At 34.2% G+C, this 126,768-nt stretch overlaps 11 protein-coding genes and 1 long non-coding RNA gene across 12 annotated transcripts; 6 read left to right on the forward strand and 6 right to left on the reverse strand.

Moving 5' to 3' along the window:
- The first annotated feature begins 4,202 nt into the window (after window positions 1-4,202).
- Window positions 4,203-9,459, forward strand: LOC110725765 (ACT domain-containing protein ACR3-like). Its single transcript, XM_021905236.1, has 10 exons — window positions 4,203-4,506; window positions 5,739-5,841; window positions 5,925-6,031; window positions 6,125-6,236; window positions 6,320-6,365; window positions 6,509-6,623; window positions 6,845-6,912; window positions 7,067-7,684; window positions 8,277-8,381; window positions 8,799-9,459. Exons 4-10 carry the CDS (start codon window positions 6,175-6,177, stop codon window positions 9,120-9,122), a joined length of 1,338 nt encoding a protein of 445 aa, XP_021760928.1. The 5' UTR covers window positions 4,203-4,506; window positions 5,739-5,841; window positions 5,925-6,031; window positions 6,125-6,174; the 3' UTR covers window positions 9,123-9,459.
- Window positions 9,460-16,210: 6,751 nt separating this feature from the next.
- Window positions 16,211-20,770, forward strand: LOC110725768 (F-box protein SKP2A-like). The gene is made up of 5 exons (XM_021905238.1): window positions 16,211-16,335; window positions 17,611-17,873; window positions 18,724-19,072; window positions 19,155-19,296; window positions 20,073-20,770. Exons 2-5 carry the CDS (start codon window positions 17,611-17,613, stop codon window positions 20,432-20,434), a joined length of 1,116 nt encoding a protein of 371 aa, XP_021760930.1. The 5' UTR covers window positions 16,211-16,335; the 3' UTR covers window positions 20,435-20,770.
- A 746-nt stretch (window positions 20,771-21,516) lies between these two features.
- Window positions 21,517-25,352, reverse strand: LOC110725766 (chaperone protein dnaJ 10-like). Its single transcript, XM_021905237.1, has 10 exons — window positions 24,750-25,352; window positions 24,496-24,555; window positions 24,324-24,406; window positions 23,795-23,948; window positions 23,515-23,644; window positions 23,032-23,190; window positions 22,760-22,938; window positions 22,551-22,631; window positions 22,161-22,301; window positions 21,517-21,931 (listed from the first exon to the last, which is right to left on the reverse strand). Exons 1-10 carry the CDS (start codon window positions 24,834-24,836, stop codon window positions 21,851-21,853), a joined length of 1,155 nt encoding a protein of 384 aa, XP_021760929.1. The 5' UTR covers window positions 24,837-25,352; the 3' UTR covers window positions 21,517-21,850.
- LOC110725769 lies at window positions 21,860-22,724 on the forward strand. Its single transcript, XR_002512220.1, has 3 exons — window positions 21,860-21,958; window positions 22,139-22,366; window positions 22,545-22,724. It is a non-coding gene; the product is annotated as an uncharacterized LOC110725769 (long non-coding RNA).
- A 5,073-nt stretch (window positions 25,353-30,425) lies between the features above and the next one.
- Window positions 30,426-41,615, reverse strand: LOC110725770 (putative DEAD-box ATP-dependent RNA helicase 29). The gene is made up of 11 exons (XM_021905239.1): window positions 40,708-41,615; window positions 39,018-40,179; window positions 38,859-38,916; window positions 37,251-37,355; window positions 36,298-36,343; window positions 34,441-34,517; window positions 33,883-33,935; window positions 33,370-33,445; window positions 33,217-33,273; window positions 31,670-31,808; window positions 30,426-30,804 (listed from the first exon to the last, which is right to left on the reverse strand). The coding sequence occupies exons 1-11, from the start codon at window positions 41,090-41,092 to the stop codon at window positions 30,602-30,604; spliced, it is 2,361 nt and encodes a 786-aa protein (XP_021760931.1). The 5' UTR covers window positions 41,093-41,615; the 3' UTR covers window positions 30,426-30,601.
- A 1,073-nt stretch (window positions 41,616-42,688) lies between these two features.
- LOC110725428 (fibrous sheath CABYR-binding protein-like) lies at window positions 42,689-45,177 on the forward strand. The gene is made up of 9 exons (XM_021904909.1): window positions 42,689-42,726; window positions 42,814-42,864; window positions 43,102-43,167; window positions 43,248-43,415; window positions 43,566-43,747; window positions 43,850-43,951; window positions 44,232-44,414; window positions 44,508-44,675; window positions 44,900-45,177. The coding sequence occupies exons 1-9, from the start codon at window positions 42,689-42,691 to the stop codon at window positions 45,175-45,177; spliced, it is 1,236 nt and encodes a 411-aa protein (XP_021760601.1).
- A 579-nt stretch (window positions 45,178-45,756) lies between these two features.
- Window positions 45,757-46,784, forward strand: LOC110725469. Its single transcript, XM_021904942.1, has 3 exons — window positions 45,757-46,107; window positions 46,199-46,538; window positions 46,637-46,784. The coding sequence occupies exons 1-3, from the start codon at window positions 46,012-46,014 to the stop codon at window positions 46,759-46,761; spliced, it is 561 nt and encodes a 186-aa protein (XP_021760634.1). The 5' UTR covers window positions 45,757-46,011; the 3' UTR covers window positions 46,762-46,784.
- A 3,660-nt stretch (window positions 46,785-50,444) lies between these two features.
- LOC110725771 (protein FAR-RED IMPAIRED RESPONSE 1-like) lies at window positions 50,445-51,760 on the reverse strand. The gene is made up of 4 exons (XM_021905242.1): window positions 50,975-51,760; window positions 50,812-50,901; window positions 50,654-50,725; window positions 50,445-50,558 (listed from the first exon to the last, which is right to left on the reverse strand). Exons 1-4 carry the CDS (start codon window positions 51,536-51,538, stop codon window positions 50,481-50,483), a joined length of 804 nt encoding a protein of 267 aa, XP_021760934.1. The 5' UTR covers window positions 51,539-51,760; the 3' UTR covers window positions 50,445-50,480.
- A 3-nt stretch (window positions 51,761-51,763) lies between these two features.
- Window positions 51,764-52,888, reverse strand: LOC110725429 (protein FAR1-RELATED SEQUENCE 5-like). Its single transcript, XM_021904910.1, has 2 exons — window positions 52,104-52,888; window positions 51,764-51,977 (listed from the first exon to the last, which is right to left on the reverse strand). The coding sequence occupies exons 1-2, from the start codon at window positions 52,886-52,888 to the stop codon at window positions 51,908-51,910; spliced, it is 855 nt and encodes a 284-aa protein (XP_021760602.1). The 3' UTR covers window positions 51,764-51,907.
- A 2,245-nt stretch (window positions 52,889-55,133) lies between these two features.
- LOC110725773 (probable protein phosphatase 2C 11) lies at window positions 55,134-61,493 on the reverse strand. Its single transcript, XM_021905244.1, has 8 exons — window positions 60,952-61,493; window positions 59,143-59,285; window positions 58,853-58,951; window positions 58,579-58,737; window positions 57,965-58,051; window positions 57,497-57,588; window positions 57,018-57,089; window positions 55,134-55,799 (listed from the first exon to the last, which is right to left on the reverse strand). The coding sequence occupies exons 1-8, from the start codon at window positions 61,185-61,187 to the stop codon at window positions 55,662-55,664; spliced, it is 1,026 nt and encodes a 341-aa protein (XP_021760936.1). The 5' UTR covers window positions 61,188-61,493; the 3' UTR covers window positions 55,134-55,661.
- A 176-nt stretch (window positions 61,494-61,669) lies between these two features.
- Window positions 61,670-104,476, reverse strand: LOC110725772. The gene is given in 49 exon segments (XM_021905243.1): window positions 61,670-62,602; window positions 63,951-64,020; window positions 64,113-64,217; window positions 64,292-64,402; window positions 65,756-65,860; window positions 67,210-67,356; window positions 68,880-68,943; window positions 69,030-69,398; window positions 69,480-69,805; window positions 69,890-70,063; window positions 70,141-70,191; window positions 70,385-70,486; window positions 70,724-70,837; window positions 73,191-73,358; window positions 73,360-73,462; window positions 73,773-73,889; window positions 74,495-75,260; window positions 75,340-75,523; window positions 75,612-76,067; window positions 76,187-76,258; window positions 76,343-76,897; window positions 76,997-77,152; window positions 77,230-77,349; window positions 78,813-79,990; window positions 80,106-81,610; window positions 81,736-82,010; window positions 82,593-82,709; window positions 82,796-82,984; window positions 83,191-83,293; window positions 83,922-83,980; window positions 86,872-86,973; window positions 87,077-87,175; window positions 88,425-88,575; window positions 88,788-88,909; window positions 89,010-89,198; window positions 90,504-90,605; window positions 92,611-92,674; window positions 94,424-94,573; window positions 95,207-95,286; window positions 95,377-95,445; window positions 95,736-95,937; window positions 97,065-97,117; window positions 100,357-100,425; window positions 100,549-100,592; window positions 101,873-101,966; window positions 102,101-102,228; window positions 103,866-103,943; window positions 104,067-104,167; window positions 104,275-104,476. Coding segments are annotated over 48 exon segments (10,446 nt in total). The 5' UTR covers window positions 104,158-104,167; window positions 104,275-104,476; the 3' UTR covers window positions 61,670-61,904.
- Window positions 104,477-107,614: 3,138 nt separating this feature from the next.
- Window positions 107,615-108,974, forward strand: LOC110725430 (protein FAM50A-like). Its single transcript, XM_021904911.1, has 4 exons — window positions 107,615-107,761; window positions 108,274-108,462; window positions 108,546-108,713; window positions 108,921-108,974. The coding sequence occupies exons 1-4, from the start codon at window positions 107,615-107,617 to the stop codon at window positions 108,972-108,974; spliced, it is 558 nt and encodes a 185-aa protein (XP_021760603.1).
- The last annotated feature ends 17,794 nt before the right edge of the window (window positions 108,975-126,768 follow it).

Below are 126,768 nucleotides of genomic sequence, written 5' to 3' on the forward strand. Positions count from 1 at the left end.
CATATGGGGTCTATTCACTTACTTAATTTCAATTCAATTCAATTCAGTTCAGCTTCAATCAATTTAGTTCAATTTCAATCAGTTCAGTTCAGCTCCTAATTTCCCTCTCTCATAAAATATTCAGTTTAGCTCAGCTCTGATCAGTTTTTCAGCTCCAATCAGTTTAGTTTAGCCCAGTTCAGTAAATGTGAACAGACCCTTAATCAATGATTAATTTATTATAGTAAGGGTCTGTTCTCATACGTTTATTTTTAATTCAGTTTAGTTCAGTTCAGTTTAGCTCAATTCAATTCAGTTTAGTTCAGCTCAGTTCACTTCAGATACTAATTTCCTTCTATTATAAAATATTTTTTCGGTTCAGTTCAGCTCTAATAAGTTTAGTTCAGTTCAGCTGAGTTCAGTCAATGATAACAGGCCCTAAGGCCTTGTTCTGATACGACAGTTCAGTTCAATTTAGTTGAGCTCTAATAAGTTCAGTTCAGTTGAACTCTAATAAGCTCAGTTCAATTCAGTTCAGCTCAACTCCTTATTTTCTCCTCTTATAAAATATCCAGTATAGTTCAGTTCAACTCTAATAAGTTCAGTTCAGTTCAGTTCAGCTCAGCTTTAATAAGTTTGGTTCATTTCAGCTCAGTTCAGTCAATCAGAACAGACCCTAAATTTGGTTTCCGTAAAGGTGATCAGAGAGTGTGCTGTTTTGAAATAAAAAAATTGAGTGGAGAAAAGGGGTTTAAATATATCGGATTGTTTTTCTTTTTAAAAAAAAAAAAAACAAAATGTTTTTTTAAAAAATAATGTTGAAGATGAAAAAGAAAACATTTAAAAAAAAAAAAAAGTTATGTGTTGAAGTAAAACATTATCTAAAAAAATTGATTTATTCAATTTATTTAAGGCGAAAACATTGGTGCACGCCTAATTTTTTGTAGAGTAGAAAACATATCCCTTTTGAGATGAAGGAATGTCGTCCAAATTCCTTTTTACAACCAAAATCTTCTCTTCACTCCACTTCCACGCCTAATTTACCTTTTTCTCTTAAATTTTGCTTGTAAATAATTTAAATGAATAAAGAAAAATATCTTGTTGAGTTAGCGTGGCCCAAATTTCATAGCACAACTTATTTCATCTCAAGGTTTCTAGAAAACCCTATTGCGTTTAGAAATCGATACAGATTTGTGGAAGAATCTAAAACTGGTGAATTTCATAACTCACAAAGATTCTTGATTTAAGTGGCAATTTAAAGAGCATGTGTGTAAAATTTTCTACGCATTTTTTCCACCTCTATACACCACCTATAAATAGTGGTGTTGGCTTGGGCATCATTTGAGGGCATGTATGCACCTATATATCCTCTAATACTCCGATACTAAATACTTTATGAGTGTCCCTTCATACAATATTTATGTGAAAAATTTACCTAATAATAACGTAGATATCATGATCTAACGAAGTATCTACATACACACAATCTATTCATTAATCCACTATTCCTTTTTGTACTACAATGAGAGATTTCTTGTACTACTCACTTTCAAAGATTATTGTGTTCCCCTATTTTCGGCGTTAATGGATTTTTTCACCAACTCTAACACTTTACAATTTTGTTTTACTAGCTCTTGACAATCATCTTTAATTAATGAAAAATTATTATGTTATAATTTCCATTGAAACAAATAAAGCCTAAAACAAGATAAGTGTGTGACTAGCAAAAAATAAACTAAAATAGAAATAGGTACAAGTACAAATTAAGGGTCTATATATTCTCTTACGTTGAAATTCAGTTCAGTTCAGTTCAATTCAATTCAGTTAAGTTCAGTTCAGCTCAGTTCAGTTCAGTTTAGCTCAGCTCCTAATTTCCTTCTCTTATAAAATATTCATTTCAGTTCATCTCAGTTCAGTTCAGTTCAGTTCAGTTCAATTCAACTCAGCTGAGTTCAGTCAATGAGAACAAACCATAAATAAATAACATAAAGTATGATGGAGCTATTATAAGTATATTGGTTATCCACTTTATAATTGCTTGAAAGAGAATTCCACTTCTTTGGTTGTAATTCCTAGTTCTTAACGAATAAATACGAAAACATCTAATTTAAAGATCTTTCGTTATTCCACCACTTTCATTTGTATTTGTATATTGGATATAAATACATGATTGCTATTTTAGAATTACAATATTTTCTAATAGACACCCTTTATAAAGTACTAATGACTTATGTTGTCCACTTGTCCTCTAAAATTGTTAAAGTCAATTTGTGAAAAATGCTGTAGTCACATTTACATGTCTAACTAAATACTTCAAATATGATTACTAGAATGCTCATGCACAAATATGCAAGTTGTACGTCATTATTTACATTAATTAAACTGATATTTATTGATTGAAATTTTATGCAATTGATAATGACAATAAGACAAATTTTAGTTAGACTTGGAATATTAATACCATTTCCACAATTATGGTACTCTCTTGGTTAGACAAATTTACTTAGTTTGTTTGCACTTGGTAATCTGCATAATTTTCAATGTATTTTTGATTCATTTAACATCATTACATATGGATCAATTTTTTTTTTTTTTTTTTTTTGACGGGATACATATGGATCATATATATTTATGAAAAGGGAATTCAAATACAATGCAAAATAGGGGTATGAAATTCGGACATCAAATTGAGATTTTTGAATTTTTTAATCTAAAAATATGCGATTTGTAATCAGTTGAATGTCGGATATATATTTGGATTTGTAATCAAATCAATCCATAAGACCAAAAGCGACTTGAAAACTAAATTTTTTTTTTTAATATCTAATTTCAAATATCCAAAATTGTAATATCAAACCAAATATTTGAAATTTCTGCCCAATCGAACAGGTCAAAAAAATCAAATTTTTTTGCATAACCTAAGCACAAAAAGTGAAGCGAATCAAACAAATTGATTTTAATTTGAATTATTTACTTCATGACAAAGTACTATGTTTTATATACTATTAAATTATTGGAATCTATAAAGGGCAAACAACTTTTAAAAAAACAGAGAGAAATGTTATCGTTTTTCGTGTTTTTAATTGTTTTTTGCTTAATAATTACTTCCTTCGTCCTAGAATAATTGAGACACTTAGTTTTTTATATCAGCTGTGATCATCTTTTATCGTTATTATATAAAATAAAGTATTAATAAAACTTGACATTCTAATAATATACATTAAGATAAATCCAACAACTTATATATCAACATTTTTTAATGGAAAAAATAAAAAAATAAAAAATAAAAAAAGGAAAAAAAAGTCAAAATTGATTTAAAAAAAAAAGTCAAGTATACCAATTATTGTGGGATCCAAAACTATAGCTATTTTTAACTTAGGGTCTGTTCTATTCACTTTATTTTCACTTATTTCAAGTCTAATAAGTTTAAGTAAGTTCAGATAACTTCAGTTCAAAAAAAAAATTTTTTGATAAGGGTTACCTATGTTCATATAAGTGAAAATAAGGTGAGTAGAACACACCCTTAACCCATCTAATGTTGACTCGACTCAAAATTAAACTGAATTGATCGTATTCAACCAGAGCATCACCTACCAAAGTTCCAAAATATATTCAAAAAGTATACAGAAAATATAGTCAACATATAGTCTAAGATTACCCAAAATATACCCAATTTGATTTTTCATGAAATTAAACTTCCTAGAAAATTTTAAAAAGTGTTTGATTAACCAAGGGAGTGGAAATTCCCATGGGAAGTTCCACCCTAAGTAATATAGTTCCTCCATTTTGTGGGAAATGAAAATTCCTAGGAATTTCTATTTCCCATAAATTTGTCAAACAAACACGTGTAAGAATTTCAAATTCTAGAAATTCCAACTTCCTATGTTTTATTTTGTCAACCAAACAAAACCGAAATCTAATTAGACTAACCCAAATAGTCAAATATAGAGTCGACACAAAAAACCTATATAATTTATGTAAACTCAATCCGAACAATCTACTTGTCACCTCTAAAAAAACAGAGACCATTACGTATCCCCACAGCGAAGAAGACGGCGGTGCAATAATTAACAGAAGAAGATCAAATGATTGGACAAAGGACAAGTTGCACAGAAACACAAGTTGATCTTGCAAAATTGACTTAGATTATTACAACCATAATATTTTAATACAACCATTAGATGAGCAGAAATACAATTAAACACTTTTTTTTTTTTTTTTTTTTTTGGAAGAAATACAATAAAACACTTTGATTAAAATAAATAAACAAAATAAAAACAAGAAAGAAGAGTGAGATTTGACAAAAAAGTGATTCTAGCCACGCAATTCGAACGTGTCTTCCTCTTTCTCTCTCCACTCAAAACCCAACCAACATTCAGCATTCAGCATCAATATAGTGCGCCATCTGCTGATGCATCACTCAACCCCAATGACAACATCTTATTGAAATTCTCAATTTCTGCTTAAAAATCCAGTCTTTTTTCATTAGTTTTTGCTGATTTTCTCTGTTTCTCAAACACCCATTTTGTAAGTTTTTCTCTTTTCCATCCTTTTCTTTTCTTTTTATTGAAAGTGATTTTTAATTGTTAGTTTTGATGATGGGTTTATAGCGATTGATTGGTTAATTGTTTATTAATTCAGCATTTATTCTTTTGATGTTCTTGTTTTTCTTGTTCTGTTCTGAGTAGTTTTCTGCTTGGTTTAATTGGGTTTTCATTATTATTTAAAAATTGAAGGTGTTTGAAATCCTAGAAATTATAATTCATGATATTTGTGATAAGAAGAAATATCAACTGTATTTGATTAATTGGGATTTTAGTATGTATAATCATAGTTTTTTAATTTATGGTAGATGAGGAGTTTTGGCCTTTGGGGATTGGAAAGGGGTGCAAAAGTTGGATAGGTTAATATTGGCTAGATAACTTTGTGTGATTCTGTTTGGGCAGTAGATTAGTGCTGTCAAATCAGTTGTTCAGGTTGTGTTTGGGTCGAGTTATGACGGGTCAATTAGATGGCTTGTCATATTGGGTAATCTTAGTTCGGGTTAGTTTTTGATACCTCTATATAAGTATAGGCTGTATAGCATATATTGGAGTGACCCGCATACATTGGCCACTTGGAGCTACAGTGATATCAAGAATAGTTCTTCTTTTGCTTGAATGCCTGAATCCCATAAGTGGGGTCGGCTACAGAACCAACATGAGGACTCCCCATGATGGGTTACTACTTCCCTTGAGTAAACACTTAAGTAGGATAAGAGGTAGAGCTGAGATGATATGAGAAGCTGTGGAGGTGAATCAATCTGAGATGTGTAGGTGTTTGGCTGTTTTTCTGTGTTTGATATGATGACTTCAGTGTTCAGTAACAACAATGACAGCTCTTCTAAGCTATATGATATCCATGTGTTTAATCCTTATGAGTTTTCATCTGCATTCTAGAACTGACATTAGCCGATGCATTATACCTTTGCTTGGATTAGGTCTCTAAGATATTATGATGACATTGAATTTGGTGATTTCTTATGGTTGGGCCTGTTTTCTGTGTTCGATACGATGACTTCAATGTTGACTAAGAATATTGACAGTTTATCTAAGCTATATAATATCCATAAGTTGCATAAGTTTGATTTTTCATGAGTTTTTGTTCTCACTTTTGAACTGATATGCATCATCCCTATGTTTGGATTATGATTTTAGGATTTTATGGCGACTTTGAATTTAAATATCTTTTGTTTAGTGATGCTATTTCAATTATTGCAGTGAGTAAAGTGGCTGTTTTGGAAGGTGTGGTAACTAGAGAGCCATTGTTGGACAAAATTTTCTTTTTCAACTGGTATCTCAGGACTCAGGAGTCACAATAGAGGTAGCCATGGTAATCATTTATATATTGAGAGATTAAACGTTACAAGGTCAAATTTGGCTGACATGGATTTTCTTGTTTTGCAGGGTCAAGGATTGTAGTTGTACTGTGAAGGTGTACGATGTAAGTTGGTGCAGGATTAGGGAGAGTTCAACGGTGAATTCAGGACTCCGCCCTCATCTTGTGCAATTAGGTATGGTCATGTTCCTAGCCATATTAACCGTGTGCAATTTGTAGTGCTATCTATACATCATGTGATATAATAATGGATGAATTGTTGAACCAGGTAGCTGCCACCCGTGGAAAGTCTCTTGAATTTTTGTCGAAGACAATAACATGGCTGGGCCATATTTTGATCCTGAATATGAGAACTTAAGCATCAGAATAAATCCTCCCAGGTTCCTATCTAGTCTGTACTTTCTAATGAAGCTCTGTATTGTACATGTTATTCACATCTGCCTCTAATATGCCTGTTTTTCAGGGTATCTGTCGATTACACAAGTTGCCGTGATTGCACCCTAGTTAAGGTCAGAATCTCATCTTCTGAATTTCAGAACAAAAGTTGCCCTTTCTCACACCCCCTCCCTCATGTATGGATGATCATGTCATATACTGCTTTCTGACAATATATGAAGAGCTAATATGTTTAAAAAAAATTGTTTTGTTACAGGTTGATAGCATGAATAAACCAGGGATACTTTTGGAAGTTGTGCAAATCTTAACTGATCTTGATCTCCTCATTACCAAAGCTTACATTTCCTCTGATGGTGGATGGTTTATGGATGGTGCGCATTTCTTTAGTAAAGTATTTCTGGTATTATTGATCTAATAACATCTGAACCTATTTTTGATACTTTCAACTACAAAGTATATTGTATATGGATTAAAGTTGACAAGAGCTTTTCTCTTAGTCATGCTTATTTTTGGGGTTTTACTCATCTTAAATGTATATTCTTGCTTTTACTGACTCACAATTTTGGATTATTTTTTCCCCTGTGAAAATCAGTCTTCCATGTTACTGATCAAAACGGGAAGAAGATTACAGACAGCAAGACCATAGATTATATTGAAAAGGTATGCCTATCTGATGTAAGAAGATTACGGACAGCAATACCATAGTTTTGTTTTGTTTTTTTTTTTTTTTTTTTAACAAAATACAGTACCATGTAAGAAGTTTCTGATGCATCATCAGGTAACTAATTATTTTTTGCACCCCATCTTGCAATAGGCTTTGGGACCCAAGGGCCAAGCAGCTGATTGGATAAAGAGTAGGCCAGGAAAAAGAGTTGGACTACACTCTGTTGGTAATCACACTGCTGTCGAGCTGATAGGCAAGGATCGTCCAGGGCTCTTGTCAGAGATCTTTGCAGTGCTTGCTGACCTCCACTTCAACATAGCTGCTGCTGAAGTTTGGACCCACAACACTAGAATAGCTTGTGTCCTTTATGTCAATGATGATACTACCTATCTGGCTGTAGATGACCCCAGCAGATTATCTCTGATGGAAGAACAGCTCAAGAACATTCTCGGTGGCACCCAAGATGATGAACATGTGGCTCACACCAGTTTCTCCATGGGTTTTACCCATGTTGACCGTCGTCTTCATCAGATGATGTTCGCTGACAGGGATTATGAAAGTGCTGACACACTGAATATTGTGGAATATCCTCCTCCTCTGAAGCCTAAAATTTTTGTTGAACATTGTGAGGAGAAAGGGTACTCAGTGGTTACACTGAAGTGCAAGGATCGACCAAAGCTTATGTTTGATATTGTCTGCACACTTACAGATATGCAGTATGTTGTTTTCCATGCAACCATCTCCTCTGATGGCCCATATGCATCACAGGTATCAAGATCATTCTCCTTGCCAAATTTGTGGAATTTGTACTGTTTTCTTGAATTGACTTAGCTTTGCCTGAGCTTCCGTTATGTACGTAGACACCATGCTAAAATTACGTCATCTGGTAGATTGAAGAGTGGAGAAATTAAGTGTCATCACAGTGGATATCTCAAGTTACAAAAGAATTTTACTACATTTTAAATTTTCTTATCATATTTTAGAGTTTAAATTACATTTTTTGACAGACAAGTGTATTGTCCAAAATATTAACAGATATTCTGTTATATTTTCCAGGAAGTTCGAGATGCACATTGTTCAACTAAGGCCTTTCTGTTTCTTAGTTATAATAAGTGTTGGATGTTTAATACTTCCACCTCGGTCTTCATTTAGGTTGAAAATATTTTTACCCCCCAATTTAATTTCAAAATGCATGCATGGCAATATGGCATTACCTTTCATGTGTTTACCATATGCATAAAAAAGTTCAAAGATCCTCATGATGGTTTGCTTTTTATCCCTTTGCTAAGGAAAAAAATTCCTCAGTACCAAAATTTATTTGTACTGCAACATTAAATTTGCTGATGAACAAGAGTTACAGGAGTACTACATTCGACATATGGATGGCTGTACACTTGACATGGAAATGGAGAAGGAAAGGGTTATCAAATGCCTTGAAGCTGCCATTCAACGGAGAATAAGTGAGGTAAGTACTGTCTCAAAACTTTCTTTCTTTTGCCTTCAATGTTTTATGGTAGGATGCTCTAGTTGAAAATATGGTTTCTTCAGTCATTGGTACCACTTACTGAACTGAACAGTGAACAAGTTGGTTTTCTACTGACTTGTAATGCTTTGATTGCTTACTGACCCTTGAGCTTTTTGTGTTAAGACGAAACAAAAATTTGGGGGTGGGATATTATTTTTCAAATTATCGGCTGTATGAAATTTTAGGAGACGTAAAACCTTACAATGGAATGGAAGAACTAAGTGAGTATATAATCAAATGAGTTTGGGTTTAGGCTTTATAAGCATATCTTGAAGCAATACTTGTCATATTATATGACTTTGTAACAAACAGTGCTATTTTGTGGAATTTGGAATTTATCTGATGCTTATGAAACAGGGTCTAAGCCTAGAACTCTGTGCAAAGGATCGAGTTGGCTTACTATCGGAAGTGACAAGGATTCTCCGAGAACATGGTCTGACAGTAATGAGAGCAGGTGTGTCCACTGTAGGAGAGAAGGCAAAGAATGTGTTCTATGTGAGGGATTCTTCAGGGAATCCAGTAGATGTGAAAACAATCGAAGCACTCCGAAAAGAGATTGGGCTTACCATGATGCTCAATGTGAAGAAAGCCCCAGCTAGCTCCAGGGAACCCGCGGAAGCTAAAGGATGGGCCAAAACCAGCTTCTTCTTTGGCGGTCTGCTGGAGAAGTTCATGCCGTGAATATGATGCATGCCGAACATATACTGTGGCATATGTATGTAACATTTTGGTGTATAGACTAATAAAAGTTTCACCAAAGAAAGCCTCTAATTGTCATCAGAACTGTGAATCTTATGATTAATTTTAGGTGGTAGATATGTAGGATGAGAAACATTATTAGGACAGTATAAAGTTCAATATGAAATAGGCCCAAAATTTCTTGCTCTTCATAGAGCTGGTGACTTGCGCAGTTAGGTCATAAATTTGGTTTCATGTTGATGTAAGCTGTTTCCAAACTACACCGAAAATTATATAAAGCCACAAGGAAATTAAATGTATAATGAATTAACGACTCAAATCAAGTCTAGTTTTGTGCAGTGTGAGATCTTGATTTTTTCTTAGGCTTTGCTACGGTGGAAAATTGAGTTTAGCGAAAATAAGTTCAAACAAAAAGTTTTTTAATTTAGTAAAATAAAAGGCTACTCCGTCATATATTAATTATGACTTCTCATGAGAGTTGTAACTATGTACAAATGGAATTTACAAAGTTCTAGAAGGTCAATTGAGGGTTCAATAGAGGTTGTATACATGAAAATTATTGTTTCCTAACTTTAAATAAAAAATGTTAAAAGGTTGAACTGTGATGAAGTTAGCATCTACTCTGTAATAATAACCATATAGAGAATGGAGTTTGCGTCTTGGTTTGGCTTTTAATTAAGACGTATTACACACACTAGTACCTTGACACAAAAATGTTTATTTTATAAATATTTTGAGGTCAGAGTATATATTAAGCATGTTGAACGAAGAGAAAATCATAAAATGAACATTATACGTTATTATGTGTAATTATAAAGATGCGGTATCGCCAAATCAGTGTGATCTGGAATATGACAATTTCAGGTGTTGATGTTCCTACATATATTGCTTCAACATGCCTGTCTTTGACTTTGAGAATCAAGAGTTTTCGAACAAGCAAGCAAACATCTCGTTGTCAATTAAAGCTTGTTAGCTAAAATACTTGTTCATAATAATCATAATTATTTTAACGGATCTTGTATATAATATAAATTTTTAGAAGATGAGTAAATGCAACTCTTCCACCTCCTAACACATTAACATTAACATTTCACTTCTACGCTTTGTCAATGCATAATTTTAATCACTAATATATTAATTTTTAAGATTTATTATTATTATTATTATTATTATTATTATTATTATTTATGTTTTTCAAACTCAACTTAGGGCATGTTCTGATTTACTGAAGTGAGATGATGAACTGAACTGAACTTAACCGTTTATGAGAGAAGGAAGTTATGGACTGAATTGAACTGAATTGGATTCAAATTAAGCTGAAGAGAACAGACCCTTAGAGTAATACTACTTTTGTTTCAAACCTTATACTTTGTACCAGTTAGTCTCAAGCATGCATGCCTTTAGTTGTGAATTGAATCTATTAGACCACATTACTTGCTTCTCCATATTTAACAAAGATAGTTACTTTATAAAAAAAAAATTAAAAAAAAAATAATAAAAACCTTAAAACATACAGAGTACATGGTAATTCTTTTTTAAAAGCTAAAAGAGCAACTCTAATGGTACTCGAAATTAGCAAATTAGCTTACTTGATATGTCACATAAGATTTTAAGCGAATCTCTTTTGTAACTAGTTTGTGTTCCAATGATTAGCTACTAACTTGCAATTCAAATGAGCCTTAATATCTTAATTAGTTTTCTAAGATTAATTTTATTAATATATCAACCCCGGTTTATATAGTAATTTTTTTCTCAAGTAAATTAGCTTGGCCAAGTTAATACGCTTGACCAAGCTAATTTAATTTTTAGCTCTAATGATCAAGCTAGCATTTAGGAAATTTTCTAAATTGCAAGCAAGTTCCTAGTTATAACAATTGAAAATGCTTAATTAGCTCGCATAAGGAAGGGTTCGTAATAACTTTTTTTGAAAGCCAGAGTTCGTAATAACTTGCTCATACTTTATGATTTAATCATTTAATTAACCTAACAAAAGGAATAAAACTTCCAAATTCCAATCAAAACAAGTCTAAAATATTGAGAAATAAATTATAGAAAAAAAAAAACAAAAAAACAAAAACCAAAAAAAAAAAACCAAAACCGTGAGATCAATTTTTTGATAGCATGGATAGATGCGATAACTAAATTCATTATTTCATCATGTCATCAATTATTAATTCCACGAACATTGACTAGGTGTCCAATAATAATTTAATTTAGTGTCCCTCTAAAAAAAATAGTGGATGAAATTATTCGAGATTAAATAAAAAAATAAAATCATATCATAACATATATGATTACGTACAATTGCATGTATGAAGACGATAATCAATGACGGGTTCATTGCTGAACATAATGTACATAAAATCTTTGGTCATATTCTTTTATTTTTAATGCTTTGTGATTTATCTTTTTTAATGTGAAAAAACTACTCGTACAAAAATTGACGTAAAGATAAGGCAAGGTGTAAATTTGCCAAATTTCCAAATTTAGAATGTTAATTTAAATAAAAACCTTTCTATAAAAGGAATAGATAATTGCGTGACTAATTTTTCTTTGTGGGGATTTATTATCTTCTTTGTAATATAGGTAGCTATTTGATGGTTGATCTTTCATAGATATAGTATAGTGTTTCATAATAATTGGAAACCTTTGTAAGTAAATTAAGCAACTATGTTTTTTTTTTGATTATTTTGGTTTGGTGCTTGAAGATATATGAGTCATAAACTCATAATTGATTGGGTTAATTAGTGCATGCATTTAGAGAATTGAAACCAATACTAGTGGGGTAGTAAACAACTAAAAATACCCATATGTAAACACCCCCCCCAAAAAATGATGATTTTGAAAAATCTCTCTGTGAAAAGAGCATTGTAAACTATGATCTCGAAATAGGACCGTGTACCAAAACACATTTTTAGTTTGATAAAATCATTTTTGCTTATAGCAGTATTGTACTAGATTTATATATGGAGCTCATTTGCATTTTGCACACTAAGGGTCTGTTCACATTTACTGAACTGAGCTGAACTGAACTGATTGGAACTGAACTGAACTGAACTGATTGGAGCTGAACTGAATTGAATTGAACTGAACTGAATTGAGCTGAAATGAATATTTTATGAGAGAGGAAAATTAAGAGCTGAACTGAACTGAACTGATTGGAGCTGAACTAAACTGAACTGATTGGAGCTAAACTAAACTGAACTGAAATTAAGTAAATATGAACAGGCCCTAATTTCCTTCTCTTATAAAATATTCAGTTCAGTTCTGTTCAGCTCAGTTCAGTTCAATTCAGTTCAGTTTAGTTCAGTTCAGTTCAGCTGAGTTCAGTCAATGAAAACAAGCCCTAAATAAATACATGTATATGAGGTTCATTTCGATCTATTTAAAAAGTAAATGCCCGGTTTAAGCTAACAATAGTTTTCTGTGACCATTGAAAGAAATTGTTTTTTTTGTTGTGTGCAGCAATACTTAGTGATGAAAATGGCTTAATTGTGCATGAATTTGAACAAGAGATCCCACGAGAAATGCAAGATTTATAAAGCTAGCAAAGGTCCTACCATTGATGTTTTCAGTTAGCTACAATGTATACAAAAGTACAAAGTCAAGGCATAGAAGATGACCTATAAATTGGGATTATTAACTTACAAAAATCTTTTCAACGTTACATGTAAACGTAGCAATCAGCTGATGCAGCATGGCCACCATCTTCACTATCACGTCTATGGTTTATCTATTATCATTGCACATTTGATAACAATATAGTGCAACTTGTATGAAATTTGAATGAAAGCAACCAAAAAAAATCACTCCTAGAACAGAAGGGAAAAAACGCGTTTTTTCTTTATGCAAACGAGGGTCAAGCCCATTTATTCAATAAATAAAAAAAATTACATAATAAACCGTGGCAAGGTCAGTCCTATGATATCCTTCCTCAGAAGAGCTTTTATTTCGATCGGGGGTGCTTAATTAGACAATCAATGTAGTTACGTACTTATGTAAGTTATGTTGCTCATTAGTCCTTAATCAACTTGTTTAAAGTGGAAACTTAAGGTTTATTACAAATTCTATTCGCTTTATACCTTGGCATACATTGATACATGTCATATACCTTTCATATTTTTCATACATGCAACGTATTTTTTTACGCAAAACGAAACACTTACATAATTTTTTTTACTAATTAATTCCGATCTCAATTCGGATCCTTAAAGGAAAAAATGAGCCCTAAAACCTTAACCGAATATTTTTCAACGCGTAAACCGATGAAAAAATTAAATCGGGTTATAATTTACAATTTATAAGAACTTTTGGGCTGTAATTTATAATTTTTTTTTAAATGGCTACGATTTAAAAATATAACTTATTTTGCTAACAAAAACAAGATTAAAGTTTGACCTCATAATTGTATATTTTGTGTATTTAACCTTTTCCAAGCCAGAGTGCTGGAATTGGTATATCAATATATGTATATTTCCCATTCGGCCATTTGTAAGACATTTTATTATTATTTTTTTTTAATGTGATCTCGTTCATATTAGCAAATGTAGGTGTAATTAAATTACGTTTAAAACAAAAATTACGTTTAAAATACTTAAATAAAATCCGCAAGTACTGTCTTCTGTATTTTTTAAATTAATATTTGTGATAAAATAGCTATCATCATCTGATCTTTCCCTTCTCAAAACAAAAAACCTACATCCCTTAATTAGGTATCGAGCATATTGGTCAAGTTGCACAAGAAAGATTGCTAAGAAAGACACTTCTTCTAATAAATGTTTATGGCATGTTATCATACAAAAAAAAAGAAAGAAAAGGTGCAGCGGGTGCAGTGGGCTACACTATGCGGCAGGGGTTATCCGAGTTTTTTTTGTTAGGGGTTATCTGAGTTTTTCAATTAGGGGTTACTTGAGATACTCGGTCAGGGGTTACTTGAGTTATTCGGTCAGGGGTTATTTGAGGGGTTCGAATAACACTACTAGAATCAAGCACTACTAGAATTAAGTCGAATTCCGTTGGATAGCTTCCGACGGACAAATAATTTCATCGGAAAACAAAATTTTTTGACGGATTTATATTCCGTCGGGTATTTCCGATGAATTTAATAATCCGTCGGAATTTATGTACTTTCCGAAAGAATATTCCGTCGTAAAGTCAAATTTCCGACGGAATTTCCGTCGATATTAATAAAAAAAAGGAAAAAAGAATAAAAACCAAACCCTAAACTCTATTTTAACCTACCCTCATCCCTGTTTCACTCCGGCTCCTTTTTCTCTTTCTCCTTCTCTTTCTCTCTTCTCAGCTTTCATTCTCTCTCTTTCGTTCCTCCCTCCTCTCCTCATGATCTCTTCTTCTGTTCTCTACTCCATCTCCTCTTCTCGTTATTTTCTCGTCGGAATCTACATCTCCTCTTCTCGTTCTTTACTCTTCTTCTTCTCCTTCTCTAATTTTTTATGGTTTTAACCCCAAATTCTCTGCAAACACCTCTAATTCCATTGCGCACGGGTTTAATGCCCTTTTAATTTTGTTTTTAAGGGTTTTTAACGTTAAATTCGACCATGAAAAGTCTAACTCTAGATCTAGACTTTTTATTTTTATGGTCAAATTTGGTCTTACTAAACCAATTTCCGATAGACTTTTCTGGGCCGAAATATCTTTTCCGATGCATGAAATCCGTCAGATACCATGTCAGATAATATAAACTCCTTGATTAGATGATTTCCATTGATCAATATTTATAGGGTTACAATGAGTAATCTAATCATATTAGGTAACTATAAGATATGTACAGATATCAAAGATAATCTTATACAAAATATATCCTAAACCTAGGATGAGAATGTTCTATGGATATTCTCTATCAGTCATTTTTCCTACAAATGCTTTTTCGACGGAAACATGTTTTTCGACGGAATTTTTCCATCAAAAAACGACTGTTTTCTAGTAGTGTAAGGGTTACTCGAGGGGTTCACTAGGTTAAGGGTTACTCAGTCAGGGGTTACTCGAGTTTCTCAGTCAAGGGTTACTCGAGTTATTCAGTCAGAGGTTATTTGAGTTACTTAGTCAGGGGGTTATTTGAGGGGTTCGAATAAGGGTTACCCGAGGGGTTCACTTGGTTAAGGGTTACTCAGCCAGGGGTTACTCGAGTTTCTCGGTCAGACCGCATTTAAAAAATGTGACTCGAGTAACCCCTGACCGAGAAACTTGAGTAACTCCGGCAAGTCGAGTAACCCCGAAAACTCGAGTAACCCCTCACCGAGAAACTCTAGTAAGTAACACAAGTAATCCCGAAAATTCAAGTAACCCATAACCGAAAAACTCAAGTAACCCATGTCGCATGGTTAATTTAACACTATAACACCATAAACCCAATCTATAACCCTAATTTAGCACGAGTCACATGATGACCCTTGCGGCCTTGGCCTTATTAAACTTGACCCATAACCTTAATGAATCAATCCCACGCTCTAACCCACCATAAACCCAATCTATAACACTAATTTAACAAGACACGAGTCACATGATGACCCTTGCGGCCTTGCCCTTTTATGCGGCACAAACCTTGTTTTGAGCAGACATCAAACATAAAGTGTAAACTTTACCGTGCAATATAGTCCCATAAATCCAACGATCTCTTAAAAAAACACACAATTACACTAAAGTAGCAGGTATACCTTGCTGAAGATCCTCAAATTATGTAATTTAATTTTATACTTTATGTAAATCACTAAAAACCCCTTTGATCCAATTTTATTCTATTCCTTCAATTTATTTATTTATTTTGGCTTTTTATACAGCAAAGCGGTTTCGATTATACACATATTTTACTCATTGAGCTCTGGAATCTTCCATCACCTCCTTATTCTCTCTCATTATTTCTTGTATAATCTAAACTTTATTTATTTTTAAATAATTTTTTATTTTTTCGTAGCAATCCATTCTCCTTAATTTGATCAAACAATCCTTTATATTGGGACCCACCCAACACATATACACATCTAATCTAAACCATCCACGTGTTAAAAATTATAACCGTTTGATTCCCTATTAAATTTCTTCCTAGCTATCTTTTTCCTCTTTATATTTCACAATTTTCTTGCAAAAAAAAGCAGGCACAAATCAATTTGTGCCTTCTGAAAAAAATTCAAGTACCCAGAAGAGATATTCAGCTCAAAACCCTCTTTTTCTTGCAAAGGTGAAATCTTTTTATCTTTTTATGACTTTCAATTCTGTTTTTTTCTCATGGGTTGACCTTTTTAACTGTTATGATCATATATTTTGTTTCAATTTCTGGGTGTATAATATAAGCTATGAAATTGTGATTAACTTTGTGGAATTGGGTTTATATTGGTTGTTTTTTTTTCTGGAAATTTGGTTAATGGTGAAACTATGGGCTCAAATTTTGGTTTTATTTGTGGAAACTTGTTTGCTTGAATTGCTTAATTGGTTCTTTATGTCTGAATTTAGTGAATATAGTGATCAATTGTGCACACTGATCGAATTACGTAGTATTTTATTTTATTTTGAGTAATTTTGTTTATTATTCCTTACTTGGTTATGTCTTTTTTATTCCTTTTCCCTATTTTGTTCTCTGCTCTTGGTCTCTTGCTTATTTTTGGGTGTATGTCTGGTTAGCCATATGAACTTTGATGATGTAATCGAGATTTGATTTTAGGTCATGAATACTGTTCGTTAGACTTTACCAACTAAGCTAGTTGAAATCGACTCATATATTATTTTTTGTTAGTATGGAAGCTCTAGAACTTTCCATTGCCAATTTATTAAGCTAGGTATTGATAGATAGATTATGATAAGTAAAATAAATGATGTTCAATATTATTTTTTTTGTTGGAGGAATGAAGGGGGCGTAACGTGTACGGGGTAGGGACCAGGAAGTTCCTTAGTGTAAAGGCAAGAACTTGTATGCTATGTACCAACAATGGATATATCGTATACAATTAGTTTAGTAATTAACTAATTATGGTGTACAAATTTGCATAAAAGTCAACTTTGTAAAGGGGTGACTTATACTTAATAATCATATTACTTATAATTTAGTTTGACTAAGTTTCATACTGTACATTTGTTGTATACATGACCTATTGTTGTAGATACGAGTTTTTAAACATCCCTCTCTTTTTTTCCTATTGAATTATGTAGGGAATGGAGAATGGGTTGGCTGTTATGTCTAGTGATTAATCATGGATAGAATTTCAGAAATGGGGATCTAGGAAAGAGTGTTTTTTTGTTTTTTTTTTTTCCTTTTTTTATTTTGGCTGTGATGAGTCAGTCTTAGATATCTGAGTAGTTACTCTACTGCTGACAAATGGGGTGTCTTTGATGCCTTGTGTAACTTTCTGTTTGTCCTTTTAATGCAGCTTGATTAATAAAATCTAGTCATCTGACAATATTTTTACTTTAGTTAAAATCAGGATAACTCCTAATGCTTTCATTGGTTTTGAAAAAATAGATGGCAATGCAAGGTGGATTAAGGATTGAAGATTTGGACTCCTTCAAGAAGCTGATGGTGTTTAGTGCTGGTCTTGATGGTGGTGTTAGTGGTGGTGTTGAAATGAGTGGTGAGATGTCAGCACAGTGGAAAGATATCCCTATGGAGTTGCTCCTGCGAATCGTGACACTTGTTGATGATCAGACAGTTATCAGGGCTTCTGGGGTGTGCAGTGGATGGAGGGATGCGATTTGCCTTGGGCTAACGCGTCTTTGTCTATCATGGTATATTACTTCTGTCCTTTTAGCGTGTCAAGTTTTTACCCTTTCTTGCTTGGTTTTTTGGGTTAAATTTATCTTATCTTTCACATTGATTTCATGGTATGTCTAGAAGGGTCTTGATTATGCATAATGGTTTTATGTGGAGTACAAGGAATTTGAAGTTTTTTGTTGCAATTTTGTTTTAATTTGTTCTTCTGTTATTATGAATTTGAATGTTACATCTATAGCCTTATTGATGTAATATGCTATTATCTTGATTAAGGCTACCATTGGTTGGAAGCAGCTTATTCTTTGGCATGTAATGTCAATTGTTGCAAATTTTACTGCATGTATCCCTGACCTCTTTCCCATATCCGAATCCTTTTTCTCGGTATTTTTGATGTGTTTAGCAGTTTATGCCAAACATGCCTGCTGATTGTAGTCCCTGTGTTTTACTGATAGGCAGGCCAACTCTGTTTATCTTTTGAGGTTGAAATGACTGTTTAATCGTTTTCTCACCATTAACGGGTATTGAAATAAGAAATGTTTTGTTTTTATGGAATTAGGATTGGTTTATTGGTTTACATATACTCCCTTTGATTTATCATTTAAGGATCCCACTTCTTTATAAAAAACAAAAACAAATAAACAAAATCTACTGGAAGTTTCATGTAATTTTATAATGTTCATAAGCTTTATCAGGGGAAATGAAACATCCAAGTTCAACCTGGAGAAGTGTATGCCCTTATCTTTGAAACAGGAAGAATGAGATGTTAAGCATACATTGCTAACTTATTGCAATTTTGGAGTTGGAGAACCTTAAGTTGTGGAATATTTTGCTTGTTGGTAATTGTTGCATGAAAACTTTGTGTAGGTGCAATAACGACATGAACAACTTAGTCCTTTCGCTTGTGCCAAAATGTACAAATTTGCGGACCTTGATACTTCGTCAAGATAAGGCGCAGCTTGAGGATAATGCTGTTGAGGCAATAGCAAACTTCTGCCATGACCTACAGGAGCTCGACTTGAGTAAAAGCTTCAAACTAACTGATTGCTCTCTTTATGCATTGTCTCATGGTTGCCCAAATCTCACAAAGCTGAATATCAGCGGATGTTCAGCTTTCAGTGATACTGCACTTGCATATTTGGCTAGCTTTTGTAAAAAGTTGAAGTCAATAAATCTATGTGGATGTGTGAGGACTGCAACTGACAAGGCATTGCAGGTATGTTGTCCTTCAAAAGTTCACCTGTGTCCTTATCTGAATATTGTATCCCTTGTTTAACAGTGACAATTTTTGCATGTAGTCCATTGCATATAACTGCAAGGATCTCCAGATTCTCAATCTGGGATGGTGTGAAAATGTTGGGGATGTGGGAGTGACAAGTCTCGCATATGGTTGCCCCAATTTGAGAGCCCTCGACTTGTGTGGCTGTGTACTTATAACAGGTAAAAAAGTTTACATTTTACTTTTTGGAAAGTCTTAAAATAAACTTCATGCTTATTCTTAGTTCTCAGTTGGCTCACTTTCTCTTACATTGGTTAGAACAATCCCTAATTGCCTTGTTAACCCTGAGTGAAGATTATAGAGGATCAAAAGGGATTCTTCATAATATAACTCATGAATCCTTTTCTGAACTTCCTCCAACTACATAATAGATGGCTGGAATCAGATTAGCAACATTTAGATTTCACGTCCTGTTTTACCCTGCATCTTGCCCCTAGCAGCTTAGCTACATTTTAAACTGTATATACTCTTCCAGGAATCTTATATACTTGTTTTTTAAGAGCTTGGAATAGCTGTTTACTACTAAGCTCAGTCGGGCTTGATTTTACCGAACCTTGAGAGTTCAAGCTCCAACCTTGTATGCTTGGTTGGCTCCCTGTCCTCCAGCACTACCCATTTTTTTTTGTGCTTTGAATTTGGAATCAAAATGGTTATTTAAAATAAAAAAAAAAGGTGAGAAAAGAGGTGAGCTGATCTTCAACCTACCCAAGGGCCAAGCCTAAGAGTGGGTTGAGCGAATAAAGCTTAATCACAGTGCTAATTGCTAAAGTTAAAATCTTATTCACCTTTGTGAGTTTGTAACACAGCAGAGCCACTACAAACAACAATAATGTTTTCAGTTTCCTAAATTTAAATTCGGTGTTGATTTTGTATTTGTGCCTTTTACTTTTGTTATATGTTGGTCACTTAATCCTACATACTTCGTACATGTTTGCAGATGAGAGTGTGATTGCTCTGGCAAACGGATGCCCTCACCTTAAATCTCTGGGTCTATACTATTGCCAGAACATCACGGACCGAGCAATGTATTCTCTGGCTCAGAGCTGTGTCAGAAACAAGCACGGTGTATGGCAGTCTATTAAAAGCAGATACGAAGACAACGGCCTTGTGAACCTCAACATCAGTCAGTGTACTGCTCTTACACCTCATGCTGTTCAGGCTCTATGTGATTCCTCCCCTGCCCTTCACACATGTCCTGGACGGCATTCTCTTATCAAAAGTGGTTGTCTTAATTTGACGACCGTGCATTGTGCCTGCGCTGTCCAAGCTCACCGCGCTGCAAGCACAACTGCGCATTGAGAGAGATTGTTCAAATCTCAATGATCAATATCTTCCTGTTGTAAACAAAGGTGGTCTTCTGTTTTATTTAATCCTTGTAGGAAGTGTTTTGTACTGCTTTTTTAAGCTCAAAAACAATGAAAAAGCTAGAGTTGTGGAAGAAGCTGACTTTAATATGTTGCTGTACTTTTGTTAGGCTTTGAAGAACTTGATAACAGTGACTTTGACTCGTGAATGTGGTCCAAAATTTGTATATACAAGTAGTTATTTTCTGAAGCACTGCTGGGAAGTTTGTTTTATATAGGTCCATTTATGTAATCTTCTTTGTTATGTTATATCACATTCATCTATTTTGTTCGGCTGTCTTAACAAGTTGCATGATCACATCATTGCAAAAGCGGCTGCATGGTCCCTCAAACCATTCATTTTAGGTGTCTAGAGAGATGGCGGTGGCAGAGGGGCTTACATACTGGGAAGTTATTATTTCGGGGTGGCCTGGGTAGAAGTGGGGGCGGAGGTTGGAGTTGCTCGATTCTATATGTACTTCTAATATTAAGGTTTGGCTCATTTGGTAGGCGATAAATAGTGACAGTAATGGAGTGATATGATTTCGAGTGGAAGGTGTATATTCGTCAAAGATCTTGAAGTGGGGGTATTCCTTTCTGTTGTTTTGTGACATATTCTAATCTTAATAATCAACAAAAGATAAATAAAGAATTTGAGCCATCAAATTGGCTAGTTGATATCTACTGAGTACTGATTGCATCAATCCAATCTTAGCTTTTGACAATGATACCTAAATTGAGGCTGACTCAAAAGGGAGCAATTATCTTTCTAATCACTTTGTGAGGTGTTTACTGATTAGCTTTCAACATCAAAACATGCGTTATGAATCTGTATCTTCTTGGTGGTGGGAGATGGGCCGCCTTAGTTTTGTGGGCTGTTTTCTTTCTGTTATGCATGCAATGGTGCCGACTTTGATGGTAAGCTAATGAATTATAGGCATAGTCGTAGATAATGAGACACAAAATGAGACGCGTATGGAATGGGAGACCTCTACTGATGGAAGGAAAAGCGTATATGCTGCTAGACTGATTCACAACTTCTGTAGAAACTGAATTTTTAACTTCATATTGATCAAAGTATTTTTGACAGTTAATTAACAAATTTGGTGGCAGCATATGAAGATTAAGACTTCTTGGAAAAAAAAAATTTGAGTGAAAACTTTCAAAATGTTAACTTATCTCCATGTCTATATAGCCTTCAGTCAACCAGATTCTCTTTTGAACATGCCATTAGGCTAATAAAAACAGGTTGAATGTTCTTCTCACAAGTCAGAACACGATGAGTTAACGAACAACTATGTGCAAGCAACTTCTTTTGGTACATTGGCGATCATTTTGAATAATGCAATACTTTGTGCTGGTGTATGTAGGCTCATTTTCCCTTGTAGACAATCTCATCATCATCCACATCAAAAGCAGGATTACAGAGACATCTGAACAGCCTTCCAATTCCCTGTAATGAAAGAAAAGAAAGGTTTCGGTAAGCTAAAACTGCTAGATGTTACTGATTATTTCTTCCATGCATTGTAATTCAAATCAGATTGTCATCCTTGTTATATACAATAATTACTGTGTATGTATGTAGTTTGAGTGCATATGCTTGTGTGTGTATGTACGTGAGCCTACATAACTGAGTTTTAAATATCCAAATTTATGTCAGCATCGAAGATTCAGAAGCTTGCCTGACTGAGCATAGGAGTACGATAACTTAGCATCCGGTGTGAATCCTCTTCAGAACTGCAATCAGAATCACTGTCATCTTCATTTATCTCAGCTACTGTTTTCTTCTTTGATGTTTCAGATTCCTGTGTAAGCTTTTCCCTCTAGAAGAAAGAAATTGGTGTCAGCAGACCATTTATCAGGAACATGAAAAAAATCTTAAAAAATTGTATGTACTTATTCACTACTTTTCTCTCATATCAGCTCAAACTCCTATTTCGATTTAAAGATTAGAACAAGGGTCGGGGTTGATTTGAAGTAGAAGTGTTATATATACAGTCTAAGTATGCTTTTTCTCTAGTACTTTATGATATTGAACTTTTCTCATGAAAACTTTCTGATGAAAGGTGAACCTGGAATATCTTCCCAAGGATCTTCAGAGCTAAAGCACGAACTTTCAACTCTTCTTTCCTGATGTTCTTTTCCTGTAGTACCTGCAAGATCAATCAAAATCCTTGAAACTGTAGCTTTTGTACTTTGTATAAGAAGTTCAGATATCCGAACAGTCTGACAAACCCTGTATGATTGTAAGAATGTAGCGTTTCCAAGGAAACACACTAACCATTTGGCAAACATGTAAGAGAGTCATTTCGATGTCAACAACATTCATTTTCCACAAGGAGCTCATGAGAACATCCTTGTTTAATCGTATGTGAGATTCAAAGTCATTAGCTGGGCCACTACCATCCATCTTATATTGGCGGCGTACATCTTCTTGCAGTTGAAGCAACTGAAATGCACCTGTAAATGAGTATGAAATTCTCCCAAAATTTAGGGGACTCATGGATTTTACTTTATTATGTGTGATGCTTGAGTTAATGTGTATTGTTATACCTTTAGCTGCAGTTATCTGAGATTTCCAAATGTGCCCTTTATTTCGTACCCACTCCGCCATAAAGGGCACTCCAAGGTACATGGTCTTCTTCCCAAGTTCCAATGCAGCTTGTCTTGTGTAAACATAGCCTATGGTGTTTAAGATTTCGGAGCCAAAAGCTGTACCAATGCAGTGCAACAAATGAAGATGTTAGAATAGTTTTTGTCTGAAATATAAGTTATACTTGTATGATTTCTATAATTGATTAAATATATTCAAATGTAATAGATCTTATATATAAAAGGCTTTGGTAAGTGCAATGAAATACTTCAAAAACTCGGTACTAATAAGGCATAAATAAGGCCTAGTTGACAGCAAGAGTGTTTTTAATCTGTTGGTAATAAACATACTCGAAAGCAACAACACTTTCTGTATTCCCATCTTTTACAACTATCAATTTCGATGAACATTGAAGACAGTCAGAATAACATGGCTGTCTTTACCTGCATTTGAAAGGCGCTTGACCTCACTTTCAGCTCGCTGTATGAATCCTTTCTTATCACCTCGAGCATATAGGCTAATAAAATCCTTCAGTTTCACTGCCAGCTTTTCTTCCCTTTCTTTCTGTACTGCCTGCATTACAGTAATTCATTGATTCATAAGAATGCACGTTATACTGTCCTGTTATTGTTAATCCTTCTCATATAGGCAGCAATGCATAGCTCAAACATAGCTCGATCTCTACAAGTTTGGAGAAACGAGTGTTTACTGCAACATACTTGCCTTCAACTTTTCATTAATCCTTTCGGGACTGTCATGTTCACTGATAAATTCAGATGAAGCCATCGACGCAACAGCTAGGTGTCCTATGTAGTCCTCGAAAAGTTCACTTCCAAATAACAGGGCAAATACCGCTGTTGGATCAAGCATCGAATCTCTGAAAAATAGAAGTATGGGCTAATAATCAACTAATGCTCAATATTGCAGGATCACATAACACAAATGATGATATCTTAACATCTTCATTATAGTATTATACTTATTTTTTTTCCTGCAAAGTACTTCTGATAAGTATACATTTATAATTACTTTATATATTGCTTTTATATTAAACTCTCGTGATTACTTGCACATATACTAGACTAGGTTCAACATCCAAGAATTGTACTAAATGATAGAAATTAGTGACTCGAAATCATAACAAACTTAGCCAGTACATAATTTATAGCAGCAACTTATCGGATCATTCAATTAGCTAGTAATCTAAACATATAAATAAAGTGATATAATTTACTAATATTGTTTAGCTTACTTAGATACACTATGCTTCCCATTTCGATCATATACATCTCGTTGCACCGGATCACTTAGAGCTTGATATGCTTCTCCTAAAATCTGTAAAATAATACCGCGATTTCATAAATATACAGTTAAATTCTGTTCTAATTACAGATAATAAATAGCTACTCATTGAGTCACATAACCTGAAACCTTTCAGCAGCTTGAGGATCATTAGGATTTTTATCCGGGTGAACTTTCCTTGCCTATAATTGAATAAAAACTCGAACAAAATAAACAATCAAGTAAGAATTTCTAATCCAAGATCTTCAAAACCAAAACACGAAAAGACAAAAAAACCATCACCCACATAACAAAACATGATCAATATCACATACAACAATGACTTGAACCATATAATGCAAAAACATTAAAAGGGTTAATCAAGAATGTATAGAACCTTAAGATAATAAGCTTTACGAATCTCTTCATCGGTCGCAGAAGGGCTGATACCAAGGATATCATAGTACTCAGTTTCCTTCACCATTTTTAATGTTCTTGGAGTCAATTTTCAAGGCCTAAAACAGGAAAAAACAGAGGAAAAAGGAGAAAGAAAATGAAGAAAAAGTTGGTGTAAATGAAAGTAGAGAAAAGAAGAAAGATTGAAAGTGCTTAGCTAATTTTTCACGAGCAACAATCAACTTTCCAGAAGAGAAACAAGAATAAAGAAATGGGGTGTTAACGCTTTTTCCCGGGTAATAAACAGTATTTTAAATGTCATAAAAAGGCTTTCTTTGATCAAGGTGGTGGCGTTTATCATGAGAGAGGTCCCCTACTTTTCAATTAATTAAACTTTTTGTTTAGGGTGTGTTGGTGTAGAATGTGGATGTGTGATGGGTTGTAAGATTTGGGTTGGATTTGTTTCTCTCTTTAGGTGGGTTGATCGAACTAGTTGGTTGATTTGAAGGGTCGGGTTGGGTCAGGTCGTGTCTTGTGTTAGGTTGTTGTGCTGATAGGTTCATTAAACACGACCAATTAGGCTATAATATGGGGATATTGTATCTAAGTGTGCCATGTTTGTAACTATAGGAAGTTGGCCTATGCACCACACGATCTATGGGCTTGTTGGCAGTGTTAGACCATGTCAACCTATGACCTAATTCGTCTTGACCCATCTAAATCTTTTTAAATTAGTTGTACAAGGCCAAAATGGATTTATAGGTGCAATTGCACTCATGACATCTTTGAAGTTGACATGATCTAATATTAATAACACATCAATACATCATACTTGTGATTGAAACTAAGATTACTATGGATCTAAGAAATTACCACAATAGTCTAACACACTTCATGTAACGATTTGATAGATCATATTACAAAAAAGTAAAAGGATAATAGAGTATTAGAGTGAGTAATAGTCACCAAGTCAAGATTTGGTGTTAGAGAGTTGTAAGGACGGAGGTGAAAATCGATCCCAAAATCTCCTCAAATCGAAAGAAAAGCTCCAAAACTCTAACCACTTAAAATGTCCCTTACTTTTATTGTATGGACAATATGACATTGAAATTTAAATTAAACGGTAAACTAAAAACAATTAAATATATATATTTTTTTCGTTCTTACATTATTATTGAACACCTTTTTATACCATGACAATTTAATCGTTAATATTCTCACCCACAACTACGAGGGAATTAAAGTAGGAAAGCAAAAGAAATATTGAGCAGTCAATCATCATTATTCTTGCAGTTTGATCGAAAGAGGATCGTGTGGTTTGGGTTATGTACTTATGTTTGATCTTTTATTGCAACTAAATTCTTGTTTTTGGTTTTATCCTTATAAGTCTAATCTATTTAATACATTGACCTATATTTCCTTAAAAAAAAAAAAAAAAAAAAAAAAAAAAAAAAAAAAAAAAAAAACCTAAAAAAACTATAGACCTTAAAGAATCTATCTAGTTGAAGTATTCTTGTACCCATCGCCAGAAGGGCATTATAATTTATTTTTTTATCTTCTAACCTAAAGAAAAAGAAAAAAAAAAAAGAAAAAAAGTTGAAGTGTTTCTAGTATAAATATCAAAATTGATAGAGTATAAAACATATTTATGGAATTCAACCATCAATTTTATTTTTTTGGTTAAATACGTCTTTTTACATGGTGATCATCAACTACAACAAGGACGTACCCATGTAGTGGTATAATGTATAGTGTCATTTGTTCAATGTGTTGCATGATAAAGTATTTATAAACAACAATTGGACCAAAACAAGATAACAAATACAGAGTATATCAACTTGTATTTTCCGCGTGCATTATAACAATCATCAATCAATAACTATATACTTAAAGACACACCAGTAATAACATGTGCTATAATCTGGTATATCCCCTTTAAAAAAAAAAATCTGTATAGGAAATAAATCTTATACATAACAAAAGTTTTTCCTTAAAATAAAAGGATTAGAAAAGATTTAATGTATCCTTCCAAATATATATTGATAGTTTGATACCATAAACTTTAACATAATTTATGACATATGTAGAATTACGTAGTACTTTACGGCTTTACCATTAATAAAACAAGGGTTTTTTTGTATTTAATCATGTATGAAAAGCTTGCTAAAAAAAATTTGAAAAAATATTTTAAGTGATTTGATTATTGAAAAAAAAAGCAACATACATAAGAGAAAATGAATAATAGTGTGCCAAAAAAAAAAATCTAATTACGAGTTAAATACTCCATACATATTGTTAAAATTCTCATTGGCTAATAAGATGAAACGATATAAATTTGTTGGTGAAATATATTTAAATATACATACATACTCATTTTAAGATATCTATTTTGTCAATAATAGACTTTCATATATAATTAATAAATTCATTGTACACATTAATTAATTGAATATAATGTTAATTAAAGAATAGTTATTGAAAGTTACCGTGTATGGCACGGGACCTAACCTAGTACAATTCAAAGGGGTGTCCGTTTGGTTTTCGGTTTGGATTTAGGCTATATTCAATCCGATCCGAAATATAATTCGGTTTTCAATTTTTCACTCCGATCCAATCCGAATTACTCCCCAACTCAATCCAAATTAAAGTTCGGTCATTTTGATCCGATTCAAAAATCCGAATTAAAATACATTATTTTATAGCGTCTAATAGACTAATATGATAATATAAAAATAAGAATGCAATTATAAAAATAACATTTTGTCCAATCCTTAGGATTAATATGGAGTAAAAATCTTGAAAATAGTCATTGATTAACATAAATTGTTTAACATGAGTCAACTAAATTGTTCAAAATAACTAGTACAACTAAAAGGCAACACCATTAATCCATTACAACAATTACTCCATGCACTAAAATTCAATAATAGTACCAACTGGTATTGGCATGAGTGGTTAAGGGCCTCTTGCTCCTTAACCAAGGTCTCGGGTTCGAGCTTTGGGTATGGAAACTATCCCAGTTGAGAGGATGCTGTCCATCGAGGTACACATGCAAACTCCCGTGGGAGATTAGTCCACTTACCAAATGCGGTGGGAACTCCTCGTAGTAGTACCAAAAAAAGAAAAGAAAAAAAAAATCAACAACAGTACAAGCAACAACTTTCAGCAGTTTAAGACTTAAAACAACCTCCATATTATACATGCTTAATTTTAAAATTCGGTTTTTCGGTTTTGTTTGGATCTGATTGGGATAAATCCGATCCAATCTGAAAATCCAAATCAATAACTATATACTAAAAGACACGTAAGCAATGATACGTGTCATTTTCCGGTGTGTGCTGAATTATTTTTTATAAAATAAAATTCTATTATTATTTTTTTTGACAAAAAAGAAACATATCTTCTACAAAAATACTCCCTCCGTTTTTAAATGCTTGCTGCACTTTTCTTTTTCGGCCGTTTTTAAATATTTGCTCCATTTCCTTATTTAGAAAGCTTTTACAATACAGAGTATTTAATTAATTTCTCTCACCGAGTGGACCCAACAATATTAATTCCATATTTTCTCTCCTTTAATTCTCTCCCGTACTTTTGGTATATTTTATTATTAACAAGTATTTAAAAACGAGGAATACCTAACATTTTTTTGGTGTTCCACCCGGTTCACCCTTTGGGCTAATCCGGATTCGAGGATCAGTTTTGGGTGGGTTAAGTTCCAGTCTCCTCCCAATTGTTGTTGCGGGGGATCAAACACGGGTCCTCCTTACCAATTGTAGTCTCAATCGCCACTACACCAATAAATTGATTAAAATAATTCCCTAATCGTATATAATATAATTACTTAGAATAAAACATTTTTAAACATAATTTTGATAATTTCCTACATCATTTTATATCTAACATATGTTTCGTAATCTTTTATTTTAATCAAAATTTGTCAATAGTTTTCAAAAATTCTCAATCCGATCTGGTTCGATTTATAGTTTGGATCCGAACTGAATTGATAATTCGGTTTGGATTAGATTTCGGTTTTAATCCAAATTATGGACTCCTTGTGTCAAAATTCTACACCCTTTACTCATGATTGAACGTTTGATACATGACATTCATTTTGCTATTGATCCTAATAGCAATTACAATTAAGAAACAAGCTTACTATTCAATTTTAATCCTACTGTAATAATGCATATAACATTATTCTTCTGAAATCCGACATTACACGGTTTTTAGAACAGACGACTAGCTGTATATTTGATTGTTGGATTTGTAAAAATGTTTAGATGATTCATTGTTTGTATAGTTGTTCCACAAAATATGCGTGTCGCGATCAAAAGTTCTCCAATGAGACTCCGACTCACAGTTTCTGAGCAGGATTTTCCCCTGTAATGTATAATATAACTTTCCTGTTTCGGCAACAACTAGATAAGTTATTATTATATAAACGAATGGTTCGTTTTCAGGGTCACAATATACCCTTTCCTGACAATCTCATTAGCAATCTGTATTTAAAATTCTAAAGATCCTGCTAACTTTATAACATTTTTTGTGTATATATTTATGTATGGTAGCTTATTATTGAGATTTTAACCTGTCTCCCTTGGAGGAGTACACAACATATTGTGTGCTTGCACTTTGCAGTGATCTCCTGCCTCGAGGCACTAGATTAATGATGATCTCCTGCCTCAAGACGCGGTATATTACCATCTGAGAAATATACAGTAGTGTTCTTTCATTGGGTTGCTCTAAACGAAAGTTTGTTACTACCTTAGAAATATATTCTCCAAAGTGTGATTTTTTAAGCTTGCTGAGAGACTTACAAGGGAGGCTGTAACTATTTGCAACTTCTGTTCATGCAGGGGATGCAGCAATCATCGATTTTCTGTGAAAATGTCGGTGATCATTCTCGTAAAAACTTCTGTTATTCAGTTAAAAGTCGTGTAGTTAAAAAGTAAATTCTTGTATATTCTTTAGCTGTTTTTTGTTAACAACTCGATCAAGCCTGAAACAAAGGCGAAAATTTCATAAAAAAAGATGTTTCTGTTGGGATCTCTGCTGATTAAGGTAATATAGTAATCTGTAGACTGTGGTTATTTAAATCAGTAATTAGTGAAGACAAACAAACTCCAAGAAGATAAAATTTGCCTGTGGTCCTGTGATTAGGAAGCGATCAAGGCTAATGTAATACGAGGAACTTGTTGATTATGTGAATCTGAAGAACTTACAAGTTTCCATCACCCCAAAGAACGAGGAATTTTTAGATACTCCGTACTAATAATTTCCCAAGTTTAAGAGTATTCTTACTGGTAGTTCAGCTTTTGAGGTTTAATATAGGTTGGATCAGTTATATTAGTTTCAAATCCATTTTTGTACGGATTAAGTTAGAAGTTGAACTTTGAAATATCAATTAACTAGGTTAGGTTCCGTGCCACGCACGGTAACTTTCAGCAAGTATTCTTTAATTCAAGAAGTTTTTTTCTTTTGAGAAGTATTCTTTAATTCAAGAAGTTACATACAGATTTAACAATCGAAAAACTCGTCGTAAAATTAAATTTTGGAGCATTTTGTTGTCCTATAGAAAGAGCTTTATTGTTGCTGTACACAGCGAAATTGAACATGAAGTCAGTGTGCTTCTGTGCAGGTTTGGAAAGCAGGATTTAAAATTTAAAGCGAACCACTATATTATAAACAAAACTAATTTCTCATATATTTTAAGGATTTTTGGTTCACAAAGTAGAGTTCAAAAAGAATTGCATATTATAATGAAATAGCATAACATTACAATAACAATTGTTACTATGGGTCAAAAATTCAGTCGATCCTCTCTGAACGGAGGACCATGCACTATAGTATCTTCTACCTGGACTTTCGTTTCTTACCGTTTTTACCAGAGTTTTTCCCCTTCTTTGAATTTTGCTTCATCAAAGATTGCTTGGTTGCTTTCTTCTGTCTCTCTTTTCGAACCTGTTCAAGATTTTTGATTTCTGAAGGAACATGTGCATTTGGTATTGAACGCTGTTGGTTGCGTCCGTTGAACCTCTTATTAAACCGACCACCACCTGCAATAAACAAAAACAGGTACTAAATGTAAGAACGCCAAAAAGTAAAAATATCCTTTTGATGTCCAATGAGATGACCAACAACAGGGATAATATCCTCCTAGGCTGCTAGGCATGCTCTCAAATCACCAAGAATCAGTTTCAAATGTAAATTAGTGTCATTGTGTCAACATAACCTGTCTGACATTTTGGGCAAAAACTTCAAGGTTCTAAACAACAATTGAGTTTAGTAAAATGATGAGAAAGGCATAACAGATGAGGGGCAGGCACATAAGCTGGAGCTGCATGGGCAGCAAAACAAGAGCAAAGGGGCATGACCGACTAAAAGAGCAATAGAGCATGTTGCAACAATTTTGCAAGATAAGTGTGACTAAAACATCTCTCAAATGCTTGTCCTATCGTTTAATCTTCCCTTGGCACCTTATTAATAAACTTTCTCAAATACAAGTATGATTTTTATATCCACTTTTTATGTTTTAACCTTACATGCACCCCCCCCCCCCCAACCCACACACACACACACACAAAAAAAAAAAAAAAAAAAAAAAAAAAAAAAAAAAAAAAAAAAACCTTAGTTGCTTCTTTTTTTTTTCCCCCTGCTCACTTTTTCTCGTTTTTCTTCCAATTTCATAGTATCACTTTTCTTTGTTAATTACATTTTTTTTCTGGATAATATCTTATATCTTCATGTTAGTCAGCCCCAAATTATTTTGGGACTTGAGCATGTTGTTGTAGAGGTAAGTGAGTGGACTATGCAAGTCTTCATTACAAAAATTTCGACCTATTTGCTAGTTATACATGCATGCTTAGAGGGTGACCAACATTATAAGTTACAGAAACCAAAAGCCAAGCTTTTGAACAATACCTGAAAATCCAGAGGATGATCCCACATTGCCTCCACTATCGTGTCCTTTTAGAGCAATTTTATTATGTGTACTAGCTTTCCACTTTTTATAAATCCCAGTTCTCTGAGCCTTCACTTTTTTCCCTCCTTCAGTCTTAATCTGTCCAATAACAATCATACATGCATAATTAAATAATTCAAGTGGGGGGAAAGGGACAACCAAGGCAGCAATAATTAGCTCTTTCATCAGGCATCTGGACCATAATAGAAGGAAAAAAAAAAAAAAACACCTGGACAGACTTTTTAATCAAAAATTGTATAGAATATGATCGATCTCTGATAAATTCAACATTTTCAGTCAAAGATTATAGGTTTACAGATTCTACTTCAATAAACAAATAAGAGCAATGTTTTTGTAGAGCAATACAAGATTAATGATTCTGCTTCCATGGGATCTCAATATGTTTACTAGATTGCCAAGGTTGACGACAGCATATAAATTACTCTAAACAGAGTTCATTCAAGAGAAAATCCTATAAAAATGGATATTCGGCTAGACCCAGAAGCTGACGCAAATATACAATGCAAGCAATCTCCTCAATACCTGCAATACTTCTTAAATGACTGATAAAACGCATATCTTTATTTTTGTCACACCGCAACCCAACTAATCAACCCGAAAGAGAAATGACCCATATATGAACTTTCTAGTTTGATGCTGAAGAAAGAGCAGATCTAATCAACACAAAATCAATATGATTGAGACTGGCTATTTTTGCTGACATACATTCATTATTGCCTACACAAGAGAGGATGAACACAGTGACCTCTTTTAAAATTGTTTAGCAGAAAGTCAAGTTGGTAGCAGATCTAATCAACACAAAATCAATATGTTTGAGTCTTTGAGACTGGCTATTTTTGCTGACATACATTCATTATTGCCTACACAAGAGAGGATGAACACAGTGACCTCTTTTAAAATTGTTTAGCCAAAAGTCAAGTTGGTAGTCTTTTTCTTATCAAAATTTTTCGCTAACTTTCTTTCATAATTTTAGAGTTCGAGAGGGTAAGGGTTAAAAAAAAAGTAACAAGAGAGAGCACAACTGCTAATAGACATCACACTATTCCAGCTTGAGTGGTTGACTGGCGAGTGGCGACTGCACATAAGCTTTCATACTTATAAGCCCCAAAACAGGAAAAAAAAAAAAGAAAATATATTAGCAAATAAATTTGCTTGAAGGCAAAAAAAGTCTAATGAGAGACCAGAAATTTAAATGGTCATTGTTCCACGAAGACAGCATAACTACAAAGAACATTTGATAATCAATTAAACAACAAAAGGTCTGAGAGAGGATTAACAGCATAACTGCATAAACATTCAAGGGACAGTCAGAAGGGGGGGGGGGATATATCACCAGTTCTCCACCATGACGTTAAGCCCATATGTAACAACCATGACGTTACTACATAGCAGTTAATCCACATTAAAAAAAAAAGGTGCAAATATAATAACTGTTTTCACTAGTTAAAGAATCTGCAAATCCATACAAAGGAGTGAAATGAAGTACCTTTCCGGTGGCAGTCACACGATCACCATTGTTAAGCTTGATAAACTTTTTGCTTTTCTGATGGATAAATGTACAAATGTGTTAAAAAATATCTGCCACTAATACAAAATTGATCAGAGTTGACCAAAGAAGATCTTTCACACACAGAAGTACCTTATCCCAGTGGACTTTTTGTTTCTGCATTCCCACTTTATCATCTGCAACTAGATCCATAACAGCTGAATCCAGCCTACAAAATAATTAACATAACCGAAAAAAATTTAAGCTAATTAGCCTATTGCAAAAGCAGTATATTTGGATCACTAAGTTATTAAACCCTCGACCAAGCATTATTGTGAATTTCTCAAAGGATCTTTGTCTACAAACACATTAGACATGAAATTTTTATCGATGGTCCATCCACCACCTAATTGGGATAAAAACAGATAATTTCTTTAATTCTTTTAACTTGCAACACTTCTATTTCAATCACATTTATAACCAATAAGTAAAAATTATATATTTTTAATATTATGAAAGCATAACAGAGACAAATCTGACAAGATCACACATGTATCTAACAAAAAAAAACAAAAAAGAGCAGCACCAGTTAAGAAGAACAACGAGGGGGGGTACTCCCCCCAGTGGGAAGACTGCTGATGCTAAATAATTCTTTAGCAGCCTCACCTATTTGAACCAAAACCTAGTTCAGCTCGCATTGATAGTCCAGCTTCTGTATGCTGAGATAAAGCCAAGAAAATGAAGTTACAAATAGCATTAAGGCACAAGAAGATATCACTTCAATAAAGAAAGCCACAGAAGACAAGTACTCCCTCCGTTTCATAATAATCGCAACACTTTCCTTTTACAAATGTTTCATAGTATTGCAACACCTCCATATTTGGAAAGGACACACAATTATTTTATTATTTCTCTCTCCCACTAACCACACTTTCACATATATTTTATTATCTCTCTACTACCAATTCCACTTAATACTTTATTTTATATAATTTCTTTTTCCTACTAACCATACTTTATACTACACAAAATCTTATATTGGTCCCCATCCTATATATTTCCAAAACTATGTGCATACCTTAGTGTCACGATTATTATGAAAGGAAGGGAGTAGCAATGTATCCCAGGAATGTCACATCAATATCATGATGGACAATATCAGTACTCCTAGTATGATAAGTTTTACTATAAAAGATCAGAGGAAAAAACCAAAAAGAAAAATACCTGGTTTGTAGGCACTGGATTGATAAAATACTCCTCATTCTTGAAGCTCTTTGCTTTCCTTTTAGAACCAACAGTTTCTGATACAATTAAATAAATAAATAAATAGAGAGAGAGAGAGAGAGAGAGTTGTGAGACTGTAAGACTCTAAGATATCATAGTAAGAAATGTAAATTCGAGCGTGAGAAAATTAAATTATAAAAATACCAGCTCCAAGGCCTCAAGATGCTAGGACATGGGAAAACTGAACTATTGAACAAGATAGTATAGCAATTTCTTTCATTTCAGTATTTTCTTTTCTTCAAAACTCTTCTAACCTACATTTCTAACAACTACATAGCTATACTATAGCCTAAAAGGGATGACAACACAGCTATCTTTAGGGCATAAGCTATGCATTCAAACACCTTTGCTTGGACTATATATCTGAGTATGTCAGTTTACTCACCATTATAGCCTTGCAGGTAATATAATGAAAATGCAAATTTTCCCACAATGTACAAGGTAATTTTTTTTTTAGTTCCTTCTTTTATAGTTCCTTCTTTTTTTTTTTAGTATCACCATATGGTGCTTTACAGTTGCCAATACAAAACGTTGGACATTAATATCTATGATTTGATATTAGTAAAAAATTGATATTTGAAAAGTACAATTCAATACAAATCTAGTTAGATCTCACATGACTAAATTTTTTTCATACATATAAAACACAAACATGGTCATATTGGGATGTATAAATAGTGAAAATATCCAAATGATTCAATTAAAAAAATGGAGGAAGTATTAGAGAGGAGAGAAATAGTGCGTAAGAGATTTATTAAATAAAATTAGGCCCCACAAAGTGAGGTTGTGGATAACAAAAAATAAATAAAGAGTTATCATAAAAAGAATAGAGTAAAAGTGAGTAGAGCTTAGAAAAACACATGAAAACGAAAAGTGAATTGAACGTAGAAAAAAAGAGGGAGTATCTACTATGTACTATGAACACTAGGCCTAAAAGCATGTAAATTTCTCAATATTTCTATTAATTGCAAGATTCTCTCTCTCTCTCATCATAGTGGTCCCTCTTCAATCTCTACCCACAATACATAGGATACTAAAAGCTTTTGCCTCCCCTCATGTTGCCATTGAAAAGTATTAACTACTTATAAGCATTGTGTGCAAAAGAAAATTACAAACATTGAAATTACAACACTTCATGCATTTATCTGCCATTGAGTGCGAGTAGAGCATCGATTCAATATACACTTTCCTCCTACATTTTAGGGTGAAATTTACAAAGCTTTACCCACACTTCCAGTCTGCCACACATATACACAAGTACCCTAAGGAGAACATGATTCACCCTTTTCTCACAAGCAGGCATAGCAGCACCACGTTTATTACCAAAACAGCAATAAGCTTGAATTCTAAAATACTACGAAGATGCAGGAAATCACAAAGATAGACTCAGTTTAGCATCCCTTGTAAAAAGAAAGGAAAGGGTTATTGATGAATACCAAAATTAAACAATTAGCAAAGGACCATACTGACTTAATTCCATGATGACAAAACTTCTACATAATTAAAGATGTTGATGATTAAAATTGTGCATTAAAAACAGTGAAAAAGCAAAACAGGAACATCGTTTAAAACGAAGAGAATATGTTTTAGTCTTTCTATGCTACTGAAAGACTGCTGCCTGAGTTCCAATCAGCCACAATATCTCAAACATCAGATTATATATGTACTTAAGAGGACTTCAATTTATAAATATCTCATAAAATATACATTTAGTAGCATCTCTACAATAAGGGTTTCAAAATTAAAAGGGAAAAAATCAGCAGTGTCATAAAAATAAAATAAGTGAAGAAGATAAACCTTTATCCTCCATTTCATTGACAAAATTGGACATGGGTTCCTCTTCCTGCATAAGCAAGACTCCCCATCAAAACAAAATACCAACACAACAGCAATTAACATTAAAAATCTCAATACCTTAAAGGTAGTGATCTCTTCACCTAAATCTCACTTATTAGTCCTAAACTTACTAGCCCGAATCTTATCTAAATTTAAGAGCACTTATTTTATATTACGTCATCATATTGGAACTTGTTAGACCCTATTTCACCTTACTATAAGCTCGTAATAGACCTTATTGCATGCTCTCAATAGACCTTGTTGGAACTTATTAACCATTATTTAATTTTATATGAGCCTATTAATTTTATCTTAACTTATTAGCCCTTATACTATCTTATTGAGCTTACCCTTATTTTATTTTATCTGAACTTATAAACCTTAAATAAGTGAAAATAATGTGAAGAGAACATAGCCTAAAGAGGTTCCCTCCGTGCAACAAGTGGAGGGTAAGATCTATACTCCCTCTGTTTTTTTAATGCATCGCTTTGACTTTTGCACTATTCACATACCGTGTTTGACTTAATTTTTTTACAATTATAAAATATATAAATGTTATTATATAATATATCATTATGTCTAATTTCATAATATAATTTTGTTATAGTTTTTGCTAATAGACAATTAAAGATATTAATGGTCAAAGTTACGTCTCGACAAATGTGGCGGTCAAAACCATGCATTTAAAAAAACAATGGGAGTATTAAATAGATATCTTATTTTGTAGAATGTAGGGGAATCACTGAAGAGTCCTCCTAAAGACCATATTAAAAATAAAAAATAAATAAAAAAATAATAAAATAAAAATAAAACGATGAAACTACCAATAATGGAGTACTAAATGCATCAATGGCAGTTCATATTGTAGTTCAGCATAGGGTATGAAGTATTGCATCTAAAACTCAAAGTATTACCTCGGCTTCCGTAACGGTAGAACATTGCTGCTGCACTTGTTTAATAATGTGATCATGGATGGCCTTTTTCTCCTTCATCACATCAACCCATTGACTAGAAGGACCCTGCTGTCAGTAAAATAATCTATTAGGAATTATATAAAAATAAATAAATAAATAAAAAATAAAAATCACATGCAGAAGAGACAACCTTGTTAACCCTATCATTTTTTCCTAGTTCAAATTTCATGATGCCGTGAGGCCCTAAGATAAGAAAAATCCACGGGAGCAAGGAATGATAAAGATAAATAAATATAAACTTGTCAAAAGCATATATATTGAAGGGTTGTCATCATTACAATTTCCCAATCTACAAGCATGACAAATATTATAGATAATATTAAAGGTGTAACACATCACTGATTGATTTCCAAATGATGAATGCGATGATCATAAATTTTACGCCGCCACTTGCACAGAGTTCAACACAAACATGGTACACAGATAAAAAGATTGATATAAGCACTTGTTATGATTTTCAAGAGAATGTATATCAACGTATTCCCACTTCAGCATAACAAATCACATACTTGTTGATGATACTACTGGAAATAATCCAGTAAATAGTTTTCAAATAGCCAATACCGGGATCAAAATTTTCACAAGCACCACCTATATGCATGTAAATTTCAAGACAAACCATTAACCCAATTCTAGTAAGTAGTAAGATACACTGCTTTGCCTAATTTGTTACTCCCTCCGGTTTTTTTTATTTGCATCACTTCCCATTTAGGGGTGTTTTTTTTAGATGCATCATGTCTATATTTGGTAACTTCATACTATATTTTATCATTTCTCTCTCTTACTTTAAACCCCACTCAAATTATTTTATCATTTCTCTTTCTTCCATGGTCCTCACTTAAATAATAAAAAATTAAAAATATCCATCATCTCTCACATACTTTCTCTTTCATGGTCCCCATCTTATTTTTACAACAATAATTTATTCACCCACTCACAATATTATATTACTCTCCTAAAGCTCCGTGCAATCCCAAGTGATGCAAATAACATAAAAAGGAGGGAGTACAATACTTCATTATATAGTTTTAGCAATGAATCAGAGTATGAACTAGCTGAGAGACCAGCATCAAGGTGTGGGGGTAAATTTTGAATTTGACTTGTAATTTATCCAATAGATGTCAAATAATTAAGCTGACACTACTTGGAATGATGTGATTTTGTATAACTTTCTTTCGGCTTCAAGCATAATAATCCCTCCATTTCTTAGTACATGCAACAAGTTAACATCATTATACACTCATTACAAGTCAAATTGTTGCACGTACTGAGAACGAGGGAAGAGTATTTATAATTCATTCATCTTTAAACCCACTTACTGACTTACAAACAGAACACCTAAAAAATTCAGCAAGCCAGATCCTACAAGAGATATGATCAGAAGAGACGGGGTACAGTATGCATACAATGAGAAATTCATAAATAAAATCACCATATCTATTTTCAACAACATTTTGCTAGACTTTTACATAATGAAAAAACTTAAAATAGCAAATGAAACAATGCAGTAACAAGTATAAGAAGTACAATCATAAACTTAAGTATAACCTTTCGACGCTTTGACATTGCAGCACGGCCTTCAGCCTCCAAAATTGTCTGCTTGGGTCTAGCTCACATTACCAATATTAAAGAGTTAGATGAATACCAAAACACAAGGTACGGATGCATGCAAGAGAGGAGATGGAGAAAAAAAAAATCAATGCCTACCTGAAGGATTTCAAGCGTTCAGTGAAAGCTAAAGCACTCAGCTCATTGCCTTCTAACTCACCTTTGAACATAGGATGCAAGCCTTCGCGGGGTAAATCTTTTGCTCTCCGGATTGATGCTTTTGAGGGTGCAGGTTTTGTCTTTATATACTGATGGGATGCATTTTTGCTAGCCTTCAGCAAAGCTTGTATATCGGAAGATGAGTCAATATCGTCTCGTACTTTATCTTGCACAAGATCTAAAGCAGTCTGAGGAAAACGCCCATACACAGTAACACCATTGGCCATAGCTTGTTCAATTTTATCCGTAACCTGATTAATATCCTTTAGATATTCCTCCTCTGTTGGAGCAGGTCTGATGGGTTTTGACATAAAGAGATGAAGATCCAAAACGTAAGGGATATCTTCAGGTGTAACAAAAGAGTAAGCTGTACCGGTCCGACCATTCCTGGCAACTCTTCCAACACGATGCACAAACATTTTAGGATTTGAAGGGAAGTCCCAATTGAGTACATTATCAAGCAAAGGAATATCCATGCCTCTAGAGGCAACATCTGTAACAATTAGCAGCTTAGTTTTTCCTGATCGGAATTTTGATATGCTTATTTTGCGAGCTTCTTGATCCATATCACCATAGCATATATTGGACTCAATACCCTCTATCAAAAGCAACGATCTCAGGAACTCTGTATGGTGTTTAGTGGAAACAAAGATTAATATTTGCTCCTCAGATCTAACCACGTCCCTAATCAAATATACTAAGGCCGCATTTTTCTCTTCTGGCCTCAAGGTAAAAAAGGTGAGCTTACAGTCTGCACTTATTTTCTTCTCCACATCTAGGCGTACAACCTGAGGATCTCGCAGACCAGCCTTAGCAAACTCCGCCAAAGCAGCTGGCATAGTTGCACTAAAAAGCAAAGTTTGCCTACTCTCACTCAACTGATTCAGAATGCTATGCAGTTGCTCAGCAAAACCCATACCAAATAAAGAATCAGCTTCATCAAAGACCATAAATTCCACAGTTCGAAGTGTCATGTCATCCACCTCAGCCAAATGATGCATCAGCCTGCCCGGTGTAGCAATAACAACGTCAGGATTCTGAGCCAATTCTTCAAATTGATTTTCCATTGAATCCCCACCAACTAAAAGACTCATACGGAGATCTGCATATAAAATGACCACGAAAAATAAAGCACAACAACAGTCTTAGAAATACACTCAAACGCAAAAATCAATACCCAACAACCACACAACTCATATTGATTCTTCTAACTATATCAAAAACGCTTTATTAACGCCTTGATTTTCAGATAAAATGGTAATGGCAATACATACTTGATCCATTTAGTTACGATATCACAGTTAACAAAAATTTGTTTCTTATAAAAGGTCTCCCTCTCACCAAAATATAAACTACTCCCCCATTATATAAGATACATTGTTCTTGTCAAAGTCCGACCTCGTTAATGCCCGATAGGAGCAGGACATTCTAATTCGCTTATATATAAACAACAAAACACCATTATTTCACATATTATAAACAAAGAATTACACCGTTAATTCAAAATTCCAAGCACACTACTTTCACATATTATAATCATAAAAACACACAACATCAAGCTACTTCTACTCAACAAAAATACCCAAATTTCAATCAAAACCATAATCAACAAAAATGACAGAAAAATAACCTGTAAAACGCCCCAATTCTTTACAAAACTTCATAGTTTGAAGAGCCAAATCCCTAGTAGGAGACAAAATCAAAGCCCTAATCCCATGTTGAGGAACATGCTGCTTCAATTTCTCCAACATAGGGATAAGAAACGCCGCCGTTTTACCAGACCCAGTTCGCGCCATAGCAACAACATCAGACCCAGCAAGAATAATCGGCATAGTTTTGCGTTGAATTGGGGTTGGTACTTTGTAACCCTTCCTTTTGATTCCATTGAAGACATTAGGGCTAAGTCTTAGGGATTCAAACCCACCTCCTTTTGCTTTCTTGCTTGCTTTCTCTTTGTGAGCTAGCTCTGATTGTGAGCTCACGAGGAAACCTCCATTGTGCTTGTCTTTCGCCATTGGAGATGGCGAAGAAGGAGGAGAGAGAATGAGGAGAGGTTTTAGGAAAGGGTTTTAGCGTTTTACAGGTGAAGAGGAAGGCTCGCAGAGTAGCCAATAATGAATATAGGTCAATTGGAGCCCAATAAAAGTTTGGTATGCCACGTTGAAATGGTAATTATTTATGGCTAGACTCTAGTTTAGCTATTTATCCCTACACCCCCCCTAAACGACGCCGTACCACTACCCCCACACATCCCAGTAACTTCCCTCTAAAACTGCTAGTAACTTCCCACTACCCCACCCATATATATATATATAATTAAAAAAAAAAAAAAAAACTTTTCAAATAATCACATTTACTCTGCATTTTCTTTCTCATCCTCTTTCTCCAATTTCTCACTCAACCTCCATTTTCTCTCTCTACTCCATTTTCGTACATGCAATTAGCAAGTAAAATTGTCTAAAATGTCCGACATAAGAGACGAAATTGCACAATCTCGACAAATTTCAACAACAACAAACCAAAAATCTAATGAGTAAGTATGTTTTACATGTTTAGTGTAAAATTAATTGAAAATTGCGAAACAAAACCCTAATTTTTTGGTATTTTTTCTTTTTGATGATGCTTCAGGAAAAAAATTGAAAATACTGGAGTTCCAGAACAATCAAAGTAAGTATTACTATTTTTTTGGAATTATAAGCATAAATTTATTTAAATTTGCTCATATTTAAACAAGTTACTGTTTAATTTCAAAATAAACATAATTTTCCTCTATTTCTAAGACGATAATAAAAATTTAAACAAGTTACTGTTAATATTGGAATGTATGCATAATTTTGATTAAATGATCAACCAAAAAAAAATATAAAGTATAGTATTGTGAAATATAATGAACAAATACAAAACAGTATATGTTCAAATTGGATTGTGTGCATATATGTGTGCATATATATGTATACATATGTTCAAATTTGTATATTATGTGTACAACAAGCAATTTATGTTTGTTTCTAAATTGTTCATTTCTAAATTTATGTGTATACATTTACTGACATATTAATTGTTCATTTCTAAATTCCATTTTGTACAAATAGAAAACATATACTTTATTCATCTGTGTAGTAAAATGAACATTTACAAAACACTATATTGTCAAAATTCATATTATGTTATATATATCCATATATGTGTATACAAATGTTCATTGCTACAACTATATTGATCATTTATATGAACTATTCTGTACATTTGTCTAACATAGAAACATCATGTCAATTTTTATGATTTACAATATTAATTTACATTGTAGTGATGTACCATTGAAAGTGATACACTTGATGCAATTTGACAATGGAATGTTCAATCCTTATCCTATAATTCATGAGAGAAAAGAATGTTCTGAAATAGACAACAAATTGGACAGAAATGAAGTTATAAAAAAGTGGGAACCCTATTTATTAGGAGACAACCTACATCCCAAGTAAGTTGATATACTTACAAATATTCATATATGTAATATTTAATGTACAATCATTTACTTCAATACTTAATCTCATAATTGAAATAATTTGTAAAATTTTAGTGAACCAAAAAAGTTGAAAGTGAAATTTATAATGTCAAGATCAAGGCCAGAGAAAAATCAATCAATAAGGTATAAATACTTAATAAAAATTCAATAATTAATTTTTATACAGTTACATAATCATACTTTTATGTATTAACATTCGAAAAATTTCAGTGAACAAGAGAAGGAAACTTCAAAAATAGATGATGCATCAACAAATCAAGGGTATATTCTACCTCAATGTGTTTAATGTTCATTTATTTCTTAGTTTGTCATACATAATCTAATGATTTGCATTCTCAGAAAAAAAAAAAACAACTGAAGAGGAAGCAAAAACTGATCACCTACAACAAGAAAAGGCTGGATCAGAATTAGTGAATACAGGGTATTTGATTCCCATAATGTTCATTTTCATATTACTTAATAAACATTTTTAATTATTTGAAATTAATTGATTTTCAGAAATCAATCACCTAAGAAAGACACAAGAGAGGTTGAACAACTACAACCAAAAAAGGATGCAGCAGGGTATTTTCAGAAATCAACTAATGTTCATTTTCATATTAGTTGATAAACATTTTTAATCATTTTCAATTTTTAATTTTCAGAAATGAATCAACTGAAAATGAGCCTCCAAAAGAGGCTACAACAAAGGATCAGCCTACACAACAAGTGAAGGCTATAGCAGAGGATGAGCCTCCAGCAGAGGAAGAGCCTCCAAAAGAGGATGAGCCTCCAGCAGCAGTTGAAGAAACACATTCATACATAATGCAAAAGTATGAACATATATAACTTATTAAATGTTTCTATTCCACATTTACAATATTATTGATCATAAATTATCTGTTGCCAGGAAAAAAATAAAAGTGTCAACTCAAGGAATACTAAAAAAAACTGACAAAAAACTGGAAAACTGCTCCTGTTAGCAAGGTCATTGCTGCTAAAAAGGCCCCTGCTACAACTGTTGATACTGCTGGAAAAGCCACTGCTGCTGAAATGGCCCCAGCTACAACTACTGAAAAGTCCTCTGCTGCAGAAAAATCCCATGCAACAAGTTCTGCCAATGCACAACAGAAAGCCCCTGCTGAAATTAAAAAAATCCTATTAGGTAATGTACATAATTGTTAAATTAAATATTAAATTTTTTTAATCAATAACACTTATACTGAAAATGTTCATTTACCAATTTGTAAATGATCTAAATGTATAGGTGGTGAAGAAATTGAGATTGAGGATGAAACAGATGAAGAATTAGAAAGACAAAGACAAGAAGAATTGCAAAGGGATGAGGAGTTGACAAGAATATTGAGAGGTATAAAACCTGTTGAAGAGTTAAATTTGTCTCAAAAGAGTGAAGAATCTTCACAAAATTCAAAGCAACCAAGAAAGAAGAAAATGGTTGCAAGGAAAAATCAAAAGAAAAAAGAATTGGAAGAAAATCAGAAAAAACAGGAAGATGAACAATCACCAGCAAGAAGAACAAGAAGTAAATCACGAGGTAAATAAAATGTACAATTTCTAATATAACAATGATCATATTAAATAAAATATTACAACTATATTAATATTTATATAACAATGTTTATTTGCAGATGTTAAGTTGCCTAGCATATCAGCTATAGCAACAGCTGCTGCACCAATTGCTGAAAACCTACCAGCAGCAACAACACCCAAAAAACCTGGGCGTCCAAGGGCTGCAACTGCAGTTGTAGAGAAACCTGCTGAGAAAACAGGGCGTACAAGGGCTGCAGTTATTGGGAAAGCAGGCCAAAAAGGTAAAAGAACATATCTAAAACAATAAATGTTCAATTACAATCTTACACTTTTAAAATGTTTATTTTACTTAATGTAATTGATCAAATAATTAGGTGGTCAGAAAAGACCTGTTGCATCAGCCAAAGGTCCTGCAAAAAAAAGAAAAGTCATAGATCAAGTGTCTTATGATGAACCATCAGAGGATGAAGAACAAGAAGAAGTCCCTACAACAAGTTCTGCTCCTGCAGAAAAGAAAATTCTTAAAAAAGTAGAACAAAAAGGTAATGTACATATTAATAAAGTTAAATGTTTAAATACAAACTAGCAATTTACACTTTCATATATATATGTTCATTTTACATATTATAATTGATCAAATGTTTAGGTGGCCAGAAGAGGCCTTCTGCATCAGCTAAAGGCCCTTTGAAGAAAACAAAAATCATTGAAGAACAATCAAAGGAGGAAAATGAAGAAGATGATAAAAGTAATACTGATAGTGGATCAGACAGTGAGGATCCAGCTTTTGATGCTGAAAAAGAAGAAGATGAAGAAAGTGAGGAGGTGGAAGTAGTTCAAGAAAAGAAAACAACATTGAAAAAACCAAAAGCTGAAGAAAAAAGAATGGTTATGTATGAGAGGGAACCAATAAAAAAGATTGTGAAGAGGAAAACTGAATTTTCAGTGGCTAAAAAAAAGAAGAGGAGGAAGAAAAGAATGAAGAGGAAGTTGGAAGTTCGACAAGAGGAGGCAATGTCAAATTCATGCATTGGGTTAAGAAAATGAGTGATACACAGAAGAAATTAGTGCATGAAATAGGACTGGGGCCGTTGTTGGATATAGAACTTCCTCAGCTTGACAAACAATTCAGCCATTGGGTTTTAGATAGCTTTGAAGTCAGTAGTTGTAGTTTTGAGCTGCCTAAAGGTGAGAAAATTGAAATTGAGGTGGAGGATGTGAGAATTGTATATGGTTTGCCAATGGGAGACATTCCCATTGTTGAAGCCAAATCAGACAGAGCAAGTGAAGATTTTGGTGTATTTATAAAAAATTGGAGGTCAAAATGGCAAGGTAAAACACCATCTGTAAACCAAATTATTGCTCAATATACAAGTGATAAATTCAAAAACCAAAGGCCAGCAGAAGAAGATTTTCTCACCAACTTTTTGGTAGTTGCTGTGAATTGTTTGATGAAGTGTATTTCAAACAACCAATGCCATTTCAAGTTTCTGTTTTCTATGATGGACAAAGAAAAAATAAAAAACTTGAATTGGTGTCAGTACGTGTTTGACTCTCTCATCAGTTGCCATGTGACATGGAGAAAGAGTGGAGGAAAAAGATTCTACAATGGACCACTGCAATTTCTGATGGTAAGTTTACAACACACAATAGTAAATTATAAAATGTTCATTTTAGTAACAATGAATGTTCATTAACAAAATGTTAAATATCGATTTCGTCTAAAATTTTAATCTTTTATATTAATTGTTCATTTGTATTATATTATATGTTCATTTATAGTAATGGGTTTTGGTGCAGCTGTTCTACTTTGACAGAGTTCAAAGATTGAACAAAAAACAACCAAGAACAATTCCAATAATTTCTTGTTGGAAAAGGGATATGTCACTTGAAAGGATAAAAACAAAAAATGATTTGAACTATGGATATGGAAAAGTCCTTCCAAGAATAGAAGAAAAGCCTGAAGACAATCCTAAGGTACAAAATGATCATTTATAAATTATGAAATGTTCAATATCAAAACACATAATGTCTTATATGATTTTTTTATATGTTCTATAAATGACAGGTCTTTATGAATGAATTTGCATCAATGGTACAAGAAGTTGGTGCATCTTTGGCAAGACTTTCTACCAAATTGGTTAAGGCAAAAGAGCTCTTCCCTGGGAATCAGTTGGTCAAGAAGGTAGATGAAGTGTTGGGAAAGATGGCAAGAGAACCATCAATTCTCAGCCAAGATGAAGAAATATTTGGATCAGAGGATTTTTTGAATGCCATAGCACAAATTGAGAAGGAACTGATGGAGGCAAGTGAAGCAGAAAAAAAGAAAATAGGAAATGAGAAGGAATATGATATAAGGAAGGCATTCAGTTTGGGTTGCAACTTAACTCCCCCAACTCCAACAACTGGTAAATATGCTTAATTAAAAACTGTCATTAATTTGAATATCCTTACTTAAAGAGTATAATATAATTAAAGAATTAAAATTTAATTTATTTGAACACAGAAGCACAGATTAATGTTGCAGCCACAACTTCAACAACAACTGATGCAAATGTTTCTTCTAAGCCAGAAGAGGGTAAAGCTTTAATATCTATGTACAATTATGAAAAGTATAATGTTCATTTATAAAATAATAAGTTTGTTTAGTCTAAATATTCAAAAAAGTATATATTCAGAATAACAAATGTTCATTTACATTAACAATTTCATATATTTTAAATCAACAGAAAGAGTTAGAGGTTCAAATTCTGAAGAACCACAAGATGGAGGAAATTCAAAAAATGGTAAAAAGTTCACTTATATAGTATTAAATGAACATTTGTGATTGTAAAATATTCTTCTTTAATGATACTAAGTCTATATATGTGTGAATGCAAATTAATACAAAAAGCATTAAACAAAGGTGAAGGTTCAAAATCTGAAGCATTAGAAGAAAATGTTGAAGGAAATTCAAAGAGTGGTACAATGTTCACATATTACAAATAAATGATCAAATTATTAAGTATAATGTTCATTTCTAGTTATATAAATTTTCTTTCATGTATTTTGTTTGCAGCATCTGATTCAAAAAGTTGGTGATCCTAAGACACCAACTGAAAATAGGGAAGCTGCTGGAGATATTTCTACAATCTTGAAATCTCCAGCATGTTCAAGTATGGAAGATATCCTTGATAAATCAAACAAGAAAGGAGGAAGCATGGGGTAAACATGGAAGACCTATCTTGTTAGAAAATATATAATTTTGAATGGACATGTAGAATAAATTTGGTTATAAAGTGTAATTATTTTGGACAGTTTTTTTTTGTGAAGTTAGTAATGGATATGTATTATAAAATCAGAAGGGAATATTTTGCTTTAGGGTAGGAATGCACAATTTGAGATATGTAAATTATGTATTTTAATTTAAATGTCTTAGTAATATTTTAAGTGTTTATTGTTCAAAAAAGGAGAATAATGTTTTTTTTATATTAATTACTCTTCATTACTAACCATGATTAATATTTCAGAGAAGACAAGAAGAAACAGATATATGCTTCAAATGTGAAGGAAAGGTAAATGATTATTCCACATATACATGTTTTTTTTCATTAAACTTAATAATCATTTATACTATATTTATATTCAGTGAGACATAAAAGGATTCAAAAGAAATTGAAACAGAGAAGATTCAAATTTCCAAAAACACAACAGGACAAAGGTAAATGGTCTTTACATGTGTATAGATTTATAATGTTCATTATCAAAATACTAAATGATCATTCATAATTCAATATTTATTCAGTGACAGAGAGAAGACTTTGGAAAGAAAAAAATCAAGAGAAGCTGAGAAGGCAAAAACTGAGATTGCAAAGGAAAAAGAGATAAGGTATTACTATTTGTTCTTTATATAAATTATTTGTTCATTATTAAAAAAATTCATATTTGTATTAATATATGGTCACATTAACTAGGCCACAAAGGGAAATCCCAAATGTTCTTCTTGCTTTCCGATCTCCATACATGGTCAAGTACAAGGATTTGTTCAAAGATGAAGACACAATGAACAAACTTGTAACAGACTATGCTTATAGTGGAAAAGATCAAAGGTATACATCACTTACTTCATTAAAACTTTAACATTATGTTTGTTGTAAACTCATAAAATTTAAAAAATTGATATTTTGCAGTGAGCTACTATACTATGATGGAGTGAATTTGATCAATAGGGAAGAGATGAAAACTCTTGAAGGGGATACATTAGTAGTTAACAATGTGATCGATTCATGGGCAGTACTTCTGAATCAAAAAAGGTCAAAGAACAAGTTATACTTTTCAACATTTCCACATGTAAGTCTTTATTGAAATTACACATGTATACATTGGTGTACTAAAATGATCAATTCACTTATACTAGATGATCATTATGAATATTAAAATGATCCTTGTGCATTATTTGCAGCAAATTATGTATGCAAATACAGTGTGTCCTGAAGGATCATCAATGGAGCTTAGAATTGCATACTTCAAAGAAAGAATAAAAAATGAATTGAGGTTATACAAAATCAAGAGTGCAGTTGGATATCAACAGGTATTAATGAACAATATGGAATTATAATATGTTCATTTACATTAATGTGTATATATAATAATATTGTGTACTATGTACATATTTTTTTTCCAGTGGCCATATATGCACATTTCTATCTTCTATGCATTGATCATATCAATGAGACAATGCATATAATTGACAACAGGAAACTGCCAAAACATTAAACAATTGCAACAAAGTATAAAAACCAACCCCAATTGGTGGTAAGTATATTGTTTAATAGATATATAAATGATCAATTTGTTTATACAAAATGATCAATATTGAAAATTAAAATGATCAATATTAATATGATCCTTTGAATTTTTTTTTTCTGTATATGTTGCAGTTAAAAGGATATGCAGAATATTTGAAAGGATTGGGGTATGAAGATGCAGATTCTATTGAGAAATATAAGGTGGTTTTGCAAAAAATGAAGTGGAGGAGCAACGAAGATTACACCAACTGTGTAGTTTACATTATGAAACATATAGAAACTTTCACTGTTGATCCCAATGAAGAATGGGTTTGTGACCTAAAACCAAACAATGTAAGTAAATTTCAACAAAACAAAAAAATATACTTCATGATCACTTTATAATACATAATGATCATTTATATCCCATTAATGTTCATGTTTATAATAAATTATTTTCTTGGAACAGGTGAACCAAATTAGAAAGCTCAGAGTACAATACACTGCTGAACTAATGCTGAATGAAGGAAACAGGCAGTCACAGAACAATAGAAGAGCAGCAAGAAGATTTGCACAAGCTTAATACAATATGTTCATATATAGACATATATATGATCATACTTGCTTTCAGTATTTGTATGGACATAAGTTTTTGTTGTTGTTCAAGTAAAGACAAATTTTATTATCTTTTTAATATTTACAAATAGTAAAGTGTTACATTATAATTGCCAGTTTTAAATCATCTAATATAATTATTCCAATTTAATAATGGTTCTTACTATTTAAAATAGTATATGATCACTTCCAAAAGCAAAAATAATCATTTATAGAACATTTAAGAATAGTTTGAAAAAAAAAGATTCAAATTACTTAATAAATCAAAATATAAAAAACTTAAAGCACTTGAATCTCTATAAAGTTGAGACAACTAAAAATGTTGATAGTTAAACACCAAAACATAATTGCATATTGATTTACTCTCTTATTTACCATTTGTAGCCAATCTCTTAGCCACACTAGTATCAAAAAACGCTAATAACCTATCATATTTGGTTGAAATATGTGGAGAACCGCCTTGAGTACTTCTTGAAACAGTAGGAGATCCTTGAACATTCATTGAAACACTAGGAGAAAGTAGAACATTCCTTGAAACACTAGGAGAAACTTGCACATTCCTTGAATTTCCTTGAGTACTTCTTGGAACATTAGGAACATCATGCACATTTCTTGAAATACTAGAATCAACTTGAACATTCCGAGAACAACCTTGAGTACTTCTTGGAACATTAGAAGGAGCTTGAACTTTCTTCGGAACACTAGAACGAACTTGAACATTTCTTGGAGCTTTTGGAGGATTTTGAACAATGCTAGAAACTTTAGAAGGAGCTTGAGCATTGATTTGAGCATGCACAACTGTGGGAAATTGTACATTTCTTGGTTTCTTTGGTGGCAATTGAGAACTTGTTGGAAAATTATCAACATCATGAGCAATTGCAACTGTTTACCCTAATGATCAAAATTAAAATAATTAATGATCAAATTCAAAAGTCATAATGACCTTATACAAAATTAAAAGGTAGATGATTAATATTTCACCTTAACAATAGAAGATATGTCTGGATCAACATTAACGTTTGATTGCATAGAGCTATATCCATATTCCTATAATAAAATGAAAATTATAAAAACATTATAATCACAACTTAAACTACTAAAATGAACAACTACAATTACATACATAATCATTTACATAATACCTGTTCAAAGTCATTTGAAACACTATCATCTGAAGGGATATCTTCTACAATGGCAGTCTTTTTATTACAAACCTTGAAAAAAAATTAAAAGTAAAAATGTTTTATATTCTAAAGAATTTGATAAAAACAGATAAAAAAAAAAGAAAATAAGTTTTTACCTGAGCACTTGGATCTTCAATCACAATTAACTCATTAGGATCAGCCAAAGAATTAGCATAAGATATAGGACACCCATTCTCGTCCAATTCCTAAGGCAAAAAAAAAATGTTCAATTCTTGAACATAAATGATCAATAACAAAAACATAAATGTGCATTATTACCTGAACTACTGCTTGACCTTTAGATCTTTTATAAGGAGTGTATACTGACTTTTTCTTCAACCACTGACCCCTGGCTTTGTTATAAGCCTTCTCTAAATTACTCTTAGGCCTATAATTCCTCTCTCCAATAGGTCTTGATTTTGCCGGATTCTTAACTTCATGATCAACAATTTCAATACCTTCAACCGGTTCATTAAAATCAATAGTACCAGTAACACTCTCAATCTTTTCTTTTAAAAGATTGAAATAACATTCAACCTCTGCTCTAGCATTCAAAGAGTGTTGACAACTTGTTACCAACTTAACAAATTTCCTTAGTGTTTGTGTCCTCCAAACACTTGTAGATACTACATTGGTTTTCATTGTAGGTTCATCAAGGCCATGACTACACATAGCAGCCTTAGTCCACCTCTTACATATATAGTCATCTGGAATCTTATGTACACAATTCATATGATAAATTCGAAGAGCATGACAACAAAGCAAACCCATTTCACTAAACAACATGCATGTACAACATATTGCATGTGTTTCTTTATTAAAAACAACCTCGTGCTTGATCATATCTTTCCCAGATCTCCACAAATGATAATAATATTCAGGAAAATTCACACCAGCATCCTTATGATCACAAGCAGTACCCTTAATGAACTCTTCCTCAAAAAGCACATAAGCTTGAATAGTATACAATGATCTAGCATGAACAAGAATCCCAATGTATGCAAAGGCCAAATGACGATTACCTCTGATTGTATTATAATCTCTCCCTTTTTCTTCGCTTCTCCACTCTTGAACCACATCGAGAAACACTTGATAGAAATCACATAGACCTTGTGTCTTGTTAAGCCTTTGAGAAACTGATTTGTTAGTTGTCTCACTACGTTGAGATGAAAGCACACCTCCTGACCAAAATTTCTTTGAAAAAGCTGGACACTACATCTCTTTGATTTTATACAAATCATTCAACCAATCAACATTTGCACAGTCATATTTCAACAACATTCTGTAAATGAAACATGATCATTAAGCATAACAGTTATGATCATTATAAATAAACATTTATAAAAAACTAAATGTTCATTTCTGTAAAAATTATTTAAGAAGCTAAACAAGTATAAAGCAGAAGTACCTTTTCCAATAATGCTCAAATTCTGGTGGAGTTTCACAATACTTCAGTAAATAACCAAATAAATCAGTGAAACCATCCAAAGCTCTCAACGCCCCAATGTGTTTCTTAGAATTTTGTTCAATATGCCACACACATAATCTATGATGAACACCTTTGGGGAAAATATTTCTTATCCCAGCTGCAATTGCTTGAGCTTGATTAGTCATAATAGTAATAGGACTTCTCCTTCCCATAGAAGTTAGAAAAGTATCAAATAACCACTCAAATGATTCTGTTCTTTCATTAAGTATAAATCCCATGCCAAACATCCCATTATTTGCATGATGATTCATACCCACAAATGGAGCACAAATCATACCATATTTGTTAGTCCTATAAGTAGTATCAAAAACTAACAAATCACCAAAGTAATGATAATCTCTCATCATCCTTCCATCTCTCCAAAAGAAATTAACCAATGCACCATTTTCATCTTGTTCAAAATCATAATAGAAATTTGCTTCATCAATTTGTCTCTTAGCAAAAAATTTGATTAGTTGATTGCTGTCACCTCCCCCAAGTTTAGCTCTCTTTTCAACAGAAATAGCATTATAAGCATTAGGAGCTGTAAAACAAAGGTTAGGAGACCCTCCAACCTCCTTCTTCAAAGCTCTCAAAGAATCAGAAACTTTAACTCCACTCAATCTAAGTGTAGAAATGAAATTAATATGTTCCTTAGAAATATCCCTTTGAGACCTTATTAAATGTCTCTTGTCAACAGGAATCATTTCATGATTATGAACCATCTCATGTCTTGTACATGTATATACACCTGAACGGTCAATACTAAACTGCACAAAAGCTAAGCAACCAGTCCTTATGTTTAGTCTCTCATACAGCCTATTATTCCTGCACTTATCATCTTTAAAACCCTCATTTGTACAAATAAATCTTTTCATAGAGAATGAATCATCTCTTCGCCTCTTACTTTTTCCAATTCTAATTCCAAAGCCCTTTTCTAAATGCATATTCATTAAACATTTCATAAGCCACATCTTCAGAAGGAAATTGTTTCCCATAAAATTCAGAACTAGCTGCTTCCTCAAATAAAATAGCATTCTTTTTTTCCACTGCAATATTAAAATGTAACAAATGAACACAAATAATAGCAATAATGTACAATAACCACATGTAAACTGTTAATGATCATTTATCATTACATAAATGAACATATATCAAAATGATAATAAAACATATAAATGAACATTTATGATTACATAGATAAATGTAAATTACAGTAATTACACCTATGTTAACGTAAATGTACATATAATCTAACATACATGAGCATTAATTGAATGTCAAATTTTATAAAACTATAGACAATCATTAAAATGCAGAAAACTGGGAAAAACATCAATTGAATAACAACATTACAAAGAAAAACAATAAAATCACAACAATACATCACAAACTATAAATTAAAATAATCATAAATAAAAATGAAATCAAATATTATAATCGACCATAATTTTGATTTTAATTCATACAATAAGCAAAACTACGAAACCAAAAATTATAATTGAGCATTATATAAACTATAGTTCATACAATTATCAAATTATGAAATCAAAATCGAACTATTACATGCGAAAACAGAGCATAATCAAAATCGAATGATTGAGGGAAAAATTACTCACATTGTTGCGAAAACGAGTCGACTAAACCAACTCCAGCAGGAAAAATAGAATCACAATCACGATCAAAAGCAATTAAGCTAGAATCACAGTCACGATCAAACACAATTGAGCTAGAAATTTCCATGGAAGAAGAGAGAGAAAAATTGGGGGAAAAATAAAAAATGCAGGAGAGAGAAAATGAAATAAGTAAAAAAGAGAGAAATAAAATAGAAATTAGGTTAAGAAAATCATTATATAGTTGCTTGAATAGAAAGTTAACAAAAATGAAAAAAGATGAAGAAAAAAAAAAACAAAATAGCAGAATGATTATTTATGGCTTGAATATAAAACGACGTAGTAGCATGGGGGTGTAGGAGAAGCTAGCTACCCTAGAGTCTAGGCAAAAATTTGTATTGAAATGGAGGTGTCAAAAACTAATTCGATCCGATTTAAAAATAACTTAAGGTTAAATGTCGTAGTAAAAGTTTTTCAATTGAAACACCTTAGGTGTTTCTCAAAAGGGTTAAAGCTGTTTCCTCACAAAAAAAAAAAAAAAGAAAAAAAAAAGTTAAAACTATGTTTTTAGCCAATAAAATACGGATAACAGTGTAATTTTATTATTTTTCCTCTTTACCTCTTTCTCTCTCCTTTACTTAGGAAATACCTTTCCCTAAGGAGTTAGTAAGGGTTTCTTTTGTTCGGCTGACTGGTATATCGTCGCGAAGCGGTGATCCATTAAAGCAGCCTTGAATATTCTTTCCATCATTGAAGCAATTTCTGTGTTATCAAATTTTCAATTTTCAAAATCCACTGGCTTTGCCGTAGGAAATGGTTGTCGTAAATGGTTGGTTAGGGTTGGTGTATGTAATGCTGTTAGATTGTTTACATTGAGAAAACAAGTAGAAAGGAGGAAGAATGGTAAGTTAATAACATTTGAGATTGCGAAACTAGGGCTTGTTCCTAAGCTTAATTTAGATTTAGATATATTTAAATACAATGATTTAGCATGATTTAACTCAAACTAGAAGTGATTTGATTAGAACCAACCTACACGACAAAAAGTGTGTCAATATATAGGTCATGGGACCGGCCCCCATTGATCTTCATGTTTAACGTTTTATGTTTATCAAATGGTGATTTGATAATTAACTTGAACAGTGAACGGGGCCACATCAACAATCTTAATTAAATCAGAATAAGTGGATCAAAACATCAACAATCTTAATAAAATCAGAATAAGTGGATCAAAACAGGGTGTTGTAGAAAGAAACGAAAAATGTCGAATTCTCATTGTAATCCATCAATAGGTAAACTTCATTAATGCAAAATAAGATTCGAAGTATATTTTAGAACTTTATATCAAAGCATCTTATTTTTGATGGAAAACTTATACATGGAAGCATATAATTATAATTACACTATACTACATAGTTTTCCTCTCATGGTGTGGCTTTTTCTTTCATCAAGAGTTCAAACATGAAAAATGAGAGAACAAATTTATAGGTCTTGTCGCTCTTATGCAACTCTTAAACAATTCCTTGCCTATCTTCTGGACTAGAAACTATGGTGGATAACTATTATTACAGACCTTCATTACCAAGTCCAGAAACTCAAGTAGTAGATGCTGGCCGGTAAAAAGTCCCTAAATGACACAATATTACAGGGGTGTAATAGATTTACAATGTAAAAAGAGAGAAACAATACCCAGCATGATGGAACCCGACCTGCCTACTCAATTACAGACTAGTAGAAACAATTCTAATGTTGAAAAGAATGGTAAATTACATCTAACGAGAAACTTTTCCAGACATCAGGTTTGTCAGCTTCCCTTTGAATCCTGCAACATAATTTACCAAGTACTTGTATAAAGATCCTAGAAAATGCACAGGGGAGCTAAATGCTACTGAGAATCTTCATTTTCAAATCTAATCACGAGGCATGTAATGTTGTCGGAGCTCCCTCTTGTAAAAGCCTCCTCTGTAAGTTTTCTCGATGCAGCTTCAGCATCCTTTATGTCTTGCACAAGTGAAACTGCATCCTGAAGACGCAGAGTGTATCCATAGTCAATTACAAAAGACTAGAAAGAATTAAGCAAAACAAGCAAATCAATCCTATCGAATGTTGGGCAATGAAACATAGATGATGCCCAGATTGTGCACTCCTAATTGTAGAGACCAGCATGAGACGATGAAATGGTTCTGAATCAACTTAATATCAGCAATACAAAGGAATACAGATTTTATTCAGGGTACAACTTTATGTAGTGTCACATGTAAACTGTATTTACACAACACTGATAAAGATTTGAAACTCTGATAAGATTTCATTTATACTAGTTAGTTTACATAGAATATCTTCTAAAAATAAAAATAAAAAAAAATAAAAAAATTGGGTTCCTGATACAGCGCTGTTAGCCGTTATCCTTCAAAAAATAAAATTAAAAAAATGAACGCATGCCATCTTTCGCATCTCCAAACAAAACTGCAATGTATCCATCTTGAAACTATTACCTCTTTCCCCTTATATCAATATTATCATTTCAAATATTTAACTTTCTAGGCACTAACTGCAACTTCAGCTCCATTCACACATTAAGAGGCAAAAAAAGTCTTTTTACATTCTCATTATACTCCCAACCTTATCAATAATTGTAATGAAGAGCATATCAAAATCAAACTGTCAAATTAGTGTTTCTTTGTGGGATTAGGGCAGGTTAGCGCTTTGCAAAATTGCAAGTGGTGGATGACTAATCTTTCTCCGTCATATTTTCTAACAGAATTGTCCAAGCTAGACCTCTAACATTTACACATCTCTTTGCCTACTTTAAAATAGAGAAACTAAGTGCATCAACACCTTTGATTTCCAACACAATTTTTTCTTATCATTACGACCACACAATATTTACCAGTTAAACATTGTAAATAAACTTTCAGTTAACTCCCTGCTTTGATAAGTCCTTTTCTATAAATTACTACACTTCATATCAAACAATATCCAAACAAATAGTCACATACAGAAAAGACTTTGACTGAATAGCAAAATCCACAATTACTTGAAATTTATGTATTCAATAACCTTCCTACAACACACTCCCAGGTTTGAGCCTACATGCACCTATAATGGAGGTTTTAGGCAAAATCACTACATAACCAAGCTAGGCTATGCCATGCTAAACCAAAAAGACAAAACATCACAACCCTAACACATTTTCTCTGTAAAGTAAGTAATGCCAAAGATGTAATTTGCCATAACTTGCCTTATTTGTGATGACATTCCACAACCCATCACTTGCAATAATGATGAAATCTACACCATCAATCTCTTGTTCCTGGATATTTTAACACATGAAACAAGGGTGAACTAAATAAACAAGCAAATATAATTAAATAAAAAATCATGACAGTAGCTCTATCAGATGTAAGAAAACCTCATTAACCAATTTAAAGTAATAGCTTTACCTATGATTGTTACAAAAAGACCAATTTTTACCATCGTATGTTCGAGAACATAAGAGTCAAGATCATTTATAAGGTTCAACAGAGAATAGAATTTCCTTATATACCCTATTCTTAAGCAGTTGAGCCAACTAAGCAAGTATGGGGTAGGTCATGTGCAAGATAGTAGTGAGATTGCAACTATACAATGCAAGTTAGATGATCTTGGCAAGGGTAGTAGCAGGATTAACGAGAAGGTGAAGCTGAAAATTTTATGTCAACTCTAAAGTAAGATGACTACCTTAATTTCAGGTTCAGCTATCACAAACTGTTTGAGTAATTTGTCCCCAAATGCTCGTGAAATTGCCAGAACTCCTCCAACTCTCCATGTGCCTAGTGAAGTTTTAAAAGTAAAAGTTAAAGCAGTAGTAATCATTAATAATAAATACATTGTGTTGCTTGACAATAAGCCAGAAATACTACTTGCAACAGTTGCAAGAACTTTGCCAAACATACAAAAGACTGATTTACAGTAACGCAAAAAGAAAATAGATCAAATTTGCAAACTCCGATTTGATGTTACACTTAAAATCACAAGTATATTCCATAATGAAGCATCATATGGTTTTGAAATAAATAACACCAGTAGAAGAACGTAGGTGAAGCTTTATAAATGCTTTATAGACGAAGGTGTTAACAAACATTTATTTTGATGAAATAAACTTATAAAGAGCTACTAATTCATTGTGAAAATCAGACATGGAATCACCTGCCCAAATTACAAAGCCTCCGGCATCTTCAATTCTTTGACGCTCATCAGATCTATCAGGCTTGTGGTCTATTGATAATGGAATAGCTGCACTCCCAACACAATGAATACAGATATCATTAATAACTTACCTCTTTTGAACTTATTTCTCACACCAAGTAAATATTTTGGAAGATAGAATTAAGGGTACCATAAATTTCTAGTTCCAATCAGTTTCATTTAAAAGGAAGTGTGAACAAAGTGGCTTTTTTGGCTCCATTTTTGAGTATTTGCTAATGGTAAAGAATTCTTTTCAACTGTTATCAACATAAATAGAACTTTGTGGCATTATTCTTAAAATGTTTTCTACTTGTATTCCATTTATCCTAACACCCCTTTTTCTCTCGACAGAGTAAAAAAGAGAACATACACAAGTCCAACATATAGTATATAGATATTGGACATTATAAGCTCTCAGACATAAATAAAACCTTTTAACAATTAAAAAAAATAATTAGACTTGATGCTACATTGCCACCATCTTTTCTCTTATAATCTGTTGTCTTTTTTTAACAAATTTTGTTTTATTTTATGCAGAAGAACGAACATACACTAAATTCAGGCATTGAACTTACCGGATCCATCTCTGCAGGAGACTACTCTGGAGTCGCCCACATTGGCAACTAGCAAGCGGTCACCAACCAACAACACAGTTGATGCAGTTGATCCTGCATCCTTTTGTTGTCCTATATCTTCACTGAGGAAATTGGCATCAGTCTGTTTAAATGCTTCAACTACAATATGAAAGGAAAAATAAAAGGAAATCATCATTACAAGTGATCCATGATTAAATACGTTATGAAAGTAGGCAAAAATAGAAATTTACCAGCATGTTGAGCAATTACATACCAATAGCTGATTTTGTATCATTAATAAAATCTGGATGATTGCATAAATTGTTAAAAAGGTTGTTCTTAAGATATTCAGCTGTTCTGGGACCTCCATGACCTAAACATGGAACAGTGACAAATTAGAATAAAGACACATTACATACAAGATTTCACAACCTCCCTTCTGGCGAGATTGACGGCTAATGTTTGCATCAACGGTAACAACAAAATAGAAAATTTGTATCTCAGTTGCAGAGGCCTCGACATTTAATCTAGAATTCTAGAGTAATAAAAAAGGTCTGAACCTACCATCAAAAACACCAAAAAATGCAACCATTTGACCACCAACTTCAGATATCTTTGTCTCAAAATAATCTTCCATTGAGCCTCGTTTACCCTTGAAAGTAGAATATCCATAGCTGAACCTTACATTGCGTTCCCCAGTTAAAAAGCTATCAAAAAAACAAAGTTCCATCAGTTGTTTGTTCGGCCACGTTAAACAATGTTGGAAATTATAATATTAAAGCGATGTAAATTACTCAGGCTCATTTGACACATATTTGTCTAATTTTCAGACACACCTATATTTTGATTTTTTCCCCTAAAGCTCGAGAAGAAGTGTCTAAGTACCATACCAATGTGTGATGAGCTAGCAATCTGATTTGTGTATTTATATGAATAAGCAGAAATTTAAGGTTGAAAGCTTGAAATTATATTAAACTTGCTAATGGTTTCTAACAAAAGGGTATAGGTTTAGCCTACAAAGCTCATATTAGTGACTTGAGGTCACAACTCTCAAAAGGATTCACTCCAAAATTCTACCTATAATTTCTTTCCCTCTACTCTCTATAGGACTATTAACCTAGTAAACTAATATTACTAGAATAGCTATACTACCCCTCCTTAGGTTAGTCTATTACACAATGTCAAATGTTGAGTATCTCACATGCACTAAAGGGCAATGGTATTGTTAAAACCTTAGATTGGATGCATCAATCTTATGATTTTAAGAATTTTGGATAACTAATTCCATTTTTTAATACTATCTCTATCAAAAACGTCGGCATATCTAATATTTTTTCTAGAAGTAAAAACTTGTTCACTTGTATAACCTTGTTTTCTATTACTTCACATAAAACAATGAAAGTTGGAACAGATACTTCATTATCCTACTGCCTCTCCTTTGGCTTGTTTGGTATATTATAGAACAGAAAAACAGGAATACAATATACAATACCTCATTACCCAAGTGCCTCTCCTAAAACTCTGGCCAATCGTTGGAAAGGAGTAATTTTATATAACCATTAATTTAAATAATTTTTGAACATCAATAGAGAAGCCAATAGCCATAGCAGGCAATTTCAAATTAACACAAAACACATATTAGATAATTTCACTTCCATAAAGCATTACACTAAACCACACTGTACAAAAGACCAAAGATGAAAAACCAGCCTGTAATAGTGCAATGCAGCTTCATAAGCCTCTCCAAATTCCTTACCCCTTAGACTTTCCAGAAGCCAATGACCAAATGAATTTGCTACCCCGGAAACTCAAACGCGCATACAACTGATACAAGTCATGAAAACACCAAAGCCATACTAATCAATTTATTACAGGAACAATACTATTACAATCCCCTCTTCAATAAGTGCTCACACCCGGTCTTTCGATGTCAACACTTCATTAATTATAACATTTTCAAGGTAAAAGATGTGTACATCCACACCTCCTTTTGCCCAAAACTCCATTCCATCTTCATATACTATATAATTGAAAGCATGCAAATTTGTAAAACAACCAACAAAAGTTCAAAATTTTCTCATATACACAACTTAATTAACTCAATATTACATAAAAATTAAACCATAAGTCCATAATGCATCAATGATAACCATAACAATCCCACAAATTCTTTCAAAAACTAACCCAATAAAATAAATGTATACATCACTACGAAAATTTAGCATCATCCCACAATAACTCCTCAACTCAAATTCAAATTAAACCCAAAAAAAAATTCAAACCCATGACAAAAATAAATTACCCACAAACAAAAATTGAAAAAAAAAATGAAAAATGGGAATTAAAAAATCAAAAAAGGAAAGAGAAAAATACCTGATACCACCACCACTGAAAACAGCATCAGGATCCCGAGTAGTCATGGTGGAAATTCCTGAAATCGGCGGTGGAATTCGCGGCGGCGATTTTGGGGAAAATTGAACATCCCCAGAAGGAGAAATCGTCGGAGAAGAAGTACCCAGTTCAACCAAAGATGGTGGAGTGACAAACAACGACGTAGAAGGAGAAGGAGAAGAAGGATAGGAAGAAGAGGAGAGAGAATCAGTGTTCATTGCTTTGAACCAGTTTTTTTTGTTTTGATTTTTTTTGGGTGTGATTAATTAAATGTGATTGATTGATTGAATTTTATATTTTGAATGTTAATTTTTTTCTTGTTGGATTCATAGAGAGTACATTATTTTCCAGGGAAATTTCTGGGTTGTAAAAAGGAAGAAGATTGTATTGAGAATTTTGATAACCAGATTTCACCTGACAATGCGGGAGATTATTAAAATGTGGACCAACCGGCCAATCCACATTTTTTTTCTACCAAATTGTCGCATGAGTTAATTTTTTAACCAAATTGTCACTGATGGTCTTTTTTATTCACCAATTTGGTCAATTGACCAACATTTTTCTGATAAGAAATCAGAATGTGCATAAGTAGACGTAATATTAAATTAACAGTTAGAAAGCCTCCTCTAACTATTATGTGGACCAACAAAAGTGTGAGACTGTCTCATCCAAAATATTGGTCGGCTTTATAATCATCCAGTGAAAATTTCAAATATATAAAACTTGGATAAACATATAATAAGTGAATAATGTATGTACACAACCCTATATACTGTACCTCGTATTTACAAAATGTGTGCAATTGAAACACATAAGCTAGCTCTGCAATCTACGGCAAGGAAACATATGGAGATACAAAATTGGGTGGATTTACAGGTTACAATTCTTACAAGTTACAAATACCTACAAATTTACAATGCAAGAAAATGGACCATTCACTTTCTTAAATTACTTTGGTGGAGAAGGTACATCTTTCCCCAACCTTGCTCTCTTCCCTTCTTGATTATAGACGACAAAACTTCCAGGAAGTACTCAGCCTCTTCCTTGGAAGCGAATTCCAAATCAGTCTGAAAGAGAGGAAGTGGATTTGGAGATTTACTCCATAGCTTCATCCTACCTCCAGTCCATCTATGGTGATGATGCTGACTTTTCCCAATCAGGGCTTCCGAACTGCTTCCGACAATGTGCATAACCTTTCCATCGATTTTGTGATGTATCACGCTCTCCAAAGCAATTTCAGCTACCAGTTTCCACTCTGGTTCTGCAACAATTCCTTGAAACACAGACTTTCCCAGATCTACTAAACTAGAACATTCAATAATCAAGATGAGTTTTTCAGTAAGAACAACAAATTCCCCGGCAACCTGTAGTGCTTTGCACATTACTAGGACCTCATCCCTGAATTTTGAACCATCAACCTCCAAGAGCACAGCTGTACCAATTGCTTCATCCCAAGAATAGCATCCGAGGGGCAATTCTGCACTCAAAGCCCTGGGAAGACGGACACGCAAGTGATGCGGTCCTGTTCGGTAAAGCCTACTCCGATTTCTTATACTTTGTGCAGTCCTTCCAGTGGCTTCAAGTACACTAGCCGCAGGTTTTGCCACAAGCCCAGTTACACCCAAGGCAAATCCTGCAGTACAAGAAGTAACAAAATTCAGCAACTCCAAAAAGCTAACATGATATCCTTTTCCACAAATTCAAGTGTTTCTCTGCTGCATGTCATGGTTGCAGATGCAAATCAATATTCGATTTACCTTATTAGATGTATTATACCCCATGAAATCATAATACTACCTCTGTTTCATATTCTGTGCAACATTAACTAATAAAGGTTGTTACACATACATTATGTGCAACAAATGTTTAAATTGTCGTTTCTTTCTATCTCTATCTCTCTCCTCACATCACTATCTTTCTTTCTCCATTCAACACATACAAACAAATTTTGCCTAGGACTCCATGCAAGCTCATTTGTTGGATTGGAGCTATCTTGTCTACTTAATAATCATATGATTAGTCTAGGAGTATTTTTATAGGCTAAGGCGTCGTTGGAACTTTTAAGATTTACTTCCTCTATTTTTATTTTTTTATTTTACTTGCAAAAACTTCTCATTTTACACTTGCCATTGCATTATTCCAATCACTAATATCTTTCATTACCAATATGCATAAATTATAAAAATTTTAATATTATGAAAGTATAATAGAGGCAAATCAAACAAGATCCCACGTGACTATATTTTTCTTCAACTACAAATCATCAAAGTCAGTCAAGGGGGATAGATAAATTGTGCATAAGTCAAAGTGCAAGAAAAAATATGTAGTATTTGATTGAGGGTGGTTCAAAGAAATTAAAAGCTTGTTCTCTTTCTTTGCACACTTATTTCCAGCAGAATTAAATTCTATTTCTTATCAAATTTGTTTCCATGCCCTGGATCCCTCCTCATTTTCCATGCTCTATCTCTCTCTTTACAACTAAACTCTCTTTCCATCCAGGATATCTATTAGGAATATTATACAAGCATAACAAAGGCTGTTGATTCCGAAAACCGACATGATGCCATGTAGATGCATGCTGTGTGAAGGGAGGTTAAGTTTATAAGATACCTACGAAGTATATTAAAGTAATAGTCATTAGTAAAGTTAACTACAAAAGGCTACAAATTGGAAATAGCTTGTATAGAGGCTGAATTGTGATAAAAGAAGTTAAGGATGTTTTTGGAGCAAAACAATTAATTCATATTTGGGAAAAGTTTTTTAATCGTCAACGACAGCAACCTCTAACTAATGTTGATTATGGTTTATCACCTCTAAATTTCCATGAGTAAATCAGTGGTACTCTCAGTAGAGAATAGTAACTTGGGAATTCCATTTTTGACCTTTTCATTTACAGGTGTCAGTGATACCGTATACAGGGTCATTATTCTGTAAATTTTCCTAAGGACAATGCCACTATACAACTTCCCAATAAGAAATACCTGATAGAACCCCTGGAAGTCCATGCTTTTCAGCTCCTTTAATAGGCGATTGCAGAAGACCAGTTAGTCCCTGAAGAAAAGATATGACTGATTGTAAAGAAGGTTTTTATTAGCATGAAGAGAATATCTAAGGAAGCTTAAAGTAACTTTGCTTTAACATACCTCAAACAATTCATTTATCACGCCTTTGCTCCGAGATGAAGTAACCACCCTTTGTTGTTCCAGTTTTGAGGCATCATGGTTGTCAAATGTAAAAGCAACAATTCCCTAGAGGCACAAATTTGTTAGTTACCAAACTGCATTTTTTACCCATTTATTGTCTATGATTGATTGCTATGTACCTTATGAGCAGCTTTACTGAACTGTGTTGCAGTATCACTCATAGCATAGAGTGTGTTGCTAAGCAGGCTACTAGTGCCTTGGGCCATTCCAGAGATCAGCCCAGAAGGACTCTGCTAATTGGAAAGTAGCTTTGATTAGAATGATAACAAAATAATCAATATATTAATCAGAAAGTTCAACCACAAAGCTCCAAAACACCAATCCAAAAACTTTATGCTATCTCTCCATAAACATTCAACACTCCCTACCCCCCCTCCCCCTTTTCAAGGCTCAAACCACCCCGAACCTCAAAAAAAAAAAAAAAAGATAAATTATTAAAAATTGGGTATGATCATCCCCCAAGATGATAGTTACATTTAAAAATAAATAAATAAATAACAAACTAGCTATGATTTTTTTTTTTTGACAAGAAACTAGCTTTGATTAGAAAGTTTGACCGCAAACCTACAAAACACCAACCCTCAAACATTATGTTCTCTCCATAAACATTCAAAACTCCCTATTTGCCCCCCCCCCTCCTCTCCCCCAAACAGCACCAACCCCCACAAAAAAAAAAAAAAAAAAAAAAAAAACAATTAATAAATCTAAAATTATAAATTTAAATTGGGTACAATTACCCCCCAAGATGAGAGGTACAAAAAAATTATAAAAAATAGCGCAACTAATTTTCCAAGAAACTGAAAAGATTAACCCTGTTTTTATAGTGCAATGAAACACTATTTTATAATTATTAAATAAGTGCAATATATATAATTCAACCCTTTAGATTTTCAAAAAATATCCTTTTGTTTCTCTATGTCATCAATGTCCCGTGCAATTCTGCATACGCATACACTAGTCTTACATAATAATAGAGGAGCCATTTTCCTAATTATTAACTACAATGTCCCGTGCAATTCTGCACAGGCATACACTAGTCTTACATAATAATAGAGGAGCCATTTTCCTAATTATTAACTACAAACCTCCAAATTCTACAAACTCTAACCTATATTTATCTTTTTTTTTTACAAAAAAATAAAAAAAAAAAAAAAAAAAAAAAAATAGAAAATTCAAAGAAAATTCCCAAATAACTATCAACCCCAATAACATCCCTATAACTTCCTACATTGTACTTTCCATAAAGTATATATCATGTGAACTAGCATGGACATTCTAGTATATCAGTTTTATCCAACTTGCACCAAAACCAAATCCTTAGCTACACTTTCTTTCTTCTTCTTTTTTTATTTTATATTTTTTTCTTATTTTTTAAGTAACCTCCCCAATACCATCTATTTCCACTAATTTCCCAATAACTATAAAAGATTATCATATATTGGCAAATGATATATCCAGACTCCAGAGCATTATTAAAAATTACTGTTTTGACAAAAGGAAACACTCTAGTTGCAGAAATAAGAATGCACCAAAAACAATAGTTGTTATCAGTAAGTTCATGCCATCCTCAACTCATTATATACCTGCAGAGCTCCTTTTGCTGGAACGGAAAAGAAGTCCTTGACTCCAAGCCCAACCCTTCTAGCAAAGCCCATTGGATTTCCAATCACACCAGCAGACCCAAACACCTGACTCATAAATAGCAAAAATATCAGCATATGATAGAATTTTCTTTAAAGTAATAACATAGACATGTTTACCTAATAAGAGTACATCTAGCAGAAAAACAAAATATTAGACTTTGAATAGAATTATCAACTAAGCAACTTCCTACAAACGGTTCAACAGTTCTGCAACAAATTGATGTTTCCATTATTCTGACCCTCTTATCTCAAAGCAAAACATGTTCTTCCTCCGTTTTTTAATACTTGCAACACTTTTCTAAAATGGAAATGTCACAATACCTGCAAAACACTTTAATTAGTTTGTAAAAGTTACCCTTATTTAAAGCTCTCAACCCACATAATTATACCCCTAACAATTTCTCAACCCCATTTTAAGTGTATTAAATCATGTGAACCCACTTTTCTTAATTACCGTGAAAAAGGGTGTGTTCCAAGTGTTAAAAAACAGAGGAAGTATATGATAGAAAAATTAGCAAGAAAAGACATTTAAGCAAAAAAAAAAAAAAAGTAGCAAATTGTGACCAAAAATGATATTTGATTGAGATAGGGCCACATCAAAATCCACTCTCACTACAGTGAACAGCTGAATGTAGCAATCGACATAAGCAACTTCTGATTGTAAAGTTAGTAATATCCCCACAGCAGGTCCTAACAGACAAATGCCACATAAGCAGATGGGATGAGCTGGTCTAGGCCTTCACCTCAATTCACTAAATGCTGGTTTCAACACCCACCCCCCCCCCCCCCGGCACCACACACACAAACACACACACACACACAAAAATCCTTCTTAATGTGCAAATCTAGTAAACTGTTAAACACAAAAGGACATACACCTTTTGACAATGAAGATAGGGGGTTTCTTTCTCTTTTCTGTTCTTTACTGTTATCGGTATTGAGAATGGTGGGGGCAGGCACTGGTGAGTGGTGGCTGTTGAGATCAATAGTGGTATGCTTGAAAACAGTTGTGGCTGGAGTAATTTAGGTAATGTGGAATCTTGTGGTTGGGTTAGTTGAGCTTGGGAAAGCGAAGGTGAGGAGAGAGGGAGGAAGTGTTGGAAAATAAAATATGGGTAACAATGATGTTTTATTGCATAAATATTACCACATGTAGTAATATTGCAAGTAATACGAAGTATAACATTTCCCAAAATGGAAAGTGTTGCAAGTAATAATTAAAAAAAAAAAAAAAAAAAAAAAAACAGAGGAACTGAAGCATATACATCAATAAAGTAGAAAAACAGTTTAGATATGGATTGAATAATTACAAGCGCTTCTTATTTTAATAAACTGAAACTATAACATGCAAGATATAAGTAAATTATTCCTGGCACACAAACAAGGTGCAGTACCTTGTACATCTCATGAAGAAATTGCCTACTGTAATGTTTGAGGAGGATTTCTTGAATGGATCCCCAGCTAGCCATATGATGTGTAATGGTTAGTTCCTTGAGGCAGACTTGCGCTCCTTCAACATCAGCAAGAGCCATAATACCTCTCTGTGAGCATAAGATAATAAGTCAAGAGACATACAGACTTTTCCTACAGAATTCTTTAAAAACTAGGGGAAATTAAATGTTTAAAAGCTCCATGCAAAACTAGTCCTTGACCATGAAATATCACCACAGGGTCATAAACCATAGTTGTTACTTGTTAGGGCACACTGGCATAGGAACAATATTGAACCTCAATAACTGGCTTGTGCTTTGATATTATGTACTACGTATATAATTACATGAGCAGCTTGCGACTGCAAAGGCATATATCAGACAGCAAAAATTATAAGGGCCAATTGAGTTCTACTCTCTACAACCAAATTTAGCTTACACACTTATCAAAGCACATAGTTTTTGGCAATAAGTGGGTGTTTGACTATCAAAGGTTATTTACGTGAAAAAAGGTAGATGTGATGGAGATAGTAGGATAATCATCTAATGAGATAGAGATTATGTGACCCTAAGTTTTAGAACTGAGAAGAGAGATTTATTTTTCCAGTTTATGTAAAATTGGTATCAGAGAACAGGGCACATTATTTGCAAATCCAAGGAAGCTGCTGCAGAGTAGTTAACACAAACTTATGCATAGTCTTTACCCAAAAATAGATAATTTCCCCCACTTTGGTCCACAGGCACCTTTATTAATGTTAAGTCACAAGTTAAAGATAAAACTACCTCTTTTCCACTCTTCTAAAAACTTTCTTCGTGATGTAAAGAGTAATTACATAATAGCATCAGTATTGAGGAAACAACTTAGGATTACAAAGCTAAACAATAAGAAACCAATCTAGATTGTAGCACCATTTAGCCAACAACACAAGCAGACTGAAAATTTATACTCCCTCTGTTTTCTTTAAGTTTACTTTCCTTTTTAGAATGATTAATTTATCCACTTTTAACTTATTATTTTTAGAAAAGAGACCCACCACTTTTACTCATTACAAATAATAATATTTAAATTTCACTTTCACACTTTACTTTTTCACTCTTTTTTAACATGCCTTTTTTGGTAACGTTGAAAAGGTATGTGTGTAAATTAAACAGACACGGAGGGAGTATTTCAAATTCTAACTGACTTCAAAACACTGTAAGACAGAATGACTGTATTCATAGGATGGATGAGTATTTGTTGTGGTTCACACTAAACTGATCGTACACTAAGTAATTATATTGTTGGCTTGCATGTAACTACAGGACAACAGTTTTCATCTGGTAGGAAGAGGTAGGTTGGAAAATTAAAGATTTCACTCACTATTGTTGAAACTTGAAAACATTTTAGTTTGCCTTCCTTTTATTCGAATCAGAATATTTCCCACTTTCCTCATAGAGAAACATCACAATAAACTTTGCTCAAACACTTGTTTGATTATCAAGACTTAACACAACCATGTTATAATCTGGTAAACAACAATTTAAAGATGAAGAAAGGGAAAGTTCCACAACTGAATATAGGAATATAAAACACTAGTATCTATCACAGAAAGCACCAAAATCTTAGTTTCAGATGCTAAATCAAAGGGACTTACATGGATGAGAGATTCACCAGATGACAAACCTGCTGATTTTAGCATCCATGGATTGCTTGAAAAACTGCAAGTTCATCATATGTAATCAAAAGAGAAATACAAGTATTAGAAATTAAGAGAAAATTCCTGTGACAATTGATTGTACAATACCTCAAAGTCATTTTAACAGGAGCCAAAGAAAAAGCTTCAACATAAATCTTATCCTGTCTTCTGGCCAGAAGAAAAATTTTCTGCCAAGGAGCTCCTATAGGAACTACTTCTGGCAATAATGGGGTATTGGTGTGATTATCAGAAAGAGTATACAGATTCTTAGGGAACTGATTATCCCCATTGGTTTGCAAATACTCAGAATTCTGTGGAGCAAAAGAAAAAGATCTGTCCACTACACCCAGCTTGCATAAATCATCATTCACTGTTACTGAAGATGGATTATCAGAATTTAACAAAAGGATTGCCTTAATAAACTCAAGCAGCTTCAAAAGTAGCTCCAGATCAAGCTCAAGAGATAGATCTCCAATCCTGTAAACAATATAAATGGTAAGTCTACAAGGATTATTTAGCGAATATATCTGACAGAACATTGAATGATACCGCACAAACCTTAAGCTTATGTATTCAAATGAAAGCAACATCATCTCTTTATTCCTCCATTTTGAAGCTGCCAAACATATCTTAGGTTCAGAGGAGATCCCAACAGCATAAGTCATCATACTTTCAATTTTAGTCTTTGCTCCTCCATCTTTATTTCTCATCTGGCTGACAAGGCTACCTTTGAAGTCTTCATCAAAAGACAAAACAACTGGATATGGTGTACCACGCAATTGATTATCAATTTGTAATGACAAGATTTGAAAGGAAAAACTTTGTCGCTCCACACTCTGGAGAAAATCAAATCTTATGTCCTTTGCAGATGCATAAAGCAACTCCTGATAATTATTATATAGAAGAGATCAGAAAACAAACTAGCTGAAGTTGGGATAAGGTCAAATATGATCCCATGAAAAGCATACCTGAGGAGATGAGTCCATCAAGGAGATCCCAATAAATGATATCTTGACAGATACTTTCTCCTTGTAATCAATATTCATTTCCACCCCTTTATTTTCTTTTTTCCCAGATGAAATTGAGCTTGGACTTTTCACCTCTTCTAAAACATGACAGCTTGAATCAATTATACTGAGAACCTGTAAAAAAAAATTTACTCATGAGAAGATATAGAACAGATAGATAGTGGACAGATCCTGAACCATATAGCCATTACCTTTATTGCACCCTCTGCACGGACTGATGAAAGCAATGTCTTTTCATGCCTCTGCTTCCCATCCAAAAAAATGAAATAAAAAATTGAAATAAGAAAGAAAGAGCAAGGAATATGTTGGATAGAGGTAAAAATATTAGCATTATCAAGCTTTTCAGCATGGAAAGAAAATTTGTTCTCAAATAAAGTGCTGCATGAAAAAGCTCATGATATGAGCAAAGCAGAAATTTGGCTAATGATGAAGTACCTCTAATGACATTGAAGATGTCACTAACTTTATAGGTGGATATTCCTTGACATCATCAAGGGTATATGGTCCCAGCCGCCCTAATGTGCGCTTTCCAGGGATCTTGCAGCAATACCAAAATTTAAGTAATAAGAGAAACATTTATCGGAATGGTATAACATATCAAATCTAATAGTGGGCTGGTTCCAGAAGAAATGAATGAATCAAGAGGAAGAATATCACACAAAACTTAAAAAACATAAAACTGGATATGGTAAATTAGATTGAGAAAATTTGACAAAAAGATAGGGATTATCCAGAAAATGGGGAATAGGAGAATACATGGAAAAGACTGCATACCTCAACAATCAGTCGATGGGGAAAAAAAGGCTCATCCCAAGCATAAGGGCACGAAGTGTATGGATGGACTATTGTTTCCAGAGTTTCACACTTCTGTTGGTAAATTCGCAGAGTCTGCAAGGTGGATGCGAGCACTATCCATAAGCTTATTGTGAACTTACTATAATCAAAATCAAGTAACAAGTGCTTATATGATAAAATTTGAAAATTTTAAAGTGTCATTTGTGTTCAATTCAAAATCCAATACAATAGCAGTTTTTAGTTCATCCAGTTGACTGGTATCAAGGGAGACTTGTAGTGCTCAAACATAAAAATGTAGACAGTATAACTAAAACAGATTAAAAGCACACATAACTTACACCAAGCCAAGAGCTGGAAGTGAAGAAGGTTGACACTAATAAATATTAGTACTGGCATTAAAAGCCCCCACAACAGAGCACCAATGGGCTATTGGGCTTAGTACAAACTAATATACAATATTGGTGAAAATAAGGAAGAAAACTTTCTCAAGTGAAGTTATGATGTACGCTGGAATTCTCAAGAAAATTACCTAGTTTGTATCAAGATGGAGTCCTTAAAGTTGCAAATTTGAAACAAGTATGCAATATACATAGATATAAAATGAAAAAAAGTACACAACAGAAACGACTTCCAAAAGTTTTTCGGTAAGAATGCATGATGCTCTGATCCAACCTTTTCAGCTATTGACATGCATATTGAAGTCAACCAGAATGACCAAAACACAACCTTTTCAGTTGTCTTGTACACATGTAAACCTAATTGAGGTAAATTTTTGCAAACCCCTTCAACTATACGTGTCACTAGTATCCTCACCCCCACTATCACCAGTACTCTGATTGTCAGAAGGAGCAGGGATATAGCGACAATGAAGAGGAGGTAAATGACAGGAGAGCGTGAAACGAAAAAGATTTAACCCTAATAAATCTTGACTTTTCAAATCATGTAAAGCAGTGAAATGAAACAACTTAAATCAAATGAATGTTGACTTTTAAAAGTCATGTTACTGGCTTTGATAGTTAGTGCACAAACATGACAGGAAGATAATTATGGACCTTCAGTTTAGTTGGTGAATAGCTAAACATTTTTAAGACAAAAGGAGGATTTTTGTATCTTAATTATCTTGGTAAACACCGACATATTTCAATGTTTTTGACCTTACTTATAGAGCAGTAGATACTTTCATTCCTCCAACAATATCAAAAGTAATAATTCATCCCATTTTACTGTGGGCAGTAAATTAGGACCGAGGGAGTAATAAGTCTCTGTCGCAGAAATGGGATACTAGATCCTTCTAGAGAAAAATAAGCAAAGAATCTATAACTACATACTAAAGGCAAATCTTCTAGCAACAAATTTAGTTCACTAATTAAATTTTATTTACTATTTAATAATCATGTTGCTTCCATGAATAATAATTTTTTTAAAATTCCAAATCGTCTTGATATTAATACAATTTTAATTTGTGCATTTAATGCAATTTTTTCCTCCAAAATTTAATACACCACACAAAAATTTGCAATTACATATATAAAAGGATTAATGGTATTTTACCACCCCTCAAACCACCCTATATATCGAAAATGCTTCATTTTGTGTGTGTCACGCAAACCGAGTTTATACTTACCATGCAACAAGGCATTTCCAATAACTTTTTTTCAATTTTGACCTCAAATCGAACACAAAGGGCCAAAATGACCCAAAACCTTCATAAAAATTGATGTTTTTTATTTTAAAAATGGAATTGTGAAATCTATAATTTTGCGATTTTGTAGGTGGTTAAAAAATAATAAACGAAAAAACAGGTGGTGTTTAGAGGGGTGGTAAAATGCAATTTTTTTTCTATATAAAATTTAGCGGAAATTGTTATTAAGAAACATATTTACACAATTTTAATTTTAAAATTCGTATATCTTACAATTACCAACATAAAATTTACTCTCTTATTATCATGTATTTTATAATTAGATGTACAAAATCACTTCATTGTTTTAAAGTAAAACAATATAGTCCCGAAATCTCTATCGTAGTTTATACAATGTCTTATTTATCAATAACCTCAATATCTTTGTTATAGGTCATGTCAATATGTATTCATGACTAATTAAAGTTACTTTACTCCATAAAAACGACGTTTAGTTTGGTAATAATTTGTTGAACTAAGTATTGTAATGATTTATAAAATTTGGTAAAACGTGAGTTGCATGGGACCTAAGCTAGTAAAAAAATATATTCCAAAAGTAGTGAGTTAACTTTGCCCTATAAATGACAAAAAATGTTACTCTAACACAGGGACAGGGATTGAGGGACTGAGGGTACACATTAAGACTATTTAAAGCTACATTACCAGCAAGATAATAAGAAATTCTACCATTTATGCTTCTTTGTCCTAAACAATACAGCTTTCAACAATCCTTGTAAATTAGACAGTCAATAGACAGCTACATACCTCCTTAGTGAAATTATCAATTCTGTAAGGCATGAAGCCTGTGTCATCATCAGAAAGAAGAATGAAATTTGTTCCTGACTTGCCAATGGCATTGTCAATTATCTTCTCATCTTGAATGACATCAGCATTCTGAACTTCAATTCGAATGACATTTGATGCACCAGAAAAAATAATTCCGCATTTTCACTTGTGTATCGCCCAGATGATCAGGATGAAAGCTGCCTGACCACTGACATCCAGTTTCATCAAAACATGCAGTAAGAAGCAACTCCCTGTAGCAGGTTCAACAAACAATTAAAGCAAAAGCAAGCAAACTTGCTGATTTGTCATGTATGTAAGGGTGCTGTATTTAAGTGCTGGGAAAAAAAAAAACCCCTCATAAGACAGCAGCATCATTAGAGAAGCAACAAACATAAGTTCTTTCTGAAAAGTCTTTTATCCTTTTATATAAAAGAGCAGATCCAGTTGTACGGGAATTAAAGCCACACAAGCTTCACTAAGCATGTATGTCACTCTTGAATTCATTATTGCCAGATTTTGTGTGCCAAGCTTACAGCACAAACACATTTTAGTTCACTGTACCTTGTAGTATCTATCCAGTGGAGATGAGAGTGTTGCCCAATGCCTAAACGGACAAGAAAATCAGTGTCCTTCTGTTTATACCACAAAGGCTTGCTGCATGCATTACTGATCACATATCTGCAAAATAAAAAATGCAACCAAGAATACCATAGAAAAATATCAGCTAATTGCACACTAATAGCTCACTCTAGGCATAAGACTTACTAAGTTAGTATTCTACACATCTCGAACTGAATCCTTTCCAACTATACTTAATACTTTACCAAGACCAACCGAGCATATCGAAACACAATCAATATTAATTACATGATAAGTTAAGGGGTTAAGGAAAGGCTCAATTTGACAAAGTATGTAGAGTATACTTTCCACAAAAATTGTATGAAGTAAATCTCAAATTCATGAAACTCTTCACATTCCAAATGATCCAATGACGTAGCATACTGTAATTGTTGTATCAATTATTATTCAAGGGTACTTGAATGTTTAAAATAATATGCAAGTTGCCAGGTTAATTTTGGTAGGCTTTAGGACATAAGATACAAAAGAATAAAAATCATTTTCTCAGCTCTTGAGCTCAAATATGACGCTTTTAAAGCTTAGTTGAGCTGCACAAACCTTAATCAAACAGCCCGTTATGGGCCCAAAAGGCTCTTCAGCTCATTAATATGCCTATGTACATTCAGGAAAGAAAACAAAATTCAGAGTACAGAGAAATCTATCACCTTGGCTGGAATGTTATGGCTCTTGTCCGACCCATAAGTGGAGTATCAAGTAGATGTGATGTCACAGATATAACAGATGCAGAGCTTGAAGATGGTTCTGGAACCAAAACTGCAGTTGACCCACTAGGAGCAACAAGGAAAAAGGGGCTTGACCATGATGAGCTGGGTAAATTTTCTATTGGATATTCAGCAGGGTACCTCGTCACTTTGACCATTATTTCACTAGCAACAGAACTAGGATCAGGAGAGTACATAACCGGGATAGCTTTTAGACATTCATTATTTGAAACATTGGAGACTTTAAATTCGGATTGATTGTCAATGTCTGAATTCCTGGTCAAGTTGTTTTGAGAATCCTCTTGTTCAACCAAATCCATCTGGTTCACAGATTGATGATACAAAGTACCATGTGAAACTGACGACTGCGTTAGTATTATTCCTGAATGTGGATTAACGAATTTCTTGGAAGGAATAACATGTTTTTTGGACAGATAACTTTCACTGTCATAATTCAAGGCTCTAGGATGTGGCTTATCCTCAGATGGTAAGAGATGAAGACCATCCTTCTGATCAATGAATAATCCCTGCTCAGTTGAATCATAGCAAGTAGGAACAATGCAATGATTTCCTTGTAGTTCGTGGTCTGATCTTGAAACTGTCAGTGCAAATCCTGTGCAATTGTACAACAAAAATGGAACTGATATGCAAAGTTCCCGAGCACCAGATAACGAATCCATCATCTTCTCAACCACAACATATATAGAACCTTACAGAAAACAAAATATAAAGGGTATTAGAGAACATAATGAATTAGGTCTTCCAAAAGTTAAATTATAACAAATTACCATCAGACAAATCAGCACTTAAAGCCATTGTTTCTGTCAGCGACAACACAGTTCCACTAGGTTTAGCTGTTGCACTGAATGTCTCTGCACGTGGAAATTTCACTGCTGCTGGTCCAAATCCAGCAATGTTGAACGTCACACCAAGATCATGTGAAGAATCAACATGAAAAAATGACGCTTCCACCTAAAGAATAAGGTACATGCATAATTGTTAATAATGAATTCTGAAACAAGGTCTTTAGTAACATATGGGCTTGGAAGCTTCAGTATACCTCTTTGACTACTGTTGTGAGAGTAGCTCCACCACCTTCTATAGTGACAGACATAGGGTGAGGAAGATAATTTTTAACTGTTAAGGGTGTGGTGAGTGTCACACGATGTATGAACCTGGTCTTTGACCTTTTATGTTGCTGTGGCTGATCACAAGCTGTGACCGATTGCTTCAAAGAACTACTGAGACAGGGTGATCTCCTCAATCTCCCAGAAAGAGACAAGCTTATGTCTTGAACAGATAGGCAGCAACGAAACAAATAATTGCTTGGATGAAATGGATTGCAAGCAAGATATCTCAAAAATCCACTCCTGTTTTCAGGAGAGAGAATCATTGAAAGATTATGCACTTCACACCACATATAATTGTTACCATTAGGACGCCACATCATGTGACCTGCTTCTGCCAGATGTAAAGGCAGGGGAAATTCATCGCCAGGTTTTATTGAATCTACAATCTATTGTATGATTGAGGTTAGAAGTTGGAGATATCAATAATGCAACGAACAAAAAAAACTATCACCATATCTACACTTGGCAGCTAATAAGCAAATAACAATATTCCCTTTGGATATACCTTTGATGACATGCCAAAAGGAATGTCAAATCGTAGCTGCAACGGCATAGACGTTGAATTTTTAAATATGACCTGCAATTGAATAAGGAAAATTATGTTATATATCATAAGTGGTAGAAAGTAATCATCAAGACAAGGGTTAGCCATCTAACTTACAGTAGAATACAGTCGTATGAGCTTGCTATATCGCTGCAAAGATACATCAAACACCACAGGTACAAGAAGCCCAATATTTGCATCTGCCCTCTTGTTGTCGTTTGAAAAGTTCACATCAAAGTATGTAAGACCAACAAGATCCATTGAGATTGGTTCAGAACTTTCAGAAGTTCCCTCAAATTGGATGGTCATGAAAGAATGCCCAGCCTTGCTTGATAATTTCTTGCTATGCCCTTCAGAAGAAGAAGCTGGTCTATCACTAAATGCTGGTTCCTCAAGTGTCCCATTAATGTAAATAGGAATAGATGCACCTGGTTGAACAGTGTTCTTGTATGCTGAAGTAGACACATCAACATTCTCAGAATGTCCAAGACCTTGATGGACATGAAATACAAAGGGCAAGGAGGTCATGTTATGAATGGTATAAGAAGCATATCTTCTTGTGCACAAATTATCAATGCACTGAAGATTCTGCAGTCTTTGGCTCTTAGGAACCTCATATGTTTGCACCAGGTCCCTAGATTCCTTGATCATCTCCATGGCCCTCAAGACAACCTGTGAGACACAATCAAGCATACACGTTTTTATCATAAATACATGCAATTTTTGTTTATAAAGGTCCATCTCTGTGATGAAATTAAAACGAGAGCATACCTCACAGAGTGATTTGGTAATATTTATATTCAGTTGAGTGGTCGACTCGAGTAGTACATCCGTAATATTGCCACAGCCAAGGGGAGCATCCTTATCATAATTTCTGGTCATAGTAACCTGAAAGCTCCAAGGCTCTAGTAAGGGTTCCCACATGACCTGCAAATGAACAGAATAATATGTTATAGATTTATAGTCTCAGAAAAAAGAGTCACTATGAAGTTGCGATAAAACACCTTGTGGATGTTATTGTAGTTGACAAGCAGGTCTCCCTCAGCAGAGAAATTAGTGGTATTCTCCACAAGGAAAAACAAATCCTTCATGAGTAACTCTATCAAAGGCCCATTACCACTCAACTGCACAAAAGATTAAAATCAAGGGTCAAGGAATCTCATGTGAAATGGAATGAAGCTAATCAATGCATTAGATTAATATCATAAAAACAATAATGATATTTTTCAAGTCTATCACTGACAAGTGTTTGCCAAAACTAACCCATACTAGGATACCCAATGACCTGATATACCTAGTAAACACTCTAAATCCACCCGCAAAAATTATGCTATGATATGAAGACTGTAAACAAAGTTAACTTGTTTTTAATTGTACAACTTTGGCTTTAACTTTTGTCAAAATACAACTTTGATTAATTCCTTGTAAGTATAATACTATAAAAAGTACAATATTTTAACACTGATACAAATCTAATACCATTTAACTTTATATTTAGGTAAATCATCAGTAAAAACAAAACAACATATTCTTTTATTATTAGCTAAATGAATGTAGACTCAAATACGACCCATCACCTAGGATTCTATGAATCGGGCATATTTTAGTACCGAGCTCAAGAAGCTCGAAAATAAGGGCTTAACTTAAATATTGGAAAGAATATCAAAACCTTTTTGTTACTACAAGTTTTAAGGAAATAAAATTTATTCTCATAGGCATTGACAGTGCAATTACTACTTCATACAAATTTATTCTCATAGGCATTGACAGTGCAGCCGGGAAACATATTCATGGGCTCGCATGACCAGGAAATCAAAAGCCCCAACCTTATATTTTCCTTCCTCTTTGACTGAAGCTTTGACTTTTCAGATCTAGCATTTTTTAAAACCTGACAAAGGTTTTCCTTCCTTCCTCCTGATACTATTCTGCACTCATTCTCCTTCTAGAGAATACAAACCAAACGTCATGTCAGATTGGGTTCTGTCAACATGAGTATGAAAAGATCATGTGAAGTTCAAGTCACCACTTTGAATGCGGCTCGCTTATGGCTAAAAAAGTGCTCTACCTAGACAATAAAGGTGGAGGCTCTAATAGTCTAGTCTAACTACTATAAAAGTGCAAAATTTATGTACACTCCTTAAAAGACTTTGAAATTAAATTTATAGGGAGAGCACAACACAGTCTGTGATCAGCAAATCATTTCCAGTTTTGCCACTCTATGACCGTTCCTACACTCCAACTAAAAACGAATTTCGAACCATGATTCCTCCCTTTAGTTGACCCAACAGAGTAGAGTTTTAAAAAAAGAAAACAAATACCATAAAGGAGCAAGCTAGAAAGAAAGAAATGCAAAGAAAAAGTTGTTCATGGTCCACAGAGCATGAGCATATAACTGATTGCTGATTAGTATGATACCAAACTGCTACCAGCATTAATAGATATTTTTAAAAAAATAATAATAATAATATAAATAATATAAAAAATAAAAAAAATAAAAAAAGAAAGAAAAATTAGCAATATAAGAACAGCAGAACAAATTTCCAAACACAGAATCATTTATGTTTTAATTATAGAGGTAGAAAAATACCCTTCCATCAGTGAGCAAAAGTGAGGCTTTCTTTAGTTGCAGTTTCAGATCAAAAGTCCTGAAAGTGATCTCTGAATTAGCCTCAGCTGTCCCAAACTCAATACATTGCCAAAAGTAGAATACTTGTTGTGACAACCAAACATCAAAAGCTTCACAATGGACCTGAACTTTGACCCCTATTTGGACTTCCTCATATTCACAGATATGCATATCTATGCCTAGCTGAAATAGCTGGAAGAATGGCCAAGACTGTACAGAACCACTCTCACATATTCCCACTGACCCAGTTAATTTTTCAAAATCAGATTTTAAATTCAAATTACGGCCATTAACTTGCAGTTCAAAGCTTCGGCTCTGCAAAGTAACTGTTAGGAATTTGGTGTCCTTTCCTCCACTTAATGAATTATGAGTTTCTGAATTCAAGCCATGAGATTCTAAGTAATCTGATTGTGCAATTGCATTTTCACTGACCCATAGAGGGATATGGCATGATACATTAATGTTTTTGGACTTCACAACTACAGAAACAGCATTGTCTCCCAACCTGTTTGACCCTGGCAATGATAAAGTCTGAGATTGCAGGGACGTCTGCTCTGAAAGTTCCCCCCGCCCAGTAGTGTCCCCAACTGAACCTTGGGGGTATTGTAAAAAACATGAATACACATGATCAATCACCGTGACCCAATCAGATAGATGAAGCCATATATCCAAGGAAGGAATTGCAATGTGAAGGTCGATAACATATTGCTGATTGGCGGACAGACATATATCACGAACTGATGCACATGCGCTGTCCGATAAACATTGTGCTAGACGTATGGACTTATGCGATGCAGACAGCAACAGTGTAGAGATTTGGATATCCAAACACAATAATAAGTCACTCTGTAGAGTTGCTGATAGTATAAAATCCAACTCCAGTCTCCCAATCACATCTCGAGAATTTGAGTCTCTTTTTAAGCTAATTAGATTAACAGCCATTGATGTGACGCAGCACCTTATTTCTGTCACTGCCATGCTTGAGTCTTCTGGATTTCCACTGTTGATATCCTTGAGAGAATTAATCAACTCAAAAAATCCGGGAATGTCGCTTTTGAAATATTGGGATTTTTTGTCAACCAATGCATACTGATCAATTACCTCTGTAAATGCTCCAAACCCACAGATAAAATTGCTGTCTGTTGTGACAGGAACCAAGAAGAAAGTAGAAACAAGTAAATGACATAATAAATGAAGAACATATCAAAAAATAAATGTTTTAAAAAATATGAGTGTCATTATAGGATAGCCTACCTTCAGCATTGAGTTCGCAGCATGCAATTTTAGTCAAAATATACATTGATGATTGTGAGACTGAATTTTCTGAAAGCCTAAGCCAAAGATCAACACCAAGTGAATGAACTAAAGTACAGCTTTCATTCTCAGAATTTTTATCAGATACTGAAATTTCAGATCCAAAGTCCTTAAGAGTCAGAAATGAAAGATGCAAATCCCGTCCAAACATATTCAAAGAGTGAGCTCTATCAGCTACTTCATCCTCCTGAATAGAAAACTCCGAAAAAACAGATATAGATGCTTTTTCCAAGGCATCATCTTCAATAAAACTGCAGTAAAGCTGTGGTATATCAAGCTTCAGAAATTGCTTCTTGTTGCTTTCAACAGGTGATATTAAGACGGACTCTATTATCTCGAACTTATAGACTATGGATCCATGATAATCTGTATCAATATGGTCATATTTCTCTGTTGCCTGATGCTCACCATCATTTGAACTCCAATCAGGCAAGGTAAAGTAACCAATCAATATTGCTAAATATTCAGGGGGTAGTACACAACAAACATGCTGAATGCCAAAACTAATCTCCAAATCAGAATTCATATGGTAAGCACTTCCTCTCCTTATCCGTATATTTAACACAGGAAAAATATTAGGGTGTGTAGGCCCCCACAGAAATTCCTGAAAATTACATGTCCACCACTCAGAAAAGAGAGTAAGCCCCTCAACAGAAGACAGTACATCAAACTGGTCTGAGTTACTACTAATTGAAGCTTTACCAACTGGTATAGTAATGCTACCTATAACACACGACAAATCATGAAAATGTATTCTAACATTTTCCATGTCTACTTGCACATTCAATAAACTCAAATTCATACAGTTGTCACCTGGCTCAGGGGCCTTCACAAATGGTGTTTTTAGATTCTTCTTACAGTCTAAATTCCCAACATTCTTCTCTCCCATTTTAATATTCATCCACTCGGGAATAATGATGGCGCTATCAAGATCTCGGAGACGACCAGAATTACGTATTGAGATAAAGGGGAATCGATCCAGAGGGATGTTTGCCCATTCAGCTTGTCCATTTTCACAAAAATTCGATACACCAAACCTCTGCAAATTAGAAGTAAGAGCATTTGTTGAATTCGACTCCTGGTAGAGAGAATTTTTGTCAACCCCAGATCCATTAAGCATCAATTTCTCAAAGAAACCAACCAGCAACTGCACTATATCAGGATAGCAATGAAAATCAATGTCACTTAAGTATAACGTGCAACGATGATTAGTTAACTGCCCACTTGTGTCAGCTACATAATGCAAAAGAAAGCACCCATTCATTAATTCATTCCAATCACGATCACCACCATTCTCACTCCTTACAGTTTGTTGATGCAAAATATCTTCGTCACCAGTCATCCTGGATGAGCAAATAATCTTGCGATTATCCATCTGTCTGTAGCTAAAGATTTTTATCACCCTTATAGAGACCCAGCAATCTTCAACTTGACTGTGAGCAAACCTATAATATTAATGTAATGAACTTAATGAAGCTTGTAACAAAATACAACATTAGAAACCAAGTTGTCATTACAGAATCAATGGAGAGAGAGAGAGAGAGAGAGATTGTGTAAAACTAGGCCTTACTTCAGATTTACATTCCGTAGACTGAGCATCATAAAGATATTATTCTGACAATCACCAAGATCAACTTCCAAATTGAACAGTTCTAAATTCGCAGCTATTGAAAAATGAAATGGCATTGTTGGATAACATGATGAAGTGTTTGGCAGTTGGGAGCTTGTCTCCAGGACTTGTTTAGAGTTGGAAGATAAAAGGTGAATATGTTCAGCTAGGCTCAGAAAAGCATTATGAATCACCGCAGAAAAGTGCACATGAAGAGATGATAGTATAAAGCGAGCCTGCCATAAAAACAACTAGGATTACAAAGCATGCCAGAAACACAGTTAGAAATAGAAAGAATGCATCTCCCTTGTAATGAAAATTTGACTATAGAAACATCTGGACAGCATGTCAGCATTTTTGCAACGTACACAATGATATAATGAACAACAAAGCAGAAGCTAAATTACTTACGTAATTGAGTAATATCTATAGACGCAACAAAGAGAAACAAAATAATGCATTTGCTAGAGCCTGGAATTACCCAAATAAGATAAACCTACTTTTTGAAAATTGAGTACAATTTGGTTTCTTCTGATTCAATAAATGACTGGTAAGGCATAAGGCAATTTTAGAAGTGTGCTAGCATGGCATCAGGTTCCTTAATTCCATACTCCATATCAACATAGTAAAGCCATGAAGACCAAATCCTGTAAGTTTTCGTCAGACATGCTATTTGCTAAGGGCTGATGCAAATGCTGATTTGCAAAGCAGTATGTAATAAGTCTATCAGTTGAGGAGGAGAGAAGGGATCATCAAGGTTTTTGGAGTCACAAATAAAAAAAACAAAGTATGAAGTTGGTGTTAAACAATGAAGCCACCTCTAGTTGCTTCAGCATCATTTCATCTGGGATGATGCAATGAGCAAGCGAGACGGAAACAGAGAATTTCTCCACCACTGACAATCCTTGAGGTAAAACGGGGTCATTCAAGGTCACCTGCACATCAAGGTCAATCCATATAGATCAATCCATACAAAGACTAGTTAAAAGGATTTAAGAAGATGAAGTTAAGCAAGACTGACCTGAAAATCACCCATGCTCACTTCATAATGGTCATATATGTCAAGCGGCAGTGCATTAAGAATTTCATCACCATCTTCCCGACCAAGCAAACTCTTCATGAGGGATATTTGATATTGATCTTTCTTTTTCAGTGAAACAGAAGAGATATTTAAGTTGGACGACACCCATAGACCATTAGTCTGTACTGTCTGTACTCCAAAAAGAAGCATCAGGAAAATACTTAAGTTGGAAGACTAGTGATTATATTGATATAAAAACACATGTGCGGAAGAAGCAAAAGATAATTTCCTATAATAAGACAAATAGAGAATATGATAAAATAAAAAACAAAAAGGATGTACCCAGAACATGCAGAAGAGAAACTGGGAGTTAATTTGAAGGATAAGTATATTACCAAGCTGCATGATTCTGAATTAGCATTTTTCCAAGGGAAACTGATGGAGACATTGACAAAATTAACATCCCAAACGACCCTTTGCCTACCAGACCGAACACACCTACAACAAAAATGGCAAGTCAACCCTAGCATAGAGTGTAACATATATTAACAATTTAAACAGAATATTTTGCATCAGATAATTAATATAACTGGGATTGCATTGATTGAACTCTATGCAATAAATGTTAGTTACACTATAAGAAAACGCCAATGCCTAACAACAAAGAACACTAGCCCAAGCTTTCATTTGAATTCTCTCAGCCAGCCATGCAGAGCCCCATTGCCCAACCCTCTTTCTTTCAATTTGTTTAAGCTTATTGTTTAGGATCCCTATCAGTCTCAGTCTTCCGCATAAATTCTTTTATTTCATTTATGTATCTAATATTACAGAAGAAAAAAAAATGACATATTAAAGACTCTCATTTATCTCTCATGCAATCAAATATATCTAATTCTAATTCTACACACTATTTTACAGCCCCACAGCACATCATCGTCATTTTCCATAGTTGTAATAATGTATTTCAAGTCAGGAAGTGCCATGTGACTTCCAGCTATCATTCATAGAATATCAATGTCATTGAATTTAATGTTAAATCTTCTGCAAAACTTAGGTTTGTAATCGCATACATCAATATGTATCCATGAAAAACAAAATGTCTCAGCAACTATGCTATAACACTCACTCTGCTTTAGATTGTAGTCGACAACTGGCATCTTTAATGCCATTCAGAGACAAAAGGACCTGAGAAACAACAAATACACATCAACATCATAAAGCACAAACGCGTACTCTAAGGAGTGGCAAAAAACAAAGGATTAGACATTTTACCTAGGGAAGATAAAACTATCAATAGAACCGTATATCTGGTCTGAAATTTTCAGACATCAGATACCAATTCTGATATCAGTTTCAGAATTTTTGGATACCCGGAATACTTCAGAGCTCTTATTCAGTTTAAAATTGGGTTTCTTAAAAAAAATATATATACAAAGATTCAAAATTAAAATCATTAACATATTATTTTGGATATTGGATATCATGTATATAGAATCCGGTAATATTTGGAGTTTAGGACATCAGATATCAGATAACCGAAACTTTTCAACTTCGATACAAGTATCAGATGTACGAGCTTTAAACAGACTTAAGAGAAAAGGTATGAGCAGACTTAATATGTACTTAATTGCAAGTACACTAGCATACAAAGGGAAGATGTAACGGGTAGGGTGTGACAAAATTTGCACAAGGATACACTTTTCAATAATCATCCTTCCATGCTTTCTGTCTTTCTTCATTAACAACCTAGAGGTTTTCATATTCAGTAAGCTTTGCATATTAATCTGACCTTTCATTTAACTCAATATAATCCCACCGTTGGCATCCATCTTCTTCAAATAGGCCTTACTGGTAATTGTCTGATTGAGCAGGTAAGTTTACGTGGCTTTTATGAAAATGAAAAAAAAATCCTATAAGACTAAGGGGCCGTTTGGTTGAGGGTAATCAGGAAAGAAAATGGGAATCAACTGGCCCGATTCCCTTTGTTGATGTTTGTTTAGCACTTTCTTTCATTCCCTTTTCCCTCTACATTACCTCAAATCCCTCTAAGTTCATTCCCCGCCCCCCCTACACTTTTCCATTCCCATTCCCTAGCCACCACCACACCACCTTCCTACCTCCACACACTACCGAGAAACCCAACCACCGCCGACGACCCTCGCCGCTTCTCCCCCTCCCCGTAAAACTCTCTTCTCCTCACGCAAAAACTAACCCAGCCCCTAGAAATCCCTCCCTCTCCCCGCAAAACCGCCGTCCGACCCTCCCCCACCCTCGAAACCCCTGGGAGAGGGGGGGATTTCTAGGGGCGAGGTTAGTTTCTAGGGTTTTCGGGGTTGATTTTCGGGGAAGAGAGAGCTGCCCGGGGCCGGCGAAAGGCGGCAAATATGCGGCGAAGGTGCGGCTGGTGGTTTGGTGGACGGATGGTGGCTACAAAAGGTGGAAAGTGAATGAATTAGGTGGTTGTGTGGTGGTTGTGGGGTGGTTGTGTGGTGGTGGGTTGATGGGATTGTTTCCCTTTGTTTCTAAAACAAATAACATAGAGAATATTGAGTATTTTCATTCCATTTTCTTCCATTCCCTTTGTTCATTCCAATCCGTTTACCTCGGGGTGAACCAAACGTCCCCTAAGTGAAAGTATGAAGCCCCCTTTTTTTAAAACCTCCTCCTTCTCTTCCTCTCTCTTCTATTAAAATATTAAAAAGAACCCCTTTACAAAGCCATTTAGCATCCAAAACCCAGCTGCTACAGTCCGTGCCACAAACAACAACCACAACCCAGCAGCTACAGTTCCCAACCCACCCCCATTCACTTTCATCGCAACCACCATAGCACAACAATTTGCACTGGTGAGGCGGTGACTGTCGCTACAAAATTCACCCCAATCTAACATTCTAACTATACTTCTAGAGGACCAACTTAGGCCATGTTTAGTTCACCAATCTTTACTTATTTTAGAAAAAATAAGTTCATATCACATCAGATTAGAAAATAAAGTTCGACACAATTTATCGTTTTAAGTGCGGTTATTTATTGCTAAATATCTTTACTGTAGTGATGAAAAATTTATGAAAATTATATATTAATAAAATACACATTATTGTGAATCTAACAAGACCCCACCTTATTTATTCTTTCTTTATAGATTATCGTACACATAAGATCAGATCAAATCATACCAAATTAGATCAGATCACAACAAATCAGCAAAAATAAGGTGAACTGATCAAGCCCTTAGTCGCAAAATACTACCTATTTCACGCAAAATTAGATTGATTTTGTATGAATAGTTTCAAATTAATACGCTAAATTGAACAAATCTTTTTGCACTTGAATTTACACCAAAGAGATAAATTGTTGCTCAAATGTCCTAACCTTCTACACCACTGGCCCACTTACCCAGACCTCTTGACAGTGACCACCGAACTGACAAACTGTACCATTACAATGAACCCCAATCACCTTCCTCATGTCAATGGTAGCTGCAACCATAGAACCAAGATTTTATCCGTATTAAGGAAAGAGAATGAGGTTTTTTTTCCCTTTTTAGAAGAGCTAAAGAGGAAGACAAGGAGGAAAGAGGAAGGAAAAGGGAAAGAGGAGAGAGGAAGAAAGGAGATAGGGTTCCACTTATGCTTCACTAGCTACGTCGGACTTTTATAAATATATGTATATAATTGCCATGTCAGTTTTTAACAGTTATAACTGTTCATTTTTTACTAGGGTCCATTTTAAGATGGATGCTTAAGGTGGGATTATATTAAATTAATTAAAAGGCCGGACCAAAATAAGGTCACTAATAGGTGGGATTGTGTCAAAAAAAATTTGTCTTTTTCTACAATAAATACCACGGTTTCAAAACTCGGTCGCATCATCACGTACTTTAGTTTGAATGAAGGAAATAAAACCTCTTGAACTGAAATTCACACATCAAACAAAACCTCTTGTGCAGCTTTACCGTAACTCTTTTACTCTTCTTAGCAAAAAAGAAAAAGAGGGGTTGACAAGAAAGCAATTTGCTAATAAGCAGCAATCAGCACCTAAAGAAACTTAAACCATTTATAAAATTAATTGCATACCCTTTGCTGCAAAGATTTGTGGGATCCCATAACGCTGAAGAACTCCCCAAAAGGAAGAAGAGACTCCAAATCGCAATATATTTCAACTGGCTGAACCTTAACCTGGTCACATCAAGATGACAATTTATAGTGACGAGGACTTCAAAAGTATACAGGTACAAGTTCATAAGTAATAAATAATGTCGGATATGAGTATTGTAAATACCCTGAACATTGATTCTGCCATCTGATTCTTCAATGCAATATCAACTTCGATGCTTGAGGGAGATGTTCCACTTAGCAAACCATTCTCTCCATTGAATACCTGTAGATTAAAAAGTAGAAAGAAACAGCAGCATTCCAAAATGAGCAAAACTTTTTTTAATCGAGAGAGAGAGAGATTCCATGCATCTAAGAAGCTCAAGAAAATAAAAGATTTCGCTAAGGATCAATGTATAAATGCAGCAAAAGACTAATCGGGAGATATGGGTCCTGCAGTGCCTCAAAAAAATTGTGTAAAATAGAAAATAATGCTTCCCAGGTGCATCTCATGTGCCTAAAGGCGGTCCATTGAAAGTGCATCACCTAGAATAAATCTAGTGCTTGACCACAGTCGCCTAGGCAAACTTTTATATACACTGCTAAAAATTGTTCATTACCATGTCCGGTCAATTTATGATTTACATGTTTGGTTTTGACTAGATGTATCACATGAACAGATGTACTGTCCCAGATAGAATATTTGAAATGAAAAGAGAGAAAGAATGTCTGTTCCAAAAAGTTAGAAGAGGGAGAAGAGGGGGGGTTACTATATTTGAAATGAATAGAGAAAGAAAGAATGTCTGTTTCATAAAGATGGAAGAAAAAGGGGGGAGGAGGGGAACTATATTGAAAATATTATAGAAAAATTTAAACCTTTAATCCCCCGCCTCTTCTCAAATTACAAGGTCTAAGACAGCCCAAGGTTCATAAACCCAAGTAGCAAAGCTTTTGCTTTAGCTTTACTTCTATTTAAAATTACGCTTCGAAGAGTTGTAACCATTACCAAAGCATAAAAATAATTAAGATGAGGATGATAAGCCATTTACATAATATCATCATAAATTGCAATACCCTGAGTTTTCATAAACAGGACATTTACATAAACCCAAGTAGAAACAAATTATGTCCACAGATATTATCATTCCCATTTGTAGATAGAACTCCCCAAAACTAGTTTCTACAGATCTATCCATCACAGATAATCACATTATAGGATGCGAAGAACATGCCATGGAGTCATGGACCATCAGATCCTAAAGATAAGAGGTAAATTCTTCTTACAACAGCCTCTAGCAAAAGATATTAAAATTCACAGCAGCATCAATCTCCAATGTCATTTTCAGGTCCAAATCAAGTACTACCCCAGATTTATGATCATTCAGAGAAGCCAAAGCAATCACTCTTTCATAAAGAGGCTAACACACTTCATTGTTCCACTACTTAGACCATATATCTATGAAAACCAACTTCCATGATATTTAGTCCACATAAGAGTAAAGCATGTTATGAATAATGTTTGATGTGAAAAACACCTTTTTCATTTGCAATAATGCCATCTGTTTAGACGAACTGGTGACCTTTGCAGACCCAACTTTCGCTAGGATTGTAGTGGATTCTTCCCAGACATTGAACTCAATTTGATTGGCACAGCTGCTCAACTCTGCTATCTCTTGGCCCAATTTCCTAAATAAGGTGAAAATTGATGTCATGAGTTTATTTGGATGAGAAAATTCATCAGCAAAGATATGGAAAATATTAGAGAGGTGTACAAGATGACATGTATAGGTGTAAATTCCAAAAGAAAAGTCCAATTTAAGACAGTATCAAATAGAAACAATCCAAGAAATAACAGAATAAGAAAAGCCCAATTTCAGTATCAGAATTAGAACCCTTACGAGCTATTCATCGATATTGACATCTCAGAAATGTGGAAGTTGACAGCAAACAGGAATGCTACGCCACTGGAAGCTAAGTTCACATTAGGCATAGGCTGAAACTTTGTAGCTTTGCAAATATCCTAAGGAACAGTACATCATTAGATTCTGGACCCACCAGATCAGAGCTAAAAGGTGGAAATGAAAATTATAACTTTATACTGATAAAAGTTTTGTATTCACCTTTAAGACCTCATCTGAGACTACTCCAGAAAACTGACTAGAATCATCAGTTCCTCCAGCACCCAGAACCCCACGAGATAACCAGTTCAGCCATCCACGAGATTTAACAGTTGAAACTTCGTCATCCGGACCATCTTCTGCTGGACTGCTGCCTTCTATAGCATCAGAGGATACCGAGCTTTGAGAATCCTTACAAAGATATTAACAATTATTTAACATATAGTGCTTAAATGTGATCTTGCAAAAATGAGGAAAACCAATATTTGTCTCTTCAATATACAGTACTAAGGAAAAAATTCTCAAACCTTTCAGTCATCCGCTTAAAAAGTCAAAATTCATATTACCTCAGAATAATACAATCTTTAAGGGTATACGCTTTTCACAAGAGAAACTACCTATAACCGGGTAATCAGGATTTTGTTTTAAAAAAAATAAAGCTTCTCAACCACACCACCTCGCCCTACCTCCCAACCACAAGATCCGCCCGGTCACCAGCCCCATCATCTCCTTCCCCTATTATCATCAGACCCATGTCTTACAACATTACAACCACCAACTTCTCCACTCGTGCAGCCACACCACCAGACACCTCCTCATTTATTCTTCTTTCCATACTCATGCCCACTAAATGGCTTTACTATATTAGAGATACTTGCACAAATCCAACTCCTCCCCTTTAAAACAACCTTCCTCAGGCTGCATACAACCTCCATGCTCATAATGGGTCTCCAGTCTCATCACTCCTAATTAATAAACCATCAATGCATCTTGGCAACAAACCCAAAGCTTGCTCAAACGTCGGCATTAAAATTAGCTAAAGAAAGAAAACTTTAGTGAGACTTTTCATCAAACATTTGGTGTGCAATATTTTAAAAAGCGACAAGACACAAGAAGCAACAATATTCAAGTAAGAAAACACAACCCGAAATGTTAGCATTCATCTTCTTGTGGGCATATTGTTTTGCTACTTTAATGGTATCGTGCTTTTGGGAGCATTCATTGACAAGTAAACATATAGATATCTAGGGAAACACATAACATCTAAAGTTGTGATATCATAGCAAGTTTGATTGTATTACGGTGGTGATGGTGGGGGTGAGATGGTGTTTTTGTAGTCAAGTTGATAAAGAACAGAGCCAAGAGAGAGAGTGGGGAAACAACATAGAGGTAAGGGCGGCCGCAAAGCAGCACCGGTGAAAGGGAATAGAGAGAAGGATTATTGGAATTAATATTCTAAAAATCAAACGAAAAATAATGATAAATCCAGACCAATTAAATAGTGACATGTGTCACACTTATCTGTTAAACAAGTTACCAATAGGTCATTTCGCATTTTAGGCGGATACCCAATAAAGGTTGTAACATTTTGAGATAATTCACTTGTTTTTGGTGTACACCAAAAAGGTTTAGTTTTGATAATTATTCCTAATTACCATAGTAACTCAACTTCTATCTATTTGCAAATCAAAAATCTGATAGCCAGTTTTAAGATACCTCTAACTCCTGTTCTGCAATAGATCGAAACCGTAAGATATCCTCCAAGTCAACATCCTTCTCCATTTGCTCCAATTTGAATTGTGTATCTTGATCAACTGGCTGGAACAAATTAAAGGGCCAAGTAAACAGGATAACATGAACACCACATCAACTAAGTATCAAATTTATAAAGATAAAACAAGAGGAATTCATTTTTCCCCAGTTTAAAAGGCTTCCCAGCAATGTTGGTCTCATTGAAATAATTAGGGCACGTTTGGTTGCGTTCGGGAATTAAATACCATAGGAAGTAACAATTCATGGGACGTTATAATTCCTAGGAAATACTATTATCATGTTTGGTTAAAACTAAAGAAAATTGTATTCCCTATATATCAACTTCATATGTTTTGTTTGGTTAACTTGATGTACTTCCAATGTATTATACAAGTAACAAATTTAACTAAGTCTACAATTTTTTTTAGGGCAATAATGTAATTTCATCCAAAAATAAAGATAGGAAGTTTGAGTGACTAAGGCAGGGGCAGGTAAACCAAAGAAAGGCATCAAGGGGATGATTCCAAGTCGACAATACACAAAAGGAGAGCTATGGATAGTAAAGTTCATGCCTTCAAAGACTATAAAAGGTAAATAGAATTAGAACCATCATAACACACAATTCCAAACACTTTTTTCTTGTTAATCTCGTCAACTCCAAAAGGATTAGCGTGGAGAAAACTGAGATAAAGACTTCAAAACATAATTGACTCACCCACCAACTAAATATTACCTTCAAGCTAGGATCCCTTCAAATAATTATAGAAATTTCAAAATGCAACATGAAGATTGGAATGATGAGAAAACGTGTAAAAGGTGCGCCCACAAACAATACTCACTCACGCCATTGAATTAAACATATTTTTTGTTACTTTATACAAAGTATTTTCTTTGCAAGTAAAAAGCTTAATATAATAAGGACATAAAAATATAAAATACATTTGCAAGTAACTACCTTTTACATTTAAATTTTAAAAAAAAATGACCTTATAAATTTCTATTAGAATCAACTACACATATCTTTCTAGAGTAATATTAGATGTAATTAAATTTTTAACCAACATTTCAACACATGGATCCCAATTTTCCCGTTCCCCTCGCTTTAACTTGATTGTTTCCTTCTATATATAAACAACTATAAAAGTATACAAAAGCTACAACACTCCCACCCATGTCCATAAATACAACATATACATCCTACCACATATTGAACTTTAATTTCCATCCATATCAGAAATTGAAAGTCATTTTAAAAGGCCAAACATCTATTAGTTTGATTTTATTTTTCAGCTCTATTTTCATATTATCATGTTTGAATATGATAGGGGGGGTTTTAGCTATACGGAATTTTATTTGACTGATTGAGTCTCATTTGGAATAGTACTTGGTGTAATATCTTTGAAGCATACTCAATTTTAGTTTATATCTTGTAAACTGAAAAGGTCTAGCCCCCAAACCTAATCTTTACTGCATACAAAGTTCAATAGTGATTCATCAATTAAAGTGCCTAAGTCGTAAACATGTGACAATCTTGGAGAAAGTTATAAACACGACGAAACTAAAAAGAGCGTCCACAACTTCTTTGGATAGAATAATATCATATACGTGATTGGTTGAGGAAAGTCACAAACCAATTGCTCTTATAGAATAAGATTCTTGAAAGTAAGGCCTTGACCATAAAGACATGGCTGGCTCGATTTAACTAATCGAGTAAAATACTACAATGCAATAAATGAAAGCCTTAAGGGAAATTTGATTGGAAACTAATTTTTGCATGCTGGACTGGATATGTAGTCTGAGCAGGGACTAGGTATGGAATTACGCACTAAATCTTGGGACATATTTAGTGTAGGGTAGGTGGCTGAGAGCCTGAGACTGAGGAGGTTGAACAAATACAGATTCTAAAATTGGTCTCTGCAACAGAAAATACTTCTACTTCCGCACAATTGCATTCGCCATATATATAAAAAAAAAAATTGTAGGTCGATGTAGCACAGCAAAAGTGCAACTGCACAAGAACAATATAATTGTCTTAAAGGTATCAAATTCCAAAATCAGTAACCATTGTTACCTGCTCCCTCTGAAGGAAATCCAATTTGACCTTGTACAAATTCACATATTTCCGAAGATGAACTCTGGGAGATATAAGTAAATTACTTCAGCAAGAAAAATAATATATATATATATATATATATATATATATATATATATATATATATATATATATATATATATATATATATATATATATATCCTGAGAGAGAGACAACACCCATTTAAAAGAAAAAACGAATGTCAAGATGCTCAGAAGACAAATATCCTAAAATCAAGCATATAAAAAAAATGGCAACATCAAACAACTTCAAAACATCACGTCAAAAGAAAAGATTTAGACTGGCAATGAATTTGGTCCAGCCTAATAAAGAGGTCTGGCAATAAACCCTAGCCAGCTGAACATAACAGAACTACATTTTGATGAACTTTAAAGCAATGAGTTGCGAATTATGATTTCCATCCCAAACATTTTGGGGACATTGTGCTAAATCTGCCATTCTGCCGCTAAGATTGCATGGTACTAATGATAGAAATAAATACAGACTTCAAAATTTTCAGTCAGAAGGACACAATGATCAATATAAATGATACCAGTGGAGCTGAAATTAATATGATCAGGTGGACAGATAGTTCAAAACAAATTAACAACTACATGTCAACTGGGCGAAAAGTCGTACTTCATCATACTACACCTTAAAAAGTTGTGGGAACTTATATTCTTGTGAGTACTCCCCTCATAGGAACAAAATTTAACCATTTATTTAAACCTTAAAATGTGTACTTTACCATTATATGTCCATAAAAATTATAAAAGCATGCGCTTATGAGAGCAATTATTTTTGTAAGAAAAAAAAAAAGCATTTTACAATTTAAAAATCCATGAATTTTCAACAAAGCTGTGGTCAGCTTAAAGGACTGACCACAAATGTCATAATGAGAGTCTTGTCATAGATATCTATTTATATAAAAAAAAATTACAAAATGTTCTATTTAAAAATAATAATGCATCCATTCCTGAACACTTGCAAGTTGCCACAGCTGCATTTTATGTCTGTTTCCAAATACAAGTACTTACAACAACACTTCCTACTTTAGCAAGAGACCACCATATTTAATTGTTTCTCTCTTCCAATAGCCCCACTAGTATACGATCTTTATGTTTCTCTCCCAACCTTACTTGCACTAATTTTTTATTGTTTCTCTATCTCACAAACAATTTAATATACCCCAACTCAATTTACTAGCATCTCAGTTTTTTCATTTTTATGTAATACCTGCAATACTTCCTAAAAATACATATAAACTCAAAAAGTTCCAAGTGGAGGGAGTAAACACTAAACAGAAATTTTTGATCTCATTCTCTAAATGGTGGTACTAGTATCTACAATATTGAGGAATTCTTTAGACTGTGTAAACATTTTTAAAACCAACTAAACCAAGCCCCAGTCACCCTTGCTGACATTAACAATAAAAATGTCCCACTAGTTCCATGCATTCGAGCTGACGCAAACTATTTAAGTACGAGCTTTGGTCTATGATCCAGATTTATATGGTACAAAACTCTGGAAAATTTTTTAAATAAGTATTCCTAAAGCATACAGCATGTATTAGCCAAAATAACACAGGCATGATGTTAAAATCTTGACCATACAATGTCACAACATCAGATAAAATTCCTGCAAAAAATTAAATTGATTCAACAAAACAACCAGACTAAGGAAAACTAAAGCCCAGCATACTCAATTCAAAGCTGAAACGCGGACTTTAAAAAAATAAAAAATAAAACACACAAACAAAACAAGGGGAAAATTTTATATTGATATACATACAGTTTTTGCCCGAGATACCACCATGATGTTTTCTTCCGTCTCTTACGAACATCAAAAATAACAGATTCTTTAGCATAGCGCCACCAGACCTTCTGCCATCCTTTCACTTTCTTTGATAATGGACAGTCCCAAGGACGGTAGCGTCCATACCTACAGAGTGGGGATTCAAAAGATAGCATCATGGTTATGATAAAGTCATTTTTGCTTCTGCCCAGGGTCATAGAACTGACAAGAGGTGAATATTAAACCAATTAAAGTACATAGATTTGCGAAATGGTATTTGATATTAGCTTCAGAAACACATGACACTTGACCATCTTCAGTTGGTGTCCTGTGGAAAATAGCTTGTTTTGGTAGGTAAGTGGTCAGTAGCTCAGATTTTTGAAACAGTATAAACATTAATAAAAGTGGAATAGATCAGACTATCAGAGCAATGTTACATGAGCATGCAGAAATTTGAACAATACCAAAAGAAACAAGATCTTAAGATGTCTGATAAAATGATAAGCCAAAGACAGCCTAATTGAGCCTATGGTTGAAAGGCAGCCAGTTGTGTATACACTTGCACAGACAACTGATAAGCTAACACATTATGTCCAACAGAATTAAAGCTGCGGTGTCAATTGGGACTATAGCATTTGTTTCAATACATGCCCAATTAAACTTGCTCAAGAGCTTAAAATTCAAAAGATAACTTTTTCCAACAAGAAAAATAATGAAGCAGATAAACATTATGTGCGAACATGAAAAGAGAAAGTAGTAGATTATATGAGTTGAAATTACTTTTCCCTCAGCTGACATGTACAGATATAGTCTGAAAACTTCAAGATGTGCTGTAGCTGAGTAGGATTTATGGTCATGACCTGACAGAAAAAAAAATGAGGGGAGTAAAGAAACTAACTAGACATTCAATAACTTGGAACCCAGAGATTGCTCCATATCAATCAACCAACCAGTTTAGTCAACTCAGCGGCAACAGAATATTGAGGAGCATCAAGCTCAAGCTTTCCAGACTTTGTCACCTTGAGTAGAGCAAGACAATCGTATCAGGGCCAGGCATAAGTTACAATTTTCATTTCAAAACAAGATTCATCATGTCTAGAATGACAAGGAACAAATGGTACTAGTTTCTCAATTAGAAAAAAAAATAAAGCTTTCAAAAAATTTAATCAGGTTACAAGCCACAGTAGAGCCTATCAATACGATTTAGATCAATTAAAAAATGGGAATTTAAAAGAAGCAACTTTATGTACAAACTATACTGTAATAAGGTTTTTAAGTTTTTTGTATAGACAAATGCAGACATCAATACCTGTAGAGATAAATCAAAGGGTGTCACTAAATAGTCATATTTATCCACATTAGTTGTTGCATATTGCCACAATACATTTTCTTTAATAACATTGGCATTCAAGGAATTCAGAAACCCTTCAAGGGTGCAACAGTAAATCCCCAGACCATAGATCTCCACAGTCTTGTTGACCTGACCACCTCTTGCCTTTGAGCTCAAGGGCCTGGAAACAGTAGATGGACAAAAATCATGCTACTTATACTATTAAACTAGGAACAAAAAAATAATAATAAAAAAAAAAAGGCATTACATTGACCAATGCAAGTAATTGAAGATTGGAAGGTAATCAATTATAGATGAGGTAGGTACAGTCAGAAGACAATGTAAAAGGCTCAACAAGGATTGAAACAGCTGAAGTGATATAACCCCATAATATTAAATAATACAACAGCCTAACTGCCAAGATTGGAGTAGTAAAGGCAAAGACCAACAAGCAAAGCAGAATTTCAAAGCACTTTGTTTTTGACAAGAGTTAATAGTATTGTTCACTGTTAAAAAAATAAAATTAAAAATTAAAAAAAAAATAAAAAATAAAAACACTTTTGTGGAAAACTTTCAAATCCCTCTTATTTCAGATTGATATTTACCTAACACGCACAAGAAGAAAGGATTTCTATTGAATCATCAAATCCCCCATTTAGCTGGGCTACTATTTTTCCTAGCTTGCAAATAATAGGTAAGCTTTTTTACTTTATTTCATCGAGGTCACTTGGCAAGACAGGACTGAGCAGAGCTGACAAGTGCTCACTCAAGACCACCATCAGCTGCTAACACACAGCAAGTCTCACAAACATTTTGAGAGGCAATATGCAACAAGCTCACAACATTTATATAGTTTATATGAGATATATACGGAGTAGTAAACAATAAAACTATGAACTAGTTCTTTTCACCTTATTTTAGAAATTTATTGCTCCATAGTTATTCTTGAAAGCATCTGATCACATCAGAGCAGTCCAAACCAAACCAGACCGTAAAGATTGAGAAGAATCTAACAAGAACCCACATGACAATGTTTTTTCTTATACAATAGTGTTAAATACAGTTTAAGTTAAATCACATCAGGGCATCAGACATTCAGCTTACACCAAACCAGACCATAAAGATTGAGCAGTTCAAATCAGAACATCTTTGATTTGGTTATGATGTTCATTAACATTGAAATTCTCAAACAATTTTTGCCAGCAACGCAAGAAGTACATATTTATGCATTGCTCTAATTTCCAAAGGAACATTATGAACAGTTAACTTGCAACATACACATATTTCTTTGCAGGGACAAATGATTACCCATCAGGAGCTTGCTTCATCTCCAAGCTTGAAAATCTTAAACCAAAAAGCATCTGCATCAAAGAAATAGTTGGTGCACATTTGATTCAGTCTTTAAACATCATCCAGCTCATATCACATAGAAAATTAAATAAATAAATATTTAAATAAAACAAAAAGAAATGTGATCTGTTACTAGATCCTACATTCCAAAGACGAGTGTGGGCTAATATGACCTAAAATAAGATTAGAAGACATAGACTGTTTAGTATGAAACAAACTTTTGCTTAAATTTCATGGAGACCACTATATCTATCCATTAAAAACACTCTTACAATGAATGTAATAAATGAAAGGAATCAACCATTAGCATGTTGACCTAAGAAAACAGATAAGGTGATTGGATGCTTATGAATTTGATAGCTAAAGAGGCCAAAAATGAAATAACCAAAGTGAAAACTACAAATCTACAATGACATCGAGCTACCATGTACATGAATTGATACTGCAAATGTAACACTTCGATCAAAACATACAAAATCCACATCAGAGTAAGCTTCCCTACATAAACAACTTCTAATGTTTTCAATACATTAACTTTGAGCACACGTTTTACAAACATGCATATGTTTATAAAAAGTTCTAAAAATAAATAAATCAACCGTATTTTATATAATGTAAAATGTTGTTGGATTAGTCACTATTTATATTTTCAAAGAATCAATTTTATATAAATTTTTACTAATAGATAATTAATGATATTAATGGTAAAAAATGTAAGCTGGTAAATATGAAAGTAAAGTTGTTGCAATTTTAAGGAAATGGAGTTAGTATATACAAGCATAAATTTTATTATTATTATTAATGAAAGGAATCAAACATTAGCATGTTGACCTAAGAAAACAGATAAGGTGATTGGATGCTTATGAATTTGATAGCTAAAGAGGCCAAAAATGAAATAACCAAAGTGAAAACTACAAATCTACAATGACATCGAGCTACCATGTACATGAATTGATACTGCAAATGTAACACTTCGATCAAAACATACAAAATCCACATCAGAGTAAGCTTCCCTACATAAACAACTTCTAATGTTTTCAATACATTAACTTTGAGCACACGTTTTACAAACATGCATATGTTTATAAAAAGTTCTAAAAATAAATAAATCAACCATATTTTATATAATGTAAAATGTTGTTGGATTAGTCACTATTTATATTTTCAAAGAATCAATTTTATATAAATTTTTACTAATAGATAATTAATGATATTAATGGTAAAAAATGTAAGCTGGTAAATATGAAAGTAAAGTTGTTGCAATTTTAAGGAAATGGAGTTAGTATATACAAGCATAAATTTTATTATTATTATTAATGAAAGGAATCAAACATTAGCATGTTGACCTAAGAAAACAGATAAGGTGATTGGATGCTTATGAATTTGATAGCTAAAGAGGCCAAAAATGAAATAACCAAAGTGAAAACTACAAATCTACAATGACATCGAGCTACCATGTACATGAATTGATACTGCAAATGTAACACTTCGATCAAAACATACAAAATCCACATCAGAGTAAGCTTCCCTACATAAACAACTTCTAATGTTTTCAATACATTAACTTTGAGCACACGTTTTACAAACATGCATATGTTTATAAAAAGTTCTAAAAATAAATAAATCAACCGTATTTTATATAATGTAAAATGTTGTTGGATTAGTCACTATTTATATTTTCAAAGAATCAATTTTATATAAATTTTTACTAATAGATAATTAATGATATTAATGGTAAAAAATGTAAGCTGGTAAATATGAAAGTAAAGTTGTTGCAATTTTAAGGAAATGGAGTTAGTATATACAAGCATAAATTTTATTATTATTATTAATGAAAGGAATCAAACATTAGCATGTTGACCTAAGAAAACAGATAAGGTGATTGGATGCTTATGAATTTGATAGCTAAAGAGGCCAAAAATGAAATAACCAAAGTGAAAACTACAAATCTACAATGACATCGAGCTACCATGTACATGAATTGATACTGCAAATGTAACACTTCGATCAAAACATACAAAATCCACATCAGAGTAAGCTTCCCTACATAAACAACTTCTAATGTTTTCAATACATGAACTTTGAGCACACGTTTTACAAACATGCATATGTTTATAAAAAGTTCTAAAAATAAATAAATCAACCGTATTTTATATAATGTAAAATGTTGTTGGATTAGTCACTATTTATATTTTCAAAGAATCAATTTTATATAAATTTTTACTAATAGATAATTAATGATATTAATGGTAAAAAATGTAAGCTGGTAAATATGAAAGTAAAGTTGTTGCAATTTTAAGGAAATGGAGTTAGTATATACAAGCATAAATTTTATTATTATTATTAATGAAAGGAATCAAACATTAGCATGTTGACCTAAGAAAACAGATAAGGTGATTGGATGCTTATGAATTTGATAGCTAAAGAGGCCAAAAATGAAATAACCAAAGTGAAAACTACAAATCTACAATGACATCGAGCTACCATGTACATGAATTGATACTGCAAATGTAACACTTCGATCAAAACATACAAAATCCACATCAGAGTAAGCTTCCCTACATAAACAACTTCTAATGTTTTCAATACATTAACTTTGAGCACACGTTTTACAAACATGCATATGTTTATAAAAAGTTCTAAAAATAAATAAATCAACCGTATTTTATATAATGTAAAATGTTGTTGGATTAGTCACTATTTATATTTTCAAAGAATCAATTTTATATAAATTTTTACTAATAGATAATTAATGATATTAATGGTAAAAAATGTAAGCTGGTAAATATGAAAGTAAAGTTGTTGCAATTTTAAGGAAATGGAGTTAGTATATACAAGCATAAATTTTATTATTATTGTATAATAATAATAATAATAATAATAATAATAATAATAATAATAATAATAATAATAATAATAATAATAATAATAATAAGGGAAGATAACAATTAACAAGGGAAAAACAGGGAGGAAGATGATTGTCAGACCAAACAGAAATTCATTCACACAATAGAATCCTACAGTGTGGATGAGCAAAATCTAGGACCAGATATACACATACAAACAGGCTCACAAACACTAACTCTGGTATCTATTATCAGCAACAAATACTGAAAATCAAAGCCATAAAAATTGAAACAAAAAAAAAACAAAACAAAAAAACCATCATATCAGATACACATAGATAGAATAACAAGAAAATTCATCTCGCAGAAATTAAAGAGAGTAACTATAAAGAGAAAAGTAATACCGATGGAGACTCTGTATCACAATATACTATATGAACATTCCTCATAGATACTTGAATGCTATCAAGGATCTGTACAAACAAATTTGTATAATGTTAGTACTTTGACAGACTTAAGTCACTAAACTCAAAGAGCAACACTTAAAGAGAATATTAATTTCCAATAATTACAGCAATAACAAAACAGAAAATCACCCTTCCAGTCACATGCGAGATCAATGATTGCCCTGCTTGATTATCTGCAAAAAACAAACAAATAAATAAAAAGGAGAAGAGGAATTTAGAGAGGAAAGAAAAGGAGAGAAAGAAATACAAGGCAAGCATATGTCATACTCTTCTTTTACTTAATCATGCATCTATTTAAATACTCTTTCCACCCCAACTTAGTTTGCCTACATTTACCTTTTTCAGCTGTCCCAATTTAGATTGCCTATTTTTCTGGCAACGGCCAACTATTATTATTACTTCTCTAGTTCTCTTTACTACCCTTGGCCAACCACTTATCTCTATCACAACTAATTCGAAAATATTATGCAAGGAATCAGCCCAATATACGCTTCACTTATTCTAGAAGGCTCAAGAATTAATCAGAATGCTGAGTTGGAAGTTTGTTAAAATCAGTTTTGGGGAGAAGAGGGTAGAATAGTAATCTATATGAAAGTTTGTTATGAGTTTGTTATTTTGGATTCTCTTAGCTGTAGCTTGCTGAATGGGGTATTAATAGGTGTTAAGGGTTAAGGGGAAGGCATCAGAAAATTAATTGTGAAGATTGTTGTGTAGGAGAGTTCCTTCTTCTCGTATTGAAGGCATTGTATTACTGAATTCTCTGTTTAGAAATACAAATATCCCCTTGGCTGCTATTTTCTCTCTCTAATTAGCTGATTTACTTACTGTTCTCATACTAATCTCTAGCATATTACTACCCAACCATCTCCCATCACATCTACCTTTTTATTTTAACATCTATAGATGACACCAAAACAACTCCAAAAACTATATGGTCAGATAATTAGGCTAACTGTCTAAATTGCAGACAGCAGAAGGTGGAGTAGTTGACAAAACAGCAAACAGCACCACTAATAACTAATTAGACTAAGTAACAATCAACCAGCATATAATAGTGACAGACTTTGGCAATGCTGTAGTAGACTGGGATGAGGAAACCTTGGATCTTGATGACGATTGACGAGGGCCAAACGTCGACCAAGGGCTCATTACCAATGACTTTGATGGTTCCTTTCCAAACTAAGAAGCTCCTAGTAAGGGCAAATTATAATATCAGAGCAAATTTTGCTTTGCCATCCTTCATCTTCTCCACAACTTTTTTTTGACAATTGGCTGTCTCTTGATTAGTAGATTATACTTTTATCTGTCTACCTTTACCTTCCTACCTTTACCTTCCTGTCAAGAACATCTTAATAAAAGCACTAGCCTAGACTATAACATTCAATACGACTCATTCGAGCAACAACAAGTACATCATTAAGAGATGATAAAGAGGCATAAGATCATGTCTCACCACAGACACGTCTTGACAGTTTTGCCAACTCTGCAGCAGCAAGCTTTGCTTTTTTAGCAGCTAATTCTCTTCTTTCAACAGCATCTACGCTCCACTGCAGATATAAGGGTAAATGAGATAACAAAGTACATTTTCTACCCAATGCGCAAGAAAGAGAAACAACAGGCTAGCATCATATGCTTTTCCCCAAGGAATTCATCTAGGGAAGTGCATAGAAGATAGGGATACCTCATGATCATCACGTGGACCAGCACAAAAATGGACATCTTCAAGTTCTAAGCTTATTACAATAGGGTCCCAAGACTCCCAACTCAGCTTTTTCCAAGAAATTCCAATTCTAAGCCTACCAACATGACCTGTCAGTCAATCAAATGCGGATTTTAATGAAAAATAAGTCATAAAATTTAAACATGCATACTTTAAACAACTCTAAAAACCAAAAAGAAAACAAGAAAAAAATCACTGGCACAAATCATCATAAGTTTGACTTGTGTGACAGGTGATTCGGATTAAAACAATAGCAATAAAACAACTATAAGGGAAAAAAAAAAAAAAAAAAAAAAAAAGATCCCCCCCCCCAAGGGTTACCCTCTGCAAGTTTCAGCAATGATAGGCAATTTTCTTACAAACTAATATTGCAGCATCATATTAACCCCATTCTTAACTGGCATAACCCCAACTTATGAAAACTTAGGTAAGGATAAATGTACTCTTAACCTTCCACGTATCATCCTACCCAATAGTTAGGAAAATATGGTTCCAACATCCAAGTGGCATTAGTTTTGCTACTAACAAGGCCCAAAAATTTTACAACATTTTCCTCTATATGCAATCTTCCAAGGAAAAAGAAAAATTATTACCTCCTTAATATATATTTCCTACGTTTTCTTAATAGTTGCAACACACTTTTTCACGGAATCTAAGAAAAGTGGGTCACGTGATCAAATATACATAAAATGGGGTTGAGTGATTTAAATAGTATTATTATGTGGGCCATGAGCTGTAACAGTACAATTTTTACCCAAAAATCTTTCTAATTATAGTGTGTTGCAAGTATTATGACATTTCTATTTTAGAGAAGTGTTGCAACAATTAAAAAACGGAGATATATTACAAAGACGCAAATGGAGTATCACTCATGTACAAAAGGAGGGCTAACAACCGAAAGGCTCATGCCGACAAGGACCTTAACCAATCATTCAGCAAATTATCCTAAAATCATGAAAATTAAAATGACAAGGTGGGGAAAAAAATATATTCAATAATCACTAATATATTAAACCTAGTAAAGGCCTCAAATTGTGGAATTTGAAACCTAGCAAGGATATTAATTTGAAATAAGGAGTATAGTGTTCAGATTTTCAGATAAGTCACAACCAAGTTAGCAAGACTACTCTTAAATCTTCCTAAGAGCATAGCACATGGTAGAAAATTTAGATCTCCAAAACATCTCGCAACCTCTATGATACCAAGTTATAATCCTTTTTCTGCTTTATACTCTGGTTTTGTAAAACTTATAGTTTTCTAATTAGACAAGGGTCAAATAGTATCAGTATACACGTTAAATACAAGTAAATACTTCGTATAAATTATCAATGGGTGGTAGAACATAAACATAGAAATTATTAGAAAAATGATTTTTGATTTATAACTTGTATAAAATTAAGGTAAAAATGATGATATTTACAAATTTACTAAATTTCAACACTAAGGCAATCCCATAATATTTGTCAATTTGGCAAACATAACAAACAATTCTGGTTTAACCTCACAATATTAACTACTCCCTCCGTCCCTAAATTACATTCCTCTTTCTCTCTATTATGTGAGGAATAAATGTTAGAAAGAGGAATGTAATTTAGGGACGGAGGGAGTAACATTTTTCTCAATCATCTCAAAAACTCTAGAGCCACGTGGTATTATCGCACTTTCATGAAATTTCCTAAGAAAAAATTACAGTTTACAAGTACGAATAGGTGGGTTTAAGAATTACATTGTTTGAGAGCAACCGGCAATTGAAGATAGTCAAATGCTTCAAGAATAAGCTGCACATCCTTCAATACAATTTCATCTGAACAAAATAAACAACACAAACAATAATACAAGTATCAAACATCACTATATTGTAAACTCCTCTTAATCGAATGTATCATAATTCTCATTATCAATTAATAACGCAGTAATATACAATTACCTAAAGTGATTTTAAGTTGCTGTTGATGAAAATCTTTGATGTATTTTCCAAGATAACCAAGTAGCAATTGTCGAACTGGTCCCTCGAACATTGTTTATATCCTACAAATTCAACATTTTAGTAACAAAATGGCAAATGAAAATTGCAAAAATCAAAATTAAGCAAGAAACTATTGTTCAAAGTTATCAATGAAACAAAGTAACAATACAAAAAATTGCGAACGGCGATTCCGGCACTTGATTTCCCCCAATTCTCCAAAACCCTAAGAATTGCGAACGGCGATTCCCTTAGAGAAGCGACTTACCGGCGACTGGCCAGGCTTCGAGCTTCGACCTGTTAATGTTTCTCTTTTCTTCTACTTCTAGTTTTTATTTTTCTCATTCCTTCTGTTTTCTTTTCTCTCTTTTTGTTTTTTTTTTTATTTTTTTTTTTTTTAAGTTTTGTTGGTTTTTTTTTTTTTTGGCAAATAAAATTTTATTACCAAAAGGAGAAAAGAACAATACAACTTAGGCCCGGTTTGATTCACCTTAATTTTGCTGAACTGAAATTATTTTTACTGAACTGAACTTATTTTTACTGAACTGGACTTAATTTTATTGAACTTAAATTATTTTTACTGAACTTAAATTATTTTTACTGAACTGAAATTATTTTTACTGATTTTCTATTATAATTCTTCATTAAAAAAACTGAATTTTACTGAACTGAACTTATTTTTACTGAACTGAAATTAATTTTACTGAACTGAACTTATTTTTACTAAACTGAACTTATTTTTACTTAATATTATTTTTTTAAGGTGAAGAGAACAGGGCCTTACAAAAGCTAAGCTGCATCCCCCAAACTACACAAGTCTGTAAACACAGACACACAAACCCCCAACAAGTTCCTGGAACCTATGATGCCACCTTCTAGGAAGGGTTCACCATAGAACCAGGAACAACACCTATTCCCAACATTAGCCACCTTCCAGGAAGGGTGCAAAGAGAAGAGAACAGGAGAAACAAACAAATGCCAATCCTAGACTCAACTGCAAACCAACAGCAAGACTAGACAACAAAGGCAATACAACAAACCACAACCAAAAACAAACTAAATTACAAATAAAGCAATTTTCTATCAGCTTCAATACTTCTTCAAGCCACTTGTAGACACCCATTTGTGTCTCCCCAAAACCAAACCCTGATGAGTACCTTTCACGTTGAATCATAATTGAATGAAGTGAAAGTGTGAAACGTTTAGTGTTGCGGATAGTTTTAATTTCTTTTCTCTTCTCTCTGTTTTTGAAAACCTATTTTAAGAAAACAGCCAATCCAGTTTTGTTGGTCCATGATATGGGTCCAATAATAGTGTAGTTGGATAGGACTTGAAAAGAGCTTTCCAACGATATATTATAAGCCCAATTCCGATGAATATTGAGGAAGTTATGGCCAAATTACTGAACTGGGCCTGGTTTGAGCCTCATATGCGGCCCAATGATCTAGAGCATGGCCTAATATAGATTTATCATTCCTAATACAATTAGGAATGGTTTTAGTCTTTTAGATTCTTCTAGAAGGTTCTTTTCATTCCTAATTCAATTAGCATTGATAAATTGACTTTTGTTGACTTTTTAGATTTTTAATCAGAATAAAAGAATGTTTTTGAGGAAAATACGATTTTATCCTCCTGTACGGCAATTTCTATTTGATTTTAGAAAACGCGTCAATATTTTAGTCAGCGCCAAACGCCAGCATTAGCGCCTGACGCTAAGCTTGGCGCCTGGCGCTAGCGTTAGCGCCTGGCGCTAATGTCAGCGTCTGGCGCTAACCTCGGTTTTACGCGTCAGAACTCTATTTTGTTTTTTTTTATCTTTTTGGCTGATTTTCTCTATAAATAGCTTCCTAAAAACTCCGTTTTCATCCACCAACTCTCATCAAGATATTCTTGATTACTTTCTCTAATCTCTCTCTCTTTTTTAAACTAGCCCTTTTCTCAAATACAAAATTCCGCATTCGCAAGACTTAGATATACCTAGCCATATTCGAAGTTGCCTTCGCCCTAGACGTGAAAGGTTTTAATTACTGAGGGTTTGGTCCAAAATCTCTCTTTCAATTATTTAATTTGATTGTTTTAATTATTATTTTCCTTGAAGTTACTAACGTGTGTATTTTGTTATTAGAAAGAGATACAAGGCATCCAAGTAAGTGCTTTAATTGCTTTATTGATATTATGATATAGAAATCATGTCTAGGTTGTTATTATGATTCTTAGTATCATGTTAGGATTCTTGATGTTTTGAATGACAACAATGATTCCTAGTATTATATTTAGAGAAAATGCATATGTTATAATATCAAATATGCTTATTATGATTCTTGCGATGCTTCCTATTTTATTTCCTAATATTCATGTTAGTATCATTAAGGGGTGTAACCTTCACCTCGTGAACGGTTTACAAGTTCCTAAAACTTGTTGGCGACTCTCATTTGAGGGATATGACATCAATGGGTACACTTTTTGGACCGAGGGTCGTGATTTGAAATCTTCCTCCACCCAAAACAGTGGTGTAACGCTTGTGGCATCGTCAAGGGAGTTTGCAAGTTCTAAGGATAAATCACCTGTCGATGCAGAGTTGTCATACTATGGTCGAATTCAAGAAATATGGGAGCTTGATTATTGTGACTTCACGGTTGCACTTTTCAAGTGTAAGTGGGTTGATAATATCAGGCGTAACGTCAAATATGAGGACTTTACTCTTGTAGAACTTGGCCACTTGAATGATAGTGCGGAACCATTTATCCTTTCATCTCAAGCTAAGCAAGTGTTCTACGTAACTGACCCACTGGATTCAAAATGGTCTATAGCGCTAGCTGGCAAAAGAAGAATCTTAGGCATTGGAGATGTTGAGGATGAGGAAGAATATGATGTGTTTGATGATTCAGCACCTTTCACTGTTCCTAGACCTGGTACTAGATGACATAGACAACGAAGCAGGTTATATGCGATCAGACCACAACGAAGGAATTTCAGATTGAGGTAGTTTGATTAAAAGTTAGTAATGGTTTCATTGCAAATATAGTTTAGTTATCATGTATATAGGAGCATAAGTAGGAGAAAATGACCATAAACTAACATGTTTGTAGTTTGAAATTGTCTAAGTGTACTCATTATCATGCATATACAAGGTTATAGGACCATATATAAGTAGGTGAAAATTCTACTTAACCCAATTCCTTTGTTTTGTGTATGAACTAACATTTATTCATTCTAACAACCTATATTCATTATATTTAACATGTTTGTAGTTTGAAATTGCCTAAGTGTACTCATTATCATGCATATACAAGGTTATAGGACCATAAGTAGGTAAAAATGGCTTAAATAGCTTCTACTTAACCCAATTCCTTTGTTTTGTGTATGAACTAACATTTATTCATTCTAACAACCTATATTCATTATATTTAACATGCTTGTAGTTTGAAATTGCCTAAGTGTACTCATTTGCACTTATACTTTACTATACACTAATATTGTTTTATGATTGCTTTGACAAGTGTTTATATCTCATGGCGGACGATCATGATCCTCATTGTGTAGAGGACATTGACGATGATGAGCATGAGGACGAGTACGAGGATGAGGATGAGGACGAGGACGATGATGAGCCTTATGTTGTGAATAAGGAGGATAACTTGGGCGAGCCAGAGGATCAGGCTCAAGATGAGTTCGAGCGTAGGCTTGAAGAATTTGAAATTTTAGCTGAACGTGCACCGCCTATTGAAAATACAGCACGTGAGATAGTTGGTGAGAACCCGATTCCTGAAACTCATTGCCAACGACAAGATCAAAACAACACAGGTGGTGGAGGGGGGGTAAAGGCACCGACTCAAAGAAAGGGAGGGGGTCCGACGAGAAGTTTTAAGAAACTGGACGGTCCCATGGTCATGGAGTATGACACAACGGCCAACCCGGGCCCAAATGGCGTCGACAATATGCTAATCAGGTTGGAATGTGTGTGCGGAAAATCCCCATTACACTTGTAATGTGGCAAGTACCTCCGGGTTTGATTCAAACATTTTGGGATGATACAAGGGTAAGTGTGTTTTTGGCACATTTAGACAATTTAAGAAACCTTAACCTTATGGTTATTACTAAATCGAAACTAATAATCGGTTTTAATTTGTGCTTGCAGAGGCTGTTTTCTATTCCTAATGATCCCGAGAAGAGAAGGGTGTTTGAATCTTTATTAGCGGAAAGATTTAGAGGCTTTAAGACCAACTTGACTAATGGGTGGATCTATAAGAAGAAGAAGAAAGCTGATGAGGATGACCTTCTCCCGTGGCAAAAATGGCCGACCGTGTCAAAAGATGACTGGGAAGAGTTCGTTAGAATGAAGACTCAAAAGAAAGCCATTGTATGTTTGTGTAAATCTAATCTTAATTGAATAATAGCTTAACTCTTTTTGTAGCAATGATACTAACATTTGTTTTAATGTAGGAACTTCGAGAGCAAAATAAAAAGAATGCAGAGATGAAGGAATACGTCCATCTTATGGGGCCTAAGACATTTGGTGAAAAGAGACCTGAGTGGGTCGATAAGGGTTTATACCCTAAATCGCTTCTAGTGGCATCGAAGGAACCCTCTAGTTCCACGATCACTACTTTGGTGAGTCGTGTTGGTGATTTCTTTTGTTCTTTCCATACATTTGATAAGGAAACCGGAAAATGGGTCATCAAGGGTCCGGAAACCAAAAAAATGGCAGATAAGCTTGTAAGTTACCTATGAACTGTTGAATTTTAAGTCACTTTTGCATCTAAATCACTATACAAACCATTAACTGTCTTACTGACCTCATTTTTCCTTTTGCTATAGCTTGAGCACACTCAAGAGCTGGTGGAGGGAAAATTAACCAAGTGTGGAGAATGAGCCTTTCACCATGGCTTTGGTAAGGCCATTCCATCAAGGACGAGTAGTAGGTTCGGGAGGGTCATTGCTTGGATGGAAAAGGTGATGGGTCCAGAATACACGAAATCGGGCAGATCTCGAGCCAGTGTTAACTCGTCGGGGGAGTTGGATGCCAAGGTGGCATCAATTAAGGAACAAGTACGCAACGAGTTAGTAGGTGAATTCAATGCTTCGGCGAAGCAGATGAACTTACCGACTTTGTCGTTCCTCGCGAGTACCCCAGTTGACTCATTTTCTCAACCAAAAGGACAAGGAGAAGGTGATAGACATGGAGGAGATGAGATACGTGGTGAAGATGTGCCACCTGAGGTAAAATCAATTAGGTTATTAAAAGTTTTAAAATACTGAGTTAATTGAGATCTGATGTGGCATGATTGATGTACTGTTGCAGGTTCCTACTCATACACATGCGGACTCGAGGGAGCATGATAATCCAACACCGCATGAATATCCAGAGTTACAGGTGATTTGTAACCCTCTACCTTAATGAATTTTGTTATATTATCTATGCTGTAGTAAAAGACCTATTTAACTATCTTCTTTTTATATATACTTGTGTAGGAAGACACCCGGTGTGAACTTCTAGCCCCGGGGCATGCAAATAGTATGGCGTTAAGTTGGGTGGCGTATGGTAGTGCCCAAGCGACGACCGGTGCTACGGCGGAGTGACAGGGTAAAGTCGTATCCCCTAATAAAAAATAAATACCTAAGTCCTCTAACTAAAGTAGATAGGGAAGTAGGGTCAAACTCCACAGGGAAATAAGTCTTTTACTCCTAATTAATTATTATAATCTAAATTATCTAAGTAACCAATATTTTTGGGAATAAATTCTATACTACGAAGAATAAGTTTAGGGAGAAAAGAAACAATAATAAGAAAGCCTACGGTCACAGGTTCACCAATAATTAATATTCCGGGATAAAACATAATAACTAATAATCAACATTGCACAAATAACATGATCAACAGGCTCTCGCAATTTATTAATCAACATAGATCTAACAGGCTCTCGCAATTTACTAGATCTAAGTTCCTATTAAAAAAAGCTTATAATATTAAATTAACATCTGCTCGATTCATCAATTCAATATTGCTAAACATTCACAATCAAATTACATCTGCTCGATTCATAATCTAATTGCAAAGAATTAAAACAATTCAATAAGAAATTATCATGCAATACCAATAATAAATAATAACGAATTATCCCTTCATATTAATTATGGATCCCCATAAACCTTAGAATGAAACTACTCAGACATAATCATAACTAAACTAATCAAATAAATAAAACAAAACATAATCAAAGAAGTAAATGAAATAGCTGAAATTAAAGGAGAAGAAATTGTTACCAAAGGAAATCTGAATTAATGGAAGTAATTAAGAACAAGAGTTGAGAGAGAATTTAAGAGAGAGAAATATCCTAAGTAGAGAGAGAAAATCTAAAAAAGATGGTAAAAAATAATTAAGTACATAATTCGTACTTAAACATCCTCAAAACAAAAATTAAACTAAACTAATCAGGTCTGATAAAAACACGCGCCCGATCGGGCTAGAGGCCGCCCGATCGGGCGCGCCTTTTTCTTCATGCCCCTTCTCAGCAGCGCCGCCCGATCGAGCTAGAAGCTCGCACGATCGGGCGTGCCTTAGGCCATGCACCAGCACCATGCATGCCGCGCCCGATCGTGCTAATCCTTGCCCGACCGGGCCCTTGCTTCACTTCGAGGCTCGGACTTCGATTGGGCTTGATTCCTCGGCCCAATCCGGATTTCCTCTTTGGGTCTTGAATACTCGGTCCAAGTACCTCGGTATCCCGATTACCGAGCCCTTAATCACCGGCTCGATGACTCTAACCGGCTTTGGGCTTCAAAGATGGTCGTGCTCTTCTAATTCCCGTAGTCGCTCCATGAAAAACCCGAGAAAATGCTCTAAAGGTGCAATTCCCTACAAAACTCAACAAAGACTACGAAAACACTAGAAAAAACCAATTAGTAATAAAAGTGGCTCAAAATAGCCAAAAACACTACTAATTATGACCAAGGGACGGGGGTAAATTACTATATAAAATGGACATATCAAACTCCCCCAAGCCAAACCTTTGCTTGTCCCTAAGCAAAGAGCTCATCAATGAACATATAAAACATGCCTCACCCCAATAATCAAATCAAACACAAACGATTCAAGGCAAATCTAATGAACATGCTTCAACATCAATCAATCTTATTCAACCAATCACCCTTCCTCCACAACAATTGTCAAATAGAGCAAACCACAAGAGCATATAGAATTCAAGACTAGTGCTCACACACTCAACTCTCATTTATGTGGCGAGTAAAAGATGTACTCGATCGCTCTCCAACCAACCCCTTTACTTGTGAACAATGCCCACCCATCTCACACTCTCGTGAATTAAAACAATGAACGCTCAACCTACTAGTCGACTCGAAATATGTCAAGTCATAACTTGCATTGATAAACAACACTTTCACATTTCCACAACTCTATGCACAAGGTCGGAAGGTCTTTAAAGCTTGTAATGTAAGGTTAGGGTAAAGGGTAGGATAAATTTGGGAGTATGTGAGAGAAAAGCTATGCATTAAGGGAGCCAAATACTAACAAACCCATGATAAAAAATAAATGATGATCATACATCTCCAACAACATAACTAACTCCAACAAGAACCACCAAATACAACTCCAATCAACATAAACAAACCCATTACTTACAAAATTCACTCATAAAAATATGATAATGTAGAACATGAATGAAATACAAACTTTGAACTCGTTCTCTTTTTTTCTTTTCAAACTTGAATTTTTTTCTTTTTTTTTCTTCTTGAACAACCTTCAAATAGAAAATTTGAGCATTAAAATTTTTTCTTTTGCTCTTTTTTCTCTCTTTTTAACTCATATTGGAAAGTTCAACTTTGAAACACAACATATCAATATTTTCCAATCAAAAATCAAAGAACAATCACTCTTCTTTTATTCCCACATTGTGCAAATAATGTGCACACCACAACTCCCTCACCTCACCAACTAATAGCTCCCCCAAGCCAAGCTTGGGATTAGTAACCAATGGGGCTCATATAGTCTTGTAATGTGGCTAAATAAACAATAAAAGGGCACAAGCAACAACATGGGTAGCAAGAAGGGAACAAATGTATCTAAATACTCTGAAGGCTACCTAAAAGAATGAATGCCTTCGTCCTCCTCATGTGCATAATAAATTAATAATAAGTCATGAAACACTACTCATAGTTGCAAATCAATACTCAAATTCATTGACATACCAGGAACTATGGAACTATCACACATTTCTTAACCAAATCAACTAGTCAAGCACTATATTCACAAATAGTTGGCAAAATTGACGCATGTTTAGGAATCCAAACAATTAAACTTCAAATCATGACCAACAAATCCACAATGCTCATTATCAATAACCAAGAATCAAAACAAATTTTCTTACATAAGGGGCACAGGGAAGCATGATTTACAATTCATTGGAACGTATTTTTGGATTTTTTTTTATTTTTCAATTTTTTTGTATTTTCATATAGGAAAGCAAAAAGAATCTACACTAGAAAAGAAAATAAAAACTATACTAGAAAGCAAATAAAAAGAGAAAAGGAAGAGAATTACCAAGCGAAAGATCACCCCCCAAGCCAAATCAAGCAATGCCCTCATTGACTTGAGAGTGTAGCCTACTCCTCATCCTCGACCATCCTCGAATAGCCCCCTCCATGGCTAGAACCGGCTCCTCCATGGCTCGAACCACCACCTCCATAACCCGAACCACCTGAAAAGTAGTTTGGGTCCACATTCCCCCCAAGCCCACCAAAAGGAACATCGGTCCCATAACCATGGACCGATGAGTAGTCCACATAGGTACCGTAGGCAATTGGGTCTATGTATCCTCCTTGCAGATATTGGAACCAATCGGGAACAAGTGAATTGGGGGGAATAGCCCCCCGACGGGCATAATCATCATACATGGAGTACAAACCCCTCCCGACGTTCCTCTCCAAATACCCCACCCGTCTATTTATAGACCCAACTCTAGTGTCCAAGTTCCTAACCATACTCCCGACTCTCCCTTGCCCCACCTCAATCCTATCCAATTGGCTCCTAAAAGCCGAAAAGTCATAAGGGGCGTTGGGGTCAATGTTGTAGTTGGTTGAGGAAGTGGGAATGTCATATGTGAAGGGTGGAGGTGGTGGGTATTGTGGTGAATGGTGATAAGGGGAGTGGTCTAGGGGAGATTGGTGGGGTTGTGGTGAAAGGTGAGGTGGTTGAACCTCACCTTGACCGTTAATCTCAAAAGTATAAGAAGGCTTCCCCTTCTCAAATTTGGTCAAGGCGGGGTTGGGCAAAGTAAAAGCATTGTCCCTTCTACCCGATTCCCTTTGAATCACCCACCAAGTTTCACCTCCTATTCCATTTATCCAATTTAGGCCACCTAAATAGGGTAGGTCCATAATTGTTGGGTCGGCTACCTTCCCTTCGTTGTTATGGACAAAGTTAAGGTGTTTGACCGCTATGTGAGTTACTAGACCACCAAAATAAATGGGTACCCTAGACCTACCCGCCTTGGCCGCATTGGCCACCCTTTGGAAGTGGTTGGCCATCTTGTGGACAATGTTGAGCTTATCACTCCTAGGTATCATGTATGACCCTAACAATTCTAGCTCATCCCGCCTAACATTGGCGGGTTCATGCCTCCCAAATATGGTAAGGCCAACAAACCGTTGCCAAAACTTTGGCACGGGATGTTGTATCCAAGTGCCCTTGGCATGTTGGAGGTTCAAGTTTGCATCCCCCGTAAGGGATTGATATACAACGGCAATGTTGTCTTGGGGAGGTTCAATTGGTCTATCCGATTTTAACTCAAATAATTTGCCAAATTCTTTCAAAGACAATCTAACATCATTATTAAGTAATCTAAATTGAACATGAGAAATCAAAGCATTAGATTTTATGACATTAAAACTAGAAATAAATTCCAAGGTCAAATAGTCATAAGTATCATAGTGCAAGTTAAACAAACCACTCATGCCAATTCCTTTAAACAACTTTTCTACGGGTTTATCAATTCCTAATTTAGCAATGGTGGGGTGATGAACAAAACGTGTAGTAATTACCTGCCTTGACTTGAGATTGATCATCCTTTGCTTTTGCTCTTGGGTGGTGATGACCACCCTCTCCCATCCCGGAACTTGCAACTCCGGGTCAATCCTAGGCTTTTGTTGCCTTGAGATTTCCCCCCTTACGGTCCTAGATCTTTTGAGAGCCATTGTTTATGAGAAATAGTAAGAATTGGAGTTTTCGCTCTCTTAGGGTTTGATAAAAATTGAGAGAAAGTGGTAGAAATTGGGTGTAGATTGTAGAGAAAGATGAAAGGATTAAGAATATGAAAAAATAATTGAGTTTTGATGGAAGAATTGGAGGAGATCTTGAAAATAAGGGAGTTTGAAGGTGTGAGAATGGAGGTTTTAGAGAGAGAAAGTAGTAATGAAGAAGATGAAAGACGAAGAAAGTGAGGAAAGAAAGAAGGGAAAAGAATATGAGGGACGACCAAAAATAGGCGCGCCCGATCGGGCAAGCCTAGCCCGATTGGGTGAGTTAAGCTAAATTCCAGATGTCTGGTTGCGCGCCCGATCGGGCGCGAATACGAAGTAAAATTTCGCCCTTTCACTCGCCCGGTCAGGAGAGCTTCGCCCGACCGGGCGAGCTTTGCCCGACATTTCTTTTCCTTCACTCGATTATTCACAAAAATGTGCCCGATCGGACGAATTATGCTCCAATTTCCAGCTCCAGTTGCGCGCCCGATCGGGCGAATTAAGCTCCAATTTCCAACTCCATTTGCGCGCCCGATCGGGCGAATTAAGAGCTGAAAATTTTCCTCGCTTTCGTGCCCGATCGGGCGAGCTCCGCCCGATCGGGCCCGTGCCTAGTCGGATTTTCTTAGCTTCTTCTTCGATTTCTTTTCGTCTTCAATTTTTTCCAAGTCTCTTTACCTCTCAAACCTATACTTGTACAAAAACACTTATAAAAGGTAAAATTTCACTCTCCTCGCCTCTATAAAATAAAAATAAAAATAAAGAAAAATGAAAACTAGTCTAGAAAGCAAGAAATACGGGTTGCCTCCCGCAAAGCGCTGGTTTATCTGGGTCCCGCACGACCCTATTACCACAATATAATAACTAGGACCCTTGGCCTAACGCTTGATCGGGTGGTTTCTCACCCAGTCTAGCGGTGTTTAGGCTACGACGCGGTTTCCTTACATACCCTGTGGGACGCCAATTCACCTTATCGGGTGGATCCTCCATGACTTGGGTAAGGGGTTCTTCAATGCTACGCACTAAAGATCCTTTTTTGATCGAAAGTTGCTTCAAATTGTCATTGCATTCAACACTTGCAACTCGATCTGGTGGAACACTTACCGTAGGCTCAAATCGCACAACTTGCTTGATCGGTTCCACCTTTTCATCCTCGAAACCAAGACCAACAGTGTAAAGTGCTCTTTCTATTGTATCGACTTCCTTCTGCCATTTGTCTATCTCATCTAAAAGGGATGCAATACAAGATACCGCCTCCAAGGGATCTTTTTCAAGAGCTTGGGGCTTGTTAGAATAATTCTCGACCACATTAACACTGAAACATTTCTCCTCAGTCATGGAGCTTTTAGGGGCATTATTAAGATTAAAAATAACTTTATCATCCCCTACTGATAGTGTTAACTTACCACTTCTCACATCTATGATTGCTCCTGCAGTGTTAAGGAACGGTCTACCCAAAATGATTGGGGTTTGCACATCCTCAGCCATATCAAGAACAACAAAATCAACAGGTATATAAAATTTACCTACTCTAACGGGGACATCCTCTAAAACACCTAAGGGGTATTTGAAAGAACGATCGGCCATTTGTAGAGTTATATTGGCAGCTTTTAATTTACCCATATTTAACTTGGAACACAGATAATGGCATGACGCTAACGCTAGCACCCAGATCACACAATGCATTATCAATCATTAGATTGCCTATATGACAAGGGATAGAAAAACTACCCGGATCTTTTAATTTAGGTGGAGACTTATTTTGAAGTACGGCACTACACTCTGCAGTGAAAGCTACTGTCTCTACCTTAATAATAGACCTTTTCCTTGTCAATATTTCTTTCATAAATTTTGCATATGAAGGAATTTGTGTGATTAATTCAGTGAAGGGAACTGTTACCTTCAAATCTTTTACCATCTCCAGAAACTTACCAAACTGCTTATCCAAATTTGTCTTCAAGTGACGATTGGGGAATGGAAGTTTGATAATTGGCTTTGGAGCATTATTGCTCTTACCTGGAGTAGCCACCTTCTCTGGAGTCGTACCCTGCAATGTAGAATTATATATGTTAGTATTATCCTTTAGCCCTGCTGGGCTATTAACTACATTGTTTAATTTAACGGAATCAAGATTAGCATTATTTAATAAATCAGGTTCATCAACTCTGGGCATAAAGGGCCCTTCATTGTTTGAACCACTCCTTAGAGTAATTGTGTATGCTTGATCCGTAGGCCTGGTCGGCTGTTCCGGTAGAGCTCCCTGTTGGCGGGCTTGTAGAGTAGCGGAAAGTTGCGCAATTTGATTATCAACAATTTTATTGTGCGCTAGAATTGAATCAATTGTCGCATCTCTACTCTCCATGTGCTTCTGCATATTAACCAACATCGCTCTAATTTCCACCAAAGAAGGGTCAGAAGATGAGGAGGATTGTTGTGGTTGGTTTTTCTGGCCAGGATTGGGATGGTAATATTTCTGCTGTTGTTGCTGTGGCGCCTGTGGTTCTTGTGGTGGTGGATTTTGAACATTAGTACTCCGGTAGGAAAGGTACGGATGATTCCGATACCCAGGATTGTAGGTGTTGGAGTATGGGTTATTCTGCCTATAAGCTTGAAAGGCATTAACTTGCTCCACGGAACTCCTGCAATCTTGTTCCCAATGACCTATAATACCACAATTTTCACAGAAAGCCTCATTAGAATTATTATTAATTGCAGAAATATTAGCTACATTGGCAGTGCTAATATTATCTAATTTTTGGCATATAGAGGTCAGTTGAGCTTGCAAAAAGGATACAGAGTCAACACTATGTTTCCCCTTGTTAGCAAATCCTCTAGGATTCCCATATTGGGAATTGTGTATCGCCATATCTTCAATAACCTGACCTGCATCATCAACATTAAGATTCATAAATCTCCCACTAGCTGCAGAATCTAAAATTATTTTAGAGGAATTTCCAATGTCGTTATAAAAGGCTTGGATTAACTGCCATTGTGCTAAATTATGGTGAGGGCATTCTCTTTGTAAGTCCTTGAACCACTCCCAAGCCTCATATAAAGATTCATCGGCTTCTTGGGCAAAGTTCTGAATCGCACTCCATAGTACAGCTGTTCTCTCTGCAGGATAATACTTGTTATAAAAATTCAAAACAAGAGTTTCCCAGTCAGTTATACCAAGTGCAGTTCTATTTAAGCCATTAAACCACAATTTAGCTTTTCTAGTTAAAGAGAAGGGAAAGAGAATCTCCCTGATTTGGTCTTGAGTGACCCCGGCTTGCCTGATGGTATTGCAATATTGACAATAGTCGGCAATGTGAAGATTCGGGTCTTCACCCTTAGCTCCACTGAATTGCTTCCTCTCTATCATCGTTATAAATTGAGGTTTAATTTCGAATTGAACCCCATCAAGAGCCGGAGTGGGGGGTGAGATGTGGAAAATCTGTAAGCTTTGGTTTTGAGTAATCACTAAGATTCTTTGGAGCCGTCATCCCTGATTCTATTCACGTGTGAGCTCGTGAGTTGCTCTCGACGCTTTTTGGAGTTGAAAATTAATTTCGACCCTAAAAAGCGTCGCGAATATACGCATAGTATGTACCCTAGTTGACGCTCCTTCCCCAGCGTCGAGAAAGCACTCGTTTTGTAGTAGTGCCAGAATCCGCCAAGATTTGCTTGTAGAGATTTTTCTGTCTATGAAAAGATCGTTCGATCTCAGGATCGAATGGGATGTACCCTAATCTGGAACACCTGGGCATAAACAAAAACTAGAAGCAAATATGAGATTTTCCTAAGAGAACTAATGTTCTCTGAGACAAAAAGAAAATAACCTAGACTACAAAAATAATTAGAAATAAAAATAAAACCGTTTCCCCGGCAACGGCGCCAAATTTTGACAGGGTAAAGTCGTATCCCCTAATAAAAAATAAATACCTAAGTCCTGTAACTAAAGTAGATAGGAAAGTAGGGTCGAACTCCACAGGGAAACAAGTCTTTTTACTCCTAATTAATTATTATAATCTAAATTATCTAAGTAACCAATATTTTTGGGAATAAATTCTATACTACGAAGAATAAGTTTAGGGAGAAAAGAAACAATAATAAGAAAGCCTACGGTCACAGGTTCACCAATAATTAATATTCCGGGATAAAACATAATAACTAATAATCAACATTGCACAAATAACATGATCAACAGGCTCTCGCAATTTATTAATCAACATAGATCTAACAGGCTCTCGCAATTTACTAGATCTAAGTTCCTATTAAAAAAAGCTTATAATATTAAATTAACATCTGCTCGATTCATCAATTCAATATTGCTAAACATTCACAATCAAATTAAATATGCTCGATTCATAATCTAATTGCAAAGAATTAAAACAATTCAATAAGAAATTATCATGCAATACCAATAATCAATAATAACGAATTATCCCTTCATATTAATTATGGATCCCCATAAACCCTAGAATGAAACTACTCAGACATAATCATAACTAAACTAATCAAATGAATAAAACAAAACATAATCAAAGAAGTAAATGAAATAGCTGAAATTAAAGAAGAAGAAATTGTTACCAAAGGAAATCTAAATTAATGGAAGTAATTAAGAACAAGAGTTGAGAGAGAATTTAAGAGAGAGAAATATCCTAAGTAGAGAGAGAAAATCTAAAAAAGAAGGTAAAAAATAATTAAGTACATAATTCGTACTTAAACATCCTCAAAACAAAAATTAAACTAAACTAATCAGGTCTGATAAAAACACGCGCCCGATCGGGCTAGAGGCCGCCCGATCGGGCGCGCCTTTTTCTTCATGCCCCTTCTCAGCAGCACCGCCCGATCGAGCTAGAAGCTCGCATGATCGGGCGTGCCTTAGGCCACGCACCAGCACCATGCATGTCGCGCCCGATCGTGCTAATCCTTGCCCGACCGGGCCCTTGCTTCACTTCGAGGCTCGGACTTCGATTGGGCTTGATTCCTCGGCCCAATCCGGATTTCCTCTTCGGGTCTTGAATACTCGGTCCAAGTACCTCGGTATCCCGATTACCGAGCCCTTAATCACCGGCTCGATGATTCTAACCGGCCTTGGGCTTCAAAGATGGCCGTGCTCTTCTAATTCCCGTAGTCGCTCCATGAAAAACCCGAGAAAATGCTCCAAAGGTGCAATTCCCTACAAAACTCAACAAAGACTACGAAAACACTAGAAAACACCAATTAGTAATAAAAGTGGCTCAAAATAGCCAAATACACTACTAATTATGACCAAGGGACGGGGGTGAATTACTATATAAAATGGACATATCAAACTCCCCCAAGCCAAACCTTTGCTTGTCCCTAAGCAAAGAGCTCATCAATGAACATATAAAACATGCCTCACCCCAATAATCAAATCAAACACAAACGATTCAAGGCAAATCTAATGAACATGCTTCAACATCAATCAATCTTATTCATCCAATCACCCTTCCTCCCCAATAATTGTCAAATAGAGAAAACCACAAGAGCATATAGAATTCAAGACTAGTGCTCACACACTCAACTCTCATTTATGTGGCGAGTAAAAGATGTACTCGATCTCTCTCCAACCAACCCCTTTACTTGTGAACAATGCCCACCCATCTCACACTCTCGTGTGTTTAAAACAATGAACGCTCAACCTATGTCAAGTCATAACTTGCGTTGATAAACAACACTTTCACATTTACACAACTCTATGCACAAGGTCGAAAGGTCTTTAAAGCTTGTAATGTAAGGCTAGGGTAAAGGATAGGATAAATTTAGGAGTATGTGAGAGAAAAGCTATGCATTAAGGGAGCCAAATCCTAACAAACCCATGATGAAAAATAAATTATGATCATACATCTCCAACAACATAACTAACTCCAACAGAACCACCAAATACAACTCCAATCAACATAAACAAACCCATTACTTACAAAATTCACTCATAAAAATATGATAATGTAGATTTTGAATGAAATACAAACTTTGAACTCGTTCTCTTTTTTTCTTTTCAAACTTGAATTTTTTTCTTTTTTTTTTCTTCTTGAACAACCTTCAAATAGAACATTTGAGCATTAAAATTTTTTCTTTTGCTCTTTTTTTTCTCTTTTTAACTCATATTGGAAATTTCAACTTTGAAACACAACATATCAATATTTTCCAATCAAAAATCAAAGAACAATCACTCTTCTTTTATTCCCACATTGTGCAAATAATGTGCACACCACAACTCCCTCACCTCACCAACTAATAGCTCCCCCAAGCCAAGCTTGGGACTAGTAACCAATGGGGCTCATATAGGCTTGTAATGTGGCTAAATAAACAATAAAAGGGCACAAGCAACAACATGGGTAGCAAGAAGGGAACAAATGTATCTAAATACTCTGAAGGCTACCTAAAAGAATGAATGCCTTCGTCCTCCTCATGTGCATAATAAATTAATAATAAGTCATGAAACACTACTCATAGTTGCAAATCAATACTTAAATTCATTGACATACCAGGAACTATGGAACTATCGCACATTTCTTAACCAAATCAACTAGTCAAGCACTATATTCACAAATAGTTGGCAAAATTGACGCATGTTTAGGAATCCAAACAATTAAACTTCAAATCATGACCAACAAATCTACAATGCTCATTATCAATAACCAAGAATCAAAACAAATTTTCTCAAATAAGGGGCACAGGGAAGCATGATTTACAATTCATTGGAACGTATTTTTGGATTTTTTTTTATTTTTCAATTTTTTTCATATAGGAAAGCAAAAAGAATCTATACTAGAAAAGCAAATAAAAACTATACTAGAAAGCAAATAAAAAGAGAAAAGGAAGAGAATTACCAAGAGAAAGATCACCCCCCCAAGCCAAATCAAGCAATGCCCTCATAAACTTGGGAGTGTAGCCTACTCCTCATTCTCGTCCATCGTGGCCGGGCAGCTGCAAACTCGGCTGTCGCTGCCGGGGCTGCTCCGGCATTGGAATCACGCAGCCCCGGGAGCGGCTGCAGTGGCTGAAGCAGCCCCGGCAGCCGGCTGCCTTGGCTGCAGCAGCCCCGGCAGCGGCAGCCGCGTGCCGAGGCTGTAGTAGCCCAGGTAGGCTGTTGCCAAGGTTGTAGCAGCCTCGGCAGGCAGAAGGCAGCCCGCGCCGAGGCCACAGCAACCCCGGTAGCCGCCTGTCGAGGCTGCAGCAGCCCTGGAAGCAGCGGCGGCTGCCAAGGCTGATACAACCTTGGCAGCAGCCTTGGCAGGCGGCTGCCGGGGTTGCTGTGGCCTCGGCGCGGGCTGCTTTCGCTGTTCCGGAAAGCGGGCGGCTCCCTCGGGTGTTCCGGTTTGACGAAAGTTGCGTATTTAAAAAAAAAAAATTGAGCAATTATTTAAAAAAAAAAAAAAAAAAACTCGGTGGAATGTCTTTTCGCATGCCTATTTTCTTCATTTCTCAACTTATGAACTTATTCTTTCTCAAACCATATCATAATTACATATTTATAAGTGATTGTGAGTTGAAATTGCATAAAAGAAGCGAAGTTCTAAGTTTTTGGGCCCATTTCATCAAAATAAAGCCATTTTGAGTCGAAATGGCTACTCACTTGCCTAATTTCTTTAGTTCTCAGCTTATGTAATTATTCATTCTCAAACCATCTCATAATTACATATTTATTAGTGATTGTTAGTTGAAATTACATAAAATAAGCTAAATTCTAAGGTTTTGGGTCCAATTCATCAAAATAAAGCCATTTTGAGCCAAAATGGCTTCTCACTTGCCTAATTTCTTCATTTCTCAACTTATAAACTTATTAATTCTCAAACCATATCATAATTACATATGTATAAGTGATTGTGAGTTGAAATTGCATAAAAGAAGCAATGTTCTAAGTTTTTTAGCCCATTTCATCAAAATAAAGCCATTTTGAGTCGAAATGGCTACTCACTTGTCTAATTTCTTCAGTTCTCAACTTATATACTTATTCATTATCAAACCATCTCATAATTACATATTTATAAGTGATTTTCAGTTGAAATTACATAAAAGAAGCTAAGTTCTAAGGTTTTGGGTCCAATTCATCAAAATAAAGCCATTTTGAGCCAAAATGGCTTCTCACTTGCCTAATTTCTTCATTTCTCAACTTATAAACTTATTCATTCTCAAACCATATCATAATTACATATTTATAAGTGATTGTGAGTTGAAATTACATAAAAGAAGCTAAGTTCTATGTTTGTGGGACCAATTCATCAAAATAAAGCCATTTTGAGCCAAAATGGCTTCTCACTTGCCTATTTTCTTCATTTCTCAACTTATAAACTTATTCATTCTCAAACCATATCATAATTACATATTTATAAGTGATTGTGAGTTGAAATTACATAAAAGAAGCAAAGTTCTAATTTTTTGGGCCCATTTCATCAAAATAAAGCCATTTTGAGCCGAAATAACTTATAATATGCCTATTTTCTTCATTTCTCAACTTATAAACTTATTCTTTCTCAAACTATTTCATATTTCGCATGGAAGAAAAACTTCAAAGAGTAAGAGGGTGGACAAGCCTAAAAGCATTGATCAACCTAAGAAGAAGCTAAGTGAACAAAGGTCCAAGAGTGAACAAGCGTCGAAGTTGCACTCTTCGAAAGGTTCACCCATGCAACCTACACCACTAGTTGAAGACATTGTTCTTCAATCGCTATCTGCTGACATGAACTTTGTTCACAACCGTGCTTGTCATTTGGTCGATCCCACGGAAGTTGCACTTCCTAAGGCAATGTTCCACTATGATGAGGATGCAGTTGCATGGATCAGCAAAGAAGATGTGAAGGAATTTCTACGTGGTGCAAAGCTTAACATTTCCTTCATTCAAACATTCATGAGGTACTTCAATGCTCACATAATCTACACTTTTTTCAAATTATTAAAATTTATGGTGATTATCCTACATGTGATTAATTATTCAATGTTCATGCACGCAGAGCACTACATGAGCACTTAACTGAAACTGATTCTCCTTGTAAAGTTGGGTGGTTATGCCCCGAGCATTATACACTACTAGAATCATAGGCAACCCCCATGACGTGTTGTACTATGTTGAGCAAAGTATCAAGGAATCAGCGTGTGCGGGAGACAAGTTCATATTCGCCCCATGTTATAAAGAGTAAGTCTAACCATATCAAATTCAATCGATTTGGCCTCATTATATGTTGACTCCTAAATATTAATTTGCTTGTCTATTGTGAACTTATGTAGGGAGCATTAGAGCCTCATGGTGATTTGTAATTCCAATAACACAATTTATCACCTTGATTCAGTTCAATCATCGGAGAAGTTGCTCGTGAAGTCTATATTGCAAAAGTAATTATATATAGCTACCTAGTGATGATTATTGCTAATAATAACTAATTTAGTATTCATAAGACTAATCAAATTTGAATGTACTTTATTTACTACAGTGTTATGAAGAAGCTACATTGTCGTGCTCCAAAGGGTCCAACATGGAAGTCACCGTTGGTAATTTACATGATATTGTGATTATCTTCAAAATCTATGTTAGTAAATATTTTCTAATTTCCTTTGCATGTTTCACTAATGTGATTTGTTTGTCATATGCTAGTGCGCACAACAAGAAAATGGACTTGATTGTGCTTTGTATGTGATGAGATTCATGCTTGACATTGTGACTCATTGTACGGACACTCAACAGCTTGATAAGGTAAGTCCTAAAACTTAATGAAATGCTATATTGATGTGATTTCTAGCCTTAGACACCTAATATTATCCAACATTGACATGTTATGAGAAATAAAAAGGTCATTTGACAAGAAAGGTAGAAAATGGGCTGAATAGAAGTCATTTGGGCCATATTTGGGCCATTTTGTGTTAATATGCTCTTTTGATGTGATTTCTTTCCTTATACACCTATAATTAGATAATATTGACATGTTATGAGATAAATAAAGTTCACTTAATAAGAAATGTAGGAAATTGGCAAAGTAAAGTCATATAGGCCATATTCGGGCCATTTTGAGTAAAAAGCGTCTTAAACCTTAATAAAAAGCTCTTTTGATTCAATTTTAGGGCTTAGACACATAAAACTAGGTGTCATTGACATTTTATGAGAAATAAATAATTCATTTGATAAGTAATGTAGGAAATGAGCTACATAAAAGTCATATAGGCCATATTTGGGTCATTTTGAGTAAAATGCGTTGTTAAACTTATTGAAATGATATATTGATGTGATTTTTAGGCTTAGACACCTAATATTACCCAAAATTGACATGTTATGAGAATTAAAAAGGTGATTTGACAAGAAAGGTAGAAAATGGGCTGAATAGAAGTCATATGGGCCATATTTGGGCCATTTTGTGTTAATATGCTCTTTTGATGTGATTTCTTTCCTTAAACACCTATAACTAGATAATATTGACATGTTATGAGATAAATAAAGTTCATTTAATAAGAAATGTAGGAAATGGGCAAAGTAAAGTCATATAGGCCATATTTGGGCCATTTTGAGTAAAAAACGTCTTAAACCTTAATAAAATGCTCTTTTGATTCAATTTTAGGGCTTAGACACATAAAAATAGGTGTCATTGACATGTTATGAGAAAGAAATAGTTCATTTGATAAGTAATGTAGGAAATGGGCTACATAGAAGTCATATAGGTAATATTTGATAAAATACATAATGTTTTGCCTAATTAATTAATTCTAACATAATTTTTTTGTATTTCAAGTTTTTCAAGGTCCAAAAGGATGGTCCGTTGACAATCAAGGAGCTTAATGAAGTTCGTGACATGTTGGCGTCTTTTATCACCTTCAACATGTAAATGACATTTTAATTGTAAATTTATGTTAACTTTTGAACTATATTATTATTCATTATATATTTACTTACTATCATTTGTATATATATATATATATAGCACTTTTTTTTTATTGTATTGCGTTTGGGAATATTATATATATATATATATATATATATATATATATATATATATATATGAATTCTTGTTTTTAATATTATTTTTGTATTTTATTATAATATTTAATAATAATATTATAATTAGTAATTATAATAATATTATTAATTATTTTATTTAATATAATATTTAATAATAATATTATAATTAGTAATTATAATAATATTATTAATTATTTTATTTAATATAATTGCTGGAATTACAAGTTATTATTATTGCTGGAAACAAGGTTTTTTTTTAAAATATTATTGCATGAAAAATGGAAAAAAAAATATTGAGTAAAAAGGCACCGATTAACTGGTGCCAAAACTAGCTACCACCAAAAAAAAAAGGCGGGAGACTATTTTAGGTACCGGTTAACCGGTGGCCAAAATAGTTAAAGGCACCGGTTAACCGGTGCCAAAACAAGTATAGGGCACCGATTTTGACCGGTGCTAAAAAGGGGGGTATTTGGCACCCCCCCCCCCACATAGAAAGCGGTTCAAACCGGTGCCTTAGACCGGGTTTGAACCGCTGCCAAAGGGTATTTTTCACCTAGTGTATTTCAGGTTGATAAGTTCAAATAAGAATTAATAAGATAAGATAAGTTCAAGAAAAATAAGTTCAGATAAGTTGTGATAAGGGTTAACTAGGGTTACCCAAGTTTAATTCATAACTAAAATAAGTTCTAATAGGGGTTAATAAGTTCAGATAAGATCAGATAATTTCAGATAAGTAAAAATCGGGTGAATAGAACGCTCCCTTAATTTGTGATTTGTTTTGATTTTGGGGAATTGGTTTTTTCTTTGTATTGGGGATTTTGGGATGTAGATTTGGATTGTGAAAGGAAGGAGTGAAACCCGTTGCCACTTCCTTCTGGCCACACAAACTGTTGGGTGCGGACGTCCGCACCCAATAGTTTGCGATTTCTAAAATATCTTTTTTTAATTAAAAAAACTCTAACTATAGTCAAAGAGTTTAATAAAAAAAAATGACCATTAATGTTACCAATGAATTAGTAAAGATAATTAAATTTTACCATTGATAATAAGTTATTTATTTATTTATTTTATTTTATTTTATTTTTACATTTACCACCGAGAAAATTAAAAAGTTCGAGTTTATCAAAGAGAATTTCCCAACAATATATATTATTTGTCAAATTTCTAATATACTCCATAGCTTGTTTAGGTTCAAAGTTGGTTCTATTGCGGTAGTTTTGGGATTTAGCTAGGTTATTTTGTCGTGATTTGTTGGAGTGTTGTTGATATATACAAAGTACTAGGTTAGAACCCGTGCGATGCACGGTTTATATAAAACCTATTTTTAATTTGTAAATTTGAATAATAAATCGCTATTATACATGAATATAAATAAGAATTACGTACATTTTGCAATTTAAAATCTTTTATTTTCATCAAAACTATGATATAGTATCTGTTCGACGTCATCTAATTCAT

Source organism: Chenopodium quinoa, unplaced genomic scaffold (assembly GCF_001683475.1).
Source record: "Chenopodium quinoa cultivar QQ74 unplaced genomic scaffold, ASM168347v1, whole genome shotgun sequence".
Classification (NCBI taxonomy): Eukaryota; Viridiplantae; Streptophyta; class Magnoliopsida; order Caryophyllales; family Amaranthaceae; genus Chenopodium; species Chenopodium quinoa.

Excerpts from the sequence above, each read along its gene's own strand:
- LOC110725430 (XM_021904911.1), top strand. The coding sequence starts at position 107,615 with ATGGCGGACGATCATGATCCTCATTGTGTAGAGGACATTGACGATGAT. Across the intron at positions 107,762-108,273 it reads TGGGCGAGCCAGAGGATCAG|AGAAGGGTGTTTGAATCTTT; the intron begins GCTCAAGATGAG and ends GATCCCGAGAAG. Across the intron at positions 108,714-108,920 it reads GTTCCACGATCACTACTTTG|CTTGAGCACACTCAAGAGCT; the intron begins GTGAGTCGTGTT and ends CTTTTGCTATAG.
- LOC110725771 (XM_021905242.1), bottom strand. The coding sequence starts at position 51,538 with ATGATCAAGCACGAGGTTGTTTTTAATAAAGAAACACATGCAATATGT. Across the intron at positions 50,902-50,974 it reads AAGGTCAAGCAGTAGTTCAG|GAATTGGACGAGAATGGGTG; the intron begins GTAATAATGCAC and ends TTTTTGCCTTAG. Across the intron at positions 50,559-50,653 it reads TTTCAAATGACTTTGAACAG|GAATATGGATATAGCTCTAT; the intron begins GTATTATGTAAA and ends ATTTTATTATAG.
- LOC110725469 (XM_021904942.1), top strand. The coding sequence starts at position 46,012 with ATGTCACTTGAAAGGATAAAAACAAAAAATGATTTGAACTATGGATAT. Across the intron at positions 46,108-46,198 it reads AGCCTGAAGACAATCCTAAG|GTCTTTATGAATGAATTTGC; the intron begins GTACAAAATGAT and ends TATAAATGACAG. Across the intron at positions 46,539-46,636 it reads TCCCCCAACTCCAACAACTG|AAGCACAGATTAATGTTGCA; the intron begins GTAAATATGCTT and ends ATTTGAACACAG.
- LOC110725428 (XM_021904909.1), top strand. The coding sequence starts at position 42,689 with ATGTCAAGATCAAGGCCAGAGAAAAATCAATCAATAAG. Across the intron at positions 42,727-42,813 it reads GAGAAAAATCAATCAATAAG|TGAACAAGAGAAGGAAACTT; the intron begins GTATAAATACTT and ends GAAAAATTTCAG. Across the intron at positions 43,748-43,849 it reads AATTAAAAAAATCCTATTAG|GTGGTGAAGAAATTGAGATT; the intron begins GTAATGTACATA and ends CTAAATGTATAG.
- LOC110725768 (XM_021905238.1), top strand. The coding sequence starts at position 17,611 with ATGGCAATGCAAGGTGGATTAAGGATTGAAGATTTGGACTCCTTCAAG. Across the intron at positions 17,874-18,723 it reads ACGCGTCTTTGTCTATCATG|GTGCAATAACGACATGAACA; the intron begins GTATATTACTTC and ends AACTTTGTGTAG. Across the intron at positions 19,073-19,154 it reads CAACTGACAAGGCATTGCAG|TCCATTGCATATAACTGCAA; the intron begins GTATGTTGTCCT and ends TTTTGCATGTAG.
- LOC110725773 (XM_021905244.1), bottom strand. The coding sequence starts at position 61,187 with ATGAACACTGATTCTCTCTCCTCTTCTTCCTATCCTTCTTCTCCTTCT. Across the intron at positions 58,738-58,852 it reads TGATACAAAATCAGCTATTG|TTGAAGCATTTAAACAGACT; the intron begins GTATGTAATTGC and ends TTCATATTGTAG. Across the intron at positions 57,589-57,964 it reads AGGCTTTGTAATTTGGGCAG|GCACATGGAGAGTTGGAGGA; the intron begins GTGATTCCATGT and ends AAACTTCACTAG.
- LOC110725766 (XM_021905237.1), bottom strand. The coding sequence starts at position 24,836 with ATGGTGAAGGAAACTGAGTACTATGATATCCTTGGTATCAGCCCTTCT. Across the intron at positions 24,556-24,749 it reads GTAAAGCTTATTATCTTAAG|GCAAGGAAAGTTCACCCGGA; the intron begins GTTCTATACATT and ends ATTCAATTATAG. Across the intron at positions 22,632-22,759 it reads TCTTACATGTTTGCCAAATG|GTACTACAGGAAAAGAACAT; the intron begins GTTAGTGTGTTT and ends TTGATCTTGCAG.
- LOC110725765 (XM_021905236.1), top strand. The coding sequence starts at position 6,175 with ATGGCTGGGCCATATTTTGATCCTGAATATGAGAACTTAAGCATCAGA. Across the intron at positions 6,366-6,508 it reads GTGATTGCACCCTAGTTAAG|GTTGATAGCATGAATAAACC; the intron begins GTCAGAATCTCA and ends GTTTTGTTACAG. Across the intron at positions 6,913-7,066 it reads CCATAGATTATATTGAAAAG|GCTTTGGGACCCAAGGGCCA; the intron begins GTATGCCTATCT and ends ATCTTGCAATAG.
- LOC110725429 (XM_021904910.1), bottom strand. The coding sequence starts at position 52,888 with ATGGTTCATAATCATGAAATGATTCCTGTTGACAAGAGACATTTAATA. Across the intron at positions 51,978-52,103 it reads TTTGAGCATTATTGGAAAAG|AATGTTGTTGAAATATGACT; the intron begins GTACTTCTGCTT and ends TTTCATTTACAG.
- LOC110725770 (XM_021905239.1), bottom strand. The coding sequence starts at position 41,092 with ATGGCGAAAGACAAGCACAATGGAGGTTTCCTCGTGAGCTCACAATCA. Across the intron at positions 40,180-40,707 it reads AGAATTGGGGCGTTTTACAG|ATCTCCGTATGAGTCTTTTA; the intron begins GTTATTTTTCTG and ends TTTTATATGCAG. Across the intron at positions 37,356-38,858 it reads CAATGTCAAAGCGTCGAAAG|GGTCCTTCTAGTCAATGGGT; the intron begins GTTATACTTAAG and ends TACTGACAGCAG.